The sequence below is a fragment of the Seriola dumerili genome, unplaced genomic scaffold, assembly GCF_002260705.1.
Source record: "Seriola dumerili isolate Sdu_G_001 unplaced genomic scaffold, Sdu_1.0 BDQW01000219.1, whole genome shotgun sequence".
NCBI lineage: Eukaryota > Metazoa > Chordata > Actinopteri > Carangiformes > Carangidae > Seriola > Seriola dumerili.
In genome coordinates this window covers 2,629,000-2,773,178 of record NW_019174474.1, presented here as the reverse complement: position 1 = coordinate 2,773,178, position 144,179 = coordinate 2,629,000, and the positions used below count along the sequence as shown (strand labels likewise).

General features: G+C 41.3%; 4 protein-coding genes across 16 annotated transcripts in view; 3 read left to right on the top strand and 1 right to left on the bottom strand.

The window, feature by feature from the left end:
* Nucleotides 1-4,416, top strand: part of LOC111228407 (synemin-like) — a 7,871-nt gene extending 3,455 nt beyond the window's left edge. Inside the window, exon 4 of the mRNA XM_022754262.1 lies at nt 197-4,416. Within this exon, the coding sequence (XP_022609983.1) occupies nt 197-2,277 (2,081 nt within the window). The 3' untranslated portion in view covers nt 2,278-4,416. The remainder of the gene's footprint in view (nt 1-196) is intronic.
* LOC111228408 (tetratricopeptide repeat protein 23-like) overlaps nt 1-14,824 on the bottom strand; it is a 22,958-nt gene extending 8,134 nt beyond the window's left edge. Inside the window, exons 1-12 of one of the 5 annotated variants that reach the window (XM_022754263.1) lie at nt 14,769-14,815; nt 14,444-14,508; nt 14,011-14,188; nt 13,040-13,163; nt 12,686-12,842; nt 12,464-12,589; nt 7,980-8,151; nt 7,708-7,813; nt 7,187-7,314; nt 6,731-6,880; nt 4,924-5,006; nt 4,687-4,721 (exon numbers count right to left, since the gene is read on the bottom strand). In XM_022754263.1, the coding sequence (XP_022609984.1) occupies nt 4,687-4,721; nt 4,924-5,006; nt 6,731-6,880; nt 7,187-7,314; nt 7,708-7,813; nt 7,980-8,151; nt 12,464-12,589; nt 12,686-12,842; nt 13,040-13,163; nt 14,011-14,188; nt 14,444-14,484 (1,300 nt within the window). In that variant the 5' untranslated portion in view covers nt 14,485-14,508; nt 14,769-14,815. Of the gene's footprint in view, nt 1-4,490; nt 4,554-4,686; nt 4,722-4,923; nt 5,007-6,730; nt 6,881-7,186; nt 7,315-7,707; nt 7,814-7,979; nt 8,152-12,463; nt 12,590-12,685; nt 12,843-13,039; nt 13,164-14,010; nt 14,189-14,443 lie in introns of those variants that run through there. The other 4 variants (XM_022754266.1, XM_022754264.1, XM_022754265.1 and 1 more) reach the window with 4 other exon arrangements.
* Nucleotides 14,825-40,846: 26,022 nt separating this feature from the next.
* mef2a (myocyte enhancer factor 2A) lies at nt 40,847-100,646 on the top strand. 6 transcript variants are annotated; one of them, XM_022754212.1, is made up of 11 exons: nt 40,847-41,101; nt 61,258-61,474; nt 68,945-69,148; nt 84,859-84,990; nt 86,555-86,777; nt 88,223-88,282; nt 93,033-93,217; nt 94,726-94,749; nt 96,373-96,502; nt 96,655-96,778; nt 96,970-100,646. In XM_022754212.1, the coding sequence occupies exons 2-11, from the start codon at nt 61,421-61,423 to the stop codon at nt 97,304-97,306; spliced, it is 1,473 nt and encodes a 490-aa protein (XP_022609933.1). In that variant the 5' UTR covers nt 40,847-41,101; nt 61,258-61,420; the 3' UTR covers nt 97,307-100,646. The 6 variants fall into 6 exon arrangements, with proteins under 6 accessions (XP_022609933.1, XP_022609928.1, XP_022609929.1 ...); XM_022754207.1 differs by lacking the exons at nt 84,859-84,990; nt 88,223-88,282 and adding an exon at nt 85,058-85,192 and having other exon boundaries at nt 96,970-97,306; XM_022754208.1 differs by lacking the exons at nt 40,847-41,101; nt 84,859-84,990; nt 88,223-88,282 and adding exons at nt 44,824-44,953; nt 85,058-85,192.
* A 2,581-nt stretch (nt 100,647-103,227) lies between these two features.
* On the top strand, nt 103,228-134,685 carry LOC111228701 (multiple C2 and transmembrane domain-containing protein 2-like). 4 transcript variants are annotated; one of them, XM_022754710.1, is made up of 23 exons: nt 103,228-103,316; nt 103,646-104,653; nt 105,611-105,670; nt 105,755-105,863; nt 108,207-108,349; nt 108,448-108,524; nt 108,632-108,746; nt 108,841-108,864; nt 111,204-111,383; nt 112,086-112,216; nt 112,319-112,505; nt 112,784-112,877; nt 112,972-113,074; nt 113,170-113,272; nt 113,385-113,486; nt 113,610-113,684; nt 113,974-114,093; nt 124,115-124,234; nt 125,303-125,344; nt 130,033-130,142; nt 130,258-130,367; nt 131,563-131,660; nt 133,827-134,685. In XM_022754710.1, the coding sequence occupies exons 2-23, from the start codon at nt 103,658-103,660 to the stop codon at nt 133,884-133,886; spliced, it is 3,159 nt and encodes a 1,052-aa protein (XP_022610431.1). In that variant the 5' UTR covers nt 103,228-103,316; nt 103,646-103,657; the 3' UTR covers nt 133,887-134,685. The 4 variants fall into 4 exon arrangements, with proteins under 4 accessions (XP_022610431.1, XP_022610432.1, XP_022610430.1 ...); XM_022754711.1 differs by having other exon boundaries at nt 105,752-105,863; nt 111,207-111,383; XM_022754709.1 differs by having other exon boundaries at nt 105,752-105,863.
* Nucleotides 134,686-144,179: the final 9,494 nt, after the last annotated feature.

Below are 144,179 nucleotides of genomic sequence, written 5' to 3'. Positions count from 1 at the left end.
TATTGAACTGTACTGAATACTGATCACAAGAGAACACTTTAAAACTAGAGTTAATATCTACCTGAATAAATGAAAATATGTTCAGAAATTAAGCTACACTAAACAATTCATTAGTTTGAAGCGTCAAGAGATTTGACTAAATAGGAAATGTCAACAAATCAAGTAATTATTTATGCTAATTATGTCTCTGCCTTAGATATCAAGATGCCAGCCAAACCCTACACACCAAGAGCTTCCATCTTAACCACCAGACAACATATGGACATCCGGTACACGCCGCCGACGTCAAGCCTGAGAAGATCTCCCGTGCCTCCCTCTGGGTCCATAAGTCCCTCCAGGGTCATTCCCATTTCAGTTGCAGGCAGAGCTCGTTATCAGAGTCCTGAATCCAGAAGGGACATGATTTCATTCGCCAAAGCTCGGGCTGCCACTTCTGCCCCTGCTACTACCACCGCCACAGCTGCTGCCAAAGATAAACAAACAGGCCACAGGGAAACCCACGTGAGTGAGGTTGTGCAGAAAACAACAGTAGAGGAGAAAACTGTGAAAATCAAACAGGCCTCTCAGGTAGAGAACAAAATCAGTCCCATCATGTCCTCCACTGCCGAGACCAAATCAGTGAGAGTGGTGTCACCGCCAATGATGAGCCTGAGCGCGAAAATGGAGACAGTAAGCAAAAAGCTACTGTCAGATGAAACAGAGGTAGATAATCTTTATGACAGTGAGTTCAAAGACAAAGGGAGAACAGAGTCTACGGTAGGGCCAAGTGAGAAGAAGATATTAGACTCTGTGTCTGTAGAGGAGATCATTGAGAAAGTGATGAAACCAGCAGGTTTGGAAGCAAAGGTTTGCTCATCAGGAGAATCCAAGGTCAGATATCATGTAGAGAAAACTCAGCAGGACGATGGCACGACTAAAACACAGATCGTGCTGGAGTCCAAAGTGGAGGAAGAGCTGGATATTTCTGAAGACTTTGCCCTGGATGAACTTCTGAGCCAAGGTGTGAAGAAGGTGTCACTGCAGGACATCAAGGACACAGCAACAGGAAGCATGATTAAGAATCTACTAAGTGACCTGCAGGGAGCAGAGAACCTGCAAAATAGGTCTGTCAATGTGGAAATCATTGAGGAACCGGTTGACTCTTTCAGTGATGAGGAGCTTGAGGTTGAACAGAAGTCCAGATCTACTTTTTATGAGCCCTCCTCAACATATTTCCAAATTGAGGAGCTAGAAAATGTCCCTCATGACGCTCATGTTCAGAGGAGTGATGATGATGCCATGAAATCTTCCATGACAGGCACAGATCATTCCAAGGGTAGATCTGTCCACGTTGAAGAGGTCTCTAGACAGAGTGAATCTTCATATTTCTCTCGTGAACAAGAGCCTCATGAGTATTATGTCTCAACACCAGATGATAATCTCTCTGAAGCCGAGGAGGGTGGTGCCATCACCTCATACGGCCATTATGGCGTTCTAGATGACCTGTCAGATGAGAGGTATTATCAAGATGAAAGTCTTCCACTGAAGAGCGTGATTGTAGAGGAAAGTGACGAATACAAGTTCATGGCAGATGATCACTCCTTTGTCAAAGAGAGCTTTCCAGATTGCATCCTTGAAGAAGAAGTTCGTGTCTCCCCAGTAGTGCAGGAATCTGTTCTCGAGTTCCTGAGAGAGGACTCTTTGGAGCCCAAAGAGCAGCTGAGAGGAGCTCTAGAAAAGCTACAAAGCTCAGTTTCAGGTCCCCTGAGGGAGGAATTGGCTTTCCTCTCAAAAGTGAGCAGTGAAAGTCCACAGAACGTGGCTGTCGATGTCAAAAAAGTGCAGCAGTCAAATGACAATGGAACCATGACTATAGTTGCCGAGCTAAATGTCTCTCAAACTCTGGAAGACTCTGGGCTGCTGGAGGCAGAAGATGATCTGTCTGAAGAGCAGATCATGGCAGCTCTCAGATCTTCTAACCTAGGGCTTGAGAAAACCTTCCAGGGCGGGGCAGGAGGAGGGTACAGCTTCAAAGTCACCAAAGAAGAGGCTGTTGCTCATGGTGAAGAGATCGAAGGCTTCACACACCTAAGAGAATCTGTGTCTGAAATCACTGAGAAACATATAAAACTTGGGCCTTCAGAGAAGTCCTTCACCTTCCAGATGGATGTACAGAGCAGCCATTCTGAGGCATCTCCAGAGCAAGAGCTGCAATCTCAAACCCCAGAGGCCCCAGTGAAGATTTCTCAAGAGAAAAAAGTTGCAACAATTTACCTTGAAAGCCCTACAGATGACTAAGGAAGAATTCAGTCAGAAATATTTTAAGACCCAGGGCTTGCCAGTGTATCCCTTGCTGAAGTGCACATACAGATGTTGTTTTGATGCAGCAGTTAATCATATATGGCATTAATGCTGATTGCAGACACAGTAATAATGACAGTTATAATGCTGTAATTTTTGCGGTAAAACATTATATATCTATTTGATTTTGGTATGCTGTTTTACTGTACCTAATAACAGTGTGTTAAAACTTGGTTTACCTAACTGCATTTCATGATTCAAGTTAAATTCTGTTATGTAGTTAAAATTACCAAATTAATACATATTTTATGGTATTCATTGCGGCAGCATTACTATTAAAAATACTCCATGCTAACTAATATGAGCAACCTTAAATTAGGATTATAACATATATAAATTGTAGCAATTTCTTATGGTAGTTAATACTGATGGAGTGTTGCGCAGTTATGTGTAATCCTTTTATAGATTGCAGTTTATCTTCAAACTGTTTTGTTTACTCTCTAGATTTCTCTATTTTTGTACTAACTTGTGCTGTTCAGCTTAAATAGCCTGTTCTGCAGTTTACAGCTCACCATCAATCCAACAAACACATCATAATGTTAAGTCTAAGTGGTCAAGATTTAGTGCAGACTAACATTTGACAGTTGGAGTAATGAGGTGCTGTGCACCGTTTGCAGACTGGACCTTATTCATTTTTCTTTTGTCTCGGGCACTGCTACCAAAGGGAATGATATTAGAAGCTTATATACTGCATCGTGGAACACAGTGGTTTATTTTAAGGAGTAGTCACTAGTGTGTACAGAATATAGTTAAGATTGTAGCTGACAGTATAGTAAGAGTGAAGAAAAAGATGGTAATTTGTCTCATGAAATTTTGCAAGTTTTGAATGCTGAAGTCAAGGTGTAGAGCAAGTAAATGTGGCACTTAAAAGTGGCTGATAACCCTAGCTCACAAAGTTAAGTATTGTCAGATTATTTAACTTTACTCACAACTAAATGGCACAGTACACATTTTGAATAATCAGAAAGAAGTACTGCCCAACCACATGTGGCATTACATTATCAATGTAATCAATGTGAGAAATGTTTGTAAAAAGTTTATCTTCACATGTGTCAATACCATTTTTAATTTCATTGGGGGATAATTTTGCTCTGAACATGTGATTCGAGATGGGAATTCAAAATGGTGCATTTTACCATTTAGAACTCCAAAGGAGGGTTGTTGTTGTTTGAAAAGCAAACAGTAAGATGACAGAACGAAAAGAGGTAGCAGAATCTGAATGAATTAAGGATGCAGCAATAGTGATGTTAAAGGAAATATATCCACATCTGGTTTTGATGTATGTCGTGTCTGAACCTTTTGCTTGTCCACATTTGTTGGTTATCACAGTGTTGGCTTGAGGAATTCACCTTTACTCTGACTTAAGAGTGTGTTCATGACCGTGACTATTTTTGGATCATCAGCTTAGTGGCATTGAGTGTTCACTAGGGTTTGTTGTGTTGTGTACTACTTACAGAGGCAGAAATAGTTCACTATGATTACAGCCTGGTTACATATTTTACACATTTTGTCTTATTGGCTATACTAATGAACACTTTGCAACCACTGAGCAGTGTCTTCACAGATTGGCTTTTTGGCACTATCATGTTGAAACAATGTGCAGAATTACAATGTTTAGTGTGAATGCCATGCTTTTATTAATATATTCATTGCTAGAAATCTACAAAATAAAACTTCTTAAAATATTTGTTGCTTTGAAGTGCCCAGATACAGCAGACTTCCATACATTTTCTCAGCTGCAAACTTTGTGCAAAAACACGCGTCACATATCAGTGCACTTAAAAAACAGAATCTTTGTTAGGTGTGTACACAGTGCAATCTGGATTCCATGTGCCATTTCATAGCATAAACAAATCTGTGTACATCAGCATACAGAAAATCTATTGATGTATAAAGAATGTTCAGTGAGTCAGTGTTAAATAAGTGTTAGTCACCATGGATAGCCCAACACCGTTGCTTTTATTGACATAATGATTTCTACTGAACAAATGACATCACTGCTTTGGTTGAAATTGGTTCCAGCCCTTACTTGGAAATTGATTCATATCTTAACACAATTAAAACCTATTGTGGGTATGTTTTCTGAGTGTGAGTTTTTCTTCAAAGATCATCATAAGCAGAGTAATTAGAAAGTTTCAGCAGTGTTGCCTGTATAATGTAATTTACAGAAAAACACAAATGTCAGAAGTTCTTGGTCCAAACCCTTAAAGTTACTGAAGTGACAAAATTAAAAAAAAAAAAAAAAAAAAAAAAAAAAAAAAACATTTCAAGAGTCAGACATGGAATTTCCATCATTGCCACTTGAAGGTGCAACTGAAAATGTATGACGTTTTATTTTTCTTCTACCTTGTCTCTGTAGCCTCTCAGCCACTGCCGGTGCCCTGCAGAACATACAGTACTTGGTTACATCACTGAAATGTGGGCTGAATTGTTACATAAATCTGTTTTCTGTTTTTTTCAAATCAAATGTCAAATTCATTCTAACATTTAGTAAAACCTGTCAATTGGCAATTTATCACCAGGAAAATCAAATCACTTGATATAAGATACTGGCAAATATAAGTCTAAGTTCTGCAGATTTACCGAGCCAGCATGTCCACAGCTTTTTGTGTAGCTTTTGTCTTCTTGTGCTGAGGCCCATACATCCAATTCTGGATTTCCAGGCACTAAAATTAAAAATAAAAATAATGGCAGTGAGTGGTTGGTGGAAGATGAGAGGTGCAACTCATACTCAGAGGGGAATAAACACTTCCTAGCAACATGTGAATGCACTAAACATCCCAAAATAACCACTGTAGCAGTCCAAGGTTTAGATAACACCTGTGCTGACCACTCTGAGTGTCAGGTCAACAAGGGGGATCTGCTAGATTTATTACAAGGACTCTAAACCAGCAACCAAGGAATCTGAAGTGGTTAACTCAACAAATTCAAGACGCAGCTGAGTTGTTTTCAACTTTACATTTAGTTTGGTCCAATCAAATGAGAGGAATGAGCAATCACTACGTAGCTCTATGACATCAGAAAATGTTACATAATTTAACAAAAAACAGAAAAGTCTAAACTTTTAACTACAAACACATGTATATGATTACAGAGTTCCCATGGTGACACAACAGACATGATACAAACCTGCCTGTGATTTCTGCAATCATCATAAATAACAAGATGTAAAGAGTACAATGTGAGAACTTTGTTAAATCAGGGACAGAGGGAGCGAAGTTTCCCTCCTCACCAGGGAAAGTAAAACACCCGGTAATCTGGAACATATCCATCTGGTCTCATGGATGTTTTCACTGTTGCTAAGGTTGATGTAATGGAAGGTGTTTTTTTCAGGAGCACTACAGAGGAAGGAGGAAATGTGAAGTGGGAGTCTGTGTGTGTGTGTGTGTGTCATTGTTCTCGATGTTTGTTTTGAGGGGTTTTTACTGCATGAGCCAGTTTTCCTTTGGAAAAAAAAAAAGTTACTCAGTTGCTGAGCAGATGGTGTCATGATGACAGGAAAAAAAATGACTTGACAGGTCTGCTCTGTGTCAGGGTACTTCAGAAAGGTTACTACTCGGATGTGGTGTAGAGAGAGTGAGCCCTGATGTTCCCTGTCATATTTGGACCCCTCTGCACTTACATGCCATAACAAAACAACATAGCAACCAGCCTTCTTCACTTACAGGCATGTCATTACTAGTATGAAGAAATCCCCCTTTACTGGTGTATTTTAGTATGTTTGATGGGTGGCAGAAGTGAGCTCATAGGGCAAACATGTGCAGTCATACTGTATGTGAAAAACAAAAACACTCTCATTTGAAAATCAAGTAAAATAGTAATAGCTATAGAGGAGGAACTGAAAAGCTGCTGTTTATTCAATGCATGTGCGCTGAAAGACACAAGAATGTCACTTTTGTTTCAAAGGACATAATGGCATGCCACGCTAATTGGGGTCAATGTCCCTTTAATTGACAGTACTTGGCAAACTGCCATTCTCGTTCCAAAGTTGTGTTGCCCATCTGTCAGTCTCCATCCTGACTGAGGAAACACAAAGTCACTCTGTGTGATATTTTACACCAGGGAGGGTGGCTCTCCACCTTGCACCCTTCCAAGATTAGCATGCGACTCTGATAACGCTGTGCTTTAGAGAGATGTCGGAAATAGCTCATCTCAATATGACAGAGACTCTTTGTGTGTATTTTGAACAAGCCTCCGACCCTCTCACTGGTGTAGGTGGCCACACCCGCTGACTCTTGGCCTTTTATTAAACCCTCCGGAATAGTTTGGCAGGGGACAACATCATGTTCGATGACAGTAACTACTACTCGGATTTCTAATATACATTTGCAAGTGATAACCTGTAACAATACTTGTGCTGTTTGTGTTGTGTTGTGTAACATGTGATTACCTTTGTCATAGTCCTGTGGGCCTGTATCATCCTGCCCTCAGTCATCTCCACACTTCCTATCAGCTGAAGGGTGTCTGCTACCTCAGCACTCAGGTCACCAAATGTAGATCTCTTCAAAATAAGTGATGCTCTCTGAATCTCCACACATCTCTGCAATGGTACATTACAAATAGGTAAGTCATCGCTTACTATCAGTAGAAAGAGCCACACCCTGTTTAGCAGGTGGAATCAACCCCTTGACAGTTACTAACTCTGAGGGGCTGTTTCCATGGTGCTGCTCTCTGAAGGAAAAAATGTGCTGATAATAAAAGCTGCTGTGGATGTCAAAATTGCAGTAACAAAATATATGAGGTGTGTCTGAAGGAAATTGGCATTGTCTGACTGATATGACAGATATGTGTGTGTGTGTGTGTGTGTGTGTGTGTGTGTGTGTGTGTGTGTGTGTGTGTGTGTAACCTCTTGCTGGCCATTGAGGAGGAGGAAACGACAGAAATCATCCTGGGCAGTGAGGAAGGCTGGATCCTGTGGACCTACAGAGTTCTTATATGCCCTAAGACTCTGCTCAAAGTATTGATCTGCAGAGTCTACACCAGCATGAGAAAAAATACACAATGATGAGCCTTTACTATTTAAATTATAGCATTAATTGACAGAATTACTGATTCTGAAAATGTACACTGCAACAGAATCACTACAATACATTTTTCTACACCAATCCTTCCAATATCCTTAGTTTCCAGATGTTATGCTTTACACAGATACCGTGGATCAGACATTTGCCTTGAGTATGTTGACATGAGTGAATCATACCGACATGGCTGAACTTGGACATGTAAGTCTATTACAACAAGGCTATTATAAGTCTGGTTTCCATAACGCCATCTTGAGGAATTTGACATATAGGAAGACAATGGGAGATTTTAGTCCTAATTAACCCCTTATGCCTATTGCTCAGGCCTGTGTCTGTGAATACTCACCATTGTGATGGGGTTCTGCTGCAGCAGAGAGGATGAGGGCCAGGCTGTGGGAGATCTGAGCCCCCTCGAGCTCCTCCGGGCTGTGGCTCATAGAAATGGCATGAGCCTAGCAGAAACACCCACATGAAATAAGACAGATCACATATCAGCAAATACGGGGTGTGGGAACATTACCTAACAACACAGTTTGGGAGCGTATCAAGAAGCCCTCATGTGGTTATATATGTTGTGCTTTAGAGTTGTGTGTGATGTGGAAGTGATATGCCACTTGCCTTGGAGAGATGCTCTATGGCTCGGTCCAAATGACCTCTGTCCTGTTCAATGGCGGCCATGTCCCTATAGACGGAGCAGGTCTTCTCTGACTTATCACAGTCCTTCAGCAGCTGCAGAGACCTCTCACACTGGCTTAAAGCTTTGTCTGGCCTGCTCTGTCTCTTATAGATCCTATACAGCAGAAAGGACACACAAATAGGCAGAGACTGAAAGACAAACATAAAGACAGTGACCAGTCTGGTCTGCTGTACAAGGCAGCAGGGTATAGCAATACACTGAAACCATTACATCTACAGTGCATGTATAGTAGCTGACCCTGCTAATTAGAAATAACAAAATTAGGATATTATTTTAATACATTATGTGTAATAACACACTCGATTCAGTGTATTGTTAATATATACCCACAAACCTGTTACTTCATGACTATGAACCTGTAACTGTTTGGTCTCTAACCGAACCCTGGTCCTACAGAAAGGTGAATGCTTTTGGCTGATGGCTGCTGCTGAGGCCTAATGCAGTGCAGACTATAATAGGGAAAGCTTGCACATTGCCCTTTATAACTGTTTTTGTTGCATCCTTTGACAAGTAACTGTCTCCCACTCTCTCATTACGGTTGCACTGTCCCCTCACTTTAAATACTGCACACCAGTATCCGACAAATATTAGACAAATGTCTAAAATAGGGGATGCCCTCGCAATCTCAGGAAACCACAAACGCAAAACTGAACACTGAAGCATGGTCCCTGATGAGAGAAGCTGAGAGCTCTACTTCTATAACACATTTGTCACCCATCTGTATATGTGCTGTTGCAACAAAGGTTTTTAAGCTTCAGGTGTTTTGCTGATGCGTATAACAGCATGCATGCACAGTGGTTGCTGTTTTAAAAGACAGCCACTTCCTGCCAAGCCCAACTGCATGCAGTATGCACTACAGCAGTATGGACTACAGAGCAAGTGCTTTGGCAAGTGGAAAGAGAGGATGAGATAATAGCTGCATTAACCACTGCAAGGACACTGGATCCATCAGGCTACTCTGCTAACAGCTTCAAACCATCTAATGGACTCTAAATTTAATTCAGGTCTTCAGTCAAGGGGGGTGGCCTTTCTCAGAGGGCACAAAACTCAGTACTATTCGATCTCTAGCTAGCTTGCTGTCATACAGCAGTATAGGAAACACCTTTTCACAAATTATCTTCCCACATCCACACTGTACACACTATTAACTGTGTATAGTAGTTATCTGAATGACGGTTCATTTACCTACAAAATGCACATGGAAGTAAACTGTAGGAGCATGGCTTTTGATTTGTTTTTATCCAAGGTGCCCTCCGGTATCAGAAGTACATACAGCAGTGTGTCTACCAAAGGTCTAAGCTTGACAGTGTTATGTCATGCTCACATCCCTAGACAGCATGGATTTGGGTATTCCTGGCTCAGTGGTTAAATGCCAGCAGCACAGGTTACAATAACAGCGTAGAGGCTCATTTCTTTGGATTTTCCCATGAATCCAAGATTATCCTAACATGCCATGATGGATAGGAGGAGTGCCCTGCCCATAAGTGTTCACGAGGCAGTCACTTAAGTCCTTTTAGGGCAGCAGAGCTGAAGCAGAGCTACATTGCATTCCAACATGGCTTGAGTCCTGCCATTCTGCCTGCATGGCCAGACAGAGACAATGCTTCTCTATCCTCTCATTCACTCTGCATCCTTATGCGCTTCCTGGCAGAACGGTAATATGCCACATCCCACTGAAATCTACTAAGACTCCACAGGGCAGGGAATTAATATAATTAAGGATTTGTAGATGTGTTGCCAAGCAAGCCACACAACCCTCTTTTGTAAACGTTTCCAGAACGTGGTTGACGTAAGTTTGCTCTGGGCTTTCACTTGGAAAAATGATACAGTAAAGCCAACTCAAAGTAAAAACAGAGGGACAAAAAACACAACAGTCTGCTTCAGCAAATCTGTGTGGTGTTTTAAACTGACGGCCCTCTGCCTGATGAGTCTTTTTATTGTGTGCCTCAGGCAGATTTGGGCAAAAGACTATGTAGCAGAATCCTAAATCACCTCTGTGGTTGTGGGTAGTGACGCTTAATCATGGCCATCTACAACTATATCCCTGCCGCTTTAACTTCAGTCATCTAATCGGAGACAATTTATACATCTGGATTAAGAGGCAATTGATTTTAACTAACTTTTTTTAAAATGATACCCAGCAGACTGTGGACCCTGAGCATCAGAATGATACTGACTTTAAGCATAGCTACTGTATGCTTTGTACATATTCAACAGGGTGACTGATTACTGCAACAGCAGAAACTCTGGAAACAATATGCACAAAGCTAGCAAGCAACAAGTGCATTTCAATCAATATGATGCATACACATTCAAATAAAGTTCAGGGTGGAGAAAATATGGAAGAATTTATGTGACTTTATTATTCAACTAGAGGGAATTTATGAAATACATGCTCAAAATGTTTGATTAAATAAAATGTCGACTTGAACGTAGATTTATGCCAGCAGTTATAAAGACGTAAAGAAAATAAGTTATTTTAGCAGGCATGGCCAAGTCTGACAACACAATCATATGCACATGATGAATTTAAACCTAACAAATTTTGCCATTTGGCTGATCATAGGTGGACACCTTGAGTGTGAATCTGAAACTGAGCAGAATATTTGGACCGGGATCTATAAGGGAGTTGAGCTTACATTATTGTTTCAGGCTTTGGTGGGAACATTCCCCTCCATCACAACAGTGTTGACTGACAGAGCTTTAGAAGCATGCCAAATTCTTAGTCATCACCTAACAAAAGAGATTTAGCAAGCTTACACACCAGCCAGAGTCTGCACATTTTTTCAATTACACACATCATGTCAACAAACTCTGACTCTCTGAAATAGGCTAAGATGGCATCATTTACAAATTCCGATGAGTGTAGATCACCTCAGCTGCTGATAAGGCCTATTTACAGTTAATGCTGCAGGAGTATTGTCTTTGGTCTTTACCTCGCAAAAGGATTTTTACAATGTCGGTTCCTTCTGTCTGAGATTCAAAAACTTACGACAACATGTAGAATGGCAACCCTGTTGAAACACTCTTTCCTTACATAATGATGTACAATTTGTTTTCCCTCTCTAGAACTAATAAAAATGCATTTTAAATAACTGATCATAATTCTGATAGATACATATTAAATGATAGCATTAACTATTTACAGAGTCGAACCTCTCACTTACAAAAATTAACAGGGTCAAAATAAACAGAGATATTAGTGGACTGATCACAATCCAGGTAAGACTATACTTTATATTTCCTGGTTGTGCTTCTAATTTCACCAACAGAAATCTAAGCTACGATAAGAGGCTGCTATTTTTATGTTACCACACAGTTTACCAAAGAGGCTATCAGTCTCTGCTGCACTCGATGTCTGTGCTTGGTGCCTCCACCATGACCCACTAATTCTTTAATCTTTTCGAAAGCATATAGTTCAACCCTTGGGACCTCTGCTGTCACTACAGTCATTAAGTTACTAATACATATTAATGGTATAAACAAATCAATAATATGGAAATGGTACTCTGTGTAGAGTAAACAAACCAGCTGACATTTAACTGAGAAATTTATAATGTCTGAAGGAGTCAGTCAGAATGTAAAGACAATATCTAAGTATGGTATAAATCAAGGGAGGACACTGATTAGGGAGGGAGTCAAAGCTAAACAGAAAAAAGAAAAGAAAAAAAGCAGAGATCTTACAGAGAAAAGGGTGAAATGCTTTTGAATAGGAGATATGTTTCCCTCCCATCTGTGCCCCTGCTTGAGCAGTGACTGTGTGAGAGGACAAGCAGAAATCCCCGGCCAGCAGGTCTGTAAGCATCGTTACAAAACACCCACACAGACTGCTGAGTAGACTGGACAATGACAGGGGAAAATCCTGATTTGTTAAGGTGTTGTTTCCAAGAGAACATGAAATAGTTGCATTTTTACTAGCGTCACTAAGTCAGCAAAAATGCCCTCCACTCCAAAAAACTACATGAAAGGTTGATTTTATACAAATTTGCCGGACTCTATCGCCATCTTGTGGCCAAACATAAACGTGATCTCACAGGTGCAGTTGGTGAAATAGGGAGAGTTTAATAAAAATAAATACTGTTTATGTATAATAACAATTACTGAGAATGTAAAATGCTCCAGGGTATACTCTGAATCCCCACTGGAAAGACCTGACCTGTCACCTTTCAATTGAGAATGGTGCCAAGTTGTTTGGCTCAGCTTGAACATGATACAAGAGTCACAGGAAATAAATAGAGCAAATCATCTGATCACCGGACAGCACTGCTACAAACTGAGCGGCAGCTGCTATCACACACCACAGGCTACAAATGCTGCATTATAGCCTCTTATCTGCCGTATATTTACTTGGTGAATTTACTATTTTAACTACTAGAATTAAAAAAAAATGTTTTCACTACTGAACCTGCATAGGCCAGTGGAGATTTCCAGCTCAGTCTTTATCATCTCCTCCTGGTTGATGGCAACATGTTGAGGAAGCTCCTTAAGAACATGTTCTGCCTCCAGAAAAGACGATTCTGCCTCCTCAAGAGTGGAAAAGAGTCAAGGACATTTTCACCTTGGTGTTTTGAGTTGATTTTCTGTTCAGTCCCATTCATTATTGTCAAACATATCATGGAAAGGATATTTGGCTGTAAGCAGTGAAGCACCTCCCTGTGTGAGGTGTACGCTCAGGAGACATGTTAGAAATTCATGCTTTTCACCTCTGCCGGAGGAGATGGAGGAGCAGACAGACAGCAGCTCTCTGGCCTGGGCAGAGTGCTCCTGGGCCTGCAGTCCCCAGCCTGAAGGAACAAATCAATCATCAATTTTTTTTGATTGTCTTGGATTAAAAAAGAGGTAAAATAATAGGTGTGTGAATTGTAGATGGATCCCTCAAAGATTGTCATATGGCTTGTGTGCCTGTTTTAAGTGGTCCGTGCTGACCAATTGTAAAATCTGTCGTTAAAATCTACTCACAGTATTATCTTTCTAAAATTACCTTTGAGCTGGAAATATGCTTTTGCCAGTCTGACATGGGCCTGGGCTAGTTTCAGATGTCCGTCCCCATATACCAGCCTAGTCAGAGCCACACAACGTACCAGGTCCTGGATGCAAGCATCACACTGCTCAAATACAGTAAATGTCAGTATCACATCTCTTGATAGCTCACTCCACCATTTATCAAAAGCCATACCAATAGTACAAACCCTTTCTAAGCTAATTTCAATACTACAGTACATGAGAGCACAGCTAAAATGAATTCATTCATTAGCCAACCAACAGAAAACGGATTGACCTCAAATGTGATAATCAATTAACTCTTTAAGTCATTTATCAAGCAAAAATACATTTACTGGTTCTAGTTTCTTATCTAGTTTCTTTCTCTCTCTTCGATATATTGTTTTACTGCATTGTAAACTGAGTATATTTGGGTTTTGGCCCATTGGTCAGACAAAGCTATTTGAAGAAATTAGTTTTGATAATCCAGGATCAGATTTTTGGAGTATCCCAGTTATTTTTTTTGCACAGGTAAACATTTATACAGCCTTATCCTGGTTTTGAGAAACTCTTATAGAAACCATTGGGAATGTAAACACCTTATCTAGGCTTCTGATCGTCCTCTGATAGTAAATAAGTGGCTGTGATGTTGACAAATTGAGACACACCTGCACACAGATGATCAGAAAACTTAATGGTGCTATAATCATGTGCATATAAAGGAATCTGAATGATCAGGTTTCCTGTGTTATATGTAATGTCAGCATGAGTGCACTCAAAACTAGAATAAGACTCAAAAACAGGAAACTAATGTGCGTGTAAACAGTGATTATTATTATTGACACCCTTAGGTGTGTGCATATGATTCATGCAAGACCAAAGTCTACAGGGCATGTTGTTTTCTGAACAGACAACAAACTCCTAACAATGAATACCATATCAATTTGTCACAGCAGCTTACACTAAACCCACCTCTTGGTTGTCTTCGTGGGCCTGAGCTCGGCCGTCAAAGTGTTTGAGCTTTTCCTCTGGAAGCATCATCATAAAATCCCTCTTAGAATATCCTGTTTTTGAGGGACTCAGCACATTGGAACCACAGGGAGGGGATGCATCCACACCCCTGTCAGTGCTTCCCATGCTTTCAGGGGACCTGGTTACAAGTTTGGTCAAACAAGGAAACATCTTTGAAAAAGGAAGTCACACATTTAAGGAAAACACGTTTTAGTATTTGAAATACTAGAGGGCTTTTTGGAAACTGAACCTACAGAGTACACTTTAAGGACTTACTTAACAATTTCCTGTTTTATTTTCTGTCCAGTGGATAAGCACCACTAAGACCTACTTTGACTGGAGTGCAAATTCACAGGTTAAACTAACATGTTAGTGTGAAGATAAATTCACTTACTCAGTCAGAGACTCGGAGGAACTGGGTCGTGTTTTTGCCATTGTGTGACCATCATCAAACAGTCACTGTAAAAGGTATACATAGACTATATGAAAGAGATATATGATTGCATACTGCTAATGGACCGAACCATCATCAGTCTGTTATTTAACGCTACGTTTGTGTTTCCTTGGTTACACTGCGCGTAACCCACTAGCGTAGGTAGCCTGACTAACTGCTGCTGCTTTCATTTGGACAATGGGCTTAACGTAACCGAAACACTACCTTACGTGACACATTATGATATGTAAAATTCACCTCTACAAACATCATTAACGGCAGCTACCCTCATCAAGCCATACGGACCACCGTGCTGGAGAATCCATCGCTGGCGAAGCTGTTTTGTAGCACAGGCACATAGTGTAAAGGAAGTGGGATGCATTCAAGAACCACGATGTGTTCTTAGGAAACACACTGTCTTTAGTCTGTTGACGAGTGATCAATTGTTTTCATGTATGTGACAAATAATTATGTCAACAGATGTACTAATAATGAGAAATAAATCCAATGAAGCAGAAAATACGACCCATGTTTAATAGGCTGTTTAATGTTTAAAATGTACAGCAATCTGGGCCAAATTCAGTATGGATCAGAAAGTATCTCGTCTTAAAAGAATCTTCATCCGGCCCGGGGTCTGTGCTGTGCCAATAGACACCAGCCCAGGTCCGTTATATGGATTTGACCCAGATTTTATCATTTATCACTATATGGACAAACCAATCAATCAGAACAAGCCTACCAACCAACCAATCAAAGTGCGGCTACAAATTAACCAATCAGAATAAGGCTACAAACCGTCACCATGACCTTAACCATTGACTTTAACTACCAGAATCTAATCAGTTCGTTCTTGAGTCCAGAGTAATGTTTGTGCCAAATTTGAAGAAATTCCCTCACACAGTTACTGAAATATTGTGTTCATGAGAATGGGACAGACGGATGGACGGACAACCCAAAAATATAAAAACCTGCCTGATGCAGGCCGCAAGCCTGCAAATGGATCCTTTCGGGCCAGGTTGCCGGTGAAGGTGGGCGTGCACCCTCTCATACACATTGGGTTTTTTTTGTGGCTCCAAAAAACAAGATGGCGATATCCAATATGCCAAATTCGATGCTTCAAAACATAATACATCATGCTTCAAAACTGCAGTTCACAAACTAATGGGTGACATCACGTTGAGTTGCCACTTGCATATAACTCAAGATTTAATATGTTAATTACGATACCATTTAACACAAATTATAGGATAAAACTATGAAGTAATTACATTTTATATCCAAACCGCCAAAGGTCAATGTGACATAAGGTTCGGCAAAAACACTTCTGGTCAATTTTCAACTCTAACTCAGAAAGAGAGGGGGAGATTGTGACCATAGACCCTAGACCACATTTCCTGCAACAACCATGAGGTAGTTTCTATAGTTACTAATGTTGCCTGATATCTTTCCATGTAGGCATGGGGCTTGTTGTTGTATTAGCTTTGCACACCTGTAAAGATGGGACAATTATTTTCTTAACACCATTATCACTATTTTTTCACTTTTTAAAACTCATTGCTTCACAGGATTTGGTGACATCTAGGAATTCCCAGGGCTAAGTCTAATTGGGGAGAGTATTTGAAAACACCTTCGGGGGTGTGCAGGACCTTTAATTGAAAATGTGAGTGGGAACATGCAGGAATAAAGCACAGTAAAAAGACGTGATTAGGACCATCTGGTTTATTGCCAGATCTTTAGCCCCTGTCTTATTATTATTATTATTATTATTGTTATTATTATTTATTATTATTTATTATTATTATTATTATTATATGATTAAATCCTTGTTGTCATTCTATAATTTTTAATGTAATTTTGATCAATTGCGGTCCAGGAAGAAAGGAGAAAATGTGTGTTCAGTATCTTAACTCGAGGTTAAATTTGTGGGTTTAAATCTGGTTCACGATTTCTGCAAATGTTTGTTTTTTTTCCCCTAATTATTTTTTCTCTTTCCTAATGATTTATTTTTTCTCAAGGTTCACAGCTTTCTGAAATGCCACTCAATGTTAAGTCCCATAAACAGGGTAGGCATATCATTTAAGTTAATTTTTATCATCTCATCATGAGTATTGTACAATTTATGTGAACATGTTGAATATTTTTTGAACATATGAACTGTAGTACTCTGGTATCTCCACAAGATGTCAATATAGTAACACAAGAGTAATATTCCCAGCTATACTGCAGATTTTACAGTTGTGCTCTAGGGAGTAGGCTATTATAACATTGTTGTGCTCTTTTAAGAAGTGATGGCTGGGGTTCTGGCCTCTCCTCAGGGCATTCACACTTCAGAATGTTAAACTACCAATACATAAACCCCGGGGGCATCCTTCCTTTTTCCGTACTACATCCTCAGTATTTATCACACCATTTATTTCATGTTTTGTCAGACCTCTAATGATGTTACTTGTAATTTGTACACATTAATTTGGTCACCTACACATGCTAACAGTCAAACAGTGAAAATGATAACAGCCCAAAGCCCTCAAAGTATTTTATGATGATATGGGGCTTATAATCAATATATTTAGAAAGTAGGGCCATACATTCTCTGTGTCCTCATTGGTTAATATGCTGCATGGAAGTGGCAACATTGACCTTAAAGTTGTTCAAAGTCAGCGTCTAATAGCTCATTAGTTTTAATGAGTGGATGTTAAATGGACTGAAGTCACTGTAGTGCACAGGTTGAGAGGTGTCACTCAGATGAGAAAGTAAACAATGAACCTGAAAGACGTTCCTCTATGGTTTGCAACCCCCACTTTTACTGTATAAAAGAACACTTTGTCCTACAGTGTTTTCTAATTGTGGCTCTCACACTAGACTGCTAGATTTAAATATACTGTATATATATACATATATATATAATATATATATATATATATATATATATGTGTGTGTGTGTGTGTATATATATATATATGTATATATGTATGTATGTATGTATGTATGTATGTATATATGTGTATATATATATATATATATATATATATATACACATATATACAATACTCAGTCATTTTTTCAGGTGCAGGCTGTACAGTTTTGTAGTGACATAAACCTGAATTGGGAGTGTAGATGGATATGAAAAACTGCAATTAGAATTAGAATAAAAACATACTTAAAAAATACAGATAAGGAATACATGTGTTCCACATTATTCTGTACTTTCATAGACATAAATACTATATGTCAATAGTGAGAAGAGGAAATGTACATTTCCTTGTGAAAATATCCTTTCTTACATCAGTGCCCAAAATCCATGCAAAATAAACAAGAAGTAACGTCTCTGTGGCTGCTTTGAGAAATTGGTCTCTGGAGACAGCTTTCTAGGTTAATTTATTCTGTATCGGGCTGGCAGTATGTGTACTGTCACCACTTTTAAACTTGGGGCAGAGCACATTTTGTGTGCAATACTGCCTAAGATAACTTCTTATGGCTCCTTGGGATGATTGCTGCCGGTTGATTCTGGCAGACCATGAGACAACCCGTTTATTTGTTTGTTTGTCCCGTGAGTTTTTGGCTGGCCGTTCAGGGCTCTGTTTGGCCCTGGTCCCTGTTGGGCTTCTATTTCTGAAACCCAAGTGGCTCTTAATGAAGCTGGTAGGGTTGGCATGGGCCCTCAGCAAACCCAGGCCTGATCAGACCCTTCTTCTTCTGCCTTGGCAGCCACACTCCATTTGCTCCCTCTGGCTTCCTAATTTAGTAACGGTGGGTAAAAATATGCGCTAACGAACAAGGTCTGGTATGTCAGGCTAGCGTCCAGAGAAGAGGGAGAGAGGGGAGGGGGTGAGGAGAGGAGGTGGGGTTTGGGGGGGGGGTGGGGGGTGGGGGGGGGGGGGGGGGGGGGGGGGGGGGGAGGGGGGCTGTTTTCACAGCAGGCACCCAGTGACAGGGGTAGAGTCACTCAGATCTCTCTGACATCTGTGTGTTTGTGTGTATGTGTAGACATTCAGGGGAGTGCGTGGGGGTGGATGACGAGTGAGGGGTGGAGGGTGAGCTCTTAAAATTTCTCACCCTTGCCAAACTCCATTCAAACACTTCTAATCATTCCTCTGTTTTATTCCAATCGCACTGTGTGGCTGCTAAGCAAACCTGTGGTATACAGTGCAAATAGACTAATTATTGAAAGAGTTACATTTTCATCTTAAGCTGCTATCTAATGGGTTTTGTTTTTTTAGCACTGTTGCTGTATCAGTTTCCCTTCTTACAAACCTACAATCACATCCATATATTTTGGTACAGTTTTCCAATAAGGCATACTTTATAAATAATAATAAGTTATATACTATGGACTGTATATATCTATAATATTCAATTTGTTAGAAGAACCTTTGGGTGGCTGGATTGTTGCACCGTTGGACATCATTGAACATTGTGTAGGAGGGGCAGATACAAAATAGATAGATTGAGTAATGCTAACTGTCAAAAGAGAAACAAATCTTTATTTTTCAAGTGACTTTTGAGTGGTGTATAACCACATTGTAACCTGCCTTGTGTTTTTATGCTCTGTAATTCATTAGGATGGCCACTTCACTGGATGACCATCCTACACTTCCCTTTCTATAAAAAAGCTACAGAGAATCCAGACTAGAATCCAGGTAGGAGACAACCTATGACTCTTTAGTGGACATTTTGTGTTTTATTCATGTTGTTTGGAGTTGGTGTGTGTACTGCTGGATCTGTAGGGTAACCCTTTCACATGTGAGATACAGAGCTTCCTGGCTCAGCTATACATACTGTAGGTGTTTAGTTACAGACCATGCAGGCAACGGAAGAAAAACATGTTATTTAATGTATGTTTACCCTATACACCTCAGACTTTCAAAGTTCTCCATTTTCCATGGACCCATTCCAACAAACATTAATGGTGAATAACTTTATTGAGGCCATTTCAGTGAAAGACATGGAAGAAGTGGTGTCAGTAAACTTTCTTTTAGTCATATAATGGCTCGAAATATTTGATTCTAAATAATGGTTCCTTCCTACAATGCAAAATGTGCAATGCCAAAGTGCAAGCCATTAAAAAACAACATAGTATGAAGGTAATATGAGTTCATTAATACATTTTTAAGCTTAGAATAACGTCCACTGCTTGAGATGAGTCCTGTGCTTGCAATTACTCTGTTTTCATCTGTCAAGACACTCGACTGTAGAAATCTGCCCTCAAGCACTGCAGCACTTGCCCTTCCTGTTCACAGTTTAAGAGGCTCATGACAACCTTGTCAGCTTCACTTGTAAACCTAAAGCTTTAGATGAAAACAGCAAACCTCTGTGTCTGTTGGAAGATGGCAGCAGCCGAAACACTGCATTTACAGGCCGGATAACAGCTGCTCAACACAGTAGATTTTTATCAATTAATTACAAAAAAAAGAATCACAGGATTTGTCATGAAACCTATGTCTTGCATCTGGCTGCACAGAAAGATTAGGTGTATACCTCAAGTTGTATGCTGAACTTTTGCCCACACAACTATGCGGTCGCAGACTGACAGGGTAACAAACCACACTGTCCCCAGCCCTTGCAGGAAAGTGTTATTGACATGCTGCATGATTGATATAACTGGTGGAAAGATTCTTCTTGCTGAGCTGAGTCAGAATGAAAAGAAATGCACTACACAATTGACATTTTTATTCCTTGATCTAATTGTCATTAATCATTAGAAGTTTGAAGTCATGTAATGTGCATTTCATATTGCTTTGATTTGATATGAGTGTTTTTGCTCAATAAAATAATACAAAATGTCATACATATGCAAAATTACCTCTTTGGAACTAATATAGCTATTTCATAAAGAGACCATTTGTTGCTGGATTGTTATATTTAGCAGTGGGCTAATAAAGAAACTGAGATAAATTATTATATCTTAACGTACAACTCTACCCAGCTTTAACTGTCAACACAGGAATGTCTGAGCAGCCTTGCGTAATAAATAGGGAGCAATTTATGGATCCAATTCACAGTAAAATGAATGCCTACAAACTCGACTCTTATTACAGTCTAATTCAATCATCACTCATATTATGCTTGGTTATCAGTATGTCACAGTTATTTGTTAAAACCACAAACTAGCACCCAACTTTTATACAGCTGTCCCCACTTCCTGTGTTAGTTAACCCACAGATACCCGCCCCTCAGCAATGAACATGAGCCCCTGTCATAACAAATAGTTTTTAAAGTGGGAAACAATAGAGTATATTTTATTTAATATGACATATTATGACATATATAGTAAGTTAGATTGGTAAAAAAAATTATTTTAAACAAAACATAGTTTTCTATTGCAGTTGTAGAAGCAGTTCTGGAGTTAATAGTGTAGCACTACATGTACGAGACTGATATTGTGAAATAGTGCCTTTATTTTAAACTGAAATTTGGGGAGAAGTGGCACCTTTCTGTTGCTGTTAAATTGCATGAGTCGTTTTAGCACTTTAACAAAGGTATGCTATTCTGACTCACAGCAAATATGCTAATGTCTTCACAGCTGCTAGACTTCAGATAAAGCATGTTATTCGCACATAGAATAAGAAATGTGTTTCAGTACTGTAATCAAAGTATTTGTGCGAGTAATGCCACTGTTAAGAGATAGAAACAAAGCCAGACACTTAAGCCAAGCACCCCTTCCTTTGAACTGACTGAAGCTGTCCATAGCAAAGACATGATAGTTACAGTGCGATAAGATAAGCTGTCTTCCTATCCAGCAGCGTCGTTCCATGCCAATGCTTTGTTAAACAATAGTGCCGTATTCAAATGTGAATTGTTCCCTTCTATGGCAAAGACTTAGAATGGCTTAAACTTGTGTTTATCCTTACCCAAACCTTGGCCTAATTTGAAGCATACGCAGGAAACAAATCTACTATTGTTTCACCACTAAAGCGTCTTCTCTTCTCTCTATTCAATGTCAAAATCAAAGATTACGGAGAGCTTTGGAGGTGATATTGCCGTTTTCTGTTTAGACAATGGTGCTTCTAAACCAACAACTGTGTTTTGTGTGCTGACAGCGAGTACATTCCTTCATAATTGCAGTTTTAGTGGTATTGTGACAGGGAGATATGTGTATGGGGGAGTTTCATCCTCTTCCAATGGCGCTGCAATCAAGCTTTCGGTGCTAAAATACGGATCAGCAACTGTTCGCCAGACATTTCCAAAATGATGCAGAGGGGTTTGTCTGTATGTCCACACCCTCTAAATCCAAATGCTCGCAGAGAAGATGGTGCAGGTCCTCCTTCTTGGTACACTGTGGTCCAGCCTTGCCCTCCCTGTCACCTTGATGTTAACCAGGGGAAAAATCTGCAACTTGCCCACTCGCACAGTCAGAGAGCAGCAATTCACTGTTAATTGTGCTTATGGTACAGTGGTATCCAGCATAAATACATTTCAGTAATCTCTCTAATTACACGTGTAAAGTCTGTGGCGTCTGTCCAGGAAAAAGAGAGAAACAGAACTTCTCTGACCAAAAGAAAGTCGACAGTTTTATGAACATTAGATTTTACTATCTCACTTTAACTAACATATGTGATGCACATTTGCTGTCCCAAATGTCAGTCAGTGATGTTTCAGATGACTTTTTCTAATGTCATAATGAGAAAACTTTGTGAATATGGCACTTTTCCTACATTCAGTGCACTTAAAGCAGTATGCTGACTGCAAGAGAAATTGAACAGCTCTGAAATGCTCAAATGAATCACTTGTACTTAAGACTTGACCAAACCATACTTTTAACCCCCACCCGCAAGAATATGCCTCCAAAATGAATGGTTTACACCATAGGAACATCAAAATGGTGAGGCGGGTGAGGGGTGTGTGGGGGGTTCACTTACCTTTGGCCGTGAATGTGAATGAGAGGCTAAATGTCTGCCTGTGGTTCTTTGACCTTTGTAGCTCCTCTGCTGACTTGGTTCAGGTAAGTGCAGGTTGTATGATGCAGTGGTATCAATAATGGAACGAAAGGCAAACCCCCCTTCCACCCCACCCCTCACCCCACCCCCTCTGGCAGCTATGTGGGTCAGAGGAGGCTCTCAGTGGATGGGAGAGATTGATGAAGAGCACCAGGGAGAGCGTCGGAGCGCCTACCTCACAGCGGTGCAACCCAAGCCGCTCCCCCTGCACTTGTTCCAAGGCCCCCCTCCTGAGCTGCACCGCCTCGCGCTCTTTAAATGACCTTCAAATTAGCCTTATTTTTCAGGGCCCCAAACCCTTCAGGGTCCTTCCTGGAAAGATGCTGGGTCTTGTTCTCGCTCTTTTTCTCAGCTTTTTCTTCTGTTATCCTCCTGTTGACCACAGATGTAGGAGAAAACAGCAAAAGGAATGGAGCTGGTGTAGCAAAGGTGACTGATTTTCACTCCTGTTGTGTCTCTGATGTAATCAGATAAGTGAGCTGTTATGTGTTCCTGATTATGCAATTACACACACACACACACACACACACACACACCCTTTCAGTACACCTACTCTCTCAAACAATTCCTTTGTCGCACATCCTTATTTCGGCATCTGCGGACAATGATACATGTGGTATATTGAGAGGTTTGTGTAGATGATGGTGGATGGGAGTCGCAGTGGGATCTTTCTTTCTCTACATCACAAAGCAACACTCTGTCAGGCCCACCATCCATCACTACAGCTGTGGTTTGTTGTACACACAGCAAGTCATGCTGGTCCTCTGTCCAGACCTGATGCAGAGCTCTTGATTATCCATTTGCATTAAGGGAAGCACCTCTTTCTAATGGAACTAAATGACTCAGACAGCTGCAATTTGTAAGGTTATGCTTTGCTCTTGATGGAATGGTTGCCTGGCAGGCTTTGATTTATGAACTTTTTCAGCAATTTTCTGGATGATTTAGGTTTATTATGGTAAGACAAAATCCCTAAACTCATCTCTCTACACATGTGACAGATCTGGAGAGTGTAGAAGCTCCTCACAAACTCACCTCACCAATCAACACCAATCCACAGCAAATGATAGAGACAAACACTTGTGTAATCACTCAGGCTGCGAGTTGATGCTTAGCTGATATTTTAAATGGACCTCTTAGCTGTGTGTGAAGTGGCGCACAGCAGCCTTAAAGGTGACCCTATATAGTACAGGAATGTGTTGCACTCCTTAGGGAAAAGCTTTGACTTTTTTTCATTGTTATTACACTGCGATGAAGCCTTACCCCCAAGAAGACAATACATCTCCATACAATATTGGCTTTACACATTTTATTTGCACAAGTGGCAATTTGTCATGGAAAGCTTTTTAACACCCTCTCCTTTTTTAACTGACCTTGTGCAGAAGAGTGCATGGAAACCTTTAACTCGCCAAGTTAAGATAATGGAGTGACTGTGCAACAATTATTCCATCTACACACCTCCCTGTAATTATCCAAACCAAACAGATTCCTCTTCATGATAAATATTCTTGACAAAGGGTAAATAGCCAGGAAATTAAGATCAAAATTCAAAGCCGTCTCTTTTCTCTACAGGTTCCCTCTGCTTGCTTTTGACACGCTGCCAAACATTTGGAGCTCATTCTCCAGCTATCATGATGGAAAAATCGGCAGAAGGGATTGTAACTCACAGACAGTGAGAGAGTTAGAGAGCAAACATCAAGGGGAATCAAGTTGGAAAACATAATAAGTCATCGTGTTAGCGGTGGAGTGAAAGAGACGGTGTGAAAATAGGCAAGAGGACAACCAGAGGTGGGGCATGACTGATGGCTGGGTACGATGGGGGCTTGTTGCTTCAGAAGGGCAAACCTGACCTGATTGATTGGCTAGTATTTCAGAGAGGCCCCCGTGCCCATTTGCTTATGATGTAGAAGGCGTAAAGACAAATAACGAAAAGCAGCCAGTGTAAGATGAAAGATTATTGAGTGTGAATTAGGAAAAAAAGAGAATCAGGTCATGGGAGGATATCGTGATGGTATATATATTATTTAAGCTGAGTGTCTGCTGTTTAACTCTTGAACGCTGCCTTATTGTGTTTGTCTTTCATTTCACAGGGGAAGCAGCACGTTTCATGAGTAAACTCAATCTTTTTTTTTTTTTGTAGTTGTGGTACTTTCAGCCACGTAACTCACATACAGTAAATGAATGTTATACTTACAAGAGAGGAGGCAGTAATATTGTAGAAAATAACAAACTGAAAGCATCTATGTCAGGACAAGTTACAGCAATTTTTAAATAATATATATACACAAAGGGAAACATGCTAGTGACCTGTGCTGTAGTCAGACACAGCAAAGCTTAAATGGTAACGCTAGCTCTTTGTTTAGCATATTAGCATGCTAACGTTTGCTCATTAGCACTAAACACAAAGGACCTAAAATGTCATAGTCATAAACCAAAAATATTGAATAAATGGAAAAAAGGGAATTCAAGCTATTACAGTTCATCCTGCCATGAATATCTGCAAAAAAAATTGTGGCAATCCAACTTTTAGCTGCTGAGATATTTCACCAAAACCACTGCTGGTGGTGTTAGAAATAAATACGGTGGGATTATCACAGTTAGTAGGATTTATCTTCTAGGGAACAATAATGTCTGCATATGGGAATCCATTGGATAGTTGTTGAGATTCTTCAGTGTGGACCTATGTGGTGGATGAATAGACAGACATACAGACAGACAATGCCACGCCTAGAGATTTTCAGTTTATTAAGATTTACATTTATCCTATATGCTTAATTTTTTCTAGCAGAACTCCCTCATTACGGTATTATAATGAAAGGCTAAGTGTACTTCGAGGGTTTTATTGCATTAAACTTCATATCTAATCTCCCCAGTCTCTCCTGACGAGTGTATGGCTCTGTTCCATGAACTACAACAGAAAAAAAACACTTACTTTTGGAATGTGCTTCAATGGAGAGCTTTTCTTCATCTGTAGAGTGTGATTGCTCTTTCCTGACTGTCTAATATCTATCCAGAGAGGTTATTACAAAGAGAGGGATATCATGGTGCATTATCCACAGACCTAGTATAAAAACAATCATGGAAATGTACTGAGCACTTTGTAAGAACATGACCAGCTGTTTTGCTGTTTCAAAGGGGGAAAGAGGATACATACTGCTTCCACATTGCACTTTTCCTCTGCTTTTGTCTCTTTGAACCTACTTCAAACATTAGTCAGTGTGTGTTTAGTGTCATGCCAGCCATGTGGATGGCATATGCTAACATTGCAGTTGGGCTGACTTGTTATAGGTGTGTGTGGTGACCAGTAGCTGTTGGTTATGTCCCTGAGCTGTAACTTTGATGTGAGGTGGTGGATGCCAGTGGTGGAAAGGTGATGGCTGAGGTAAACGTGTATATGGAAACAATTCAGACACAAGCAGTGTACAACAGTAGCCACATGAAAGGCCCCTTTGTGGGGCTCTGCTACCTTACAGATGGTAAGCTTCCCTCGTCCATTAAATAATAACAGTACTCTCCCTGGGCCAGATGTGCTGAATCCTTATGATGCTAAATGGAAACAAATCAGCCAGGCTTTACTCTTTAATTGAGCACTGGAGTGTTTATTTTCTTGAGACTGTCATAATAGACTCCAAAATTCCCATAAAAACTCAACTCTGAGGGCAGATTAGCCCATTTAGCACCTCTAGACAGTATTTTCCACATGAGACAAGTCTTAAGTGCAGTTCTGCTGGTGGCAAGATTTCCACACGGGACTGGCCACATCTTTAGTCACTCCTTATTTCTGCTCTGTGATCTTGCACTTAGAGGCACCCCTTGTAAAAGCAGCAGTCGCAGGGAGGTCGCCCTGACATCTTTATCATAATTGCCCTAAATACCCCCATTAGAGAAGCTAGCCAGTATCCTCAATAACACTAGTCATCCCTGGTAGCACTGGTGCATCTAATTGCCTGGGCCTTTTTTTTGAAAGATTGCCTGACATCAGCAGGGCTCCCTATGGGCTGGCCCTCTTCATTCTCTGCCCAGCAAAGCATATCGTTATCGCAGCCAGCAAAGAGACCCGGCCTCCCTGCTCCTGGATAATTAACTGTCTGGCTTAACTGCATAATGGAAAAAAGGAACATTGGAGGTATGGTAGTTATTCAAGCAGGCCTTGGAGAGGAGAGGTATAAGACAATACCAGGGTCATTCATGCTCACCATTTTTCAGTGGGATGGGTGATAATGCAGAAGGATAGGAAGTCATATTGGAGACAGAGGCTGGTTATGGAGGATTGGTTTCATATGATAATTAGGCCCATATGCTAATTGCCGAGGAAGCTTGATGAATTCCTCCAGCCCAGCTCTCCACTCCAGTACCGGCTCTCCTATCAGCTCTCCCCAATGTCCCCCACTTCAAAGGCTTGAACCCTCTTTACATAGCACTACTTCTCTCTGTTTCTTTCTGCTTCACATCAGTCCCTATCAGTGTGCCACCCCCCCCCCGAAAAAAAAAACAAAACAAAAAAAAACAGAGACAAGAACAGCAACAGCAGGAGAGGGAAGTAAAGGGCCGTCTGCTGTTGTTTGACATTTACAAGTCTCTTAGTGAAATGCATGATGCCCATCCTCGTGAATGTGTGCTCGCAAGTGTAATTAGAACACGGCAGGCTCGTGTTTGTCTTTGTGTTGTTGTATGGTGGAGGTATCAAGGACAAGTGCATTAATGAGCACCTGGAGAGGAACAGCTTGTGTCTCCTGGTTAGTGTGACCGCGAGCAGGGCGCAGACTCCTTCACTGACTCAGATGACGTGACTGATGGAGGGGGAGGTTTCTGTCAGATCTGGGGCACTCCCAGGAGCTGCAGTTTGTCTCGGCTGACAACAGCGCTCACCAAAGGGGCCCCCGTCCCACACATCAGCTGGAAAGGCGAAAGAGGATGTTGTCCTTCCCTCTGTACATCGAGTCACACTGGTCCTCCTTTCCTAAATTCTTATATTTTCTCTTCGGTGCGTGTCTTCTCTCAGTATCCATTTATCCCCTGAAAGTAGACGATATGTACAGCTTAAGTAGCAGCTGCAAAATGTTCAAACATAAACAAAAATCTTCTATGTGACATGGATGTTTTATGGAGTTGAAATTAGTTATCCAATATGCTTTTAAATAGAGAATTTGATATATATCTATCGCTATCAAAATCTTTTCTCACATGACATAATGTGGCATCTGAACAACAGATGGTTGATGTGTATACATTATTCTATTGATACACAAATTATTACATTAGATGTTTCATTATTGCTGGTGTTCAGCATTCAAAGTCCAACCATATCAGCACAAGAGGTTTGGTCAAATAAGGATAAGAGAAAGTATGTTTTATTGATATTTTGTGAATGGCAAAAGAACAAAGCGGCAGAGTCATATCCTTAGTTATATATGGATTGAACAGGATGCATATGGAACCAGAGATATGGGAGAGCAGCTGGATTTTTAGTTTGGCATTGCTTGAAAGTGTGCTGAGATACTGAGTCCAGCCCGTAATGAAAAAAAGAGCATACAGTCTTCCATGCCACTTAACAATCATAACACTGTGTTTGTGCCGTGACATTGAAAATAACTGCCTTATTAGATTTACTCTGTGGTATGACATTGCACGTGCATGCAGCTTAAAAGTGCATCACTGACCCCATAAAGAAAATAGAATAAATGGAATATTGTTGACCAAATAGCTGCTGTGGAACTTTTTGGAGTTTCTAACAGTTGTCTAAAGAAGAATAATGTCAGACACATGACAAAAAAGGCAAGTAATGAACAAATTCACACGCATTTCGTCACTTCACACACTTTCCTGTGCTCACATTGAAGTTTTATAAGCTCTAGTCGGTGATGTGTTTTCCAGGTTCCAGTCTGCTGGTGACAGAGCTGCTGGTTTTATAGGTACAATGACTCTCTACAACGGCTTTAAACACATGATACTCATTACAGTAGAGCATCCTTTTAACTGTTCGGGAAAATTGAAGCTTGGAAAATTGGAGCAGCATACCACACAGTCTTCTCCTCTTCTCTGTGACTTCTTTTTGCCTGCTTTTATTCAGCGCACTTGGCTTCTGTGAACTAAACACTGAAACAGGAAGGAAAGGCTCAAGGTGTTGAGCTCGTGCTCTGCTTTAACCCGAGATGGGCCTTTGAAGTGAGTTCTCTATCCAGTCAGACTTATTTAGAGGTTTGATCTACTTTGAACATCAGATGTTAGCAGTGTGGTGTTTCGCAGAACTGAATCTGCAAGCAGTATCGCAGATGCTAAGACTGTCCACAGACTTGATAAGGTTATTGATACAGTACTTCCTCCTTGCAGTTTCTCTACTGAAAATCCCCAGCCGAGCCCACAGGGACACCTGTGCTTGTGTTACAGCTGCCCCTGTTTACCATTCTCCACCTCAGGCTCTTTCCATTGAGAGAAAGATGCTGGCTAGGGTGCAACTCTGCAAATCCCACCTGGATGTGGCATTTGTAATAAACAACCTAGGGGCATGACTGCCACCCTTTCTCTTTTAACTCCCAGTGCTCCTCCTCAGGCCCCTTCAACACTGTTCATAAGCTCCCCAAACAAACTCTAATTTGAGTCTTGTTTAGTGCCATATAAACTGTGGTGAGCTGTTTCTTAGGTAACTCCACGGGTAACGTGTGACAAGGCTGTTTCACTGCATGCTCTCTTTTTTTCTCTCTCTTTCACACACACATGCACACTCACTCTTCATCACTGTGATAGCACATGAGGGGGAAGATATAGTTATTCAGGGAATTATCTGCCTCATTGGTGCCATATCTCATCCCATGCTTTTGTGCCAAATGGCCGTGTTTCCATGGAGCCTGCTTGTGTTTACTGTGACGTGCCATGGCAGGGCCCTTTCTGGTACAGAGGGACTTAGCGCACAGCAGTGGAGAGTATTTCAGTCCCTGTCTGGAGTTTTGGGGCTTACTTCTCCAGCTCTCCCCTCTCCTCCCACCTGCTCTCCTTGCTGTTCCTTCGCTGGGTGCCTGTGTGGCTGTGTGCTGGTGCTCCTGGCCCTGTTCTTAGACAGACAAGGCTAATTGAAAGGGAAGGCTGCTCTCTGCTGATCAGCTCTGACAGCAGTGTCTTGCCAGAGGTGGGTGTGCCACCCCATGCTGAGAGTTTTCACAGCAAAATAACAGTGCTGTCGTGAAAAACACAGACCGTGCCACGATTACCCGGGCAGCTTGCCAAAGGAGCCAGATGAATTTTGCGGACAGAAGAAAGAGGGGAAACCCACTTTGTCTGCTTTATGACTTTAGGGAGGAGAGCTGTGCCAGCATTTAGTGAAAATCTAACAGGCATTCTCCCATTTCATTCAGGGTGAGAATGAAATGAAACCACATCTTTCTTTTTTTTTTTTTAAAGAGTGCAACAATTAATGATCATGTTTGATCACAGATGTACAGTCTGGCATTTTGTTTTGCTTTCCAGTGTTACAGAATAAAAGAAATTGTTCACCCGGAATTTAATATTCAGCGATTAACAACTCACCCCACCGTCATCAAAACAATAAACACACAGGAAGTTTCATCTGAATGTTCTTCTAAACTACTGAGGATAACAAAAGAATTCTGCATTGAAATCCAATATAGATCCAATTTTATAGAGCTGTGAAAAGATAGTATTATGACCATAAAAACAGATATTGATTAATCATAAGCGAATTGCCATCTTTAGGTGAATATGCCTTTAACTCAGAGTTTGATCGCCTCATTCCAGCAGATCATTTTCATCTGCTTCAGGTTCTCAGATAAACAGCTCCTCCTCTAAACTTTTGTGTTGTGTCTTACCCTGCTCGCAGGCCCTTTCCACTGCCCACATCAGAGGTGCCACCATCCAGCGTGACTTGATGCACCAGGACAGGCTGGGACCCCTCAGCAGGCCCACAGTGGACAGCTGTGATTACTGCTGACAATAATTTATGGTCCCTTCTGATTGAAAACATGAGAGCTGGAGATAGAAGGGCTGGTGCGGAGTCAAGGCACCACCTTAAGATATAAAACTGAGGCCGCAGCTGCTGTCAGAAGCAGGACTCCTGCCAAGCTCTGCAGGCCCTCTGCCCATCCAGACACACACAAGCTCTCATTTTGCTTTCTTTTCTCTTCTTTTATATTTTCCTTCCTCCTTTTCTTTGCCTTGTTGTAGTCCTCTTCTGCATTGTGTCTCTCATCATTTCGATCTTGCTCATAGTACTCATATACTTTGTTGTCCAATTTTAACTTAGTGCAATATCATACTGGATGTTTGTCTCAGAAAAAATCAAATTAAATTTAGCTGGAAAAGAGGCTATTCATTCGGTCAGAATTGCAAAGAATGCACAGAAGCGGCATCAAAATACATAAAGTAAAACAATAAAAACACTCCATGAAAGGAACGATGCGAAAATGCAATATTGAGGAATTGTGCAAAATAAAAGAGGAACAAATACTTATCCACCCTGGCTGATCAGGTGTCTCTATAGTGAGCTTTTCCAGCCCTGAGATTACCATGCTAATCCTAACAATAGCACTGTGCAGCTGGTTTGAACAACTATCTGCACCATTGTTTATGTTGTCATCCCTGCTGGATCGTACTCATGAGGAGTAACCATTTTAGTGGATTTGCATTTACTATTTCAGTGCCATGTCTAGGGCTGACGATCCCTTCCTCGAAAATGATGTATGTTCTGGGTATTATGTTCTATTTCTAAAAGAGGCCTTGAACTAAAGAGAAGGGTTAGCAAAGCTCTCGTGGATATAAAAACTGAAATTAAACAATCCCCAGATTGAGCTGAAAAGGGTTTAAATGGAATCAGATGGTATGAAATTGCAAATACACTTGAGTGAAATGATGTTCTTTTAAAACAGGTTATGTCAAATTCTCTCTTTGATTTCTTCCGCGATGCTAAATAGAAAATTCACTGTCTGTTTAATACATGTTCATATGGATTAAATTTCTAAGTAAAATGTTTTTCATTAGGTTTGAATTCTCGGGGCTATGGCAATTATAACAATATCAGATGTTTCTCCTATGAATTGCCTTAATATGTACAATACTGTGGACATCATGTGCTTGGTGCTATTTTCCTTAGTTTTAAAAATGTGTTCCAGTAAAGACTCGTTCAGCTTATCTCACACACTCTTTTTACAAGTGTGTTAGCTACCTGTTCATGTAAAAATAGCACCTCAATCTAAGGACGGAATATGTTTCCTTTCAGAACACAATGGTTTGCAGCAGCCTCAGAGTTGTGTCAACAAGAGAGGGAACGGAATCCCCCCAAAATTCAATGCACACTACTTTGTTGTTGCTCAGAAATAGAGTCTTTATTCACTTACAGTAGCTACACAAGACCTTGAGAAATACAACAACATCCTATCAATGGATACAACAATGTAAAAAATAAAAGCAGCTGTCCGGGATCTGTCCCGTGAATACTCAATTTTTCATCTAATGTGTCCAATCTGTCCAGCTCCAACCTCATTACCATGATCTTGAACAAGAAACGCAGGTACTGAAATTGAATGTGGTGACTGAGAGAGACAGAGACAGAATCATCAGATTTAAAGAAAAAAAAAAAAAAAAAAGAAAAGAAAATGAGCCTCAAAATGTTTCCTAGATGAGTGACCTATATAAACTGTGTCATCAGTGCACAGCGGAGCCCATGTTCCACCATGAAACACGTTTAACTTTAGATTTTGATGTTCTCTGAGAACTACCAGGACTCAGATCTTCATGTACCAATGCCTTACAACTGGGCAATCACTACACTAATACTTGCCACACTAAAAAAATATCTTGCTATTATTTGGCATCGTGGAATATGACCTGTACTGACATATCTCTGGAGAGAGGGAGGAAACCATATAAACCCTAATGAACACAGGAACTCCAAACAAAAAGGACCGGGGGTAGGAATCAATGCAAGGACCTTGTTGGTAAGAGCCAGTTTATGGCCTCAGAAAAAAAGAAGACATATTCATAATGGAAAATAATTGTAGCTCAAAAACAACTCACATTCATAACATTTTAAGAAAGTTTATAATTCAGACAAATGAAATAACTGGGCAATATTGGTTCAATTTTTCAAGTAGCATCCACATTGGGTCATGACTTTGTCTCTGACAGCAGCTCAGAAAACACAGGAGAATTCTGTCAGTAATGGTAGTCCATCATTGTCAATACATACTGTATATGTAGAGATATAGAATTCAAAAGTATAAAATCACGAATGACAGTGTACATGAATATATGAATTTCCATCTGGATTTTTAATACAAATATTTCTTGTTGATACATATTAAGAATATGCTACTTTCAAATTTATCAGTCATCGAATGTGAATCATTTTTATGACCTGTTTACAAAGTCTTTTCAAAATGTTGTGAAAACGTATGCGTACAGTTTCGTAGCGTTTCATTGAAACATAAGCACTACCTGGATGGCTGCTGATGTGCACGTTTTATCCTCGTTACACCTGATTACAGGGTCAAATTTTGCACCTTCTAGTCTTGATCTCATATGATTACCCTTTGCTACTTGGTTGCGGCCATTAATCCCTCCTCCTATAGTGACTGACAATAATTCCTGCACTTTGTCCAAGAGACACCGCAACCATTCATCACTCTGTCACCTCTCACAGGGGACTCACTCACGGTGTCCATTTATCCAAAGGAAAAAAGTCTACCTCTGTACTGTATATACATACTATAGCCTCCATGATGTCTGATAAACTGAGGAGAAAACCGATGAAAACTCCACGCTGAATCTGTTAAATGGCGCAAGATAACTTATTAATGATATTTAAAATATCCATTATACTATTAGAGAAAAAAAAGAAAGTGAAGTTAACATTATGGCAGAGTTGGTTGGTGGTTGTTACTGTTTGCTTGATGTTTTTTAGCTCACAGGAGGCTGATACTATCAGATCGCTATGTCTTTCTCTCTCTCATCTCTCTCTCTCCCCTCCGCCTTCCTCGCTCACATTCGCTCTCTGCCACCTGCACACACTCACATACGCACACATCGATGACATAAAAAGACTGCTTTCTGATGAATAAATTTGTATATTTTAGAACCTATCCCCGTTTCAGCAAGTATTCTCCAGAGGCCCTGCCTTCTTCTCTCCTGAGTTCCCCTGCAACCCAGTGGAGTCATTAGTCTGCTTGCTGTGTTGAACTCTTTAATCATCTGTGTGTTACATAAAAAGAGGACTATTCCTCAGTGACATACAACGGCATGCTCAGCTTGGTTGGGGCTTGCTTTGATGTGTATAGGCTGTTGTGTTGTGTCTGCACTATAGGCTTCTTCAGGCTCAGTTTTTCCATTTCTCTGTGGAGGTGAGATAAGATGTCAGTCTTCCTCTTGTTGCAGTAAAGATGTGACTGCGAGTGCATAGTTTGCTACTAAATAGGAGCATCGGGCCTTTGTAGATATACATCCTACAACAGTGTAGTGTAGGGTTGGTTCCTGTGCCTGGATCGTCTTCATTTTTCCCGTGTGATAGTGAACTACTTACATGGTCCCCACTGCTAAAAGCCCCTCATTAGTAATTCACATATTAACAACAGTTAATCTCACGTTAGTTAGTTATAGTTAGTAAGTTATAATCACAAATGTCTTACAGTTCCTTGTCGGTGTAAATTTAATTAAAACTTCATGTTCACACTCCCATATACACGCTGCAACAGTGTTCCACAGGGACAGAGGCCGGCGCCTGCTGCCATGGTATCAGGTTGCAGGTCTGTCAGACACAATGGTGAGGAGTTGCCCCGCGGCTCGGCCTGAGAGGGCAGAACAATGGAGCCGCAGTGCAGACGGAGCAGCAGAGGGCACGACGAGCCGATCTGTCAGCCTGGCAGAGTTGCGCAGGCTACTCCGGCCCCAGACCCTCTCCTCGCACATACAATGGAGGGTGGGAGGTCAAGAGCACGAGGAAATGGAGGGGAATTCCCAGCATGCTATAATAAAATGGAGTCCTCTATTTTGGTGACTGAAGGAATAGGACACAGTCAGGCTACACCCTGCATACATCATGACTTTCAACGATTACAGTGAAGTCATTTCAGTGGGTCACTGTGCAGCTGGAGATAATCAATTTATGGGTCAGTGCTTCACTCTCTTGGAGCACTGCTCATTACTTTTGCATAAAAGTCAATGGCTTGTCTCTCTGACAGCTGAACTCGTACCATGGGACCATTCCTATGCTCTCTTCATGGTTATCAGAACTTGTTACTGTAAAATCTGGTTCTAAATGAGAGAAAAAAAAATGTTTTCAATACAACTCTTTTTCTGAATTTTATTGCAATAATGTGAAGGATTTTGCTGGGCGCATCTAAACGGGCAGTTCATTATATTGAAAAATGAAATTAAATCACATCAGGCCATGACATCCAATAAAGCTGAGTGTGTCTGATCTCTTACACCACTTACAGGAAGCATATCACTTTAGACCAATTCTTCATACAGCACAGCCATAATATCCCCATCCTTCCCTTTTATCTATCAAGCACATGTACACTGCCCGAATCTGTTTAGGAGGACTAGGCGTTTAGTCGGGGCTGTGTACAAACGGACGTCCTGAAGACTGCTGCCCTCAGAGTGGTGACTAAGGGGGGGCTAGTGAAAGCCAGATTTTGTTAAAGCTCTTAATAAGGCACAGTGTGATATATAAGCCCGCAGGCGGCAAAGCTCTGTGTGCAAACACTTCAACCACTCGTGTGATAGGGCAATCTGTGTATGGAACAGCGGATGGCCTAACAAGTCTGTTATTTCACACGCGACCCTATTTGGCCTCTCTGATATCCTTAATTTGGTAGCTGAATTTGATATAGTGCTGCAAATATTTGCTTAGGCACACATTAACTCTGTTTGCCTGGTATGTTACGATAAACAAACCGCAATGGTGTACTGAATGTAATAAATGTTAAACAGTGCATGCAATTATATACTTCACATATCTAGCCCTCCACACTGAAAGCACGCTTTGTGGACCCGAGCTCTATTTTGACAGATCGTTATTCCCCTTCCTGGCCACCTAGGGTTACATTCAGAAATTAACTGTTTATGAGATGTCCAGGGTAGATGGCAAATTTTAGCCCATATTTCAGAGTGAAGAAAATATAGATTTTGACATGAAAATTTCACGGTTTGAGTGGGCAGAGAATACATTAAAATGCACAGAGAAATCAGGTACCAGCTTAATGCAGATCATAGACGATTAAATAACTAGTAGGTTGCTTTAAGCCTTGTCTCTTTTCCTCTTTTCTGGACATTGGTTTTTTTAGGACTCAAATTTTAAATCACAGACTCAAGAATGGATCTTTCCTGCTGCCTTTTGTGCCTTTACTTTCATTTGTGCTCTTTCATTTTCCTCGACTTCACTATACAAAGTGGGAAATGGCATACAAGTTAAGGCCCATTTGCTGTCATACATTCAGGCTTTTTTATCTTCTCTGTGTCATGGATTTCTTTCACCACTCTGGATTTTATAAAAGCTCTTTTCTCCTTGCCACAGTATTGCCTATCATTCCTATTATATCTATGAAAACACTGCACTAACTTACACAAGGGAGGTTTTTGTGTCAGACAAGGACTTGATAGACTACTACTAGAAGAAATCAAACGGTGAGTGGGGAAACTATCATGCAGAATATTACATCTTGCTTGCAACTAATGCAAATTTAGTTGCTTGTTTTGAAGGGATGCACTTGGAGCACATCTATCTCTTGCTCCTACTGAGGTTGAATGAACTAAATGTTTGCGAAGTAATGTAATGTTGGTTTTTTGCCTCTGTTCATGTTCATCTTTAAAGGACCTATATCTAAGATTTTGCTGTTGCTAAATCGCCAACATGAGCATTAACAGCTGTTTACTTACGACTCTAGAAGAAACATTGCGAGTTCAGCATCAAACTTCATTCTTTTACCCGCCAAGAGCTATTTCCAGTGGTGGAAAGCAATGCCAATGTTGGCTCTTGTTTCGCTTCTATTTCAATCACTTCTTTTCTTCTACAGAAGTTAGCCTGACCAGCTAGCCACAGTCTGATAGTGAGCCACTGTAGCGTCCAGTCTGCCCTGAAGAAGAAGCGATGCTCAGAGGGTGTATTATAACATCTTATATTTTAAAAGCAACGGTGGGTGAAGCAACCATCAACGCCACCTGCTCCCGGCAAGGAATCCTTGTTCAGCGGCAGGGTTAGGGTTATATAGCCCATTAAAGACAAAAATTAACTAATCACCCTCAGAGAAGATACCAAATATAATACGTTTTCTGCTGTGATTAATTACCTCAAATTCAAACTCAGAATGGAAGGAGTGAGTGTGTGAGATCAGTAGAAAAGTAGGGCATCGGCGGTCAGCTGTATTTGGATTATAAGTCAACATGCTTTTAGCTGTGCTGCCTGCTGAATCAGCTATTTCTTCGTAAGGATAGTGAATGATCTTAATCCTGTATATCCAGGTAACCTTTTCTGAAGGGGGAAGGATACAAGAATAGTGCAGACATTATAGTCAGGCGATGTCAAGACCAGAACACAGGAATGTTCATACATGAGATTAGATCTTAGATTTTATACTCTTTTCTTAAGTTACTGGTTGAGATACCGGCGCGGAACAGCTGCCAAACTATGAGGAAAACAAGTATCCTCTTTTGAATGTTGGAACTTCATATCTTTCTCTGTGAGAATGCATATATACCCTGTAGTTTCAGAAGGCACAGGCAGTTTCTCTTACTTCTTCATAGTTGTTCTGAAGTAAGCTTTTCTCAGTGTGGTGACAGCTTGCAGCACTGGTGTGAGAGGAGGAGAAGACAAAGCACTCTACTCCGAGGCTGTGTGTGATTAATGACAGAGGTGTGTGTTGCAGTGGGCACCCTCGGAGCAGCTACAGATCAGTCTTCCTGTAAGACAAATCTGACACTCAACAACCCACCGCCCCACCTGCTACCCCCTCACCACCATCAAACCCTCAGCTCCTCACAGCCAAGTGCACCCAGCACGACATCACACTCATAAATCATCCTAAACAAAGCATGTTTAATCTGTGACGCGCAGGCCTGACACGCAAATTTATTACCTGTTGTAGGAAAAAACTGCATGTGCCCCTCTGAGTCAAGCCTCTATTTACCTTTGAGAAACCAGTAAAATACTGGAAAGACAAAGTCTGCAACAAAGAAAAGCTGATGATGGCAGTGTCTTTCAGGCTGAGTTCAGGAGACAAAGCCTCGCTCTACTCAACATACCGCTGCCTTTTCATGGTGGATGACATGCTTGCACGACTTTCTCGACTGCACTTGCCAAAAAGATTTAGGGATTTTTCTCAAGCACATTTGTAAAACATGAATACCAAATTATCTCTTGTGGATTAGAGTTGGATAGCTGCTCTACGCCTGGTATGAGTCATAATGCTTAGCGAGAACTGGGCACCTACTACCTACAATTGCGTGATAGGGTAGGTTTTTCAGAAATCAACTGTGCAGTAATAGAGCATTGTGAGGGAATATGCATGCAATGTTGTGCTCAGTGTTCAAAGGCAGCAGTGTAGCAGCAATTTAGAAAACATGAGAGCAAAAACAAGAGCTAGTGTGAGGGAAAATGTTCTAAAACGTGTTTCAAAGAAATGTGGACCTGTGCGCCATTTCTCTGGTCGTTCGTGTGCCATCTATCGGTTAAAAAAAGATTTAATAGAAAATAAATAAATACATAAAAATTTGGAGGAGAGTGGAGAACACTTTGTCTTCTCTAAATGCTGCCTACGTGTAAACAGTGAGAGAAGATTCGGATATCTTTAGCTTTCTTGCTCTACAGTCTGACGAAATGAATTACAGCAGCATTAGCTTGATGTGGAGTCGCAGCTAAAATGCCAAGGAGAACTGGCCGAAAGGCAGAAATTAGCGTGGTCTCTCCCACACATTCCCTTTGGCAGACTCCCTTGATCCTGCTTGTCCTCAACATGTCTTTGCACTGTAAATGGTGGGAATGAGAAGTGATGGCACCTGCTGACTGGCTTTGGCAATGTCAGAAACTCACACGTACACACACACACACACACACACAGCAAGGTTTTTGCTTATGATGCAATCATCAAGTCAGAAAATCTGTGAAATTAGCCAACAGTGAAATGCTGAAGTACAAAATGATCGTTATGCATCATAAAACATGAAAGTTTTATCCCCTAAAAGCCAGAACAGGCATTAAAGCATCATAAATGTTGTGATTCTTTTTAAATAAATGCAACCACAGGAATTTACAGCTGGTACTTATTTTGAGAAAAAGGAAGAAATCAGACAAAGTGTTTTGTTCTATTTATTCTACACCAATGTATGTTTATAGGTATGAAATTGGCTAATGGCCTATCACCCAGGAACTTATGACATTGTGAATTATTGGAGTCATTCCAGGTGATTAATTAAATAATACTTGAAATTAGGGACAAAATGAATAATGGTAAGAGCAGTTTCATTCCTGACCTTGTTCAATTTTTAATGAGCTCAGTACGATGGAGACTACATTTTTATAAATGGAGCTATAGGCTCATGTGAATGTTGGAGATAATTAAAGAGTGTGTGTTATTAGCCAGATCTCTGTACATCTGCGGGACAAAAAAAAAAAAAGGGGGGGGGGGGGGGGGGGGGCATCAAGCAAACAAGACAGCATGGGTGTTTGGGATACTCCACCTTGCAGTTGATAAGAATTCGGTAGCGTGATAAACAGAGAGGGATACATTTAGAAAGTAGCGGTAAGAAAGAAGAAGTAATCTCCAGAGAGATCATCAGCTCATCATAGGGACCTTTGTATGCTGTCGTTCTCTGCCTCAGGAAGAGCACAGACGTTCAAGAAAACCTACTGTGTCAAAGTTGTACAGAAGTGAGATAAAAAAAAAATTTAAAAAAAAAAAAAACCAAGAGAAAAAACATCAAAGTCATTCCTTCATTAAACCTGTATAAAAAATACACTGAGACTATCCTGATTTAGAGAGGAGCATTTGACAGCAGTTGACCATCACACCTAACTGGACACCTTCCTACAGGCAGACAGTCGCTGGAGTTCTCATAGCTCTGTGTTATCTGCTCCGCTTTAGTCAGCGAACTGATATCACGAGGGTTTTCATTTCAAGTGTCATTCCTTCACATTAACAGTTGTGTGCTATTCTACGCTATTTGGAGCCGACAGGCCCTGGTTACTTTTAATTACAGTGGGTAATAAGAGAAGAGATCCAGACTGTGAGACATGGAGTATTTTTAGATCTTGATCTTGATTATCTAACACATCACTGTGGTTTCCTCAGATACGACTTTGTTGGAAGACTTTTGTACCGCCAATATGACTGAAATCATTGTGGATGGAAAGTTTTAGCACTTTGAAACATAAGTTAAATCAATCAATACTTTTCGAAGTACTTTGTTGTAAAAACCCTTCTAGATCTGAATATTTTGTCTGTTCGGCTAAAAGAGTTCTTACAATTGCTTGCACCTTTGTTTGATTGATCCATTTGGTGCTTATTTAAGAAAACTCAAACTTCAGTGTATATAATGGGCAACTTCATATTTCAGAGTCGTTATCTCAAAAGTCACTGAAACTGCAGTATGGCATTTGTTGGCAGGATTTGTCGCGTGACTGAATGTGTAGTGTGCGGCGAGTAGAGGACCGCGGATTGGTGAGGGGTGTTGAGGGCTTTTCAGAAAGGCTGTTTTAATGAGCCTCAGATAATGAAATGCTATTTCAGAGCTTGCTGGTTAGATTGCTGTCCCAGAAAATTGTGTGACTCAGTGATCTGTTTGTGCTTTTCTCATTTACAAAATAAACACCTATTTCTTTCCTCACTATCGTATTGTAGATCAAACTTGACTTGTATAGCCTAATAAAGCTCGCTGCATGAGACGAGAGTTTTAGGCCCTTTTTTAATTGGAGAGAAAGAGTGTCTGGGTCTATTTGTGGTCTGGTGCAATGTTGGAAATGCCAGCTGTCGCAAATCAAAGCCCTGCTGGAACAAACCGTTATTTGGCATGTCACTGCAACTTGTTGAAATACATCACTTACATTGTCATACATAATAAGTTTTACCCCCTAATTTGAAAAAGCAAAGTACTGCACATGGACATTTGATGAACAGAGTTTCAAAAAAGTAGATGATTTTAATCTAAATGACTTATTTCACTATAAACCGCACCACAGTGAAGAATCAGACATGAACTTTTTTTGAAGCATTTTCTCTAAAACTGTGCATCATGTTGTAGGAAATTACATTTTTGCATTCTTTCCAGCCCTCTGAGAGAGGAAGGAAAAATCACACCTTCTGAAGTTATGACTGACAGCTGTGGCTGGTCCAGAGAGCCCTGAGCCAAGCCCCGTCACATAACGCATGCCCGACATGTCTATGTCCATCTGGGGTCCTACTCTTCAAACCACTGCCCCCCTTGCTCTCTGCCGGCAGAGAGACCAAGGGACAAGAGGAGGAACAGGGTGTGAAGACGGGCCTCGTAGGGCTCGGAGGGAAGCATCCAAAGCCAGCTGGTCTGGCTTTGAGGTAAATCAATGGGCAGAGCGAAACAAAGGCAGCAGAAAGAAGAAGAAGAAGAGTTGCAGACAGAACGAAAAGAAGAGATAAAGAAAGTCAATACGTGCAGGAGGAGAAGGTTGTAACAGCAGGTTCTGTGAAGGCGTCTGTACAACAACAACAAACAGGTGAGACACAGGTGTCACAAAAGGTCTTGACTCCTTACATCTGATGGAAATGTGATGCCAGTTAATGCCAAAGCCATGCAAAGTTTGATTCAGGTTTTTATCGTGAATCTCATAAGATTACATCTTTTGTGTGGTTATGTGGATTTGAAAAATGATCTTACCCACACATACTGTATCATACTCTAGTCTACTGCATCATGTTCAGGTGAAACTTAATGAGCTGATGTAAATCACTACTTTAGTGTTGGTTGTATTTTTTTGCTAGCATCACTGTTTTGTTTTTTTAAACTTTTTATTGCTGGCATCACTTTGGGAAGATGGGAGGGGTGTATGTTGACACAAAAGTGCTGCTAAAGGAGATGCTGAGAGCAATTTGGATCCACACTGTTGTCAGCTGGCATCAACCTGAACTCGCAAAGAACCACTGCACAGCAGAAACTTTACTGATTGAAAACACTCCAAGAAAACAGCTGGGGACTGTTTCTACCTAATTGTTTTTTGTCATGACTATTGTTACACACTGTCGAAGGCACAGGAAAGAGCAGAATAACATGCATGTGTGAGAGGATAGTGTTTTATCAGTTTTTTGTTTTAAAAAAAAGACAATTTCATTCTATGCAGCTTTAATATAATGAAATGTTACTAATACTGTTTCAATTGTATAGATACTTTGTAGAAGACAGTAAAAGAATGTACAATTTTTGCTCAATTATTAATACTGTAGAATCACATGATTATGAATGAATGACTGACCTGTAGAAAACAAGGAAAGGTGCTATCACTGGACATTTAAATGAACCTAACCACACATGTGGGGCTGGGACATCAGTTTGAAGTGAGGTTATCAGAGCTGGTGTCCAGTATAACAGCATCTCTGGCTGTCATGGAGTACAATCTGAGCCACCTGCATAAATAAAGTAAATTAATTTGACATATGAATATAGTAATCATTAAAAGATTTGATTGAAAATGTGCCTCTATATTCTCAATGAATATTTGCCAAAACTCTCATTTGGTACTCACAAATATATAATGAATTAAAACTAACAAACAAACAAACAACAAACAATAACAACAAATAACATTCAAAAGCTCCCCAACAAACAAAGAAATACAGTGCATTGCCCAACAATGTAGCTGAAATCTTGTGGTGCAATATAAAGGACTGGTGTGTTTGAGAAGCAGATGAGAGTAATATGAGTCAACCATCACTGGGAACAATAACACTTTTGGTTTAGTATTTACCATGCAGTTTTTTTCACTTTGAATGGGCATGTTGGGCATGCACACATTATTAGGATGTAGTTAATAATGTCTAGTTAGCTGCAACTGGCATTGATTATAATGGAGAAAGTGATTATCATATCTCTGTTGGCTTGTTAAAACCTAGCAGGTGGAATTCCTGGGTCCTTTAATATTGTCCTTTTGGAGCCAGGGTTTGCACAGTAAAGCTTCAACGGACCAAAGCTCAAGCAAACTGAAGGAAGAGCCAAAACACCTCGCCTCATGTGGGCATAAAGAACGCCCTCATTTAACCTGAATCGGTGCATGGACAGCAGCCAAGACCAGGATAATGCAGACAAGTCTTTCTAAATTTAATAGACGTCAAGCAATTGCCTTTTAAATTCAACCGTTATTGCAAGTTGTTGTTATAGGTTATGACATTTAAAGGAGAATGTTACTATTGTGACTTTAACTTATATATACTTAAATGTGGCTATTAATGCAAGAACTGTTTTACATGGGCATTACAAGTCATTAAGGACAGTTGTGACTTCTTGGCCTAGGTCCCTGTGCAGTCTGGAGGGATGAGGAATGCTAGACACAATCTTTTCCTGTGGGAGTGGGACTAACTGGTGAAAAACGTAGCGCAATACACTAGGGACCAGACTTTACTAGACTAAAACAAATGAGCTACATACAGCAGCAGCTATACTTTGTGAAAAACTTTCTCCTTCATTAGTGAGCATGCAGTGTAATGAAACAGGATACCATTAGGAGAGGATACCTAAATAATCACACACTGTTTTACTATTCATTAAATCACTGATTCTGTTTGCTGAGATCTCAAATTGCTGCTATTTCTAAAACACAGAAAGAAATCTTAATACATTAAGACTTCAGTCATGTGTCTATGTGACCTAAATGATGAAGTCATATGATACAGGAGGAATCATTCAAAAGCACCATGACATGCCTTTGCTTCCCGATAATGAGTAGCCTAATGTGTGAAGGTTTGTGCAACCTCTACTGCAACTTTGTGTTTGGTCCACTCTGCTATAACTAGTAGTGGAAGATGGATTCATCTTCTAAGTATAAGAAGCAATACCGACATGTGAAGAAACTTCACAAGGAAAAGTCCTGCTTTGATTTTACTTAAGGTAAAGTATGTGAGAATTATCAACAAGTATAAAAAAGAATAAAAGTACTCATCATAGAAGCAAAACAGGTCTTTCCAGTGATACATTTGATTACATAATTAGATTAATGGTGATGCATCGATGTGTAAGCAGCATTTTGATGTTGTAGCTGGTCAAGGTGGGGCTTATCTAAACCACTTGATATATTGGGTAGTTTTATGTAAAGTTATACATCCTATTATGAGATCATCTTAGATTTTGTAGATAAACTACTGCTGTCAGATAAATGTAGAGTAAAACTCTTTCCCTCTGAAATGTAGCATAAAGTAGCAGATAATGGAAGACATTCAAGTAAACTATACTTGAATCCTACCCAACACTGTATTAAAGCCCTATAGGTGAAAACAGGTAGCCATGTTAACTTGATAGACTCCTGAACTTCCTCATGCTGTTTGCACGTGCATCTATACTTACTCTGCCCTGTCTAAACCTGGTCAAATGTTCTTCCCATCCACATCGAAGACATAATCTCACTGGTAAACGATAACTTTGCTCTATTTTTCTATCACACCTGCCTCCGACATGCCAGTAAAAACAGTCCTGCGCGCCCGGCCACCACACCTCCTCTGATCCTGCACATACACGTGACAAGCTCGTATGCAAGTCAACCAGGCCCCGCCCCCCTGTTCTAATTGGCCGCTCAGCAGACGCTGCAGGTTTTCATTGGCTGACGGACGTGTCCTTCGAACCAAATTCCATCGCTGTTGTCTTAGAAATATGACGTCAAATGTATCTAATGTGATGAGGCTGAGCCGAGCAATTTGAGAAAGTAGTTGTCTGAATCAGAAGTCAGTCTGGAAGAAAACAGAATGGGCTCCAACATAATTACAGTCTTTGCTTCAGATAGCTGTACTTCTTTTGTAAGTTTATTTTGTCTGTTAGTTCTGTCAAAGTTTCCATAAGTTTTGTTTGTTTTACACTGTAACTGACTCACCCTCAGGGCTGATTTGGGACACAGTTGGGATCATAATGGGTATCACACGAATCAAATGACAGCAATCTTTAAAAAAACACTATGTATATGTAACAATAATAACAGGCAAAGAATCCAACACATCACAGATTCATTCTTCTTTTTTTTTACTTTATTTTTAAGTCTTGGGAATAAACACAGACTTTTCCAACTTGTCCCAATGTTTTGACTGTGTGTGTATGTGTTTGTGTATGTATATGTGTGTGTGTGTGTGTGTGTGAGAGAGAGAGAGAGAGAGAGAGAGAGAGAGGGAGAGAGCGAGGGAGAGCGAGAGAGAGGGGGGCAGTTCGTCAGATAAGGGGAGGAGTCTCTCACTGACAAGAGGAAGACTGGCTTTTCTGAGTTTGTCAGCTCCCCCTAAAATAGCAGTCAGCGTGTAAATGTGAACTGAAATTACGTTTATCCACTGGAGCCACCGATATAGAGTGTCTATATACAGCGACTGACTTGGGAGTAAAGGTGAGTAACGGAAATAGAAACAATGTTGTTGAGTGTGGCAGCGGTGCTGTAGCTACAGTGAGTGAGAGTAGAAAAGCGCAAGAGGGAGATGTGGAGTGGATTTGGGAGTCGGAGACATTAATCTATTTATCTGTTTATCTTCTCCGGGGTATACGTGCAAGGGTATGAGGTATACAGAATGTAAAAGCCGTGTCGTGTCACTTCACATTCTGTCATGTGAAATCACCAGTGAGGTTTTGCTGCCGTGAAAAACGTCCAGCTGTCCTTTTAAAGGGCGCAGTCAGACGCGCGCGCTGTTGATATCAGTCAAATGCGAGAAACTTTTGCCAGGATTCACCGCGAGCAGGAACACGCCGGTGGCAACACGCTGCACTCCTTTACTCCTTCAACACGTTTCTGTTCGCGAATCACGTTCTTTAAAACTCCCTAAAATGTGAGATGGTCAAACTTGTGCTTTGTTAAACGAGGCGCATCGTTTTGGGGAAAAATAGTAATCAATGTGTGTGTAATAACACAGTTGAGCCGTCACAACAACAGCAGACTAGAGTTCACACACTGACATTACCGTGGTAATACAAGTTGAGCTCGGATATTGAGTTCACAGCAAATTGTATGTTGGCACATTATACCGCTTCTCAAAAACATGTATTTTATTTGAATTTAATGTATGTAATAATTCTTATGTATATTTTAAAATTTTTGCTTCTAAACGCTGAAGCCAGTTGCCAGTTTTGATAACTGCTTGACGTTAGTGGAGTTGAGATCTAGATGGTGCTGGTCAGCCCCTGCACTGTGGCATCACTACACTTGCTTACAGCCATTTATGCTTTGTTTTTGTTTGTTTTTTTTTTGTTGTTTTTTTTTTTTTTTTACCAGTGTTGTCTCTTATCTACAACAAACTCTTATCAGTTCAACTAAAGCAGATACCAAACACCAAATCTAAGCTAATCTTATTTTGGCACTTTGATATGTTAGGCTATAGCTACAGTGATTCAGGTGGCTATTTCATGAATATAAAGTAAACGACCCAGTCACTTTATTTAGAAGAGATGATGAGGGGTCAATGAGTGGCTAAATCTGAAATAGTCTCAGCTGAAGTGTGTCCAACCAAGTGAACTAAAGTGAGATATTTTAGAGGTAGTATATGTCTTGATAACCTTCTCACAGCATAAAAAAATCACTTGAAGATCCCATTTTTAAAAATTATTATTTAAAGTGACAGGCATGCCTGGGACAGTGCGCAGTACATGTCAGATAAGTTGCATAGTCAGTTTGGTTACTGAGCCTGTGAGAGTGGATCTCTGCTGTGTGGTGGTTCTTTGAATCTCTCGGTCTCCTGTGACCTTAACCTCTGGCCACGGTCAGCAATAGCCAACAGTAACCTGACCTTCTCAAATGTTTCTAGTGTATGCCTACACCCTACACGTCTCATTAATATCGTACAGAAGGAGTAGTTGTAACTGAAAATACCACAAAGTTAATATTGGTATGAATGTAGTCTTTGGAAAATGTTTGGTTTTCTGACATGTTGCAACTTGTAAAGCTTTTTTTTGTTGTTGATAAAATCTATCAGATTCAAACTGGTTGTGTATTCAGTGGATTGTTTAGTGACCTATCTTTTGAAAATGAGAACTTTGCTTTAACCCCAGTGATAAATACTTCACTTCTTACTGTGTATGCCTCAGTTATCTGGTTGGACTGATGACATATTTTATTGTTCAAGTAATTCTTCAGGGACACGAGTTGTTGCCACACTATTAAAGTATACTTGTATTTTTCACTGTCCATTTTCTGTTACCACTGTTCTGACAGCATGTACATTACCATGCCAGCTGGTTGCCAGTGATTTTCTAAAGCAAAGCATAAAGCACCCTCCAATCTGCAGTCATTAGCTTCTGTGCTGCCCCAGGCCTCGTCAGTAATGGGCCTTGTTGCTCATGATCCACATCACGTGAGCTCTTATGTCTAATGTGTGGATGAGGGATTCTTTCAACGCTGCCGAAATGAATATCATTTTAACAATTTATGTTGTATATTAGTCACAGGAATGAAAGTGGCGTCCGTGAAGGCACAGATAGAGCCATCATGCGGTGAACTGTTGCTCTAACCTGAGATCTCTCATGCTCTACCTTTGCCATTACGCAAACACACGGGAGAGGTTTGATGATATGGCTATTGGATTTTACCCTGTATCGTTTAATCAAGCAGAGGATGATGTAGTAATGCAAAATAGATGGATGATATTCCACGATGACTACCACTGTTTATGAAATGTTTTAGCCTTGTTACATGGTATGTTTGTGTGCCCCTGCATGTCTCTGTAAATGTGCGTAAGTGCGTGCAAGCGTCTTAGCACAAGTTCTCAGTGGAAAGGGAGAAATGAGAGGTGGTGACGGTGTGAGGAACGGGCAGCTGCAGCATCTTTTACTGCACTCCTCATCCCACTTCAATATCAGTGTCTCAGCTTCTCCTTCCAGGAGAAATGTGGAGTGTGTGGGCGAGTAGGATCTGCAATTAACGCTGGTTGTCAGAAAGAGAATGCTGGCGTTTACACGATGCCTCTGAATCACTGAGCGAAAGTCTTTCTCCTCCACTCTCCTCCTCCCAGGACATTTTTCCGAGGAGGACAAAACACCAGAGAGCTGAAAGCCAAGGATGTATTGAATGAAAAATAAGCGATAGAAGCTGAACATTCTTGGTCCAATAAAGGGGATAGGGTTTCTTTGATGGTTTGGTAAGCTGAGATGTTCTTTTATACTGCAAATTTAGCTTTAACATTACAGCAATTATGGATATTACAATTGTTTAACAATTAGTTTATATGTTTTGAATTTTTAACTTGATTATAGATCTGTTTTTAATCATTTGGTTTTATTTAAAAATATTTTTCATGTGCAGCATTCGGTGGCTGTTATCTCTGTACTGTACATTTGGCAAGTGAATTTTAAGTGAAGTTGAGTTTTCTGGCAGAGTTAGAACATTTTCAATACAGATTCTTGGTTGGTTTGGTTGAAGAAACTGGCTGTAATAAGGTACTGAAACATCAGAAAATTTGCATAAATTCACTGACAACAGTTTACTACATGCACTGAGGTGATAAACTCTTCTCCTTTAAATTAATAATTGTCTTCTCTCCTTTTTTTTCTTTATACAGTTGATTTTAACACTTTTAGTAGTATGTCATGCTTGAAATGACGTTTTTATTTCTTTTTTCAACTCAACACTCAAAAAAACTAAAGAAACAATCAAAAACATTGAGCATAATAATGTTCAGTGTCACAGTGTAACTGTTCAACTTTCTCTTTGACCAACAAAAGCGTCTTAGTAACATGATTCATTGTTTATTGGAGCATCAATATAGAGATTCCAGCATTCTCCTGTGAGACCTGGAGGTTGGATGCAGAATCTTGAGCCTGGCAGATAATGTTTTAGACCGCAGTTAACTGTGGACCGTCCCCTGTAGGCTAAAGAGAAAAGTCTTGTGCTGTTTTTTGGTAAACAAATATCCATATGAATGTGAATATACTGTTTAATTATTTCCGTTGTTGTACAGCAATACAGCAGTTATCAGGCCTAAACTATAAATTGAAAGCTGAAAACTTTTCTTAGTATGATTTCAGGTCAAGAGACACGTTTTTTTTTGTTGTTTTTTTACTTCTGCATTTGGTTAATGGTAAAAAGGTCAAATGCACCAGCAAATATCCGGAGAGGGGGTTGTCACGGTGGCCTTTGGTTACCAATGATACCACTGGAGATCCTGGGTTTAGTACCTGGCCCTCTTTCTGTGTGGCATTTGCACATGCCTCTCATATTAGACAGGATGTTCATATGGTGTGTTTGTGAGCCATTGGTCTGGGCGTTAACAAGCACTGGATGTCAGACAACATTAACTCGCTAAATGCTACAGAGACCTTTTTATCGACTGGCTGGTTGAAAGTTAAAGGAATTTTCAGTGAGTATATTGAAATATAATTTTGACATATCACGAAATCAATTAGTAGAACTCATGCAAAGGTTATCACTTGTCTTAAAAAGTTTTTTTTTTTTTTTACTTTTGTAATATTTATAATTAATAAATGCAGATTGCTCCTTAACTAAATTTCACCGTTAGTCAGAAAACTCTGCTGAAAATCTCCAGTAGCCTATTGTTTAGGCCCTCTAATAGCTTGATGTAAGCTCAGAGGGTGAATGCATTACTCGCTGAGGCACCGTTTGTATAGCAAGACAGCTAGCAGTGACCTTTCAACTGTCCTGCCCTTGACTGAGACCTCTGGTGGTAAGCCATCCTGTTTGGCTCACTCAGCACATGTGCTGCTGAGCAGGGCAGAGCAGCTTAAGACCGCACCGTCTTTTCCTGTCACCCCTGCTCTCCCAAACAAGGCCTGACTGGAGGTCTATTCACCTCTTCAACCTGGACCACACAGGAGAATCAGCAGGAAGATCCTCAACCAGAGCCGCACTCTAAATCTGCTGTTAATCTGCTTTTGACACCATGATCCTAGTCTGTGTCTCAGTACACATCCATACTGGTTGCTGACTGTGACTCTGAATAAAAAACAAACAAATCCACGGTGCTATAGTCGCCACAATAGTATCCTAAAATAGGGGATGTAAAAAACGACCCCATAGGTCGTCTGTGAAAGCAGCTTATTATGGCCAACAGTTACGCTGAATTGTTAGGCGACCTCTAGCGGACGTACCAATTATGACGGGAGCAAAGGAGGAAGTCAGGTGATGTTTTATATAGAGCGTGGAAGTCTACGTTAGCAGGAGGTTGTGGTGAATGGATGGGTCGACAAGACATAGGACTCTAAAATGAGAGGCTGCAGTTATTTTCCAGTTTGAAACTGATCCTTGTTTTTTTTGTCCATGACCTTAACTGCGTGACAATAAAGGTTCTCTAACCCTAAAGAAGTACTGTTTGAACCCAAACCACAACCTTTCCCTAAACCTAGCCAAGTAGTTTTTGCGCCTAAGCCTAACCATAATGTGCCAGTTTCATAATGAAGATCTGGTATGACTGCAGTGGAGGGGGTGATATTTCAGGCGGTCTTGTGGGTTGCATCAAAGGGCAGGGATAAAATGACCTCTATGGTCGTTCAGCTTGGAGGACTTGTTGCTGTTTTCTCTATTCATAAAGCACCACACATCATTTCTTGTTCCATTTGCTTCTGTATACTGTGCAGAGTTTCGACAGAGACTTTTTCTAATTTAATGAAGTTCATAGGAAGAATAATACTACATGCACACGGTGTGGTTTGCGACAGTACACTGTGGGAGCATGCGGTGGAGCAAAGGTAATGACTTTGAGAGGTCAAGACATTTTAGCACCTTTCTAAGATGTGCCCCCTCCTTCCTTGGCTTTCTGGAGTGCAAAAGAAACCACAGAATCACACCGTGCATCATCTCAAAAGTGAGTGGGCCACACTTAGAAGACGTATAACCCCAACATGTGTGTCCTGTGGTTTAGTTAGTCATTATTTCTTAGCTTGTTTTCTTTTTGTTTGCATGCAATAGACATTTGCTTACATGCAGACGTAAGACAGTGGGTGACTATGTTGCTGCACAACACTATGGCGATATTATTAAGTTGAATCATGTGTAAAGCAAAACTGATAGTTGAAAAGGAAGTTAAGAAAGACATCTCTTTGCTGAGTTGCATTTTAGCTGAATTTTAATGAGACATACATAAATCAAAGGAATATATTATAATCTAATTTACTAGATCAAAAGATCTCCCATGATTGCTAATATACCCCACTGTATTGAATTCCTGATGCTGTACTGTAGATCTTTCTCTCTCACTGGAGATTTAACTTTTCCGGCTTTGTGTAGAGTTGATTAAGTAGAAGCATCACGAGCAGACAAACAATTGAATTCTATGCAAAGTAAACTTTCTTCAAAGTCTGCTAAGCTCTGTGTGATGAGGCTGTTTTACTGTGCTGTTACCGAGTGTTAAAATAAGCAGTTTGAAACATCACATTACAACCTTGATCACCATTTAATCCAGGCTCCCATTGTGTTACCCAAGATAGTAAGAAGTATGGGGCCATGGAAAGGTGTTAATCAATGGCTGGTGTAGTAAATACAGCTGCGAGACCTGGGTGTCACAGCTCCTACAGTGAACCCATTGACTAAAAGTCCAGTAGCTGCTGGAAGGAAGAATTGGATCTCCTGCAGCTGGGCAAGCCCTGTGGCCCCCCGAGCTGCAGGAAGGAGGCCTGGCCTGCGATATCCTTGTTTTTCTGTCTGTCTGAGAAGCCCTGTGAACCAGGACAGCTGGGGGGGGATGTGATTCCTCCCATTATTTAGTAGCGCACATCAGCCGTATGAACAGGGAAGGGAAGTGACCCAGCCCCCTCCACTCTCTGGAAGCTGCTCCAGTCCACCGCAGGGCTCTGACTTGCAGTTCAAAGTTGTCTTCCTCTCTGCTGTTAGGGCTGTGCTCTAGCAGCATGAACACTGCAGCGCCTTATGCATGTTCTTTTCGCTAGAGCATGAGTTTCCAAACTGTTGTAAATTAGACTGAAACACAGTATGTTGTGTCTTTTATTATGTGTGCAGATTCACGGTGATAAGAATGTCTTCTTTGGCCTTGCCCACTTCAGGGGAAGTATAAGCCTGATTAAGTATGATTTTTACAAGCCATTATATCATCTTTAGACTTTTCCAGTTCAGTTAGCTCTCTAAACACTACTCCTCTTTAGTCTTTAAGTGGACACAGTTTCAAAGTCTCTGCACTCTGGCAAGCCATATTGTTTTTTTTTAATTCAGTTAAAAGTAGTCTTTTTCAATCAAGTCCATCTAGTATTGTGATTGCATCCCCAGTCCCTAGATCCCAACTCTCTATATAGTGTGACTGGGATTGAGAGCGAGGTGTTGAGTCTGCCCGCTGCTTGTGCGTCTGCCCGTCTGTCCTCTCCCCTTCTCCCAGTCCACTTTCCATCTGTGTGCTGTGGGCTGCAAATCTAGGTGAAAATGGTGTAGTTTTTTTTTTTTTTTTTTTTCACCAGCGAGCTGTTGCCAGCCTGTATTCATGTCAGACTGTGTTGTTCTTGATTTTGTTTCCCTCATCCCCTCAACCTCTGTCGCTGGTCCAACTGCCAGGGGTGTTCAGAACGTATATTTGGGGTTTGGGTGGGGGACTAGGGTGGGGGCATCCATCGTCAGCCATTGGCCCAGGGACTCAGGACCAGGGGCTATCAGCGAACAGTTTGACTGAAAAGATTCCTGGAGAGGTGAGCAGCAGCAGGGCCTGTGGGGGTCTCTCTCCCTTTCTTTCTCTCTGTCCGTCTCCCTCTCTCACTCTCTCACTCTCTCTCTTGCTCACAGTGTTTGCACACACTGTTCATGTGACAGCTAGCACACATCATCTGATTTGGGAGAAACTGTGGGCTGTAACTGCAAAGAAATGCCCCGTAGATTATTTTCTCAGTGAATGCCGTTCATTGATGTCAATAGATATTCAAACTGAGACAGACACGCAAGAGGAAAACGTTCCCCTCATCTTTTGGATTGAAGTCAGTTTACCAAGCCTTATCAGTAATAAGGAAATGATCCACCTTGCACATTTTTGTGTCACATCTGCTCTGTGAAAACAGGGCATTCAAGGATAGTCTGCTGTTGAAACTGCTGTTTACTGTTAAGACATATCATTCACAAAGCAGATTCAAAACGTGCACTGACTATTCAAAGTGAAAACGGTCTTCTAGTGTGTCACAGAAACCTAATAACATAAAACCCCATGGCAAACATTTCATACACACAGGTTTTATACATTTTCCTGCCACTTCCACCCTCCATGTGTCATGCAATATTTTCAGAAATGGGTGAGCATTTGCTTTATTTGAAATGTTTACATGACATGAAATAACATAACATGAAATTGTAAGAAGAAAAAAAAATCAATGCTACTTTAGCTAGCTCCTTTCACTGTTGTTATGACTCATGGCCATCCTCACTGCTCAGATTGCATAAACCTTTTATGTAATGGAACACTGTGGGAAAGAGGCATCGAGTGGAAGATAAAAATGGGAAGAGAAAATCAAATATTTATTCAGAGCTTTTTAATTTTTTTTCCATTAAAAGCAGACTTTCTCTGAGGGCAGACAGTAACTATAATCCTAAACAATACGGACTACATGTATGTGTGGCAAAAACTGTTGTTTTTCGCTCACTATTTATTTAGTGAAATGTGCCTGCTGATCATCAAACACTGGGAGAGAACTGAATATCTAGAATCTCAGTGTCTAATCTGGATCCTCAGTGTTTCCAAAGATGTGTTGAGAGCGGGTAAATGTACTACTGCTGAGACACATTATGCATGACGTCCCTAATATCCTTACACTGTGGATTCCCCCTGGAGGAAGATCTTGGTTCATCTTCGCTGTTTACCATTTCTGAGTTGCAGTCTGCGCTACATCAAAAGGCTGCCATGGCAGTTAACACAACTCGCAGGGTTCCTGGCAGGGTGGGGGTGGTGGAAGGGTGGGGGGTGGGGTGCGGGGGGACTGTTGCTCCCTATGGTGTTGGCATTATTATTATTCCCTGGTGCCCTGGTGAGAAGTCCATCTAATGATAGACAACCATGCAAATGGAGACATGCCATCATACCATATAAGACCACACAATAATGCTATGTAAATTTATAAACCTCTAGGATCGTGCATGCATTTGTTTTTTCTTTTTTGTTGTTTTTTTTTTTTTTGTGCATGTGTTTTTGGTGGTGTTGTCTATCGGTGTGCAAGTGTTAGAAAAACAGAAAAAGTGAGAAAAGCTTAAAAAAAAAGCAATAAACAATAATTAGATTGTGAAAATTGAGAATAAAACCTGCTCAAATGTGTAACATGTAACTTTATAAGTGTGAGACAGGAAGTGTTCATCCATAAAGAGTCCTGAATACTGATGTTGTGCCATGTCAAGACACTGACTTGTTAAAGTGACATACTGTCATAAGGAATGTTGGTGATGGAGGGCTTTTCCTCTGAGACATAGTTTGTTAAACCAACGGCGTTAATGTGAAGTGAGTAGTTATCCATTAGTCTGTCAATTGCATTTTACAAACATAGCATGACATACTGTAGATTGGCTGATTGGAAATTATTTCTGAGGGTCAAGAGGTTAACCTAATAGAGAAGTTTCTCAAGTCACAGTGATGTGTTATGGGAAATATTGTAGCCTTAACAGCTTGAAACTCCAGTTTGTGTCTTTCATATATTTCCAAATTAAATTGAAGTAAGAATCAGATATTCCAAAAAATAGATACCCTTGAGATTTAAAAAAAAAAAACAACCAAAAAACAGAAGATCTTTTAACAACATTTATTGCTGTTCTGGAGGTAATAAAAGACTCTTCTCACTGTCTGAATGACAAAATATTCAGTCTGCTACATGACAAAAAAGATTTTTTACTTGTTTCTCAAGATGTATAATTTAGTGCATGGAATTGACATATGTCCTTGCTCTTTTAACACAAGAAAAACATGAAACTATGAAAATCAACGATATTGGAAAGAAACATTAAAGTATATCAATACACATCAAAGATACAAAGATTTGAGTGAGTAGCTGTGTCATTTGTGGCACAACTTGAAACAGGTTAAAAATATTCTTTTGTCATGAGGTGGATGAAATATTTTGCTGGTTAGAAGTGTCTATGAATTGTGGGAAGCCTTCAAGATGGCGTTAAATGTTATTAGTCAACTTTTTGGGTTTTTCTAATAGAAACTGAAACGCGTGTCTATGATTTTCTCAGTTGCCAAGTGCATCCATTTTTAATGAGACATAATTCATCTACCTACCCTTGCATCAAGGAAGTTCCCATCATTTTCTTTGTTCATAAAAGTTTCACTCAAATATGCATCAAGGGATTTACCTTGAGGAGGAGAGTAGCTTTTCTACATGAAATGGATATAACTGCTAGGAGAGGGTCATCTCTTTATCCTTGAGAAACTGAGAATCCATTCATTGGCTGGGCTCGAAAACCTGACTGACGCAAATGGATCATTGGGAATAGAAGTGTCCCAGCAGTAATTATGTTACAACGCCGCTGCCGCACACTACCACAGAGGTGGGATGGGATGGGCGCGGGGTGCTTCTTTTAGTCTTGTTTCCTTTACATCTTTCCACATAGTTAACACAGTCATACTGTCTTTTCTCTCCCACTCTGTGTGTCTCACTCTCCCTCCCTTACTCTCTTGTTTTTAGTTCCGTCTCTCTTTCTCACACACACACCTGCTATCAAACCAAAACACGTGAAGTGCAGTGGAAAGTTTCTGACTAACATTTATCCTGCTCTTCTGAGCAAAGGTCTCGTCCCTCTGTTGAATAGCTCTTCAAGAAAAAGTTGGTAGCTGATCATGTCACCTATTTGTCACTGTTGTCTTCCTGGCCTCTAGATCCCCACTGCCTGTGCCTTGAAGCTAAAGCAAAATGTCTGTTTCATTTTTTTCCCGTGCTATCCGGGACTCAGTGGCACTAAGTCAGTTAAAAAAGAGACATGAAATTAATGTAATGTCAATGGCGTTTTCTCATGAAACCCCAAGGCACTTAGTCAAAGTCACCTTGCATAGTCCTCTGATCCCCTGACAGTAGTGTGAGAGTGAGATGGAGGATGTCTGTCTGGTAATGCTGTCAGCATATGATGTCCTTCGGTTATTGGTTGTTATATCCACTCATCGTCATTCAGATTTTGTAGATTGGATTCGTGTCCAGTATTTATCTGAGGAGGGACATCATTTCCATTCAGTCGGCTGTATAGCGTGGCCCACAGTGAAACGTTTTCTCGGTGAGAACAGGTTCATCCTGTGGGGCTTTCTTTCCTTTTGATGTCATTTTGGAGGTGATAAGTAGCTTTCTGTCTCCTGGTCCCTGTCTTACAGTACCATCCCCCAGCCCAAGCAAGGTGCTAGCAGCATGGAGGATTGTTTGAACTTGCATTGATCCAATGTGGGATTACAGCTGGGTCATTGGAGAGTTGGACTGAGCTACCAGTCATCAGGGCAGATTAACCACTCGCTGCCTGCTTGGCTGCCATTTTAGTGCAGACTCTCACTGCTGGCTTTGTGACTGTCCCCACTGTGCAGGTCACTGTCTCCTTTTGAACAATGCCTTTTTATACCTTACTTGATTGAGTTTCGTTCAGACTGATTTAATATGTAGAGGAAACATATTGCTGAATGAAACAAGACAAGAAAGATGCTCGACTGCCTTCTACATGGCTTTAAATCTGTAAGTAATCTAATAAAAATGTGTCTTAAATTTTACAATCTTAAGATTTTGGCCTGCAGGTCATTCTATTGTATAAACTATATGTATATGGTTTTCCTTTAAAACCTTCAAAGTATTCATATCAAAATCATTTTAGCCTTTGCTTTAAATGTTATTTAAATCACTCTCTGGTATAAGAAATGTCACCCGCAGCAATGCTTTAAAGAGGAAGGGGAAGTGCTGCAGAAAGTCCATGATTTGCAGACTGCCCCACCTCTCTCTACATTTCTCAAAGCCCCCTTTTTCACTTTTTTGTTCGCATGCCCTTGCGATGGCTCTTATTAATTATATCTCATTAGTTGCCTTGGAAACTGAGGTGAGGGAATGTATAACATGAGTTCAAAGAAAGAGAGAAAGAAAATGAAAGAAAGAAATCATGAGAAAAAGAAAGAAAGAAAGACATTTAAAAAAAAAAAAAAGAGGAGGGGGAGGGGGTTGAAAAGAGGCGATGGAAAAAGTGGTTGTTGAGAGATCAGCTGTGTGTCAGATTAGCATCAGGAGACATTAACACTAGTGATGCTGCCGGGGCCACAATCCTGCCTTTCACTGCTGGAGAAGGAGATAAGCGCACTCTCACAAAAGGCAAGAGGGAGAGAGTGTGAGAGGGCTGGCTTGCCTCCACTCCCCTCAGGCCAACAGCCCCATTTACAGGTACAGCACCTTCTGATGAAAGCAAGAACAAAGAGGTGGATGTTCATTTCCTACTGCGCTGGTGTCAAGGCTCCATTGAAACAAATCGGTAAAACTGTGGATTTAGGCTGCTTTGCTTTATGTCTCCAGTTTGCCAGAGGCTAATCACAACCGAACCACAGTGTTGACACTTTGGGTTCGATACACTTAAGAACGTTGTCATGGATTATTTCACAGAATCCCCATATCGCTGCACATCAGATTACCGCGCGAGGCTGTTGCATCCTATCGGAAATGTAGTTCTGTCATAATCATGTTGTTTCAATTTATATTAACTCGTGTTGTGAGAGCTGTGATTCACTCTTATGTAACCGGTGGAGTGTTTGAATAACAAGGAAAGGTCTCTGCCTACTAATTGTAAAGTGAGTGTTTGAAAGCAGCGTGTGCACGTTGTCCAGCCTGTGTAATGATCCTTCCAGTAAACATGATAAGCACACACAGAGCGAAGCCAAAAGAGATGAGCCTTTGTTGTTGTTTAGTCTTGCACTTACAGTCAGGATGGTAATAAGGGGAAGGATCAGAGGGGAAGGGTGTCCCCAAGGTGGTCAACTCCCTTTCTCCCTCCTCTTCTCCATTTCTCCCCGGCTCCCTCTGACCCCCCCCACCCCCGTAGAGGGCATGTACAAGGGTCCTGAATAACAGGAAGTGGAGGGGCAGGAAGTTGAGTCTTGTCTGCCCACGGCCTGTGGTAGGATACTGAGGCTAACACTGCCTTGCACAGGAAGCACAACTGTCACGGCTATGCTCAAGACTTTGGCTGCTGTCCATCACCTTCAAAGAAGTGGAGGCATGCTCTTCTCACATAGTGGTTGCTTCTTTAACACAAGTCAGAAAGGATGAGTGTTTGAATAATCTTTGATATATTAGATTTGACTAGAAAAGATTATAGTGGTATAGATTGAGCTGACACAGTTTTATTATATCACAAACATACAGAGTAACACTGGCCTCCTTTTCTGTTCATTAGGTGAACCCCTGCAACTGAAATTTACCATGTTTTTTCATGTTACCTTTTATATAGAACAACAGTTGAGGGAGTATTGCCTCAACTTTGTGTAGAGTGAACAGAGGCTCACAAGCAGAGAGGGAGGAGGAGATGCTGGATCCAGTAATTACACTGGGAATTGAGCATGTTTTATTGATTGTGAAAAGGGCCAGGGCTGTCACCAAGACTCCCATTGTCTCCACAGGAGGAGGAGGCAGACTGGCCCTCCTGTCAGTTGACCAATCTCACACCGCGACATGGAGGACCAGTACGGCTCTGGTCAGAAATGATTGTTATGCTTAGTTTACTTGTGATTAAGCATATTTCAAAACTGTGTGTGTGTGTGTGTGTGTGTGTGTGTGTGTGTGTGTGTGTTTGTGTGTGTGTGTGTGTGTGTGTGTGTGTGTGAGTGTGTGTGTTTGTTTGTGTTCAACAGTGAAGCATGGACTCGTTATGTTAGACATGTCATATTGACTTTCTGTCAAGCTGATGCGGTTGTTCCTATGGCGACATATTCTCTGCACATTGATTTATGTGTTACAAATGTTTGGTAAGCATCTTTCAGAAGTGCTGGACTAGTTTATATCAAAGGGAACTAGGTGTATGTATCATATCAAGGTCCTTTTACAGAGTATGTACAATGTGCTGCTCTGTATGTGCAAACTAGGCCCGGCCTGATATGACTTTTTATTACCCAAACTATTGATTGATACCGACCACCGATCTGATACCAGTGCTCTTTTTTTTTTGTCCAAAATGTAAAATTTGAAAACATGTCTGTGTAGGAGTTATTAAGAGATCGTGTATGTGAACATAACAATGGGCAGACCGCCAACTTTAACAGATGAAACACACAGTTTGTTGTATACGATTGCTGGTGTTGTGTACAAGTACAGACCTTACAAATAGCTCTGAGCTGCTGTGATCAGAGATGTTCAGATCTGACGCGGCACTCACTGCCCTTGGCGCGTCCACATGGAAAAAGCTACCCTTAGCATAATTACATGTTGTCCCTGATTTTTTAACCAAATGAAAACCCACCTGTTAGGCAATGTATCTCATCCAGTAGTGTTGTTTTAACTCCAGTTTACCAGTGATGTGTCCCTAGTGCAAACATGGTTAATGACCTCAGCTATTATTCTTCCTGTCATTACTCGCAGAGTGATATATATGAGTTACTGACGTGGGACTTTTGCAGTAGCCCTGTTTACACTGAGTGCACAAGTATCAACCTTGTGGCTGTATGTCTTCATTGATGTGGCCTCATAGCCTCAAGTTGTCCTGCTTCTGCTTCTACTGCTTCTAGGCAAAGTTTCCCCCTGTTTCCTTTTCTCTTTTTATGTTTATTTCTTTGTCTGGCAATTTCTAAGACACAGACACAGACACAGACACAGACAGACACACACACACACACACACACACACACACACACACACACATACACACACACACATACACACACACACACACACACACACACACACGAAAAGAGCACATGATTTAGACCATAAACAGATACTCTGTCCCATTCTAGCACTCAGGAGAAGTCAGAGTATCAGGCACAAACATGTACTCTGCCACAGTACAGACATTGTTCTCCTTTGTAATCTGAAAATCTTCTGACATGTTTATCTGGGTATCGGTGCCAGCTGAAAATTTCCCACTTAGTTGTGGAGATTGAAATTGCGTTATTAGATCCGCGCTATTAGATTATTGTGATCATTCAAATCCTGAAAATAAGATTTTGTCAGCATCATGTTTTAGCTTTTGACTAACTTTTGATGAATGTGGACACTAAGTTGGGAGCGTGGCACACCTGCAGTCTGAAGGCCCTCTCAGCTTGTCATTTTGTATCTGCGTAAGAGAAAATGTCATGACACAGTCTGATATGCCTGTAGACTTGAACTGTTCCGCAGTGACAGCTCCTCTTCATAAAGACAGGATGGAGTGTGCCCATGTGTTCATATGTGCTAGAATGTCTGAACTCTTTCTGATGTGCAGTTTTACTGGACTTTTAGACTATATTATATTAACATTCATCAACATACATAAACAGGCAGTGACTTCACTGCCACACTTCCAATTCCAGTAAATTCGCTGAAGGTTTCAGTATTGAAGGGTTATGAAATTATCACTTTTTGCAACTTGCATCACAGTTGCTTTCATAGTGGCTCATGTATGTTTTTGGGGGAGCTGAACCCGGTCCCCGACCTGACCTCCCTCTAAGTCGAACACTGCTTTGTCAGTTAGTGTGTGAAATGGTGAATGAACAAGAGCACCGTCATTCTCCCTGGCCTGTTGTGATGTGGTTTGGGGAAATTCTTTGTGGGGGTTCAGGCGGTTACTTTCCTGGCTCAGACTGCCGTGCGTGGGTAGTTAGTGAGGTGATCTCAGTCAAGTTTGCCTACAGTGGAGCCCCGATTCAGACAGCCAGACACCATAATGCCAGTCCATCTGTAACCCATAATGACTGTGTGCCACTGGAACTGGTCATTTTCATTTTCACTGCCAATTCGGCCCCTGGCTTCCTCGCCTCACAACTGCTGACTGCATGTAATGGCCTGAGTTGTTAACCTTTCTACATATGTACCCATAGGGGAAATGCAGTTGTTTAGACATTTTCTATTTGCTGGATATAAGTGATGGATGGGCCCCCGGGGACGGGGGGCTATATCTCTTCTTGCAGAGAAGCAGAGACAGGACACAGTTAGATGTTCCCTGGGGAACAATGCGGTCTGAACCACTGGCCAGGTTACAAGCTCATGTGGGAATACACCCACCCCCACCCTCCACATCCCCGCTGGCTTCTCCACCAGCCCAGGAGATTTCAGCTACTGTCAACCCCAGACTGGGCGCTCTCTTAATCATCTTAAGAGCAAAGCTGGCATCAGGGTGGGTCAGCTCAGGAAGAGCAAGGAAACAAAATCCTCCTGCCAGCTCCGCTACAGCTCACCAATTAACATGTAACTTGTTTGTTTAATCGGCATTTAAATGTAAGCTTTTAACAGAGCCTTTAGAATGATCAAATAGTGGTTAACGCATTTCGATCATTCGGATTCGCGTTACGGTAGATTATAGAGAGTTCAATACAACTTGTGTGTGACTCTTGTATAGCTTCTGCCCTTAAAGTGTGAGGCCGTCTTTCATTGACTTCAGCTGTGGTTCAAGTGCAGCAGCTGAGGAGATAAGGGCACGCCATGTGGGTCTCATACTTTCTGAATGTGCTTGAGAACACAACACAGAGCCCTGCGGTGCTTTGAAGTGCCTAAGGAGACATTGTTGAGTATCAAGTTAACTTTCTGTTTTTCTCCCTCTCCCTCTCTCTCTATCTCTCTTTCTTTCTCTATTTGGTCGTCTCGCAGATTGCGGTGTGGTCTGCCGAAGAGCAAAGAGTGCATTGAGAAGGGTGAAAGAGCGTATACAAGAAGAGAGACTGTTACACGATGTGCTAGGAGCGTGGAGGAAGAAAGCTTGTTGTTTTTCTGATATTGTTGAGGTGTCAGAGAGACCGGAAAGGACGCAGCCATGGGGCGGAAGAAGATACAGATCACCAGGATCATGGATGAGAGGAACAGGCAGGTGAGTGTCACAATTTTTCTTTACTACACTTTCTATCTGGAGGACTTTTCTAAAAGTTCAAATACATTATATAATGCATATAGGATATATGAACAGCAGGATCACTAGGCTCATATTCTCCAAACTTATTTTACGAGATGCTACTGTACTTACTTTACTTTGTGTCTGAGAAAACAAAAGTCTGCTCTGTACCTGTACGAAGGTTACAGTCTTCCTCTATTTTCCTTTCTGCCTTGGTCCAGAGTTCAGCAGCTGTCATGGTGTGCATGGATCTAAACAGACATACCTCCCTCCCCAAAGTCCTGGCCAGCTGAACAGGGACCATGACATTTCTTTGTCAGTGCGGTCGTATTTACAGACATGATTCCCCTGCCACCCTGCAATTTCAGCCAGAGAAGTTGATGAGGCAGCAGGAGCGCTGGGCTGCAGCGGGGGCCTCATGGCGTGGGAGTGAACTGAGGCTAGCGAGGAGCACAGCGAGCCGCCTGTGGCCTCCCCACACTGTAGGGCTTGTCCCCTTGGCCTGGCAGTATGGCTGGGCCCCTTTGCTGTAGCTCTATGTGTTTGCAGCTGTTTGGTAGTAATTAGGAGCAGCCACTGCACCACAGCACCCTCTCATTTGCAGGGTGGGTCAGCAGGACACACAGCACCCTTCTCTGCCTTGGCTACACTGGTCCTGGCTAGCCACAGAGAGGGAGAGAGCTGGAATTCACTCTGTCTGCTCACGTTAAATATAAACTCCTAAACAGCAAAACACTGTAGAAAACAGCCTGGGTCTGTTTGAAACAAGAATAACAGGCTTAGATATCTATAGCAGGAAGGCTGGGTCCGTTTCTTTTTTAAATTTGCTGCCTTTGATTTAAGAGCTAAGTTGAGGAACCATGAGCGCAGTTTTTGACGAATTATACCAATTAATGTAGATGCGTAGGTTTTCTGTATCCAAGTAGAACGCATCATGTTAAGTCCTCGAAATATAATTTGCATTCCTTCACAGGTGGGACAGCTTTCTGCTGTGCACACAAAAAATGTAATAGCGGTACAGTAGTGCTTCCTCTCCTCTGGGTATTAACATGATACGGTTCTATCCAATGGGTACTCTAACTGTGTCTCTATCTGTTACTGTGAGGCTAGCAGTTCAGCCAAGTGCGAAACAACGATCTTCACTGTGGGGCCAGTTGTCAGTATAACACCTGGCTCTGGGTGCGATCCAAACAGGAGGGCAGGAGAGGAATCACTTTTGGATCATTGGTGTAATCTACAGCCTGTACAATGACCAGCATCACTGGGATGGGGGTGGGGGGGGGGGGACATGAAAAGAGGTTGTCATCTATTCGCTAGGTGAGCAAGTTAACCCTTCAAATGATCCATTCTTTACAATGGATATATTAAGGGAGTGAGGGAAGATATTTAGCTCTATTGTTTCACAGGAAAGTGGAGCTGCAGAGAGAGACATTGCTCCTTATTAATGTGTCTCCCAAAGTCTAGTGTTTGCATCAGATTTTAAATGTCTCACTGTATAATTTGTAAGAAAGTTTATCAGCAGAGCGCAGGCGTTTCAGCTCGCACTTAGTTGGTTTTTGCTGGCTCAGCAGAGAATCTGCTATGACAATAGGCCACTGTGCTAAAATAAAGCTTTGGTGTAAAGTGATGTATGCGTGTGTATCTTTCTCTCCATGAAGCACACAGTGCCACCTCCCTGGGGCGTGCGCCGAACCGAGGGGGAATAGCCATTAGCATATGGTCCCCACTGTTGGAAGACAATTTTAATCTTTATCTGCGCCACTCTGCTACTAGCTATCCATGCTCATAGCATTAAAATGAAAGAAGTCCTTAAGTGGGCTAATTAGATAGTATTGCTATACAGGATGTTGTGTGGGGACAGTGGGGGCTCCCTTGTATTATCACTGCAAGTGCTTTAGCAGGGCTGTTAACCTTTCAGGATTTATAACACAGAGTGTGGCACAGGCTGAGAAGGTCTGTAATTGCACAATCTATCAGGAATTGTGAGTGCAGAGTTGAGACAGGCAGTGAACTTGGCTGATATTTTTTATTTTGCTTCAAGTCATTACCTACAATGTATACTGACAAGCCATTTTTATAATTCAGAGTAGAAGAAGAAAATGACAAGTACGACAAGATAATAGATAAAACACTGTACAGGTGCTGCTTACATTATGTCTAAGAAAGACCTTTGTGTGCAACTTTATGTTCACACCAATGTGTGGGTCTGTGTTGACTGAGACATGAAGGGCAGCAGAGGTCTCGTCATGCATACTGTAGGAGCCATGGCCTCTGTAAGCGATGGTCCCACAACACAGCAGCAGTCATCAGCCAGACTGACGTGCTGATTGCAAATGAATGCTGGATAACAACCAGAAAACAGCACCGCCCTGGAGGATTCTCCTCATTCACAGTATTCACAGCAATTCTTACCTTTTTTAGACACAGACTCTAAAACACGCTCCGTTTTTCCATCATCTGTATGTCTTTTATAAACATACACATACGGTTTCCAACAGTGGACTCAGATGGACCAGTGAGATTTCACAAAGAGAGGAGCATCTGTTGTGTTTTGACTTGACAGGTTTGAAACCCATGAACCGCACAAAATAACAGAGCCAGTGGCACTCAATGAGCATATGCAGGGTCTTTTACCCACTTCTCAGAGCAGCTGTCATGGTATGCGTGTGTGGATCTACAGGAGGAATGATGGTGAAGAAGGGAGGGTACACATTAGTCTTGTAAGTTAGTGTAAGGGAAAGGCTGGTGTAGCCTAGTGAGCGGTGTCTAGTGACGTCCTCTGGATGCCATTAAGCAGGCTCACTGGGGGTAATTGCCCAAGTCATTAAAAGTTTGATGATTTTGCTGCTGGGTGGAGGGTTGCCTGCCCTTGCTGTGGCTCATTTTGGATTTTGCGCTGGCACGTCAAATGCCCGTAGGCACGGAGCAGCTTACTCTCCCTCTCCCTTTCTCTCCGGGGAGCAACACAGCACATACCTCCAACTTTTTTTTTTAATCTTCACCCATTCCTGAAGTTCTGAGCTGCCATCATTATATTTTTGACAGGCAATAAGCTTGCTGATAGACAATTGAAAGAACAGAGGGACACTGTTAAATGTGACAGCTGGGGTATATATTATCATTTTTCCAGATGATGCCTAGTTTCCATAGAACTACATTGAAGTTGGACGATTGTATTTTTTCTGTTGAGTGTTATACAGAGGTTGTGCCTTGTAAAGCATCACTAAAATGCTCACACTTTTAGACGATGCTGAATTATTTATGATTTTATAAACACATCACTCTCAACAAATTGAACAAGCCAATCGTCCTTAAACTGGGTCATTCTCATTATCGATAAGAGATAGTTCTAGTAAAACCTACTTATGTTTTGTTAACTACCATGTCATCCTCTCCACTAAACAGGATCAGTCACGACTACTGTAGGTTTCAAGGTCAATTCCACCCAGTGGATGAGGCCTTTTGCGCCCTCAGTTGTCCACATGGGGATCCTGGGGCTGTCCTCTCTCCCAGCGAGAGCTGATCCAGGCAGACAGTCGCGGTGGCCCTGGCCTGTCTCCCAGGCCCGCACACTCTGGCACCGCGTAGCCAGGGCAGCAGCCACAGGGCCCGGGTCACTCTGCCAGCTGGTGCCAGACCTCCCTGTCTCTCAAGCTCGCTCTCATGTCTGCCACGGGGGCCGTCAGAGGTGGCATGAGGTTCTAATAAGGCCGCTAGCTCCTCACCCCTCTGAAGGTGTTAGTGAGTCAGGCATCTCCTGCCATGCCCCAGTCACAGCTGCACTCCTAGTCCCAGATGTCTTGTTTGTCATCTTGGCACCTCTGCCTGAGGACAGACATTGATAGACCCTTTGATTGACACATCAACTCTTGTGTGGATATGTGTGTCAGGGTTTGTTGTAGCATATGTTATTATATACTATACAGTTTTCTATGGCAGGGTCTTTCTAGTGTAGGATGAAAACAATGAAACAAAAATTCTATATACCAGTAAAAGCATGGCTGATAGGTTTGTGCTATAGATTTAAGATTCATTCATCTCAGGACAGACTGCAAATTTACACATAGATGGAGGGTTGCATGTCACTACATTTCAGTTATCTTCGCATTGTATTTTATCAACCTAGCTGGTTTTGCGATTATCAAAGAGATGTCTATCGCTGGCGCACTTTTTCCAGAGGGAGAACTTACTTGTTGCTGTTTATGTGAAACGTCTTCATCATTTCCCCCTTGAGACTTTGTCATTTCCAGTGAAGGAAGATTCCCATCAGTGACCACTTTTATTTAGGTAAATTAGGTGAATCTACACTGTTGCTTTTCTCCGCTGCATCACGACTCTGATTTTGACTCATATGATGGCCATATTTTTACAGAAGCATCTTGCACATTTCAGTGCTACTTTTAGAGCCCTGTTAGCTCACAAATACAACAAAACTCAATAAGAACTGAATTACCAAGCTCAATTAAAGCTCAGTAAAAGCATGTGAGGATAGTGGGAGTTACCCGGGAAGAAATTGGAAATGCACAGTCTGAACTGAGAGCAGCAATTGCCTCCTCATCTTGAGTTTGTGAGAGCGTCTTGAAAGGTCAGAGTTTTCAGCTTGCCACAGTCTAAATGAAATGCTAGTATGGTTACTGATCTGTCTGGTATTGTGTGAGCTGTTGTAATGACCTTATCAAAGGCAGAGAAAGTTGGAATTTCTCCAGTTTATTGCAAATTTAAATGTGGCCTACCTTCTCTTTTGCCCTGACATTTGATGCCTCAGAACAGCTCTAAGATGCATGGGTAAAGTGTGTAGTACAACACAGCTTTACAATACTGATCCTAATCCTGTCATTGTAAATTACATGAATTAGTCAGGGAGCTAGACTGCACGTACCACATCTTACTATAGGAGCGACTCAAATATTTGAAACCACATCGAGTGTCTTTGTGGGTGTCTTTGACTGAGTGAACCATAGGAAAGCTCCGCCAGTGAACCTCCCACTTGACCTCAAGGATGTCTGTGGTTTTCCACTGTCTCACCAGTCACCCCAGACAAGATGGGGGTGGATGGAGGTTATGTTAGTGTATGTTGGTCTGTTTTGTGTCATATCTAGACTTCTTAGATATCCTAACGGCAAAATTATCAAAAATAGCCTGCTTCTTTCCCTATAAAGGGTAACCGTATAAGTACAAAAGAGTAATGTGGTCATCACCTTTTAATGGCATTGTGTGCAGCAGCTGGCTGTACTGTTGAGGTACTGTGTATGTGGCTGGGGCGAGGAGCGAGTCTCAGTGCTGCTGCTGAGGTTGAAATGAAGCGGTGGCTGGGTCAGCAGCCCTGCACTCAGCACTCTGCCATGCATCCAGGTGGAACAAAGTCCTCGCTCAGCGTCTCATCCTGGGCTTCCTGCTGAAAGGTGACATCTCCACGGCTTAACAGCCACATTCATCTGCTAAAGAGCATACAATTTGTTAATCATTTTTCCCACATGACAGTCAGTGCTTTCCAGTTGGTTAGGCAAACAAACAAATATGAAAGCAGGCGAATGGGCAAGCGGGAAGCCTTGGTGTCTCGTCAGAGGAGATGAGTATCAGCTGGTCAGAACAGCAGGTGCTCTAACTGGGTAGAAACAGACCTGAGACTGGTCAAATGCACTCCATCTCCTTTTCTGCCTCTAATCCACCTTGAGAAATCATCAGAATGACACTCACAAACCCACACTGTGTGGTTCTTTTGAGCCAATCTCACTCAAAAGCTTTATGTGTTTGGATTTGCAAGGAAACATGTCATTTGATTCAGCCTCTCCTGTATTTGAACCTTGTCATTTCAAGAAATGTCATTTTAGAATGTGGTTTGTCACGTAAGCTCAACTAACATCGGTGCACTAAATAGAAAATGACACGAGGACAGGTTCCTCCGTGTCTAGAGCGGGAATAATGGTCCGGTGTAATTACCTGTAGTGAGAAAGATTTGAAATTCATTTATCGCAGTTGGAGTGACCCCACTGTCTGAGCGGTTACATAGGCTCTATGCAACACATAGGATTATACTGCATTATACCAGTTAAAATGAGGGTATAGCCGCAAGCTGTGACCAATTAAAGTTGAACAAAGCCAGCTCATCTGCTCAACTCCTCTCTTAGTAGGTCAGTGAAAATGATGGTGAATACAGACACATGCAATGTGGCTCTAAACACAGTTTTTACCAGCACATTCACAATGTGGCTTACATTGCATAGTACACATTTGACAAGAAAAAAAACATAAATCTGAAGCCATGGTTTCAAATGTACATACTTAAAACTATTTTCTGCAAACAGCCATTATGAAACCAAAGGAGAAAACAGCTGCCTTTCTATCCTCACTACAAGTGAATCATGTTTTTCGCTTGAGAAACGAGTGTATCATACTGTAAAGAGATGACCCAACATAATGACATGTGTGTATGGGTCTTAGGCAACCACGGACACAGAGCTGCAGAGATGCAGGACATAAAGTCACTTTGCAGAGAGGGTTTGCGTTACCATTGGAGTGATGTATGACCCCCAAGTCCCATCTGAGGGTTCATGTTACAAGGCTTATGCTGCACTACAGAGATAGCTTTCCGTATATGGAGTCAGGGGCTACAGTAATGTATGGACCCCTGTTGTTGCCAAAGCTCTGACTCAGCTCGCTGACTCCTGCCTCTAACCCTGACCTCTGGCCTGATAACTAGACATTTCAGACATGCACTATGTTATTGCAATCATTCCTAAAGGAGGAATTATCTTGTTATCTGTCACCTTGGTTACAGTAACATTGTTGTTAATACTGTTATTTTCCTGGCTCAGTCTATAGCATACATACTCCAGATGAGACTATTTGTTTTCCAAAGCTTTTAAAACCTAGCAGCACTCTCTGCTCATAGATTAAATACAAATCCCTAAACAAAAAAAGTTTTGTGAATGAGGTACTTTTTACACCACTGCATTTATTGGACAGCTTCTGCTACTTTGCAGATAAAGATTATACATACATTACATGTAATCACTTATACACACATAAAATCTAATGCATTGCTGTAGCTGACAGTATATGAAAAGCTACACCTCCACCAACTACAACATTTGAATGTTGATTACACATTAATGCAGCAGTGAAGAATAATCCGGTGATATAATGAATAATAACATGTTGCATAATGAGTATTTTCATTTGTGATAGTTGTAGTACTTTACAGATAATACTTTTATGTCAGCAAATTAGAATGCAGGACTGTATACTGTACATGACAAACATGGAGTTGGAGAAATAAACTACTGCTTACTTTTGTAATAAGAATGTTAAAATAACATTTACAGCTGCACAAATTGTGTGGGGATGTCCAAATGTTGTACTTTGTTCACTTTTCCTTTGATCTCATTGAATTTAGAGAAAACTGTTTTCCTCTGTAATGGATGGTTTTGTTTTCTGTGTGTTCCTCAGGTTACCTTCACAAAGAGGAAGTTTGGCCTGATGAAAAAGGCCTATGAGCTGAGTGTACTATGTGACTGTGAGATAGCCCTCATCATTTTCAACAGCTCTAACAAACTGTTCCAGTACGCCAGCACAGACATGGACAAAGTGTTGCTGAAATACACAGAGTACAATGAGCCCCATGAGAGCAGAACCAACTCTGACATTGTAGAGGTGAGTGAGTGCTCCTTTCTTACTTTGTGAGGCAAAACTTCTGTGATCATGTATTTATTTTTCTCTAATTTCACAACTTATATTCCAATTTAGGCAAAATTAGGTAGCAAGACTTTGATGTTATTGTTCTGGATTCGGACCATAAAGTATATTTAAAAGCTTTGATAAATGCTGTAAGGATGACAAACAAACAAGAGTGAGGAACAAGTTAACAGTTTCCTTTTAGTCACCATTCAGATAGGGCACAGGAGGTCTGCACTCCCTGATAAGTTCAGCTGCTCTTGTGCCCATCAACTGACATGGAGAACCTATCTCCGCACTTGCATGCACATGTCGCCGCTGGCCAACCATGGTGACCCTGTTTCCCATAGATATTGTACCTGTAGGGCTCTGTTCTCTGGTTACTCCTCATTACAGACAATCACCCGGCTATTGCTGCAGTATTTTTCGGTGAAAATACAGTGTTTAGTGCATTCCACACTGCTCTATAAAACTCAACGAGCACTTGGGTTTCCTGGCAGCCTCTGCACGCCCGGCGACTAGCGGAAGAGTAAGCCACTTGTTATGCCAGCATACAGAATCGTCAGCCAAAAGTGTAAAAGCCAAAGTAAATGAGAATGATTAGGGATACATTCTGTTCCAAACATCTTTCAGTGGCACATGTGTGGCTTCTCAGCTTATTCAAGATCTGCTGTAAGAGGCAGGTATCTTCTTTCTGAATAAATGACACCACGTGCAATGTATGTTAAAGCCCATGGACAACATCTTGACCCTGCTAGTATAAAGTTGCCCATTCATTTTTATAGCTATTATTTAAAATACAAGTTTTTTCTTTTACTTGACAATGCAGACTGCTGCATTGCAACACTGTTTTTACTGCCACCTGTCCACGACAACATACAGCATTTTTATTACAGCTTCTCAAATAAGAGACATTAAGGGTTTAAGATGGGTGAGATTGAAAAATTTCAAGAATCCTAGATTGAAATTACATGCAGCATAAAGGAGTCAGCTGTGGCCCATTATCTTTTATTCATGCTGCTGCTGCTTGTGAATTACCTGCTTGGCAGAGCTGCAGAAGAGTGCTTTGGCATTCAGTAGACTCATGCAGTCACTCCTCCATCAGGGGCCCTCAGAGCAGAGCAGGGGCTCACCTGCATAAAAAATACATGGATACATTCCTTACTTACGTAACAGTGACCACAAATTTGTTTTTGCCGTGACTCTGGAAGCTGTCTTATTTTAAACAAGACTTTGCTGCAAACGCAACAACAACTCCCCAAACTCAGAATCATTATGTGGTTATTCACTGGCCATCAGCTGGGTCATTCCCCCTTAGGGTTGTTATATCATATATACTGTATCTGTGGTCTTCCAGTGTGTAGTTATGTTGACAGCATGGTGTAATGATTGCAATGTACATCGTGCATAATGTGGGCCCATGCTGATTTCCCACTTAGCCCTTCTGGCTACTCTAAAGGAAGCTGCCCCTCTGCACAAAGGGCGACAACAAGCCGCCGTTGTCCCTGCTCACTCGGCCAGCATCTTTGCAGCTCTTGCACAAATCCCCCTCTGCCTGCTGGCTATGTGGACAAGGTTCAGAAGTGAAGAAGCAGAGCAGAAGTAACCTACCCAGTCCACTTCACAGCACCACCAGATAACCCCTCTATTCACTTGGCCAGAGAGCCGTTGGTTGGAGGTGGTTGGTAAATGGTGGAAGCTACGATCGTGCTTGAAGAGAAGTCCTAATCTCAACTGTTTTGCTGACTACCTCTGTCGGTGAGCACTTTTCCATCCGCACAGATCCTCGTGCACTACACAGAGGAGCTGATGCATTTGTAATGATGGGAAGAATCCACCCCTCCCCCATTTATCTAGTGAAATGCGCCTCACATGAGGACACTTACACTGGACACTTATCTAAATTTTTAAATTGCGTTAAACCAATCTTTTGCCATGCAAACAATCATGTGCTCATCTCTCCGGTTTGAGAGGCCAGAAAAACCCTCTCCCACTTTTCATTGTGGAAGCTCGTTCCGTGTGAGAAACTAAATCAAAGGTCACATTCCTGCTCAGTAGTACCATCTGTAGATAAAGGCTGAGCTGTGCAGTGTGGGAGAATAGTCTCCATGTTTTCCACAGATGGATGCATGCCTGGGCCACAGTTTGATAACCCAGTGGAGGGCTATGGACTTTGTCTCAAACTTGGCTCGCAGTCCAAAGCAGAGCAGTAGGCTCAGATTTTTCTTCTACGTGTGTGTTGGTGTGTGTGTGTGTGTGTTTGTGTGTGTCTGTATGTGTTGATGGTCTTAACCTTACCAACGCTCCAGGCGACAGGTGAACTGATGTATGAAATCTCTCCTTTTATGCATTCATCTGTGTGTGTTTCTTAGTTTTCTAAACAGCATTCAGATGTATTTTATCGTTTTATTTACATATATGTAGATATATATGTATTATATACCTATATGTAGATATATATATGTATTATTTTCTCAAAATGATATAGTAAAGAATCACAGCAATTACTCTTTTTTTAACTTTCCGTTAAAACCAGCAACATCTGCAATCCTAACTAAAAGAAAACACCTCCCACTCAGTAAAAATACAGTTACTGTACATCCTTTTAATCCTAGTTCAGAGGGGCAGCACACACAAACCTTTTGGTTGATGCCCTCCTGTCACAATCATACTAACCAACATATAGTCATTTTTCCTTGGAAATAAATGTAGATATTTAATAGGGATGTGTTATTGTGAACCAACCAAGAGTAGTCATGACTGAAAGTTTCATGGCGTTGTTTCTATCGTGCTTCCTATCGAATTCTGTTTATACCACAAATGAAAATGCTGCTGTTAGTCATTAGATTAATCTAATAATATTTACTCTTCCTCCCCTCTCCGCTAGTGGAGCTAATGAGATTTTGCTTATGCTCCACTATAACCTCACACTGTTCTCCTGCACACAGAAAGAGCCCTGTGTCTCCAGGAGAAACCTTGAAATCAGATATTAACTTCACAGGCATCATTTGGCATTTATGTGTCCTCTCTTTGAACAATTCAATACAATTAAGATATATAATACAGATTAGGATTAATCAGGTTTTTCAGGCACACGGAATCAACATTAAGCCAACACTTAGCTGTAATCTTGTAGAATCAGGGTTGTGAATAGGCTTTAACCCAATTTTAGGGTGTAATTTTAGTGAAAAATCAGTGCTTCGCAAATTGTAAGTAACTGGACTGCACTATATGCAAAGGATTGACGCTTCACTGCTCTCTTTTTTTTTTAATGTCCTTTACCCTGATGATTTGTGAGCGTAAACAACCTGATATCATTCATAGGGAAATTCTGCTTATCTTCCTCATTATAAAGAGGGGTGGCCATTGTTACTGTGACTCAGGGAAAGCTGACAGTTCGCCCATCTATTTATGAGGGAACAGTCCCCCCTCTCACAAGACCACTACGGTAAGAGGAAATGAGCATAAAATTATCAGGTCATTTTATTTCATGATCACTATCAGCTTTGGGGATCAATGGAGCTGTATTAATCATTCAATAACATATGTAAATGTTGACCATTACTGAATGTCAAGCCCTGTGTTTTCATCTGAATCACACTTTTTGTTTCTGCCCTTTGCAGATTTTACAGTGACAAAAGCCACATACACAACTATGGGTTCAATTTGTCATCATGTCCCATATTCTGTATTTATTTACTTATTTTTTTTTACTGAAGGAAATGATAAATGCATTAAGCCTCTGCGCATCAAAAGTGCATTTTCAGTGACGTACAGCTCCAAAGAAAAAATAATTTTATTGCCAGTTATGAAATAAATCACTTAAAAAGCTCAGGGCTGAATGGGCACCAGGAGTTTCAGACAGGGGATGTTTATGTTGTCAATCAAAGGCTGAGCAGTGATTAAGACTCATTTCTATCTTAATGAATGCAAATTGGCACATCTGCTATGGTGGGCTAGCTGTCCAGACTCTTCAATTAGCATGATTGATCAATTATCCTCCTGCTGGTGGCTCACTGGAAATGGATTCAGGGGAATGGGGTTGGGAGTTGGGGGGGGGGGTGTTAGGAAGAGAGATGAAAGAGCATGAGAAAGAGCATGAGAAAAAAAAAATGTACAGAAAAATGTCCTAAACCTTCACTCCCTAAATCTGATTCTTTATTTGATTATACTAAGAGAATATTGAAATTTCATTTTACTCAAAGAGGCCTCTCACTTCAACACACATTTCTTAAAAATAGACTGTGATAAGTACAATTGAAAAGCCTTTGATCTTTGAACAAGAAAAAAGGGTGGGTTAGAGATCAGAGGTCGATATCCCTTAGATTGATACAGAGAAACACAAGTATACAAAGTAGATGGAGTACAAGTATTACTCCATCTTACTGATATATAAAGACAGTGGCTTCATTTTTTTAAAATGTTATATGGCTAATATACGTCGAGTTTACATGAACAAAAACACAATTTGCATTTGAAATCTGTGTCTGATCCTTCATCAGCTGAATTTCTGATCAAATATCCCTCTGAGAGATGAGCTTCAGCCATGCAAATATCTAGTAGATCAGTACTTTTTCAACTCTGAAATCTGTCGAGGATATTGTGCTGTGCGACTTGTTTGTGTTGGTTTTAACAGAAAGCACAAATCCTTGAATATCAAAGCACACTGGTGAGAAATACTCCAAGTACCAAAAGCAGATTGTCCTGAGTGCGTATTTATAATTGTGACACAAAAACATAAAAGGACCTTCAAATGAGGTTCTGGCTGGCACACAGAGAGATGCAACTTACAGAAAATATTTACTATCGGGCTCATTCATTCAATGGGATTCATACAAAAATGACAAACCATCTGTGTGATAGTTGTGTTGTAAAAGTAATGGACTAAAGATGATGAGTCAAACATTGTTTTTATGGTGGAATACGCAATTTACACTACTGTTTTCAAGTGCACATGCAGCATGCAGCATGAAAATCAATACGGATGAGAAAATGTTGTAGTATAAGTTGGCGACTTAATTGTGTATTAGTTGCTCTGCCTTCGTAAAGTAACATACGTTCATTTATTTCATTCATGTGTAGTGAACAGGCCAAAACAACACAGTACCACTTACAGCAACTTTAAAGTTATATTGGTAGAAGATGATTTAAACTAGTATAGTTTACATTATATATAGTTTAACAGTATAATATACAGTCATTTATTACACACTGAATGGCATAGCAGTCCATTTTTTTCTTGCTTTCAGTGCTGTCTCGTGAACCTTTAATTTGTTATTTATGTTGATATCGCCTCACTGATTGATTACCTCCCACCCCTATCAACCAAGGAGAGACTGTTTTCTGCCTGGAGGAATGTTATTCTTGTTAATCTATGCTCTTGTTGTTTGACTCTGAAGAAGACGCAGTGTGCGTCAAAACGTTGGTCACTTGCACCTGATCATTAAATTGCCAAAGTGAATCGTGTGCCAGTATACATGTATACATTTTACTTTTACTTTTTCACAGTTGTGGAATGTCGATGCAGTTGGCCTGTTATATTTTTAATGATACAGTGTTCATGCTATCTATTAGAAGTCTCATATGAAATGACAATGGCTGGATAAGTATAGGAATTCACTCGCATTATAGTTGTTGAGTTTGAGCTGTACTTATTAGTTGTTGTTATAGGACACAAGTGAAAGTTGGTTGTCTTAATGCAGTTTCATGTATTTCAGATGATCTTTTGTGCTGGGTCCATGTGTGTAGACACTGTTGGGTGCTTCTAATTCTATTTTCTGATATCTCTTTATTCTGAGGGAAGTGACGTTGCTGTTGCCAGAAACATGAATGACATCAGTTGCTTTGCAGCGGAGCATTTTTTTTTTCTCTGGAAAGACCTTGTTGCCCTACCTGTTGTAGTGGCAACTTTACTTTATGTTGATGCCCAGAGACAAAATCTAAACTACTTGTTTATGTTGACAGAATAACTGTAAAACACGTCCCTCAGCTGTTGACCTGTTGATGTAAATCTGCTGCACTGCCCTCGAGCTTCATTAATTACCGCTGCATACGCACAAAACGAAAGAAGCGTACGCCAGAGCTGGCATCTATAAAAACAAACTTGACGGGAAAATGTGTGCACCTGTATGGAAACTCTGACCCATGCGTACGAACATTATGGAGGAGGAGGAAATTGGCGACACAGATGGTGAGGTGGTGAATTGAAGCCAGACTGTAGAACTTTAATGTGAGAGGCATCATTATTTCAGTTTTTGGTTTGTGATTCAGGTCTTCAGAGAAATATGCTTGTGTTCTCAGTGTTTTATTTGTTCTTTTTTCTTTCTAAAAACAAGCGAACTCTCGTTTGGAGAAAAAGTAGAATAGCAAGTTAATTAAACATTTTGTATGTCGGCAAGATTATGCTTGTGACAAGTCATTATTCTAGTTGGAAATATCCATGATTTCTTATTGTCTGACTGGACAAATTGCTCAGTGTTTGTATATAATTATCTACATCATTATCTATCATTTGCTGGTCTACTTACAATGGTTTGGAAAGGCAGAGCAGCAGTCTAAATATAACACCAAAATCAGAATTCAGAGCAGATTTAAGAAAAAAAAAAAGATCAAATACCTGATTGAAAATCTTTAATATTTACCAAATTTACTTTAAATGAGGTGAAAAGTGGCAAATCAAATAAAAAGTTGGCCTTTTTCTTCATCCTGGAATATGTTGGACAAATCTAGCTAATTCAAAAGTTTTCATTAATCATATATATATATATATATATATTCAGTCACTTCATTGTTAGACTTCTAAAACAGTTTATATCCACCTGCAGCTCTTCACCAGTATCTTCCTCCCTGACTGAGCCATCATCATATTACTATTCTCCTTTTTGGTACTTCACCATAGAGATGATGAGATATCCCTTTTAAGCTAAACCAAATGTCATTGCTATTGACATAGACTTATTGGGTTGATGTTGATTTTCCACTGCTTTTCAATATATGTGAAATTTTCTGCCAGCCCATTTTTAATATTACAGAAAAAACAGTATGTGCACTTTTGGGCTTCTGTGATTTATTGGAGTGATATTAAAATGATTTTCTATATTTTTATTTTGACTGTAGGTCACTCACAGTACTGCAGATTACTTTAAGTATGATGATATTATATTTTGGAACTTTATTTTTTTTAATCAATGGATATGCACATTATCTGTGATACTGCTTTGCAATGAGGAATATGTTTCCTCTTAAGTATCTTCTTTGTCACGTAAATACAGAGCCTGTCAGTCAATCTGGCGTCTCCGGAGAGGATGGTAAAGTAACAGCAGGGGCAGTATTAATTTGTGTTTCCGAAATCCTATCGCCGCCTCTTTGTTTGTCGCTCATATAAACACACCGTGTTGTGAAGACGAGCGACTTCCTATTTCCTGTGCGCTCAGATTGTTTTGTATACCTGAGAGCTGGCACTTAACCTTTGGGCCTGTGTTTTTGGCCAGGTCAGCTCCAGAGTTAACTTGTGTTGCTAGTCAAAACAAACATGCTGGCTCTTCATACAGCACCAAGCATCTATTTTCAGACTAGTGCAGTAGGACAGGATAAAAATAAATAAGAACTCACAAATGTTATAGTGAAAACAGAGAGAAGCATTATCTTTGTTAGCTACAGTGATGTCTCTGATAATGCTACTTCAAGTTATAGCATGAGGTTTCAGTTACACAGTAAGCCACTGTGAGTCTTATTTGCAGAGTAGAGACTAAATGACAAGATAAAACCTATAAGGAATAAGTTGTTTGTTGTTGAATGGATGTTTTCAAGAATGCATCCAGATGCTTGCATGTATGATTTCATTGGAAATATTCACCCTAAGCCCAACAGGACAGAATCCCATATAAAGAGCAGGGACACTGCTGGTCAGTTTGATTCCAGTAATCAAACTACGTTTTCACAGTTTGAAAATCAAAGGCCATTCCTCTGCCATCAGGTAACAATTACTGTGTACTGTATCTGTTCAATAACAGAGGACACATATTACAGAATAGTCTGCCCTATACTCACATGAACATTACCACAACTGTTTCATTACACTCAGAAAACTACAAAAGAGGACTGGTGACCCTTTTTCACTAAAAGCCCAGAGGAAAAGGAGTCCTTGTCCTATAAAAAGAGGCACTTTGAAACCCAGCATGTTGCTCGCAACAGAACCATTAATACTGCTTCAGCCACTGTGGCAAGACGAGACTTTTCATACACAAGTACTGGTTTTTCTGTGCATTTTAAATCCATCATGTATTACATCTCATTGTTTTATTATGTCTCTGCTCTCCGGTGTGTGATGCTTGTTACCAGGTAACTGCTAAGAGATTTTTGCTTTTGGCACATGTCGTGCTTCATTGACGTCAGAGCTTTTTTCCACCCTCTCAACTACATTGCATATGTCTCATTTCAAACTGAGGGTCTCTTAGAGAGCATATAATGAAAGGAGACACAGCAAAAAAAGACCACGGGCCATGTTGCCTACTTAATTATTTTATTATTTATTTATTATTATTTAACATTAGTTTCCAGTGACACCAATGAGTTAATACTCCATCGTCAATCATCATCAAAATCTGGAACTAAAACACTACAGTTTATTTACTATAGAGTAAATAAAGGGAAATTGTTTGTTTTTTTCAACTGAATGGCAAATTTTTCTGTCACAATATATAATGTTTTTTTTCAATTCCTATTAAAATGTCACTGTTTTCTTATGGTGTTGGTGAGATATCAAACTTTTACAGAGTTTCTTGGAACTGGTGCTTAGATAGTAACATTTGTTTGACAAAGTACTAACACAGACAGTGCAGACACTGCATTTGAGCTGATTTGTGTGGACATGCATTGCTTTCGCCTTGTATCTCGCATGAAAGCAAGTTAACATGTCTTAACCTTTCTGTAAACAAGACATAAATAAGCCTCAGTCAGTTCAGAGAAGTGAAAAAGTGGTTTTCGTCTTTTGTACATCAGCTTCCACAGAAAAGAAGGTAACTGACACAACACTGGTCCGTGTATAAACAGAAAAACAAAACTGATTAAAGCTCTCAAGTGTATGCTCAGCATTTTGTTCATAGTTTGTCAACTACAATGACTTTTACACAGATTAAACATGACAATTCTTTATGTTGTCAAATTGAAATGATTTAATATTTTTGTTTGTTTTGATATTTTATGCTTGTCATATGTTGTGTTGCTGAGCAGTGTCGACATCCAATTGTCTTTCATATTGGTTGTTACATGTATTACATCCATTATCTTCTTGAACTTGAACCTCAACATATTTCCCTCTTGTTGGCAACACATCAGTTATGCACTTTCCAAAATGTCTTTAAATTCCTAAATAAAGTTGTTGCAGCTATCATTATTTGCATTGTCCCTGCTTAGTTTATATTACTGACTAATGAACTTGAGTGACTTAAGCAGAATACCTGGGTATAACACAAAAGTAATGTAATGAGTACTGTAGCTAAATTTACTTGTCTGGGTAACATATTAAGCTAATTAACTCATTGCTAATAACAAAAGTAATGGTAAGGTAAGATGTGTTGGATGGCATATACCTGGTAACAATGCATCATGTGTCCTTCTCAAACTGAGCTCGAATCATGTACCCCTCATACACTGTGGTATGAACCACATGAAATAGGTCAAACAATGAGCTGACCTAATTTGGTTTGATCTAGTTACAGAGCAACAGTGATACTAGTTATGTTAAAGATCATTAGAACCACAAGCCATGAGTCCACCCTCTGTGTTCTTCAGTGACCTTGCAGGCTGAACGGCTGAAATGAGACCTTGCTTATGTGCACAGCGGCTTCTGTGAGTTAGCTCGTGCAACAATCAGCTTGCCCTTGTGCCCCCCTCCTCCCACTGTGCACGCTGTGCGGCCAACCCCTCCTGCCCAGGGGCGAGGACAGAGCAAAGCCTGCTGGGAGTGGTGGGGGTGGGGGACTTGGGGTTAGCTGGCACCGTGCCACCTTCCCCTGGCTGCCGGGCCTGACTGGGGGCAAAGAGGGAGGCTGCTGTGTCTCAGATTGATGAGGACAGGTCTGTGGTCTGGGTATAGAGTGTTGCAGAACAGACGTCCTGCTGGCACATCCTGCCCTCTCTGCCGCACGCCCCCCAGCCCTCCGTACTCGCCTTATCGGAACTCCTAATTGTCCTTATGAATATTTTAGAGGCGAGCAGGAATGGGAGTTCAGGGTTGGGGGTATGGTTTCAAGGGCCCTGACAGCTAATGATCCACTCAATGACCAAAGAGAGAGAGAGAGAGAGAGAGAGAGTGAGACACAGAGAGTGGGAGTAAAAACGATCCGAAAGATTTTCAATAATCTGTATGTTAATGTTTTTGTCTTGATTGTAATTTCTTCTGATCATTTTCTAATCTGTGCCACCTTTTCTTTATGTGGAGTGGGAACAGAGAGCGTGTTCTCATTCTTTTCAATCTGTAGATAATGATGACATTGGTTTGCCTTTATCCTCAATTTGTAGTTTAATTCCCTCTTGTCTATACTGAAAATATGCAGTCCACTGATTGAGACTGTTCTCTGACTGTGGCAGCTAATAGCTTTGTCACATCAGTCATTCACCACAGTCTCAGAGCAGAAAGCTCTGAAGGGACTGCTCACTGCACTTGCAATTGCCTCTTATTCAGTAAAATGGATTCGCTATATTTAATTGGCAATCTAGTCAGTCAAATGCAGGTGATCATTGGCAGTATTCAAGACAGAAAATGATGAATTTGTCTCATATGTATCTATGGCTGCTTTAGATTTAGTGAGCATGACTCACTATGCATTAATGGCCCACTGACTCTGAGCTCTTACTCCACCGTGCTCTGTCCATTGTCACTGTGATGTCAGGTGGAATTGGATCTCACTAGGTATATTGTTTTTCTAACAGCTGCAAGACAACAATATGAAAATAAAATGCAGACGGTCGAGTTGAGAGCTCGCCCCCCTCCCGCTGCTCTTCCTGTCCACTGAGTAACTAGACAATGGAGTGAGCCAAAGGAAGGACATGAATCCAGCCTCATATCCTGACATCAGTCCACTCAGTAATGTGTAATGGTCATGAGATTAAACAAGATATGTCTGGGAATTACAGAGGTCTCCTTATCTAATAGCCCCCTTGCTTCCAACTCACAATATGTGGTGGGAAAAGGGGAGAGAAGAAGGCTTCGTATATTACAGTAACCCAGTGTTGCATGGGCCATGGCGTACAGAGCCTAAAGACCAACAAAAAGAGGCTTTTATTCCCCTCAAGTGAAGACTACAGCACCACAGGGGAAAGGGAACATGACGGTAGTGAAAGTCTCTTAAGATGTTATATAAGAGCAGAAATATTCCTCAGCAGATAAAAGCCTTCCTATCAGCCGCCTCCCCATGCTGATTTCTTAGTGCGTTCACACTCAAAGAAGCCCTTTGATAAGCACATTAGATGGAACGGCCTGGACACAATAGTGATGTCATGAGGATTAGCACGCCACCTTGCTTAGTGTAGTGGTGGGCACAAGGGCTAATTCAGAGCAGTGCAGGGTGAGAGGCTGGGACACTCGGCTGAAATGAGGTGAGGGCAGGCCACTGCACAACAAGCGGTTAAAATATAGCTTGTGTGTACTTTAGGGAAAGGATGGAACAAACACATGCATTAAACATTCATGATCTACTCCACTTTTGGAACATTTTGTGTAATTTCCTGCTGTATTGCCATTACGCTACAAACTGTCCTGCTGTCGAGGGCCATGTAATCCGAGCTGCGGTGCACCAGTCATAGGTCAGGTGGTGCTCCACCAATAGCGCAAGCTACTGTAAGTATAGCCTTTTGCTGTGACTCAGGCACAATGGAGGAGACCATAGAAACAGCCTCTTCATACCTTCCTTTCAGCCATCTCCCCCACAATTTTGAACTTCAGCTTTTATACCTAACTACTATCTTTCTCCTTTCACCCTGCCTTCTATTCACATACAGTACTGTACAGTACATGAATAAGTTAAATGCAGAAAGCTCTCTTGACACAAGAGAGGGAGAACATCAGAGTGAAATGGTTTTCCAAGACTCACAGCAGCAGAGTAAATTGCTTGGGCCTATTTCACTGAAAGTACTTCTCAAGAAACAGGTGATGTAGGTGGCTTATGCAATGGTTGGTGTTTTATTTTTAAATCCATTCAATAGTGTTTGTGTCAATTTTGAAATAAAAATGTAAATATAGTGCTTAAACGTAAATCTGTGGTCCAGGGTTGACTAGAGGATAACTTAGGGATGATGCAAAGGATGTACTAAGTAGGTAGTCATTGTGCAGAATTACATTTAAAAAAAAAAATTCACATTTATAGCAAATCAAAGTGGTACGCAAGGTTGTCTTTCACTGCACTATAGCCTTCTGCTCTGAACAAATACTGCAAACCGGGAGAGGCAATTACTGTACTGAATGCTCCCCATGGTTACAGCTAGGTTAGTAGTCAGGGCTCAGGTGGAGATGTTTTCTTTAGGACAAGGAACCTTCAAGGCCTCCTGCAATGGAAAATGTTTCTTTAAGAGAAGTTGAAGTATCACATGAGCAAACTGACATCTAAAACAGACAATAGCGTTCATTTGGTTTGACGTCAGCCACTCAGAGTCTCATTTTTATTTGAAGAGCCAAATTTCTATCAATACAGGTTTGGACTGCTGTGAGAAAATAGCAGCTGGCCTTGGTCCCACTCATCTTTGTGAGCCTCTCAGGGCCCTGTGAATAGATTACACAAGTTCCCTTGTCTATACTCTCTGCAGCCCCCCTCCCGCAACAACGGCCCATATCTTTCATCAGAAATGCTACTGAAAATTCCAACCTCAGCTGTATTCACATCCAGCCAACTTAACTTTCCAAAATACAAACCCCACAGCTTGATTCAACATTTGAGAGACATTTTGAAACGGCTTTCATCAACCTATTCATAATTCAAAAAGAAGTTACCTTTTTTTTTTTTTTTTTTTTTTGCAAGCTGATTGTATAGTAAGTTTCCCCTTTTCTAGGTCAGAGCACTGTAGTCTCTGGAGCGGCCTGCTGCATTGACATATAAGAGCGAAGTTGAGCTGGGGTCAGGTGGCCTTCAGGGCTACATGTGGTCCCTTCTACGGCCATGTCTCTGCGCGGCCGCCTCTGATTGGACAGCATGGGGAGCCAGGTCTTGACAGGTGTTTGGAAGAGGGACACCTGTTTGGCCATGTGCTGATTTAGTGATCCATTTACTGGGAGCTGTGGGCAGCGTCTGTGGGACACCCAAAACATGCCAAGCCATTTAAGAGAGAATTACAGCCATGCTTTCCCAGGCCTTCAGTGTTATATACATTAGAACTCCACAGGGGTGATTAACTCTTGCGCACCAAATGTCGTGCATATGCAGCATCTTTCATTGCAGCTTTAGTGCGTCTTTTTGAAGATAATGTGTTATAGTGATCCCTGTCATGTATCATGGAATAGATTTGAATGCTGCCTGCCGTTACCCGCTGCTATCTGGTTCCTGCTCACCCACCGCGCTGCTGCAATCCTTCCCTAAATGGCTTGGGCCAGTGGGTGCGGCAAACTGAAGGCTGGCCAGGCTTGTTGTGAAAGTAGAGCAGCCCTGCCCATCTTGCACAGCCGTGCCTGACCACTCCGACCAAGATATTCACATAATGAGCAGGTTGGAACTTAAAATTTGCAGGTTGAGATCAGATCTTTGGCTCACTGGTGGAGAAAGTGCATAGTTTAACCCCAGTAAACACAGGCCTTTCAGGACCCTAACTAAAGAGGGTTCGTTCAGTAAACAGGAAATGAACCAGCAAGGCGTTTTCTTAGAATGAGAAGAATGCCACTGCTCTGTACCACACCAAACAGTAATGCGTCTGTGGTACAATGCTGGCCATTCATTATCCAGAAGACTTTTCTCTCTCTCTCTCTCTCTCTCTCTCTCTCTCTCTCTCTTGCTGTCCTCTGGGCATTGTGGACACTTATGTTTGAAGAAATGTGGGTGCTTTTCTGAACTTCCTTCTTTGTGTCTCAGCTGTTCACAGCGTCACATTTCTGTTTGTACACTGCAGATTAACATTGTTTTTGTGTCCAAATGTGTACAGTACATCCTTCACAAATTGTATGCACGTGAATGCATGGAGATGGAGTGAGCAGTGAGGGAGTGAGCAGTGCCTGTTTTTTTAATGAGCAATGATGTGATATGCAGGAGTCTCATAAAGCCATGGCACAGGTTTTAGGAAATGTGACTTACACTGAGGTTGTGGTGAGCAGCGCTGGGTAAGCCACATTGTCTGCACAGACCTAAACGTACTGTCACACCGCTGTCAGAGGATGTAGCAGCTGTAGAAGTAACCCCGACCCCCCTCGCCGCACACACACACACACACACACACACACACACAGAAGTCATACTCTCTCACACTCAACACACAGATATTGCACATATGCACCGCACACACTCCTACTCTTATAGTTTCTGTTTCTCTCTCTCACTCTCTCTCTCTCTCTCTCTCTCACACACACACACACACACACACACACACACACACATTTTCCACTTTGTTGGGTGATGAAGACCAGAAACAGAGAGTAAGGTCTCATTAGTGTGTGGAGGTAACTCTCCCCTGGCTCACACTCTGACCCCTACATCCACAGGAGTCAGCGACCTTCCTGTAGACACGAGGCCTCCGAGGCAGCCCACAGACAGGGCAGGGCGCTGCTGTGGACCTGCAGCGGCCTGATAGAGAAACCTTGAGAGCCACACATAAATCATGTTTTGATGTACACTGCCTTGATATCACAAGCTGTCACATGCTGTCAGCAAGTCTTGTTAACACCGCTATTCAGAGCTGTAATGAGGAGCAGAGAACAGCCTGCCTGAAAGTGAGCAAAAGAGCACAGTGCTGCATTTATTTGTTTAGTTGTATGACATGTGTTTTTTTTTTTTTTTTCTCCTGAAGTTAGAATAGGCTCTTTATAACACCACAACACACCACCCTATGTACTTATGAGCTCTTTGCTTTTACAATAATTGCTCAATTTCATGCTCAAATAGGCATTTTGACCACATTTGATAATCCATTTTATTCCCCACATGCATTAACTTTGATAAGATCCCATGAGTGACAACCATACTGAATCACAGTCTGGGACAAGCTAAAGTGCTCTGCTGTAGAATCTTCTTATGTAGGGGTTTCTTCCAGCTGGGTAGCTTATGATAACTGAAATATAATGAAAAATGCAAACACACACTTGCAGCAAGAGGGAAGGAAGAACAGAGAGGGACGGAGGCAGGGAGGGGGGTTCGAGGAGAGAGAGAGAGAGAAAGGGAGGAAAAGGGAGGAGGACAATATTTTGTTTCTCCGAACACTTCTGAAGGGTAAAAGGATATGGAGTGACATTTCAGTTTCCCCTTGTTCCAGAGCCTTGCATTGAACTAGAGTTTAGCCTAGCATTGCTGTAGCACCTCTTAATGTTTTACTGTAACAAAATGAAAAATGTGAAGGACAAACATTAATAAAAAAGGACGACAGCAATAGTTGTTGATTCATTTTTTTATTTTTTTAAAAACATGTTTTTCAGATAGAGATGTATAGTTAACAAGCAGCAAAAACACAGAGCCACATCTTGTATACTGTTTCTTTTCAACTGTGCAATTTCATTTCAGAAATTGAGAAACAAAGGCCATAATGACTGTGCTAGTCCTGATCCTGATGACTGTTTTGGGCACAGCCCCCTCATGGACGACCATTTCGGCAAACTAAGCGAAGAGAGTGATTTAATGTACAAGCGCTGTGGTGTAAGTACTTCCTTTGTCCCCTGCTATTTTGTGTTGATTCCTGTCTTTATGTTGATGTTCACTACAGGCGCTAAACAAGAAAGAACACAGAGGTTGTGATAGCCCGGACCCTGATGCCTCATATGTCCTCACTCCTCACACAGAAGAAAAGTATAAAAAAATTAATGAGGAGTTTGATAATATGATGAGAAATCATAAAATCGTAAGTACTGTAAATGCACCGTTTTTGCTTGGCTTTGTGGCACAAAGGATTTTCACTCTTTTTTTTCATTTAACTTTTCCTCTTTTTGTTACCCTACCCCAGAACTTCTGTCAACTTCTTTCAGAACTACTCCAGCTTAAGATTAATACCCACTTCACTGGGTGTGCATTTGTTTCTTATGTTGATTTGTTCTGCAACTGATATTTTGGCACACCCTGATAAGATCACATTTCATTAACAGGTGAAATGTTGCATCCTTCTGCTAGAAAGATTATAGCCCTAGTATCATGGTGATGTTATCATAAATAAAACAACAGTTGCTATTTAAACGCATCTGGAACAGTAAATACTTACTCACGTATACTGGAGATCTGCAGACTGTGTGATGTAGGGGTGGGTTGTCTCCATCTCGACCCTGATTTCCACCTCAACAAACTCAACAAAAAAACAAATAAAGATTTATTTAATATAATGTTCACAATTTTCCTTTCAAATCTTTCTATTACGTCTCTCACTGCATTCTCGCATAAAACATCTCTTACTCCTGAGCAGTTCCGGCCGCAAAGTGTTCTCAGAGCTCACTAGCACTACACTGTCATTTAGCATCTTCCCTCTCCTTCATCAAGTACCACACTGGCTCACCCTCTAAAATACCACAAATCTTTTGTGATCTTATCATGCGTGACAATATTAGAAATGTGCAAGAACATAGTGCTTACTAAGCAGTCATTTTCTCTATGTTCCTGACTTGAAGAGCATCACTTTGCCATTAACAAACTAATGATAACAACCGACTGGCTCACTGGATAATGCTATGATGAAACGTTCTCACTACCACCTATCATTCTCACTTGCGCTTTGCACAGTCAGCACTTTGTAGGTAAATGCAAGTGAGTCACGATTCTTGAAGTTGTGAATCCCCACTACCCTTCTCTGTCATACTGAGAGCAACATTAGACAGTGGTGATTGAAAAGGCACAAGTACATCTGTAGTGCTGACTGCTGCAATGCCAAAGTGACCACCTGAATGCATGTTTTTTGGGTTTTTGTTTTCTGTGTTTTGTGTGCACTGTGGTAGCACTGAAGATTTGTGTATATTCTATGTATAATGTTAATGAGAATAAACTTTTTTGATGGTTGTATGGTGTCACTCACTAGTGTTTCTGAAAACATTCTGTTTTAAAGCAACTATAGTATATCCTCTACGCTGCCTGACTATTTGTGAATGTACTGTATTAGTTTTATTAAAGCTGACCCTCAAGGGTAGTTCTTTGTTAATGATGCCATGACAACCACTGACCCATCAGACTCATCATCAGACCTTGGATTTTGAGTGTGTTTGTGTGTGTCTCCCTCCTCTAGCCCACAGCATTGCCTCAGCAGAACTTCTCCATGCATGTGGCAGTGCCTGTATCCAATCCTAATGCCATGTACCAGCCAGGAGGGACTCTGGGCAGCCAGTCCCTGGCGGCAGCCACAGCCTCTCTGAGTGATAGTGGGATGCTGTCCCCTCCACAGTCCTCTCTGCACAGAAATGTGGGCTCCAGTGGAGGCCCCCAGAGGCCCACCAGTGCAGGAAGTGCAGGTTAGTGGAAATTCATTGGTCAGTGATGATGAAAATGATCCGGACCACCTGGACTTGATTGAATTGATTAGAGCCTTTCTGTATAGATTTTCTTGTGATTATAGCATCTTTCTAACTATTGTGACAACATTCTAGTTAAAACTGATGGTGGTCAATCAGGGGGTCATTAGCTTAGCTTCACATAAAGACCCTTTCTCCACCTTCTTTATGCTAAGCTAGGCTAAACGCCTCTTGTCTCCAGCTACATACTTAGCACATATACTCAGGTTTGGTATCGATCTCCTTATCGCCTTTCACAATATTCTACACATGTTGGTCCCCAGAACAAAATTGAAATGATCAGAGCTGATGACTGTGGGAGAATTTAAGTCAATATTAAAGGGTCAATATGATTGCTTCTAAATTTTCCATGAAATCATAATAGTATTGTGTATTAACTGGATTTATCGTTTGTAGTGTCTGACAGTTGAATTTGTCTGTTTTTATTGTTTATGTTTATTGTTATAACAGTGTTTATGCTGCTGTCTTGGCCAGGTGACTCTTGAAAAAGAGATTTTAATCTCACTGAGACTTTTTACCTAGTAAAATAAAATGTATAGTAATAATAAGATTTAACTCTCAGTGTTAAACCATTCTTTAAAGATAAATTCGGTTTGTTGTTTTTTTGGTCTCTGATATGTATACAGTAGCATTTACACTTCTGTTTTTCCAAAATGGCATTGGGTGTAAGAGTAATATATTTGTGTGATACGTGTTTTTTTCACACCCTCTGATATGCTCATCATCACACCTTTTACTGTCTCAGCATTGTGGAAAAATGATGTCAGTTTACGCTAGTACTTGTATGACTGGTCTGACTCAGTTAGTCCAGATGGCTTTTGCAAGATTCAGCTGCACTGCATACGATAGAGGTACATGCAACAAGGTGTGAAATACCTCATTCAAATTTAACCACATATCAGAATTGGTTGACACCTACCCATTTGCAGGGAGTTTACTTGATGGTTGTTTTGCCACAATAACTATTCTTTCTTGAATTTTCGCTGCAAGTTGTCTGTTTTTTTTTTCTTTTGTCTTTTTTATGATTCATATTTGCATTGTGTGCTTTGATTTAAGTGTATCTCTTGAAAGTGTTTGCTTGGCAGAGTGTTCATAATACAATTAAGAGAGACTCCACCAATCGTTCCCTGATTTCCAAGAGACTGAATAATTGCTTGTTGAAGGTGCATCCTCATAGTGGGATGGTTGATTTTGCTCTCCGTAATCACATAGTGAATATTTCCCCTCCATGAGAACACAGGCAGGAGCACATGCTTCCCTTTTGTGTGCAGTGAAGATAGATCTACATGACATTTTCATGTCTGGTCTGGCATCTCCATCACATGCTCTACTAGCTTGCAGAAGGATGCAGATGGTTAATCATATCACTCTGTGCATCTCATTAGGTGGCATGCTGGATACCACAGACCTTTCAGTGCCAAGTGGTGCGGGCTCCAGCCCAGCGGGTAAGTCCTCCCGGAGAGATTCATTAGCTCTCTGTAGCTCTGCCCAATAGGCCTCCTGCTTAGCACGCGAGCTGGATAGTTGCGTATCCATCTGTGATTGGTTCAAGACAGTTGTCACTATCATTGACTGATAGTGCTTTTGCCTGACTATATTTTCACTGCATGCAAACGGAATTCATGTGATGCTCCCCTCAACAGAGGAAATGTATCATATGCTTGTTAAATGCATGTTTGAGAGATGGGAAACAGCTCAGTAGTATTCACACAGTGTGGTGTGTGTGTGCTTGAAAGGGGTAACCAGGTGAGGTAATTAGCTGTCCAACTGACTTTGGCAGATAAATAAACACAGCGTTTCCTTTAAACCTGTCACCTCTATGTAGCGCGCCCTCCTCCTTTTTCCTTCCCTCTATTGACAGGTGCATCTGTTTCCCCCCCTGGCAGCCCTTATAAGGCTGGTGAGGGTCTGTAAGATGCCTAGACCAGCATAACCCTGTAGGTATTCGGGCCATGACATCCCACTAAGTCCTCGGTACACAATGACCGGACAGCCTGTCATGGCTGCAATGTGCTGTGTGAGAGGCGGAGGCAGGTGGACTTTAACTCTTTCCTTGTCACTTAGCTTGCATGTGTTCCATATAGTTTTTCTGAAATAATGCAGAAAGAAGTTATGGAACTGTATGACACTCGATGATAACAGCAAGCTGAAGACCACCAGAATATGGGGTTAAAGGCGATATTCGATTAGGCATTGATTAGAAGGTATGAAGACCACCTCATATTGGTTTACAGTCAGCATTTTAAAGAGGGCGCTGGGTGAGTTTTAAGTTTTGGGTGTGGTACCGGGGTCGGGTTAGAGTAAGGATCCTCTGCCAGGGGGGCGTCGGCGTTTGGCATGGTGTGAGCATGCTGCAGCTGTTGTTTGTACCAACTGTGTAGAAGAGCAGCGACTACGGGGAGGAGAAACCTCTCCAGGCCTGCTGTCAGATGACCATTCCTGACATAGCTCTGATTTTTCACAAGTAGCAGCTATGACCGCAGCAGAAGCCTTTCAAAGTGGCCAGATGGAAGATGTGCTGTGTGACATCTTCTCTCCTGTTCGACGGTGTCGCCATGGAGAGAAGATTGAGCACATGTGCAGCAAAGTTGGTGTGAAACACTGACAAATAGTAGAGGAAACTGATCTCTTTTTATGTACCTCGCAACCTCTGGGTCCCGGTTAATAGTGATGGACAGCTGTTTTATATGTGGGATCTGGAAGAGTGATTATTTAGTAATTAGTTGATTGTGAAACCTGGATTGCAAGCAGGTTGATGTCGCAGTGAACATTACCGGAAAGATTTTCCAAGCAAAAAAAATTATGTTCTCTCTGAAATAAGCCACCTATGGTTGTTCTCATCTAGTGTCTGGTTCAGATAATGGTTCAGCAGCTGCTGTTACTTCTATGTGAAGTTCTGTAATAGATCTTTTCTCTCAACAACTCAGACAATTACACCTAATTACAAGCTATGGTCCTTGACTGGTGAGCATTAAGAATGGAAGTTGTGGTGAACAGGGAGGATTTAAAGAGTGCTCTCTCTGTTATGCAATATGTCTGCAAGCTGTACACATCCCTTCATTAATACCGGAGCATTGCAAGCTCTTGAAACACATTTACAAAGCAAGGTTTGTATGTTCAGCAGATCACATCTGGCAATGGAATGAATAGTACTGTGGCTGCACCAAGTTTGCGTCGGTGCAGATTTTACTTTCAAAAAAGTCGTTTCCTTTTATTGTAGTTTGTGATTTCTTCATGCCAAATTAATTGAATGCGAAACCTGTATTCAAAGTTGGAGGATGGTGATGAATCATACCCATGCTGTATAAAAAAAAAAATAATAACTTGAACGGTCTAGGCTAGTTTCAAGTCTCAAGTTTCTAGGAAAAGCATGGGGGGGCCAAGTACAATAATTTGCCTGGCTACCATCAGTATCTAGTCTTAAAAAAATCACCCTCTGCACATCTTTCCCGGTCATTTTTTTCTGAGACACAACACTAGGACTGTGCGTGACTTCTACTATTAGAGAATGATTCTTTTTTTTTTGAGGTCCTTGATTCACATCTATTATTTCTTTCTCATTCATCAAGACATTTTCTCTTTTGCCTGAACCTGACACATGTGGGAGGTTGGGCACAATAAGTCACTGTGTTTTCTTTCCTTGAACTTAAAATGAGAACTGAATGTTTCAGTTGTAAACACAAGGCCTTATGTAATGCCTTATACTGTGTTAATAATTCAAGACAATGAACAGAAACCAAACAGCTTTCAACATGCACAGTTTTCAGCCAGAGAGGATTTATTGGCGCAACCAATCTGTTAGGCAAGTCTGAATATAGAATGAGGGCAGACATCAGAAAAGCCCACTGTAATGTCCCCGCTGAAAGGCTGGGTCTTAATCTGTGGCTGTTATCTTGGCTCAGAATTAACTTTGTGGTCTAAGTATTTGTTCGGACATGTGTTCCCGTCTTGGCAATTATTTGAAAGAAGTGTGGGGATTTAGTGATCCTCAGACATCTGAAGTTGTAATCAGAGGCACATTCCAAAGATATGCAAGTCAGGTGGGTTAATCCAAGTCTAAATTAGCCAATAAAGACAGCACCGACTGTCTGTCTGTCTTGTCTTTGCCTTGTGATGAACTGGCACAGTGTCCAGTGTGTCACGCTGTTATCAGCCCAGCGTATGTTGGTATCGACTCCACTACAATGATATATATATATATATATATATATATACTTGGCTATTCACATATAAAACATTTAAACTAAGTTAGGGAACAGTGGCCTTTTTCAGGATAAACCTCAGGGTTATATCATGCCTTTGCTTTCAGTACACAATTTATTTAAATTCTGTGATTTAACATTTGTCATTTAAAGGTATACAGAAGTACATATAGTCTTATAATTGATGTCTTTTCTTTTAGTTTTGTATGTGTGTTATTGTGAGATGTCTAAAAACTAACTAACTAGTAACTTTATTATTATTTCATAGCAGAAAATGTGGTGTAATTAAAAATGTTTGTATTATATTGAGGCTGACCAGTTTCAGGGCCCTTGTACTGTGCATGCTAGTCAATGGCGTGGCTTACTAAAACACATATTGGAATGCAGCAATCATCAACGCTGGCTGCATACTTGTGTACCTATGAGAAGTCAAAATGTCTGTTGTGAAAAAAATGCCTCTCTCTGCTGTCTCTTTTGTCTTTTCTTAACAACAGCTTTATGTTTCAGGGCAGAATCTCAAAGTAAAATATCACAGCTTACTCAGAAAGCATTTCATTTGCCAAATTGCAACCCATTGCTTTACATCAACTTCTATTTGCACTAACATCTCATTCCCACAGAATGACATCTTCACTGCTTTTAATCAGGTTTTCTATTTTTAGGGCCTTGGACATTTACTCTGCTAATTCTGTAAACACGGTTTTCTTGCAGCAGCCAAGTCTTGTATGATCAAAGCCAGAGCTGATGGCGATAGCTGCTTGTATATACTGTTGATTCAGCTGTGAGATACTATTGTAGGTGTCATTACTGTTTATTTGACCGTGAATTGTTGCTGTTCTTATCTGCAGTCAGAGGGGCTATTGTTCCATTATGTTCCTACGCAAGAGCCTACTCGTTGTGCACACTTTGTGTTTCACTGGGATACACTGAACACAATGGAGAAGTCAGCAACTTGTTGAAGTGTTACTGATCTGTTGATGCAGTGTTAGATACCATTCATTTGCTCTTCCCCTTGTTTTCTACATAGTTTTTGCTTTGCATTTTGAGTCTGTGTTATATAAGTATAGTTTTTACTCAGACTTACATAAAGTGAATTCAATTTAAAATCCAAGTGCACTCACAAAAATTGTCTTTGTTTGGTTAACAATTCAAACAAGGTACTGTGGGTTGAATAAATCTTTTTTCTGAAACCTGTATTCAGAAAAACTGAACAGAAAACTGAACTAAACAGATATCAAAATACCAAGGTGCAGACAGTTTACAGTGCATTGGTCAAATTTTGAAACTGTAGTTGTGCATCAGAATGATTTATTTTCATTTGCAAACTACCAATGAAGAAGAAGGTATTTCTTAAATTTGTGGGCTATCAAAACAAACAAAATGAATAAAAATAACATTTTGGATTGAATTTCGATAATCTGTTCACACCCAATGATAGTATTAATCCTTTTTATGAGATATTTGTCTAGTGGTTGTGGGTGTGGAGGCTCTTAAAATAAGTTGGTGGGTACTCATACTCGCTTTTTGAAAAAAGAAAAGGAAATTACTAATGGCCATGCACATCAAGGTGTGAAAGTTGAAGAGGGAATCTAGCACTTTGCTATTGTTTGTGTGCACAATTAGAAAAAAAAAACATCTATTTTTATTGTTTTTATTCAACTGTAATGGCTTCAGCTATTTCTTTTAAGCAGTCACAGTACATTTGTCAGTGAACTGCTCCTCATCCCAAGATACATAGAATTGACTTTGATGTAATCATTTACAATAAAAATAAAAGGCTCATCAATTTTGAAATGGACATTTTATTTTTGTAAATGTGCAGGATAATTATCCAAGTCTATTAAAACTTCCCAGAGGGTTGGAAACACTTAACACTGTGTGCTGCAGCAAGCTGGAAACAACACGGAGTGAGAGGTTTGCTTGATGACTGAGAGTGTTGTCAGTCACAGTCCATGGTTTGATGATGTGTTTCTGTTGCTTTGTGCCTCTGCAGGGAATGGTTTTGTTAACCCTAGGGGCTCTCCGGGCCTCCTCAGCACACCCAGCGGCAATGGCCTGGGTAAAGTCATGCCCACCAAGTCTCCACCACCCCCTGGAGGGAACATGGGAATGGGAAGCCGTAAGCCAGACCTAAGGGTTGTTATCCCTCCATCGAGCAAAGGGATGATGCCCCCGCTGGTGAGTACAGAGCACACTGCTGCACACATCACCGACGAATGGTCCTTTAAGTCTCTCTGCTGCAGGGCAGAGTAGAGCATTGTTTAGTGTCTTTATCGAGATGTTCTTCTTTGCAGGATTTTGCCTACCGTTATTTTTGATGTCACATCAGTGTAGCATGCTGTGCTACTGAGGTTGTCACCTCACCAAGGACTATGTTTATCTGCCAAGTGGAACTCTATCACAGCATGCAGGCCTCATGTGAGCAGCGTTCCTCTTGCACTGCGCTCTTCAACAATCTGCTGCCCAGGTGTCACAACTCTCACCCAGTTATTCAGATTTTAAAGAGGCTTTCTCTAATTCTAATAATGAAGATGCAGAGCGCTCTGACCGCAGTGAACACCTGAGGCTAAACCAGATTCCGCTGGTCATAAATCAACATTCAGAAAACGCTGTAAGTGGGGGATTTTCAGACACCCCGGCCAGAAATGCATGTGCGTGTTGCCGGTGTTGTCAGCAACAGGAGCCACGCCAGGAAAATGATTGTGTTTGGTAAATAAACCTCAGGTTACTGTGGGTGCTCTTCCTTTGCCGAGCCTCGACTAGCCTGGATCAGTGTTTAAAACAACTGTGTGTCACCATGTCGGCATGTGAAGTCAGTAGAGCAGGACAGGTTGCGTTGCAAGAGATCTGAAACCAGTTAGGCAGGGGTGGGAGGTCGGTTCTGTTCTGTCTGAGCCACGGAAGCAGTTCGGTGCTGGCTGTGGCAGGTCTGCAGACAGCCTGTCATTAGGACATAATGGTATTAAATTAATCACATCTCAGTGTGACAGAGTGTAGATGAAGACTTAATCATGGGGCCCAGGGTGTGAGCCAGATAATATCTTGTCGCCCTTGTCGTGTCTTCCTGCCGCTATTGATTGAGTGTGGGTATTAAGACAGCCCTGGTCTGGTCACAGTATGTCCCACAGCACAGGAAAGATGGAAGATGGCCTTCTGGTTTTTCCCTCAGCACAGGGCGGATTTGGAATGCACAGTGCTAAGCAGTCATTGTTGATACCAGTGAAGAAACTTTATCTGTGATTTCTGGTTATTATGAGGTGATTGCAGTGTCATGTTCACAATCAGGTGAGCATTAGTCAATATCCAGAACAATTTTTCAGCCTTACTGTACTCTCAGTTCCTAACTTCACTGGCTTTTGTCCAGGAATTAGCTGCTTCTTCTTCATCATTTGCAAGATAAACAAACGTCATGTCCACACACTGTTGGAAGATTGTGGCCACATACTTGAATGTTAATCATGTGCCTAAGCTTTGGATAAATTGGTTCTTGAGTATTACAACAGACTATAGGCACAAAATGAGTGTGATTTTACAACGACTGCAGAAGTCATCCACACTTTTATGTCCCCTATTGTCCCCTTTTACTGTAAAATCTAGATAGCTGGCACTATTTTCCAGAGCAATTTACAGTTGCTCTGCTTCTTTTCTGTAACTTTGCCTCTCTTCTTTTCTTCTGTTGAGGGCAGTCGGAGGAGGAGGAAATGGATTTGGTGAGTTTTGACAAATGCCTGGGCAAATGGCTGAAATGTGAACATGCTTCCGGTAATCACACATGCTAGACTAAAGGCAATGCTCAAAGCGGAGATTGGCTCTCAGAACTGCCAGCAATAATAAATTAAAAAAAACGTTTTGTCACTGCATGTTTTGGGTTTGGCCTGTGAAAATTGCCTGAGCCTGTTAAATTGGCTCCTCTATTCCCAACACGTCAGTGTTAGTCATATACCACCAGTAGTCTGTGTGTGTGTGTGTGTGTGTGTGTGTGTTTTAGTTTGTGTGTGTGTGTGTGTGTGTGTGTGTGAGAGAGAGAGAGAGAGAGAGAGAGAGAGAGAGAGAGAGAGAGAGACAGAGAGACAGCTAAGCACAAATCAATGTTTAATTTTTTAAAACTATTACATTGTAGTGACAATCTGAAAAGTTTGAGAATTTGAAAAGTGTTGAGTTAAATCAGTAAAGTCATTTATATTTTTTTCCAAGGAAGAGAAGATGACATCATCTTAAATGATATCATTCTGTGTGATACTTGGGTTTGGTGAAGTCATCTGGCTGGAGAGTGTTGGAACAATGCAAGGAAGCCATCAACTAGATTATGATGCAATTCTGCTTCAGACGTAACTGGTGGCAGCTGCACACATGCTTGTTACATTATATTCTGAGGATTTGTTATGGTATTGTTCTCAGCATTTGATGAGTGTAGTTGGAGTGTGTGCATTTGTTAGCTCACTGCGTAGTTTGCTGCATGACCACACCAAGCTCTGTAGGTGTGTTTTTGTGGACTGCATGCCAGTCACTGCACTATTAAACCACTGGGGCTCTCCTGTACGTCACCGTAGGAATTGAAATGTGTCATTTATATTATCCTTTCGCACGTTCTCAGTTAAGAGTCGTTTGTTTGATTATAAGACTGATCTCTAGACTCTCTTTGAGTTGTCTCACCCCTGCACTATCGCAATAAAAGCATTTTTTCATGACTAACAAAGTAAAACTCATTAAGCAGATTCTAATAAATCTGATTAATAATTTGTTGTGCCTATAGTTGCATGTCAGTTCTTGTGAGTTCTGCACTGACTGCATCTGTCACTTGTCCACTTTAAATTGATGGAATAAATGAATTATTTATTGTAACTGCTGAAATCCACCTAGCTATTTCAAAGCCCATGCTGACCACTTTTGATGTGTGGTAAATTCTCTTCATATATCTTCAGTTTTTGGTACACAAATGTTGCCTACACATATTTTTAGTGAGCCATATTTTATTAAATATCATAAAATCCCTGTAAGAAACCACAACATATTAATGATACATTGATATGTTATTGTTTTTATTCTTGCTGTCTTTTTGATCTTTGTCAAAACATTCAGTAAGTATTGAATCAGGAGGATCATAATATTGACTTGCCATAAAGCTACACCACCACCTTGTGGAAGCTCTTACTATTACACTCACATCCCTGATTACCACAATATGTTAAAAAAAAGAAAAAAGTGTAGGCTGTAAATTAAATGTCTTAAATGATAAGAAAATACATACATTGTTTAGTATTAGACTGTAATGTTTTAGAGTGCTTCATTTTGTGCCTGTGCTCACTTTCCTTGTTACTTTTTGTGTTTTGCAGAACACCCAGAGGATAAGCAGCTCCCAGTCCAGTCAGCCACTGGCCACTCCAGTAGTGTCTGTCACCACCCCCAGCTTACCCCCACAGGGCCTGGTCTACTCAGGCATGCCCACCTCCTACAACCCTGCTGGTGAGTCTGGCCTTGCTCTCCCCTCAGACTGAAAACAACCGCCTTAGCCGTGACTGTTTGTACTACACGCTGTTGGTTCCTGCTCTTTTGTCAGTGCTGTAGCTGAAATGTGAGTGAGTTCTCACTGTGTGTGGCTGCTTTTGTTTTTACAGAGTACTCCCTGAGCAGTGCAGAGATCTCTTCCCTACAGGGCTTCAGCTCTCCTGGGCTCTCACTGGGCTCCATGTCGGCATGGCAACAGCATCAACTGGGCCAGGCAGCTCTTAATTCTTTGGTGTGAGTAACACACTTCCAAACAAAAGCACACTCTCCAGACGCCCTCACATAAAAGCAACACCCACTGCGCTCTGTGATATTATGCTGAATCACACATCTACATATTTCTGGCTTTTCACATTGTTGCACCTCACATTTGTTGTCTCATTTTTTGGTCTGAACTCAAAATGCCCTGCTTGACTTCTCTGCAGTGGTGGAGGTCACCTACCTCAGGGCTCCAACCTTTCCATCAGCACCAGCCAGAGCATAAACATCAAGTCCGAGCCCATTTCGCCGCCACGGGAGCGTGTCACCCCGTCCGGCTTCCCCCCGCAACAGCTGCAGCAAGGGTCCAGCCGACAGGAAGTTCTGGGACGCTCACCTGCCGACAGCCTCAGCTCCTCTTGTAGCTCATATGACGGCAGCGATCGTGAAGACCACCGGCCAGACTTCCACTCCCCACTAGGGCTCGGAAGACCCCCTGCTGGCTCTGAGGACAGGGAGAGCCCCTCGGTCAAGCGCTTGCGCATGGACACATGGGTGACATAAAGAGCCCCGATTAAGCCTCCAGTCACCAGCCAGTCAGAGAGAGGGAGGGGTTAGACATGGCGATAAAAGAAAGAGAAGGGTCCTTAGAGCTATCATTATGATACTATTACTCAACTCCATTTTCAATTTGTAAGACTGAGATGTAATGTAAGACATGTCAGGACATATCTAAAGTCAATTCTCAAACTGATACAGTAAGATAAAAAAAAAAATCTCAGTTAGCTGGACTGAATTATATGCACAAGCAGGTGGTATCAGGTACTTGGTGCAATTCAGATGACTTTTGCAGAAGAAAGAAAAATGTTAAACAATAGGCGGTAGATTAATGTAGTCACTGGTCTAGTCAGACACTTACATGTAGTTGCTGTTTTGCTGTTGTGCTCGCATGTTGCAAACAATCAGAGAAAGTTGTGTTGCTTTCAGGCTGAGGACCCTTACATATGACGTTCACTGCAAGAACTATCTTTTAAAATCATGCTGTAACCATACAAGACCTTTGTCTCAAGTGGCCTCTTCTAATTTATTGATTCAGTCAATCAGGAGATACAGACAGCATGAGGTTAATGAGTACTATACAGGAATTTTGGTCATACAAAGAACAACAGTTGAGACTACTTTAGTGAATAAATGAAATAAATGGGGAGGTAAAAACAAAAATAGCAACAGAATTTATCGCAATAATGACATACTATTCATTTTATAATTTAAAAGAGTAGGATATATACATGTGCAATTACGATAATGCGAACCTGTCCAGTTGAACTGGTGAGAAAATCAACATGTTCACATTTGCTAACAGTTCATCAGTAATATAAGCCAAAGCTGTTCTTTTGTGTTGTTTTGTACAGTTGCTATGGTTTTTCCTAACAGTTCACTCAAATGCACCATTTCTCTCGCCATAGTTTAATTTTTTATTGTGCTTTATTACAAACAGTGTAAAGTCATGTAAACCAGACCATGAATCAATATCTAAAGCCATGAACATTTGCTGTTCTGTTTGTATAATTGAAAATTTGAGCCAAACATTTTCTTTTGTTGTGTAAATAGCGACTTTAATATATATCACCAGGGTGTGAGTACATACTGAAAGTACTGTACGATCGCTGTTTTCAAGAAAAGTATATTTTTGTGGATTACAGCCAAGTTTACAAGAGTAGACCCTTAAAAAAAGTAGATCATTCACTGGTCAATATTTGCTATTGTGTTCATTTTACTGTCATCTCTTCTAAATTGAATTATCAAGATAATCTCCTATGTGTTTCAGTTCCAGATGGTCGATTTGGTTTTTTTTTTCTCTCTCTATTAGTGGTGACTGTTTGTCCTTAAGACATTGTAATAATAATGCTGTGAGGTTGAAGTTCCACTATTTTCATATTTGTGAAGGATGATCACAAGGCTAGGGGAAATAGGGTTTCTTCCCTCCTATTGTGTTAGCTCGTGTTAGTTGTGTACCAGCAGCTGCGGAATACACTGCCAACATTCAAACCCAAGGTCCCAGCCCCACATTGAAGAATAATCTATTGTTATTGCATGTAGCTCAACTGAAAGACATGCCATTTCTCAGGCTATTTCCACTATCCTGTTACCCGTTTCATGGAGTTTAAGCAGAAGACACACACGTGGTAGAAGTGGCTGCTGACCTTCACACAAAATTTATCATGCCTGTTCCCACATGTGGTTGTAAATATCGCAGTCTACTTGAAATGTCAGTCATAATTATGTACAAAAATACTCCTGTGTTTCCTTAATTGGCTCCAGAAATTGTATCTTATATCAATGCCCTATAACTTGTAGGAGTACTGTAGGCCTAGGAACCTTAGGAGCCAGAAAAGTGAAAATCTGAAGGTGCTTAAGTCATGTATGTGAAAGGTGTTGCAACATAAGGCTGATGCCTCAGTCATCACACGTTGCAGAGAGGAAAAAGGGGCTGTGACTTGTTTTCTTCTCCATCATCACAGAAGCAAATAATTCAGCAGCTAATTCATAACAACAACAACAACAACAACAACAACAACAACAACAATGCAATGTCATTGACTTCAATCTCACTGCTGGATTGCACACATTTGTATGAGAAGTTTGCTGTACAAGAGAGGTTATCGCTCTGCATTCGCCGTGACATATCTTATGTGTGTTTCTGAGGTTTCTGTTCTCGCCGCCCCCCATCATCAACACCACAGTAGTTCTCAGTATAAGCCCATAATGATCTATGCAGTTTTACCCTCAATTCACATGACATACACAGAATATGATGTCATTACAGGTCATATGTAGTCCACAAAGCATTAGGAAGAGACTGCTAGCCTCTTATCCTGAAGTGCCCGAACTTCAAGATGCATATGATACATTTAATTAAATTGATTGATTTGGATCCCCCGGGGCAATCTCTTCATGTTCATATACATTAGTAGACATTACATGATGTATAGTAGTTCATAATGTAATCCAGTATAACACAGCAGGTGAAAATAGCAATAATAAATGACTACAACAAAAATTGTCTGCCTGTCTTGGCAGCATCACCTCGTAGTTGAGCACATACTTTAGCACTTGATAACATATCAGGGAATTTTGTAGTTTCTCTATCTATATGCACAGTTAGAAAATGCCTTATCCCAAAGAAAAATTACACCACTTTTATTTTCTCTCAGTTAAAGAAAAAAACCAACAATGCAGATATCACTCAAACTTGACCAGACCTGCCTCTTCTCAGAAAAGACTCACACAAGAAAATGCACGGTGAATGCACTGTGATACACTTTGCTCTTTGGGTCTATGTCCAAATTGTGCACAACTGATGAATGTGAAAGGAAAGGGTAATCAATGAACCTTTGTAGAGGACTTTCTTCACTTTGCTGTGCAAGAGTACACTGCTTTGCTTCATGGCTTTTATAAACAGAACTATGTGTTTGGTAAGTGTTTGTAGTTGATAGTTCACTTAACTAAAGAAGCTGTTTTCGGTTTGGATGCTCAGACCGTTTGGCGGCACAAGCTGGACTTTGTTGCCAATAATGAAATTATTTGTTTCAAAATCGAAAGAGATTTTAAGTTAATCTACATTTTATTTCCCTTGAATGTGTTATTTTATTTTCATCATACAATAAATATTCAAGTGAACTTTTTATTAAACAAATAAGATACTATGCTAGATATTGTTGTACAAAATTTGTATTCTTCACAAAAGTACAAATATTGGCTTTTAATGTGTAATTTAGGTTATCTCTCTTATTCTGTATAAAATGAAGTAAACAACTCTTACATAGAATTTGTTCTCATGTGAAGTCCCAAACAGTAGAAACTGTCAACTTTATTAAACACCTCAGTGTATGCTCAATCTGAACTCAATGTCTATTCCTCTTTGAATTTCACTTTGAAAATGTATTTTATTGACCTCATAGATCAGTTGGTACACTGTCTGGAGCCACTGCCATTGTCTATCACACAATGATACAATCGAAACAGACAATACAATCCTGTTAAAATCTTCAAATCCCTGAATTTATTTATTTTTATTTAGATTGTCTGACATACTCTTTCTGGTAAATTCCAGTTATGAAATGAATATTAAAAGAGAAACATAGCTGATGATTCAATGGCAGATCCTTTGCTTAAGAAAAAGTAATAATAGCACAGTTTAAATGTATAAAGTATAAAAAGTAAAAGTACTCATTATGCAGAGTGACTACAGTCAGAGTATTATTATTATTATTTTCATATATTTTTGGATTACTATTACTGGTGTCTCTTTTAGCCTTTAGTTGACTTGAAAGGTGTTAAATCAATGAGGTTTTATCTATATATAATATGGATGTTCATACAGATCAAATGCAAATACCACACAGTAGAAACAAGAAACAACATTTCACAGGTGACACATAGTGGTCTTGTCACCTAGTTCCCCTGTAGCAGTAGCAGACGACATCCGTGTAATTCCAGGGTATCACCAGCAGAAGGCACTGTAACACAATGAGTCGATACATCTTGTTAGCTCAGCTCAGGTAAGTTGGTAAACCACTGAAGCTAACAGGTCACGACAACAACTGTCTGGAAAAAAACAACAGGTAGCTAACCGCTGGTTGGACCTGTTAATCGGTCATTTTAAAGATGTGAAAAGATAACAGGCTTAAACTAAATATACAGATATATATCCACAGGGACTCAAGAAGTTGTGTTTTTAATATATAAAGTAAGTTTCATCATTTCAAAAGTCAACGTTACTTGTACTTACGTGAGTATTTCCGTTTGGGAATTAGTCTTAATTCTTTGATTTCAATACATTTAAGGGAAGTGGTTGCTGTTGGTACTTTTTCTTACCCCATTTATCAATAGTTATGAGTTTCTTCAAGGTACAGTTGGATAATACGTCCAAAACATTAAATAAGGTCATAAAATATGCACTGGAATAGCTAGCTAGTGGAAACAAGTTAATGTCAAGTTAACGTTATACGTTGTATCTAAATACGTTTACTTTCGGTACAAAAGTAAATTTTACTACTTACAGTTATTTGCCAAAGTTGAATTCTGAATTTTGGACTTCATTCTCATTTTCTCCACTGTGGCATTGCTATGGTTATGCATAAGTAAAAACATTTTTTCCATCACCACTTGAATAGCAAATCATAAAACACCGCGAGACAACCAGGGGTTTTAGGTCAGCTGTGTAGTTCAATCTTTCATCCGGTATTCACTCTGAAAGGCTTGCATGTGCATCACTCTGTATATTTGTCCCCAAGTGCATGTTCTTGGCTTCAAGTCCATCAGACCAGCTGTGCTGCAGCCTGGAACAGGTCCAGTATGCATGTGTAGAGTAACTAAGCAGGGTTTTGGGATGTTTGAGTTGTGTGAGAAGGAGGGCGACAGGCCACCTGCCATAGGGGCTTGCCCTGTTCGGATCCCCAGCCCTGCCTTTCAACTGGGAGCCAAGTTGGGGTTCTTTCATGTGGGCCTGATCTCTTTAAGACATCGGCAAATATTGAACAAGACTCTGTCCAAACTCAAACACATCTGTTGTCATACACTGTAGTCTCCACCGTTAGGCACAGACAAGGAGAGGGAGATTGAACACCAGTGGGTGGCTTCTATGTGTGGACAGACAGCTATAGTTTATACTTTGCAAACACAAATGCTCACTTTTGACGAGCGTAGGCTAAACCTTGTTCCACTGTAAACAAATATGTGGCTGTGGGAAAGAAATGGAGTTTGGTATGACAAGGCAGCCACTGAGTGCCAGATCCATGCTGAAGATGAGGGATGAGATAAGATGAACAGATCATTTCATCATTTCACATTTCATATGCCACAGTCATGTTGCACAATCCATCAGCAGTATTTTGAGACTGTTTTGGACAGATATGAAGGACAGTTGTATTGTAGAATTAGGATAGATTATGGCATTAAGTATATTTTCAAATACTTGGACTTATAAGAGAACCCATATTAGAGGAAGTGTAATGCATGCAAGTCTTAAAACAGACAAATAGCCTAACAAATGCAAATAAACAGTCAAATTTTCAAATCAACAATAAACAGACTGACAAAACTGGCTGTTAAATTTGCTGTATAGTGAGCAACTTTTTCATAATAGTTTCAGTGCTTCAGTGTCTATTTAATCTTTTCTCACAGTGTCTTAATTCTCTGAATATTTGTCATCTGATTTTTTTTTCTGATCCCGCATAACTTGTCATACTGTACTGTTGTGGCTCTATTAGTCATGCTAGTCCTGGGCAGGACTCAACCCTTAACACCGTATAACTGGCATTATCATAATTGTTGAAACTCACCCTGTGAGACTGGTATGGCTAGTTCAACGCAGCTTGGCCTCTCCAACCAATCACTTGTCTTCAAAGTTGTCATCAAGCAGGAAAGGTAAGTCATTGTCGTTTACTCCTTCCTCTTTTTCATCATAGTTAGTATGGCTGAGCTGCTTGTTGGAGAATTTGTTGCTGCTCTCGGTGGAAACTGAATCAGTTTGTTGCTCTTTCAGGCTTTTCAGTAGAGGTCAACTGAACAGGTATAGCACGATATTTTCTTTGACTAAATAAGACTGAAATGATGGTGAAATAATTAATTTGGAAATGTTTGTAAGATCAAGTATCAGGCCTTGTAATTAATGCTAAGATTTTACTATGATAATCAAAGCAAAATTTTGCTCAAAGCTAAGTGTGAGTATAGCCAACATTTTTTCAAGATCGAATCATAACTTTACTGGCCATGCCAAGTGGCGATTTATATTTGGCTGTTGTAGTTTGTATCATTTCCCTTGACTGAGTCTGAGCAGTACATAAAGCACCTTGTTTCATTGTGTTAGACCTGTAACACATTTTTTTATTTATCTGAAAGGTATCACTCAAGATGGAAACCAAGAAAAAGAATTTCTTGGAGAACTTGCGTCTGAAGACTAAGTTGCCCAACCTGAAGAAGCCAGGTAAGAAGGCACTTGCCAAGCAGGGGAGGAGCCTGGCTCATCGGCGCAGTATTTCTGTACCAGACCTACGGTTGGTGCCAGGTGGAGCATTTTCTACAGATAATGCCTTGTTGTCAACTGACTCTGATACCTTTGGCATCTCTCCCCGTCTGAGTGATACTGATTCTAATGCAAGCGGCTCAGTCACTGATGGACCACCTTTCACAGACAAACTCTATGAATCAGTCCCAGAAACTACAGTCTGGGTTCCTACAGCTCACATGGGTGCAGGTTTGAAAAGGATGAGTGGTCCAGTCGAGACACTGACCCTTTATGAGGAAACTGATGATATGATAAATCCAGGCTCAGAGGATGACGTGAACTGGACTCGAGAAGCCTTGTATGCACAAGTGAATAAAAGAGCCCATGGAAATGTACCAACATTTTCTGTTGACCCCATTCCTGCACCAAGATCAGTTTTTACTGACACACAAGTTCTTTCACTAAGACCAGACCTTGGAGAGAGAGAGAGTCTCAATGGAGAAGAGAGAGTGCTCTCAGGTCCTCTTGCAGCAGCAGTGGCCAGAGCAAGCTCATTGGGAGACCAAGTGAAGCCAAATATAGAAAAGAGGACCACACCATTTGAACAGAGAAGGCCATCATCTGAAAAAGAGACACTGCAAACATTCAGAAAAAATGCTCTTATTCCAGATAGCATTTTCCTGACATTAGATTCTCTGGGTACTCCTTTGGAAAGTGCTGATGTTACCTCAATGGACTCCGCCTGTGGCACCCCCAGTGAAGAGCAAGTCAACATGCCCTGGACAACAGACTCGGAGGAACTGGACCGCGAACCTTGCCCTCCCTTTGTGATGAGACAGTTCTCCACAGAAGAGGCTTTACTTGAAGAAGCTCAGAATGAGGAAGGCCTGGAAGAAATAGAGGTCAGTTTTATTATGTGAATTTAACTACAGAGGATCCTTTTTTTATTTGAAGTCTTCATGCACTTTAGATTTATGTCATTTGAAATTTGTCCTGTCATTTAGTGATTAGTGAAATAACACTGATCCAAACCAATCCAGTCCATACACCAAAGACCTTATACTTCTACAAACTTAGATGAAACTAATTATTCCTTAGAAATTATATTCAAGTATGCAATCTCTAGTGCCACAGTAAATTGGTCAAGAGGAGGATGTGTGAAGTTATGAAGGCATTATGAATAAAAACACATAATTTGTCAGAAATATAATATAAAGCATCAACACAATAAGTACTTTGAGTAACATATATTTCAACATTGGTCACATTCACTTGAATGTTTGCATTTTTTCAATTTCAAATAGTGTAGTTTGTCATTTTGCATACTTCAGCTGTTATGCTAAGAGGTGTCCTCGCACTCTAATATGGTTTCTGAGCATATACTTTATGACAGTAACTATTCAGTCTACTGGTGCAACATATCAAAAGCATCCTCACAAGGTTGGTGTTAAATATAAAGTCACCACCTGGGATTTGACTTTATACAGCTCCTGGGTATAGTTGAAACTAAGGCTGTTGTGTGCTGTTTTGTCTAGATGACTCCTAGATATGGAAACCAGTTGTAAACCAGTGTGACTAGTTAGACACAATGTGGCATGAAGAACTCTATAAAAAAAGTACACAGAGGTTGATAACATCTCATTTTGCCTCAACAGTATTTACATTCTGTAGACACATTGTTTGTCCCTAAAAGACATTCTCTATAGTCATGAGGAACGTTAAAGTTTGTCTTGAAATGGATGAACATCCTTATGTGAACCACAGAGCAGTGCACACACATCTCAGCTTGACTATACTATACAAAATGTTCGTGATCTGATGTTTCATAAAATGTCATTGCAACCTTTTTTTGTATGTAGATGTGCAGTGAACCGTATGACTTCTTTGACGAAAATCCGCAAGATCCTTTAGAAAACTCTGTGAGTACTTACTGGACTACTGTACCCATTGAAATAACATCTGACATGAGAAAGCATACAAATGTGAATGGTTCTCCACAGCAGGTTTTGACGGCTGGGCCTGAGGCTCAAGTACCTCTCCCGTTCCAGAGATACCTCCTGAACATCAACTTAAAGCAGGGAAGGAACCTGGTCATCAGGGACAAGCGCTCTGGTAGGTCAGCAACCTGCAGGTGATGTATAAGTTGTGGCTTTTCACAGCCTGAAAGACCAAGTAGCGGTCTCACTTGGATCTTAAGAGGATAATTACTGTCTCTTTATAAGCTAACATCACACTGTTGTCTTAACTGTAGGAATTTTGGATGCATCAGTACAGATCAAGAGATGCCAAATTGGATGTTGGAAGTTCTTGTACACCCTAAAAATATGCAGTTCTTTGTATGTTGGCTTTTAGAAAGGGTGCGCCCTTGATGAAGCACTGCATGTACACACAGTGTGTATACATCTTGTTAATCTTGCTGTGTTCATGAACCAATCAAACTGCGGAAAGTCGTGAATGGGAAATGTGTTATTGTGTATAAAGGCAAGATGAGACGTGTTCAGTTAATGCTCCTGTTTACTTGTTAGGATGACGTCTCTTGTCAAGTGGTGTATGTACAAAGAAAAAAATGAGAAGTATGCTGTCAGACCAGTATGACAAAAGACAGACTGGGATAAAGCAATTGGTACTCATTACATGAAACCACTGGTACTGACACCTGTTTAAACAGCTGATTTTGAATGGTATGCCAGGGATATTGGTGGTGGATTCTTTGCTAAATTTAATTGATGATCACATAATTATAATTCTTAATCTCATATCTAATAGGCTTTCTCGAACAAAGAATGTGGCTCACAATTTTTAAAGAAAAAGTTGCTATCAACTTACCCCACAAATTATCATGTATTTAAACATTTCCGGCCGCACAGTTTTTTCTCTCAATTACTTTGTTGATGTATTTACTTTTTCTGCAGTTAGTAATTGACACATCCAGGTATAAAATCAAACATAACCTCTTTTTAATGAACTGATTTCCATAACCGGGTTGCCTGTTGAGATTTGAATCACCAGTGACAATCATATTGATCTGTGAGAGAAAGATCGACAGAGAGTATGAAATACAAATTTCCATTCATCATGACCCTTCCCTGAGGCCCTGTTGAGTTTACTTTGGGAAAGCAGTGACATCAAGTGGACATAAATGGAACTACGACATGAGTAAATTCATGTGTGGTCTCATTAAGAGTGATTATTCACTGACTATTTTTTGTACTAATGTGGTTAGGTTTACCTAAAGTAAAAATTATTTTTATAGCAGAAGTTTTTGAAATGACAGTACTTCAAAGCCATGTTAATCTGATCTAATTGAAAATATAAACCCTTTGGTTATGCTGTGGTTTTAACCAATATTATACTTGTAGCTCCTGTAGCTTTGGGAAATCACTTCACAGCTTAACAGTGAAAGGACTTTTTTTTTTACCATGTTTAACTGTTTTTTTTTCCTGCATGGTGGCAGGACACCCTCCTAACCCAGTGCCCTACTCCCTGCTAGTTGAGACCTTACTTTCCCTGACAAGATGGCACCATGATGATGCAATCCCCACACGCCCCCTGTCTTTCCACTGTTTGCCCAACAATCAACACCGTGCCAAAGGCTCACCAATGGCATACATTGTCATTACATATTCTGAAAGGACCCACGCCACCGGCCCCCACTCCTTGGTTTTTGTTCTCCCCTTTTTTCCCCATTAATTTCCATCGTCACCGTTCTCAGTCATGCCAGAGCTTTTCTCCTTGCTAGCTGCCACATTCTCCTCCTGTCAAGTTGCCTGGAGGTTTCCCTGTCACAGGCTGGCAGGGTGGAGCTGCTGTGGGTCCTGCCTGCCTTTGCGAGATGTTCATTTGGAGTGGGGAGCTGACAGGCCTGACAGCCCATCCCCACAGGGCCTTTGTCATGTGATTCAAGCCTCCCTGCAGGCTCTCTCAAGCACCCCTTTATTCCCCTATACAAATGAAGGCATGGGACTGGCTTTCATTTTTTGGCCAATCTGCATGCAATTGCAGAAACAAAGAAGTCCCATACCCCCACCCCACTCACAAACAGACTTTCTTAACAGGCTTGGGAGATTAACACTGGTTGCTTCTAGATTTTGGTTTCTGGTTGCCTCATGCTGGCGAGTGTTTCTACTCTTTCACAATTAAACAGCTACATCCCTCTGTTTTTGCCATGTGTGGGGTGCGCCTCCTCCTCACATATTTCAGTCTCTCACACAACCAGCATGGGGGAAGGGTGTGTATGTGTTTGTGTGTGTGTGTGTGTGTGTGTGTGTTTATACACAGTGTACATTTCTAAAGTGATAATATGTTCCACACGAAGTAAACATAGTTTGCATCAAATAATTCTTTTTCACCATGAATTGCTATGAAAGCAGTGTTTTTACACTTTGATTGTGCTTTATGTTAACACTTGAGGCCACATTGTCTTGCTGATTTGCTGTTATTTCATTTGAATTTTAGGTACTAGTGATCCTTATGTGAAGTTCAAACTTGAAGGAAAACAGTTCTATAAAAGCAAAGTGGTGTATAAAAACCTGAACCCACAGTGGAACGAGTCCTTCTCTCATCCTCTGCGAGATCGAGAACACATTGTGGAAGTTCGAGTAAGCAAGGTTTTTTTGAAAACGCGTGCATTATCTTACGATACAGGAGCCCACAATTAAAATTTGTAATCTTAGTGATGTTTGTAATGTCGTTGCAGGTCTATGATAAAAATCGGACTGCTGATGAGTTCATGGGTTCCGGTGTTATTCCCCTGAAAGATATTGAATTGTACAAGTGAGGAATATATAAATCTTTTATATTTCAGGGAACAGATTATCATAAGGATATTCATAAATGGGCATCAGTTTGGTCAAAGGCATTGCCTTTCTATCTTTTAACAGAACCTATGAAATGGAGTTGCGTCTTGATGATCCAAAAAGTAAAGAAAATGACATGGGGGTGATTATTGTTGAAGTCTGCTTAATGTTCAGAGATGCTACCATCAAAAGAAGCCCTGTAAGAGTATTTTAAGTATTTTTTTGATGCAAATATTTTCACCATAGTCTCTGAATTCTTTGCACTGATTCTTGTAATTCTTTTCTTTTTATAGAGATGGCCAGCAAAGAAGAATAAGGTATGGATTATGATATCATCACTTTTAGTTTTTAACTTGATTTTTCAAATTGTATCCTGAATGCTATTAGTATTCCTGCATTTAACTTTGTCATTTACACAGTAGAGATTACAGTTACCCTGATGTGAAGCACTAGGGGGCAGTAGCTCACTGTACTATGGTGCAACAAAGAATGAGGTGTATGCTCAGGACTAAGGCTTTTGTGTGTAACCTTGGTTTCAGCATAGCCTATTTCTTTTGTGGTTTTATAGTGAACCTTTTTTGCAATGCATATTATTTTCAGTGGTATCGTTTGCTGTGAAAAAGTATGGTACAATGTTACATTCTGATCAAAACCAAAATAATAGCGTTGTCTGAATATGTTGTCATAAAAAAGCCCATAGTTTAGTATTATAGAGCAGTATTTGGTTTTGTAGTAAACAAAGTTCCATCTCTCTCTCAAGTGGCTTTCAATATATTGCAGCTGTAATTAGATTCAGAGTGAAATAGGAGGGTGGCTGTTTGGGACTCACACTGCAGCGAGTGGGTTTATATTCACACCTATGTAGTCACTACATCTGCCACTGTTCAGTCTCTTGATGGTCCAGTAGACAATCTCAATTTGAAATTAGATGACAAAGGAATGAAGCCATTTTCATACACATTGTAGGTTATCCACTACAGATGGTTAAAGATACTCAAAGGGAGACAGAAATGTGTGATGGGACTCTACACAACGTTCTGCTGCCTAAATCACAGTGCTAATTTAACAATGTAACAATGCCATTTTTTTTCCCATTTCATTTTTGACAAACATACAATATCTTATTGCATTTAACACCTATCCTGGAAGTGCTGAATACCCAGCTCTTACGGCTCTACTCCCCCTCTTTCAGAACATCGTTTTCTCCCTCTGTGTTACCACCACAGAGACAGGGAATGGCAAGTGCCGAAGTAAAACTCTGCTGTGTGATAGTGTTTCAAACAGGAGGGGGGCGTATGGTAGAAGTGGGAGGGGGGGCTCTGCTGTTCGAGGCATGTTGCCAGTGTGGGATGCCTAAGATCGGCAAGGCTGATAATTCCCAGGCATAGCGGGCAATAACCCAGATGTTAGGATGTAATATCACAGCTGTGGATGGACAGTGCTGAGGTACTAGCCAAATGGTCCAGGGTCTGAGCTCATCGTGCTTGTCCCCATGCTGTCCCACCATATGGAAGCAATCGCACAGCCCTTTTAGGACCAGGAATAGATTCTCTTTAGGGGCCACTTACAGTTAAGTGGAATTGTTTTATTGGCCGCTGAGATAGAAATGTGTCCAAGATAAACACTTGGGATGACTTGGCTGAGGCCTGTTTTATATCGCTCCTCCACTCCCTCTGTTCCTCTTCTTTTGAAGGGGCTGATATTTATAGGGCTGTGCCTGTGGTATTCCATGTTAATTCAGGTCCCTGAGATGTGCTTTGATCCCCTTCGGATTGGGTGGCAATGTGGGTTGTGACCCCGTAGTGAGGAGGAGGGGCCGGAGTGGCAGGGGAGTTGTAGTGGGGCTGTTTGAAGCAGCATCGCTGGGGCAGCTGAAGGAGCTGGGCAATCAAAGAGGCTAGAGCAGATTACGGTCCTGCTCTTTAATTACAGTCAGCCCTACACAACCTCTCTGCTGTTTGTTTTTACAGCCCTGGCCTATCACCGCATGGCCTCACGGGAACTCTTACATGGAAACATATCAAGGCCTCTCTTTCTCACTCCCTCTGTGACACACGGCAGGAGAAGTGGATTATTTGCTGTGCTTGTCCTTGATTTCCAGAGTTCTCTAATGCACAACATCTTTTTATTTTTATAGCTTCACATTAGTGGAAAAGATTTGTTATTTCTTTGGTTAAATTAAAATTGGATGAATTTGCCAACATGCAGTAAACTCTGATGCTGGCCATACATACTGCATGTATGCATAATTTGCTGATGAGAGAGCTGTGGGGTTTGCATCATTACTCACTGCTGCCTGCTGTCTCTGGTGCAGTATGCCAAGTGTCCTGCCTCCCCACACTCAGTCTGGGAGCCAGTGATGAGTGGGACTGTCACAGCCAGGGACATCTGGCTGCTTGCTGACGTCCCTCTCTTCCTCTCTCTCCAGGAGCCTCCGTGGTGTGGCTTGCCTGTCAGTAGAGATGTGCTAATGTGCTCCAACAGAGATGTGCTGTATAGTGTAAACCTTTGTCCTACTTTCATGCACTCTGTGAACATGATGAGGTGCCAGGCTGAGGCAGGAGCAGGTAAACAGAGGAGAACGCACAGAGCCTCCACACACATGGTGCTTTAAAAAAAAAAAAAAAAACTGTCTGTGTGTATCTTTGCCCCGCAGCAGAACCAGGCCACACCAACCCAGCGGCCAGCTGAACCAACGCAGAAGAACCAGCTGAAGAACCAGATGTGGTCTGGGGTTCTCAGATTCACCTTGATAGAGGGACAGGACCTGCCTCAGTATGGCCATGGTGACATTTATGTCCGCTTTCGCCTTGGTGATCAGAAGTACAAGAGCAAGGTTGGACTTGTTTTTTTTTAAAGTCTTTCTCTTTTCCCACTTCTCCTACACTCCTTTTTCTCATGCTCCTCTGTCTCTTTAATGTCTGCTCTTTATACTTCAAGTGTTTCTTCCCAGCCCCTATCTCTTACTTCCCCGCTTCTTTCTCTCAGCAGGTGCCTGTCAGTGACTCACCTCCACCTTGGCTCACTGGGCCATGGCGGAGGCAGCTCATTAGACTGGGCAAGGCTGCCACTCACTTCTCCCTGTGCTTCAGGTGCTGGGCTTCATTGCCTTCATTTGCATACCCAGCATGCCCTGTTCATCTACCTGTACTTGTTGGCCTCCCCCCTGATGATTCTATGGTGCACTTGTCTTGTGTTGTCGTGTCATTTCTTTGTAAACCTCTCTGCTTTCCTCTCTGCTTGTTTGTTTGTTGAACAAAGCTGATTCTAATTGGAAGCTGTCAGTGTTTACAATCCCAGAGTGGCTACTGAGGTGTACACATACAAGCACACACAAATAGAGACACATACACACAACACGCCTCTCTTTCTCCTCTCCTGCCTTGTTCTGGTTGGACTGAATGAAGACTTAATCCACCTGTCATGCAGGAGCTGCTCAGTCTGATAATGCATTAAACCCGACATTGCGTCAAAATGTGTGAGAGTGTGTGTTTCCACGTTACTGTACGTGCTGAATCTGTGTCTTTACTGCCCTCAGAACCTTTGCATTCAGGCCAATCCCCAGTGGAGAGAGCAGTTTGACTTCAATCAGTTTGAAGATAACCAGGAACCTCTGCAGGTAGAGGTGTGCTCAAAGAGAGGGAGGAAGGGTGAGGAATCATGGGGAATGTGAGTATATCCTGGTGGGTAGTGTTAATTTTGCTCACATTGGCTCCTCCACAGAACTAGTTGGACTTATGTGTTTCAATGGAGTGATTTTCCTTTTCTCAGGTTTGAGATTGACCTACCGAGATTTTCACCTAATGAGAGGCAGCTCTACACCCATGTGCTGGACCCAGGAAAGGGCAGGTTGGTGTTTCTGGTCACCCTGAGACCCTGCTGGGGAGTCTCCATCTCTGACATTGGAACAGCTACCTTGGAGAAGCCTGATGAGAAACACAAAATAGTGGAGAAGTTTGTAAGTGTGTTTTTTTGGTGTAGTTTATTTATATGCAAAAAGAAAAAAAAAAAAAGAAAGTCCCCAAATGTGGGTATAATATCCTGCTGCCAATTACATTTTAGAGATGCTTTAAAGACCCTAATGTAGTCAGCTGATTCAGTAAGGTGTGGTGCTGGTGGACATTACATTATTGTGTTAAAAGGTGTTAGGGATGCAATTTTATGGGGTATGTTTATTAACCATGCTTAAGAAAGGTGTTTGGATAAAATGTTTTTAATCAGATACATTTTTTTCAGAGTTTAAAGAACTCACACAAATGTGTGGGAGAGGTTGGCTTCCTTCAGGTCAAGGTTATAAAGGCAAATGATCTGCCGCCAACAGACCTCAATGGTAATCTCTAACAACAATTCACTCCTTTGTTTTTATTCTCATGTTCATGGCCTTTTCTTTATAATAAATAACAACAATTATTTGTTATTTGCAGGAAAAAGTAACCCCTTATGTGTTATTGAGCTCGGTAACAGCAAACTTCAAACTCACACCATCTACAAGACCCTCAATCCAGAGTGGAACAAAGCCTTTACATTGTAAGTAAGACGTCTGGAGAAAAATCAGGACATCCATCCTATTTGGTGTTGTATATTTTAATATCAATAATATTTGTGTAACTCTTATGTTACAGGCCAATTAAGGACATTCATGATGTGATAGAGTTGACTGTCCTCGATGAAAATGGAGACAAAACCCCAAACTTTTTGGGAAAAGTGGCCATTCCTTTACTGAGTGTACGTTTGTTAAAGTTTGTGAAGGTCTCATACCTTTGATATACAAAATATAAATTAGTATAAATATTATAGATTATGATGGTGGATATACTGTATTTTTAAATTCTAAAAGGTTCAGAATGGACAGCAGATGTGTCTGTTCTTGAAGAAGGAAAACTTGGGAAGTGCATCCAAAGGAAACATCACACTGGTGCTGGAGGTTATCTATAATAAAGTAAGGATCAAACTGAATGGGGTCAAGTTTGTTATAATGGTGATAAGATTCTGGATCATATAGTGTGAAGTCAAAAATGTAGTTAAATATCAGTGTTATGTTTTTGTTCTTTCTTTGTCCTAGGTCAGGGCCGGTATCAGAACCTTCCAACCGAAGGAGGAAAAATTAATGGAGGACAACCTGAAGTTCTCTAAAAAGGTTATCTCTATTGATGTTTTTCAGCAGAATTTAGCAGTTGGAACAAAAATGCTTGCCAGAAGGTTCCCCTCACATCCCACTAATAAAGTAGCCACAACAAAGCTACACATGGTCACAGTTTGGATCGGTCATAGTCAAGCTAATTAGTCTAATTGGCTTTAAACGTCCAACTTCACAAGTAGCAAATAATGGATTGTAAAGCTGATTCAACCTCATTGCAAAGTCATAAACATTATGTCCAGTATCAAATGATACTAACCGCTGTTTTGTTCCAATTATTTCCCATTAGGTTCTTGCCCGGAATATATATCGGGTTCGAAAAATCAGCACAGCAGTTCTGTACACGTTACAGTACATTAAAAGCTGTTTTCAATGGGAGAGCACGCAACGGAGTCTAATAGCCTTTCTGGTAAGTCATTGCCTCACGTTAATGAACTCTCTTTAAGCCTTGGGGCGAACAAGTTTTGTCCCATTTCACTGGAGCCCAGTTTTAACTCTTTCATTTTATGTGAATTAGATGTTGAGGAGAATCTTTGGTTTAGCCATTTTCTCTCGCTGCCAGTCTTTTTCCCATGAAAAACAATGGCTGCCTTCTGTTTTTATCCCATGTGTATGTGATGGATGTGTTTTATCCTTTAAATCAAACCCCACTTGGCTTTCCTTCACTTCTGATGACATTAGAGTGTATTTGAAGGGATGGGGTTTGGGCGTTTGTACATCTGACTTCTTAGTAAAGCCTTCTAACCCGGGGGACGGTGTAAGGAGGATCACAGTCTCAGCTTCCTTGGGTGGAGGAGTGACAGTCTGCCTCCGAGATTTGAACCTTGTTTAAATGTCTCTGTTTAGCTGTTTTTAATGAGGGTATGTGATCTAAGGTCCTAAGCTTAAATAATCTTAAATCACCCTGTGAATCCCCCTCAGTACAGCACATGTAATGTCATGATTAAGAGAGTACACTTGCTATGAAAGCCCTGCCAGCGCCGTGTCAGGGTGAGGAAGCGGTCACAGACAGGGTGTGTGAAGAACTCTCCTTTCACTGCCTTTCTTCTGTCTGCGCTGTCTCAGGATGACATGCAATTCATACCTGGTGTATTCTATAAGCCCTTCTCACTGATCCTGAGGTGCAAATCCCCCCAGGCAATGGCCAGGCTCAATGTATCACAGCCTTTAGAACAGCACGGCTCACAGACAGGCAGGCGGACACACAGACAGGAAGACAGAGAACAATGCAGGCGATTGTATAAGGATAGAGTGGGAGGCAGGCTGCTATCTGGGAAAGAAAGTTGGAGCGCAGAAAGAGGAAGACAGTTCAGTAAGAGCGCAGTCTATGAAGGTAGATAGCGAGAGACTTGGAGGCAGGGATATGGGCAGGAGGATAGGCAGGCTGACAGGGGACAGGTCAGCGGGATGGGGCCATCTTCTTCCACCTATAATTAGATCCTCCGCAGGCGATGGGAGTGTGTGGTGGCACACTCTAATCTTTCATTTCCACTTCTACTCCACCTGCTGTTTAGGAGTGCAGCACACAAATAGAGATCGTAGAATGAAAGAGAAAGACTTACACACTCACTGTTTTCATCATGATCATCATTGTTACTATAGTGTAGTGTTTCTCAGTCTTATTTTTGTCAGTTGTATGTCATCTGCTCCCTGACAGTGAAATGGTAATTCTTGTGACATTTAGTGTGGCTGCTATGTCCTTTTATTTGAAACAACTGTTCTGTTTTCAGACACCACCATCGGCATAGTGGTTGATATTTTTAAAGGCAGACAGTAACAGAGTAGTCAGAGTACGCCTTTGTCTGCAACGAGGTGTGCTTCAAATAGTCTAAGTGTCGAAGGTGCGCGGTGAGGATCGCCCAAACAAAGTGAATCTGCCACTGTGCATTCATCACCCACTCACCAGCAGACTGAGAGTTCAACGAGTGAAAAGTTTTTTTTATTTTTTTTCAATGGTTTATTATAATCTCAACAAGCCCGAAGCACAGTGAAACATGCAAATCACATGTAAATATTGCATGTAATTGCTATTAACAGGAAAAACTTTGAACTTACACTACTGTCTGACAGTCAGTGAGGGCAACAACACGGTCTTGACTGGCTGTCATTACAAGCCTAGTGCCATGCCACTATCCACACTTGTGCCCCTGCCCACTCCAAGGCCAGCCCCTGTACAGCCCCTCCTCCTCCTCCAAGTCATCATTTGCAATTAAGTTAGTGTTCGGAGCTGTCTAAAGCAGCATGCCACCATGTGCCTTAATGAAAGCAGCTCCCACTCCTATCTTTATATCTTTAGGCAGTGGTAATAAGGTAACTGATTCAGACATTGACAGATGGCCTCTGCTTGCCTCTCAGATGTGCATAATTATACCACTAGTGTCTGCTCTTTTCCACAGTGGCAGGCAGCGCAGGGCTTCTCAGGGTATGCCGGTAGGAAATGCTGCAGTGGTGGGTCTAGCTTTAATATACATTACAATACATTATTTATCAAGCAAGCAGACCAGTCTTACCCTTTTACACCATATACATCCTGTAATGCATTACCGCTGTTGTGGTTTCTACAGGGACTGCGGGATGCTCGCGTAGTGCTTTACCAGGAATACTTAGCCATTATATCACTCAGTCCCACAGGCCAATTTTCTGACCTCCACACAGCATGGAGTCTACATTTCTATCCTGTTTATGTAGATTCATGTATGTATTATGAAGTGGTTGTTGGTGTGTGGTGTGTAAGGTATTCAAATTTTGCATGAGGGATCACCGCTCTGGTTCACGTTAGTGAATGGCAATGTGGGAAAAATGAGGGTTTTTTTGTTGTTGTTGTTTGTTTGTTTTTTTAAGTAAAAGAAGAAGGCTTGTTTGTTCATACCAAAATAACTTTTCCCTCATGAATGGCAATCAGAAAGCTGCACATCCTTGGAACATATAAATTGAGCATTTACAGATTGATGGGTTATTTAGTTTTTATGCTACTACTGAGTGTTATTGTGTGAGAGGAAACTCTGTAGGCAATGGAAAGTCTTGCAGTATTGTCACTGTTTGCAAGTGCAGGAGGTTACTTGTTTTTATTGTGCAATCTCATCAGCAGTGTCCATACTGTTTGAAGTTGCCTTCGATTTCCCCCCAATGGGTTGCAGTTTTAAAATAGAGTCTAATTAGGTAATGTAACCAAAAAAAAACTGAAAAAGAAAAAAAATCTTTCTCACGCATTTAAACAAAGTTCTGGCAAATCCTCATAAACATTTTCATCACTGAACGGAAATACAAACAAGAAATTTGGATTTTTTTCCCTCTGCTTGTTTATGCTACAGTAATGAGCCTAGGATCTGCGCTTTTCAAGAGTTTGACAACAGCATGTTCCTTTCTCTGAGAGAGAGAAAATGTGACAGCTAAAATCTTCATAAAATAACGGCCTTTAGATGTGCTTTTCACTAAGACTGAGCGAGATGAATGTGCTATACATCAGCAGTGACTGCAGAGGGGTCACCCAGAGTTCTTTGCTGCACACAAGAATAGGACCTGTAGATGGAGCTACAGCACTGCTGGAAATATGAATGGCGGCACTAAGGAGATCAGTTACTTTTCCCAACAGGAGCCATTCGTGGGAACAACTTGGAGTGAAATCCTCCGTTCTGTGCATTAGACTAAGAGAAACAAGTTTCTTCCACCAAAAAAAAAAAAAAAAAAATTAAAAAAAGAAGAGAAGCTAAATGAGCATGTATTATCCAGCCAAATTAATCTGTTTCAGAAGTTTAAAGTTGAGAACAATTTTGATTTAGATGAAATGGATGAAAGTTAAAAAAAGAAAAAGAAAAAAAAGATCATTTACACTTGAAAGCTGATTTTGAGCTTTGCTGTCATTAGACCGCTTTAAGTATTTAAGTAGAATTAATATTTTAACATATGAGGTACCTCATCTGTCAGGAGTTAGACTAGAAAGAAACCTGTATACCTTATGTGAGTATTTCTTTTTGACACTGCCAGGTAGCAACCGCTTTAGACATCATTTGACAGCCTGTGAAATGCTGATTGCCTCACATCACACACTGTAAAGATGGCATTTGATGAATGTTTGATGCGGTGCAGCTGTAAACACACTTGGCAGCTGCAACGGGCGCTTTTTTGGGGCTGATAGAATCACCGTCTCCCCAGATGAGGGCAGGACAGGGTCAGATCTGGCTCCAGAGGTCTCAGGAGACCACCTGTGTAGAGCCACAGCAGTCGGGGCCATTAACCAGAACACCAGCCCAGCCGAGATCAAAGCTATAATCAGAGTTGTCATAATTGTTCTTGTTAACACTGTCCCTGAAAATGAGATGCTTTGTGAGTCTTGGATCTGCCCATTTGTGGTTTACTGCATTGCAGTGTGGCCGAGCTTTTGTGAGAACAGCGAGAGGACTGTGCGAGCCTGTGAATTGTCTCCTTGTTTCTGCTTTGCATCTGTTTTCTCTCTGTTTGAAAAAGTTGGAGGCCTTAAAGGAGTGGGTTTCTTCAGTCTCATGGGGGTTACACTCTCCATCGCCATGGCTGTGGGAGTTCTCACAGAATGTGCAGTGGGAATGTGTCTAGTAGGGAAAAAATGATGGCACTGATGGCGATCTGTGTATTCATAGTTCTGTGTCTGAGATCTATTAATTATTAAATGATAGGCTATGACTACTTGCAAGCTGCTCAGCAGTGCCTCCTGATTTCACACAGTATTATTATTTAGCTGCCCTGAATGGATTTGTGTCAGTTGACAGCTCTTGTTGCTGGCTGAATGCAACGTGTAACCTTGAAACATGTCCCCTTATTAGTGGGATTAATAAGCTTTCCCTGCTAATATTCACTTCATTAGGGCTGTGAAATTGTTCCCATTTTGATTTGTTTTAGGACATGGATTTCAGTTTTGAGAACGGACTTTATTCAATTTAAAATAACCAGATTCATCATTATTATTTAACATTATTAAACAGCATGAAGTAACTTTTAAGTATGAACAGGTTAAGTGTCTTCAGAATAATATTTGCATACTGCACTAAATGAACATGTTGACACCTGAGATGGCAGGGTTTTATCTGTGCATCTGTTCTACTTTGTTGTTATATATTATGCGTGTTTCCAGCCTAGATGAAGTGCGCTCTGCGTTTAACCCCATTGTGTGCGCTGTATCATAATGTCTGCCTCTAACATACTCACCACCTTCCTAGTCACAGAGGACACCACTCCCCAGGCAGCTGAGGCGGCGACCTGTCCGCCCCTGTGTGTGGCTGTTCCGGGGCCAGTCTTGGCCCCGCTGCGTTAACGTGCGTGTGAGCTGAGCTGACAGGGAGAGAGAGTCCATGCCACTCCCTCCCCACCTCCTCAGGGGAAAAGGCTCGCATGGCAGATCTGTCACCCAGGAGGTCGCTCAGTGTTAACGCTCCCGACACGGATTAAACACTAGTGGCCAGTGCCGGAGTGCGGGGTCAGTGTAGCCACCACTGACAGGCACCACAGGGCCCTCGCCGACTGCCCCGCTCCAGCCTCGAACTGGTGCTGCTGTGGCCCTGGCATGTGTCAGACAGGCAGGGAGACAACGGCCAGTGTTGGCCCTGCGAGCAAATGCTAATGCCTTGCCTTGCACGGCTGCTCTTCCTCAGTGCTTTGATAAAGAGCTGCTATCACCATTGCACTGTACTGTGCAGGCGTTCTTACAAGCTGTGGCATTTGCTTATCATTTTGCTATGGCTAACCTTTCATTTACAAATTAGAAAAAATAGTGTACTCTGAAATAGCTGAAATTATACTACACAACACCATGTTTTATTATCATTATTATTAATATGGTTTATTTGGTTTCCAATTTATCCAAGTAAAATAATTGTTTGTGGTCATATTTTTCTATGATTTTATTACTTAAGTTTGTTGTTCTGTTGATTATTTTGTTTTTTGTTAAGCAACCGTAAAACAGAATAATAGTAATAATTGTAAACAAAGTGGAAAACTAACCTCTGAACTTGAGTTACCAAAGCACAGTAAATATCAAAGTTAGTATATCCATTTTTGATCTGAAAATTGAATTGTAAATTGTGTCACACTCCAGAACTGTTGCAACCGATTTCGCCCGGCTGAAGAGGGACATGAAATTCCCCATTTTATTGCTCTCTCTCGAGTGTAGCCTCTCTCTCTCACTCTCTCTCTCTCTCTCTATCTCTCTCTCTCTCTCTCTCTTTCTCCCCCTCTTCCTCTCTCCCTCTCTCCCCAGTCGATAAGACTTGAGCTGAGCGTATGTGAAATATTTATTCAGCGTTAGCTCAGAGCACCATGGCTGCCCACACACTCTACCTGCCCCGAAGAGAAATCTTATCTGTGCTTCCTCTGCCTCCGACACCCCCTGAAAGCCTGTCCCCACACTGGCCCAAGCTCAACACAAATTACATGTCTCATTGCTCTGCGTTTACAGCTACTTTAAAGCCTGCCGCTCCTGTCCCCTACATAAGCCCTCAGCCAGACTCCGTTTCAGCCTGGCTGAAAAAAAAAAAAAGACCTGCATGAGCTGAGCTGCTACTTGTGCTTTTGATTCATTATTAATCTCTTTTTTTTTGTATTTTAATTGAGGAAGTAATGCAGATTAATTTCACTGCCCTTGATTTCACCCAGAAAAAGAACATCTCTATCAGAGTAAAGACTATTAAAGGTTCTGTAGAGGCTCCCATCTGTTTTTTAAAAAAATAATCATTTTAATTTATTGTCTTAATATTATTATAGCCCATACTTGCACATACCCACACACGTGAAATATGTCCTTTTTCCGTCTCGTGCGCATTCATGCACAGAGACAGCCACACACATCCATATACACAAACACACAGACAAACCCTGCAGCCTGAAGTCAGTCTTGTTAAATTCTTTCAGTATATGTTCACGTAATCTGGCATCCGTCCACAGCCCCCATGACTGACCCTCATAATGTTGGCTGGCGCTCTTCTCGCTTTGTTTAGCTTTCCAAGTGGAGTGCAACTGAAGAGAAGTAGTGAAGATACAGCCAAGATTAAATCTTCCGTGTTTTTGGATGGTACATAAAACTTAAAAATAAGGGTATTTTTGAAATGTACCATGTTAAAAAAAACAGTGGAAAGGGTGTTTTTAGTTTGTTGGTTTTTTCTTTTTTACAGCAACAGTAATTATATCGTATGGTCCCATGTGCTGTGACATTACACTAATTTGGCTCATCAACTGTATTATGTGTGTTATACTGATGTGACGCCTGTATTTATAGCCTGTTGTCTGCTGTGGTGTTTAAGGAGAGCATTTGGCAGCCATTTAGTCTGGTGGTACGTCTGCCAGTCAGTAGTTTGGGTTGGTAGACTGGGCCACCCCCTCCTCTGTTAATCAATTTACAGGATGGTAGAAACTCTTATAGAGGGTGTCTTTGTCCCTTTGTTCCTGCTACGATCCCTTCTCCATCTCCTGGGAGAGTGTGGGTGGTGGGAGCTGCCATGCTTGCTCAGCTTTAAGTTATTTTATTCACACTTTTAATCGCTGAGTGCTTTATTATTAGGTGCTGGATTCTGCTGGCCAGGGGATCTGCATGAGAAGGCGCAGAATGCATTTAGTGGAATCATATTAATGGCACTATAAAACAAATCTGTCAGGCTGTTCTTAACCCTGCTGGCAGAATTGCTCTGCCCAGGGTTGCCCCCTTCTCCAAGCGCTTACAGGTGGCTAAGGAGAGTGCATCTCCATCATCTACTCCACCGTGTGCTAATAGTTTTATTAATTCATTTTTTTTTTTTCTCCCTAGGCACCCTGTGCATAATCATACAGGCATTTTTCAGCTAAAGGGTGTTTGTCAAGGGAGGTTTCCTACATTAGAGACACTCCTCCCAGACATACATACTAACACTTGTTCAATTACAAGTCGTTTGTTATCCACCTCTGTTGTGTGTAAACCTAAATGCTCAGGTATATCATTAATTATTACCCCCATTGCTTGTGTTTGCTGCTTTATGTCCTTTTTGGTTAAATAAATGACTATTTCACCGCTTGAGCAACATATTAGCATTGCTGTGTTTAAAAAAGTTCAAGGTTTTACTTGTCATGCATAATTTGTTGATGGATGAAAAAATATGCAGTCAGGCCCTTTAGACTGAAATTGGAGTCCATCTTTGATGGCAATTAAAATGTGGGTTATTTTTTTACAAATTTACACTTACGCCTGAAAGGTTGCACTTTGTCCAACATGTCCTTTAATCACTCAGCCGCTTGCTAATAAAACATAAACCACTTAGTGGGGGAATTAGTTCTGTCTCCATTTCACAGAAACTCCAGAGAATGTGAGGAGACAAGGGGAAGGTATAGCCCTGCCTCTGCTCATTACTGTGGGATATCTGACGGCAAAGTCTCAGTTTGTGCACCTGAGTGAAGGAATCTGAGAGGTTTTCCCAGTTAAAAAAGCATGTAAATCCTGAACACATGGGCTGACATACCATGAGGGAGGAATTGAGAAGATATTTCTGACAGTTTTGGTTTATACCCTCATTTAAGCACTCAGTTTAGACACAAGGCATTGTATTTCTGTAGGCTTTTATCTTGTCCACTGAGCCAGAACGCGGTGAGCAGAAATTTGCATTAGTGGGCGATTATGAATACCTGTGACAGATTCTCTCTGCCGGCTCCCTGGGCGGAAATGAATTGGCTCCCTCTGTTGACTTGCACAGGAAGACAGAGACCAAGCAATTAGACTTTAGTGGTTAATGTAGCAGCTTTTGCAGGGAGGGCAAGGAGGTTCAACATTCCTGCTGGGCTCATGTCAGTTTCCAGGCACATTTCCCCCACCTTTCTTTTTCCTTTTTTATGAGAATGCTGGGAATATGACAAGCTACCTGTCCACCAGCCAGCTGAATTCCTCTGGGGTGAGGGGAGCGTCGCTTTAGAATCGCCTCATGGGAACTGAGGTGACAACACATGACGTAGGTTATTCATAACAGAGAGGAGATGTACTGCAGCTACCTCTGCACATCATGCATATTCATTGTTTACCTTTTTTTTTTTATCCCCCACCAGCTCTAGTTTGTTGCTGTATGCGTAATTCAAACGAGCTCTCATAAAAACATATTGTTCGTATTGTTCATTTCCTTACATCCTGGTGATCCTGCTGTGCTCCTGCGTGACGCTTCAGCTAACCCACCATCTCCCAGGTCATATGGAGGGATAATAAGCGGTACAGTGGTGAAGCCTAGGGCCACAGTGGTGTCTGCATTACTCATGGTTCACGTTTCTCTAGTGGCCATTTTAACCTAGGCCTGGTGTGGCGGTAGGTAGACTGGCCCCCAGAGCAACATGCACAGACTCTGCATGGTTGCTATGACAGGAGCAGTCTGCTGTTTACAGGCCTGCTATTGAGGCCTGAAGGCCCCAGTGCTTCACATCCTGTCTCGGGCTTAACTCGAACATATTGTTCGTACTCTGACCAGCCTGCAGCTCTTTGAGCCTACACTGCACAGTGCTACCATTGTGTGGGGTCAGAATAGCAGTTATATTTAATGTTTTGAAATAAACTTTGTAAAAATAAATAAATAAATGAAACTTGCTATAGACTACAATAAATCTAACTGTTGCAAAGGATGCATTAATTATAGAAAATATTCTATATAAAGTATGAGGAAAAATTTATAGTGTGAAAGTGTTTGGTAAATAAAAGTAGACCATATGTCGGGTGTATTTGCGCATAATCACACTATAATAGATTTTAAGATTCAACTTGCTGTTGGGGACATTTTATTTCATCCCTGTCAACCTGCTGGTGTGATCCTCCTCACACATTCCTGATAATTTCAGTTGGAAACAGACTCATTAGGTTGTCACTAAATGGGTTTAAATGCAGCCGTCCAATTAGTGCTCTGCTGTGAAATGCAGTGGGTGTTGTGCAACGTGCTTAGCACCACTCCTTTACAGAATTATGAGGGATTACTCATTCAGTGTGATCCATCTTATTTCTACCAGGGGTCTTGGCTTTTCTCAGTATCATCACCACGGAGGGGGTAAATGTTGCAAATGCTTCTCCAGTTGCCATATGTGCCTCGTCAGAGAGCCTCACTGTCTCCGAATCTAAGAGGATTTGATGTGCTAGTTAAAAGACAGCATACCATGCCTATCCATGTCATACTTTCTTTTGAGCAGTAAGGCTCTCTGCCAGCACAGTATTATTGGTATATATAAATAGGATTTCAAGATATTAAAAGTTGTCCCTGAATGTCTGTTACTTTCAAACCACCGAGAGTAAAATCTGTTGCCATTGCCTGTAAATCTCAGAGGCTTTACATGCTTGCTTTTCATGAGATTTAGGACGTGGTTAAATCCGTCGTATATTTTGTTTTTGGGAACAGGCCTGCTGAGATTTGAAAGCTGGGTGACGGTGCTATAGTGTGATGTGCTTTGCGTTATACTGTCATGTCCTGTCTCCTCAGATCTTCCTTGTGTCGGTGTGGCACTGGGAGCTCTTCATGCTGCCCCTCTTCCTGCTTCTGCTCGTCAGCTGGAACTACTTCCAGCTCGCTGCAGGGAAGGCCAGCTCCAACCAGGACCTGGTGAGTGACGAGGACTCTGAACTCTTCAATGTTCATCCGTATACGTCTGTAGATGCATGCTGTTATGCATAGTGCAAATTCAATCTATATGTTAACCTACCTATGGTGATACCTTGATCGAATGAAATCCTTTTCACACACATTGGGCAAACTGCATTTTTACAGTAATAACAATTAACAACTCTTACACCTGCATATAATACAGGAGCATTCTATGTGTTTTATAGCTGGTTAGACTAGTTTCTATAGTGTCTCCAGGGGCTCAATAAAACACCAAGCAGTAGGAAGCCACTGAAGTTAAATCACTGTAAATGTATATAAAGCCTGTAGTCTGTTGATATAGTCTCACCACATCTGAAAAGGCAAGACTATAGTTCTTTCCACCGTATACCACTATCTCCTCTCCATCTACTGTTATGGAAATTATGTTTGCCCTACACATGTCTGTGAAGGTTAATGCTGTTCACACTTCTGACTGCCCCCCAATTTCACTGTGTTGTAAGCCTTCTCACTGGCCAGCCAGGGGCCTGGCCTGTTCACACACCCTCCCCAAAGCAACATCCCCGGCCCAGTGATTGTGTTTATGGCTGCTGGAAAAGATGCCGTCCCTAGGCAATGTTAAAGCCCAGACTCACCCTCATATCCAGTGTGGAGACTCTGTCACCCCTCTGTGACCCTCTAGCTGGCAATGACACAGCTCTGTTCCCAGGCAATGTCACAGTGTGCACCACAGTGGGGTCAGGGATGACTTGATATAAAGTGATCTAGGCAACAGCATCCAAATTAAATGTGTTTTTTTCCCTTTCCTCTTTCTGTTTTTCTGTGTGCTTATGTTGTGGAGAAATGAGATTGCTTTGGTGTGACAGTGCTCTTGTGAAGAAGGCCCTCTTTCACCTCTGCTTTTGTGTGAGGTCACCCCTGTGATGCAGTCTCTATGGAAACAAGCCTCTCCCAATAGGGGTGAATGTACTCAAAGAAAATTTCATTACTAGGTGTTTGTTAAAAATGCTCCAGTGCCCACATGTCCCGTTCGTTTGAAATCACCCTCTACCCTTTATTTTCTCTTAGGTGAACATGAGCATGGGTGACGACGAAGAGGAAGACGAGAAGGTATTTTATCTTGTCTCTTTCTAACATTTTAAGGGATAATATGTTCTGGTGGAACGTTATCGCTTCTCAGGCTTCACTATAAATATAAATATATCTTTTAAGCTTTGCGATAAACACTGGCTGTTTTAACATCTCGCTGTGACATTACTCAATGGTTTTTGGACTTACCAGATGTGTGAACCCTGCTAATATTCCTTTCTGAATAACCAAGGTTAAATTAAACACATGACAATGTCTGCATGCTGCTGGATACTACAAATTCCTAGTTCAGCAAATAGCTGCGATTCTTATACAAATGAACACATGTTTCTTTGAAAAGAGAAAATATTCTACCAAAGAGCTATGCAGGTCCTAGTCAGTATTTTAGCATAGTCCCAGTGACAGTTTCTTCTCACAAGCTCTTTTCTAACTAAGAATAGAAATATTTTTCATGCATCCCAAATGAGGGCAACATCTTTGAAACAGTTGTAGCATGTAGCTCTTTATTCTGATCCTTTGGGTATTGAGTGTCACTCTGCAAATGCACTCCGCTGAGATACCGCAGCCCTTTGAAAATCTATAAATCAAATTTAAACAGCATCATCAATTAGAATTTGCACAGCTGTTGGGGATGGATTTTTTTTTTTGTGCCATCATTGTCTAAATGGAATAGTTATGTTGAGAATGACCTTTTACTAGCAGAACAAAGTACAAAGTACAATACTACAACAGTAAACTAATACTCTGCCCCAAAGGTTATCAGTCATTTTCACTTGCACGTTTGTGAGAAATCATAAATGATAATGTTTATTAATACATCTCTCTGGTGTCTCTTGAAAAACAAAAACAACAGGAAATCTTTAAGTAGCCTGAAAATTATACTTCCCCACAGCAAATAATATTCAATTACACTCATCCCACTGTTTTCTGTAAAGAAGGAAGAGTTAACAGGGATGTGTATTATTGCTTTATGGCAATGAAGTGTGGAACTAACACAAAGCCTCCAAGCAATGACCCTTGTGCTGCGTGTCTAGGCCCAGGATTCATATCCATAATGCGCTCAATATATTCTGTTGTGGTGACCTGGGGCTATGAAAAAAAGCCAGCTTCTTTTAAAAACACAGGCACATCCACCAAATCCTGTCTGAAAGGATGGGCTAATTCACAGATGAAACTCGCATGATATGTCTGCACACACAAAGTGGGAAGCTGCACTTGCTATCACTGCTAGGAAAACTGTAAACTGGTGTTTAAACAAACAACAGTGATACTGAAAATTCACACTCACAATCACATTAAATCGAATGTCAGTGTTTCATTTGTCTTTACCTTAAAATCTCAATGTATAATATAGGGATGTTTGCTTTTTTGAGTTTAAGTAAGGCCAGTGTCTTTAGAGAGGTTTAAGATTCTCTCAGTATGCTGCATGTGTTTCCGAACTCTGCCTTCGCCTCTTTAAGCTTTTTGAAAGGTTTTCCATGAGGCTCCTAAGCCCTTTCACACTCAGAGGAAATGAAATATCTCCTTTCATTTACTAATTAAGCACTCACCCATGTTTGTTTTAAGCTGTCAGCTTTAATTTAAAGTGGCTTATTTGAAAGTCTTGTTATGGTCTTGCTGTCACTTGAATGTGATATCATGCAGTTAGATCAAGCAGTGTAGCTTTACACCTCCTATCAAAGTCTTCTTTAAAAATATTTGGGGTTAAAGAGTGATCAGTGTTAAATTTGATGACTTCAAAGACTTTGCTTTTTTTCCCCCTCGTCTCTCCTCTAACATGTGAATAAAGGCTTTTTCCTCTGAGAAGGTTATGATTACCACTCAAATATGTTTTTATCCCCCTTTTTTTCCCCTTGAGGAAGGAAATATGTAAACCTCAGACAGAGCAGCGAGAATGTGAAGGCATGACGTTAAAGAGAGACGAAAGGCAAGGCAGTGTTACAGCAGGATAATACAGAACAGATTCTCTGCCTGTGAACAAATCTGTCCTCGGGGAAAGAGACAGCTTACAAATTATGTGTGGGCAAAGTGACTTCCCTTTGGCCTTAGGTATCAATTGTGCAGATAGACAATATTTAATCATAACATAAAGAAACAGAGAGGCAAAGCAAGTCCATAGATCTCCAATAGAAATGAGCATGGAAGATGAAACAGCCCTCTCATTGCCCCCTGGCTGGCAGTGCTGGTCTGGGGTTGACTTGCTCCTAGAGCCCAGCCCATAGGGAGCTCGGGGGGAGGGTGAGGAGATGGTTGGGGGTGCTAGACCGGGCTGGGGGGGGGGGGGGGGGGGGGGGTTACTCCGTCTCTCACCCGATACTCCACAGTCACCGCTGGGTCTCCTTGAGCACACCAGTCAGACAGACTGCTCGTGTCATGATCGGAGATGAGCATTATGGGAGCCACCGCACACGGACCCTACAACACATTAAAGCCTAAAGAGAGCTTTTCTTGTGCGTTTTATCTCTGCAAATTGTTTGTTAGCTCATTTTAGCTCCATATGAGATAATTTGCAAGGAACACAGGTGTTTTTCATTTAAATGCACTTCTTATCTTTGTCAGAAAAGTCACTAGAAAAATATTCAGTCTGAGAATTCAAATTTGGCACCGTTTATTCTAATTAAAATGATGCTAAATGAGCTTTTTCCAGTCTTTGAAAACACCCCACATGTCTGGGAGAGCATGTTTACCTTTGTGCAGGAGATCAAATTGGTTCTCCATTACTGCACCTTAAAAGGAAGCTTTTACAATTTTATCTGAAATGAGAATATGATTTCACACAGGTTTTCTAATCAGTAGACATTTAGGATTCATTTAGTCTGTCCCTAGTTTACCCATCTTTTTCCATTTCAGAAGAAGATCTTTTATTTATTTTTGTTTTCTCTGCGCTCATGTACATGCTGAAAAGAGAAATGAACAAAGATAAAGAATATCATCAAATGATTAATGTAGGGAGGACTTCGGTTTTGGTCGCTAAGGAGATGGAGGATTTCAAGAATCTTAAAGCAGATGAATAATGATAATCACGAGAGCTCTGTCTCTTGATGCATACTTCAGAGTACATCTATTTGTCTGTTTTTCCTTTTAGAAATGAAAGCCAATATAGCTTCTCTTTTTCCTGCCGGAGCTGTATTTCTGGCTAAATTTACCTTGCATCTGTATCCACTGCAGTTAATAATGCTTCATATCTCTTATTAAGTTTGAATTCGAAAACATGTAATTGGGTCACTTAAACAATTTTAAATGGAAATATGAAAAGGAATATGAGCTTAAATGATGAGGCTTAATGCGTGGCTCTGTGGGGCCATCAGGAGCTCGTGGACACAGATTGTAATGGCTTTTAGCAGACTCTAACAGTGCTTCCTGCCTTTAAAATAAACTTAGAGTAAAGAGTTCGATTAACACCTGATGTGGAGTAAAGAACACGCATGAAGGTTTGCTCGGCCCCCCAATGCAGTGGAGCAGAGAAGGATGATGCGTACACACAGATAGTCCTCTTTCCCCACGATGAGACCATGAGATGTTAATCTCAAAGAAAGCATATTTGTGATAGTTCTTCCTTTTTTGGACAGTGCTGAGCCTCCAGTGTCTGTCCAGATCCGAGCCCAGTGGGGGAGGCTCTGCTAGTGTGGGAATTGCTCTCTTCCTGCGCCTTTTGTGGAGGAGAGCGGGCCTGACAGTGGGGAGTCTCTCTGTGCTGGCAGACAGTGTGTTCCCAGGGGCTGCCTCATGAAGCTCTGATAAAGGCATTCTGTCTGGACCCTGTCAATGCACACAGGCTGCGGCTTTGGCTGACTTGTAACATAAACATATAGACATCCTCAAGCCTCCTGTTAGGGTCCACCAGAGCCCCCCCCCAACACTCTCATTCCCCCGTCTCACTCTTCCTCTCCCACCCTCCTCTCTGTCATCATTCCTGTCATTATTTCCTCCTTTTGATGTGAGGCTTCTCAGCCTTCTTTAGCTTGTGTTACTCATGTTATCTCTAGTCACTCCTCTGCCTCTGGAAGGCTTCACACTCGTTATTTCTAGTCTTGATGTGATCACTTTTTTTTTTTAGACAAACCAACCCTCCAACCCCCTCACATGTTGACTTATTGCTTTGCCAGACTCAGTCATTACTATCTTAGTGCATTAAAAGCAAATAATACGTTATGTGCAGTGATGGTTGTGACAAGATTCATGCGAGTGAAAGAGGGAACAGGAACACATCGGACTGGTGTCCTAAGCCAAGATGCAGTGTTTTTCTCATGCAGGGAAAGTGTTACAAAGCCAGACCTGACAGATTTGTAAAAACATGTTCAAACTTGTCCTGTGCAGGCTGCTGGAATGGAATCTCTCCTAAGTTGTGAGGCCCCGGCACTTCTTGTCTGGGTCGTCTAGTCTGCCTGATTGCGGATGGCCATTTTGTGTACTTTTCATCTACCAGAGAGTCTTGATTGTGCTGCACTTGTGCAACAGCTCTATTGTGTGTGGCAGACAAAAGCTGAAATCTCTCACCCATCCACATAACAGCCTCTGAGCACTGAGTCTGTCTCATCTTCAAAAGCATAGTCTGAAGATGTACAGTGTTTGCTCATTATGGGCCATTCAATAGATAAATCACACATAATAGCATAGCAGAGATAAACTGGTCTTTGTCTACCCTGCCCAACAATTGACATACAGTGTACCTCATCAGTGTCTGTACATTTTTTTGTTTCTTTATTTAGGAGAGCGGAAAAAAAGGTTTGATGGACAAGATACATATGGTGCAGGAAGTGGTGCTGGTTGTCCAGAATGTTTTGGAAGAACTTGCAAACATTGGAGAACGAATCAAGAAGTAATTCAACCATTTAAATTTTAATTTGTTCTACAGTATTAACCTCATCAGTTTATTTGAAATATAATATTTTTTAATAGAACTTAACGTTAATCTCGCCATTGTTCTTTTACAGCATCTTCAACTGGTCTGTCCCCTTCTTGTCATGCCTGGCCTGCTCGGTGCTGTTTGTGTCCACAGTGCTGTTATATTTCATCCCACTGCGGTATATTGTGCTGATATGGGGTAAGTTCTACATCTAAAAATACAATTTAATTCATAAAATTGTTATTGAAAAAATCATTTTTGCATATTAAAAGTGTAGTGGGAAAATACCAAAAGCTAACAAACCTCCACTGTCTTTTTTTTTGCTAGAGTCTATTACTACGAGCAGAATATCCTATCACATAGTACAAAAACCAATGCCCATACCACTGTTGTAAAACATAACTCTTATTCACTCTTCCTAACTGCATATCCAGGATTTAATGAAGTACAGTAATTTAAGAACTCTGCCATCCCTACACCTCTGCAGATGCACAGAGATCAGACAGCTGTAGAGGTTTGCTTTGCTCAGTGTGGGCTGATGTAGCAGAGCCCAGCAGAGGCAAGGCCTAGGGTTTGTGTGAAAACAAAGCAGAGGTAGAGTAGCAAGCTGTATATAATACATGATGTCCTTGGGCAGTCTGTAGGCTCCTGGTCTAGCCTCTCATTATCTGCTGTAGTCATACAGAATAGACAGTCATCTCAGTGGTCAGGGAGATATGCTGCCCTTAACAGGCTCTCCTCCTCCAGCTGTAAGCCCACAACCACAGTACTTCCACACTGCCTTCAACACAATCAATACCAAAAAACCATCATATCAAACAAAAAACACACAGTCTGAGACACTCCTCTGCCTCCCCAGTTAACCTCCATCTCTGTGGTTGCAAGGCAGGCCTTTCAAGTTGCTTGCACATATTTAAGTCCTTAGGTTCTTTGTCTGCATGTTGAGGTACAGGCAGTACCGAGCTGTGAATATAATGGTCCCATTACAAGACCCCAGAGATATTTCTCTCTCTGTGGTACGTAGCCATGTGCAAAGTAAATATAGATGTGCTAGAAATGATCAGATGGAAGCAAACACAAGTCAGTAAAACTTGTGATGAAAGTGTGCCTGTTGTTAAAATTAGGGTAACAAATTCATTAAGTATTGCTTTATCCATACTTGTCACCATTTTATTGGATCATGCTTTAATTCACTTTGTCTGAGGGGGATCAACTGAAACAGCATCATGTAATGCAGTTTCTGACATATCGGTGGGATCTCCATTCTGTACATACAGTAGACAGGGTTACACAACTCTTTATTATTATTGATAGTTTTTAGACTGCACAATAATGTAAAAATATGCCAGTTGCTGTGACACCTTTATTTATTAATGTGTTCTTGTTTTCACAGGCGTTAACAAATTTACCAAGAAGCTGCGCAACCCATATACTATTGACAGTAATGAAATACTGGATTTCCTCAAGAGGGTGCCTTCTGATGTTGAAAAGGTAAGGGTCCAGTTTTACATACAGATAGGGAGGGAATTCCCTGAAGATGTCTGCATTATTTGCTGTACCAGAATTCCCAAGTGTTGCGGAAATATATCCTCTGGCTTTGTTTGATTATTAATGGACTCTCGCCTTTAAAGCAGCCCTGGCCCAATTATTCCTCAGTGCAGCTCCATGTAGTCGCCGTAGTGCATGAGTGAGGAGATGTTCAGATCTGTCCTCAGCCATATTGCTGCAGCCTCGTCCGTTATTAGCAATTTTGTCCTGTCTGATTGAAGCGCTGTGACATTAAAGCTGGTGATTGGCCGAGGGCTGGCAGAGGGCTCCTGACGTCTCTGGCTGTTGTGTCAGCACAGAGACTCTGATGTGGCCTCAGTCACTTCAGGGTGGTAGAGTCAATTAATGTAGTCGTGAGCCCCAGTCGTCTTGCTGGGTGCCATATGTGATTACATATTAGCCACGGCTGATATGTCATTTGCATTTACATCACAGAGCTGAGGAGAGCTGTCAGGGTTTTGTAAGTGGTGCTGGGTGCTCGCCGTTCTCTCACTGAGATTTTTGCTCGGCCAGGAAATGAAGTGCCACACAGTGCCTTCATCTCGCAGGTAACTCGCCAGACAGAATTCAGTGAGAAATCCTGACAGTCTGGATCTGGAAAGACACTCTCACCCCAGTCTGTTTCTCTGCTGCACCCTTGATGTCCTCCTGCAGCAAGCCATTGCTGACTTCTCTGTGATGTTGGAGGGAGCCTGTGTTGTTTGAGATTTGGCTGACTGAGTTGGCAAAACAAGGTGGTGAATACATTTTGATTCCGAATCCTTTGTATGTCTTCTTCCCCATTGGGATACAATGTTTGAGCTTTGAAAATGTCTCACTTTCAAATCCCATGGAAACAATACTTTTTAGCCTGGTTTAAAAGAGAAACTACATCTTGAAAATAGCTCCAATCATAAAAAACAAAACACCCTTAAGATTCATCATAAGTACGTTTCATTATGTACTGTGAAAAATAACCTTAACATCATATACACAGGAGACCCAAAACAATAGACCACATATTTTGTTTTTGTTGACTTAGAACTTCAATCCTCAGATAGGTGTGGACACAAAAACACCACAAAGGCTGAAAATTGACTCCTGTCTTTCTTGCAAATGTGACTTGGCAATTAGTGCCTGTGCACATCTACAAAGTCTGCCTCAAACGGGGACTTCTGACAACGCTGTGTCTGTCCCGAAATAAGAAGCATCTGTCAGTTCTGAGGACAGTTTCATGTTCTGATGCAGGAGGCAGTCACTTTGTTCCCACATTCCATCTCCCATTCTAATAATGGAGACCAGCTAATTAGCATAGAGTTCTTACCTTTATTCAACAGATTCACCGTATTGTTTGAGCTCAGCAAGCATGCTTCAAAAGCAAGTTTTCAAATTCCAGCTCTTCTCCTTTTCAGTTTACCCTATGATCAGTCTTCTTTAAATTATGGTGGCAATTTTGAAAAAAAAAAAAGAAAACAGGCCACCGAATTTTTTAATGTCAAAGAGAACATAATTTTACAACATGAATTTATTTTGTAAATCCTTTTGAACGTCATGGAATTTCTGAAAGAAAGACTGAAACGAGGGAATCAATATTGAGCTTAATTCTACATATGTAACGGGCAGGAAAAAAAACAAGGTTGTAAGTTCAAATGTCACACTTCAGCCCTTGTTTTTGCCTGAAGAAATCAGTCACACCAAGGGTCTAGAAAGCCGTGAAGAAAGTTACACATCAGCCGATGTTGGTAACTTCTCAACTTAAACAACACTCACTTTATACTACTCTCAGGCTTTAACAAAGTTTTCTTCAGAGGACATAACTTACAGTGAGTGATTATGCAGTTTGTAGCTCCCTCACTGGCCTGGCAGGTCATCTCAACAGTTGATGTCTGTTTCTAATATTGTGATTGTGGTGCAGAATGAGGGGGGCGTACACTGGTACGGAACCCTTGACTCTTCAAATCCTTCCTCCCTGTGATTAATCCCCTCTGCTCCTGTGTTTAAAAAATGATTCATTACAGGCGAGCCCGCCTCGCTTTCCCCTGCACCAGCTCTCCTCAGGGGAGCCATTACCGTGCGCTCCACTGAGCTCGGATTACCTGCCTCTGACCAAACTCATGTTTGTTTTTACAGGTGCAGTACAGCGCGCTGAGAGCGCCCACCAGCCAGAGTCAGCCACGGAAGAAAAGGTAGGCTCCGCGGACACACTGGATGAAAGGCTGGTCTCCTTTTGAATATGGTACGACGCAGTCTACCTGACAACAATGCTCCAGCACTAGCAGAGCCCATAACCCCGTCCACCCCACCATATCACCCTAACTCTGCCCCCTGCTGCTGAGGGGCAGCCAGCCGCTCTCTGGCTTGTGTGTTTGCCACTCCCCTGACAGGGGCTGTGAACTGCAGCAGCTAGGAGGGCAGCACATGGTGCTGTCAATCACAAGCCGGGAGGTAAAGAAAAGAGAGCGCTGTAAGGCTCAGCCTTCATCTTTGGATATAATTTAGAAAAGGAATGAAAAGCGTGGGGTTTGGTTTACCTTAGACTTCCATTGTTTTGCCTTTTTTGACTTTGGTGAAACTGAGAAATTTGCCTTAAGGTAACATTAATACAAGCATAACAATTTATGGAAAACAAACCACACTGATATTTTTTCTTTATCCATGTGTTAATATAATTAAAGGTTAAAAGGTCATATATCTTGCAGATATTGAAGTAATCAGGGAGAATTAAATTGTTTTGTTGCACATTTAATATATTAGGACAGAGACTGAATTCTACTGTCCTTGTTGTGGTAAGGATTTATTTTATATAACATATATGCTGTCAGCCTTCTACATTTGATCTTAGCAACAAATATATATTTATATACTTATGTGTATTATCTCTGGCAGACTTAATTTTTTAAGTAAAGTTTCTATGATTTTATGTCATGTTAGATTGATTTGAGAGTTTATTTTTACTCAGTATCATGTCTGCATCATCAAATTGAACATTTGCAGGAATCCTGAATAAAGAATCTTGATCAGTTTGAGCTCTTGTTTTTGCCTGTGTTTTTGCAATAACTGCACTCTAGTGAGGATGGATTACACCACTTCTTTACTTGAATACACAGTAAACACATCTGATTACACAACACAGCCATTGGAACAGAGCTCACACACCGGCCACCGCTGCGCCTTGGTTACCGAGCTCACATCAAAGCTGTGTGGCTCCAGTGTGCTTCCTAATGCATTGCTTTGTTGCCTTCTCACAATAACAGGGTCCAGATGAGAGAGAAAGAGCTCATCTCACAGAGAGTACTCTCTCCATCCTCAGCACTTTGTGCTTTACATTTACACTAAAATCACCTGGCCTATCTAATGGCTACACACACATACTCTGGTTTTTCCATCTGTCCCCCCACAATAGCTTTTCCATGTAGAGGGATATAGTATATCCCCTATCAATTTTCTCAACCATATTTAGTGTACACAGAAAAAATAATCAGTTATTGACATATTTACCAGATATTTTTAATCATATTGCATCTATTCAATAGTTCAGCTCATCTTGTTTCCATGAAAAAAATGAGTTTCCTCCTTTACCTACCATCTGTCTTCTAGTAGACAAATGGTGTGTAGGCTACTGCTTTTTTAAATATACATAGTTAGAACTGAAGTTGGGCTGAACAGAGGCTTGGACCCCAGCAATGGGAGTTTGTTCTAACTGACTGGGGGACTGAGCATCACCCCCCCCCCCCCCCNTACCTACCATCTGTCTTCTAGTAGACAAATGGTGTGTAGGCTACTGCTTTTTTAAATATACATAGTTAGAACTGAAGTTGGGCTGAACAGAGGCTTGGACCCCAGCAATGGGAGTTTGTTCTAACTGACTGGGGGACTGAGCATCACGCCCCCCCCCCCCCCCCCCCCCCCCCCCTCAGCAGTAGCACGCTGGTGAAAGAGCATCCATCTGTGCTTTGTGAAGAGTTTGATTGGCTCAGGGGGACCTGGTGGAGCCCCGGGCTATCTCTTTTGACAGGCTGATAGAGACATCACTGGGCTCTCCCAGGAGCTGCCACCAGGGGTCCATTTCAAAGTGAGAGGGTGTGGAGGTGACCCTGAGCTTCTGACGAGCTAAATCCCACACACTGGCTGAAACCCTCCTACATTCTTGGCTCCATTGGGGGTGAGGAGGGTGGGGTGGGGTGCTGGTTTTGGCTGTTCTGGGAGGAGGGCAGAGCTAAGGAAGGGGGCTGGGGGGTGGGGGTGGAGGGTACAAGCAGATCACTGGCAAGACCCGATGAAGTGTCCCCAAGAGGTGAAACCAATTAAGCTATACTCCCAGGGTACTTTTAATCGACATTTCAGCAAACAACCAAACTGCCGCACCAGGACATCTAAATCTCTGACAGAACATGTAAGGATAAGATCCTGACAATTAGCGGGCACGTAGAGCCCAGTTAAACCAAAATACTCACTTTGGTGAATAGCAGTTTTTAAGTTGAAATAATTTTGTGTCATGGGGACATATATTATTGAGGAAAATGCTGGCAGTGACATTACGAAGGGTCATATGGGACTACGGTTGCCTGCCTCCAAGCTGTCAAATCTTTGAATCTGTGGCACTGAGGTTGTGGACTTGGATGTTCCCTGTATCATTCATAGTCAATGGATCATAGAGAAGAGTCTGACAGGGTTACAACAATTGTTGATTTGGCGCTGCATGCACCAGTGCACACTTGTGTTACCCACTCATACACACATACACACAAACACAAATAAGCCCCTTTTCGAAGAGGTGCAATCATATTTAAAGAATTATTTGTCAGTGTGTTTTCTCCAGGGAAGGCTACGAATCTCAGTGGAGGAAGTCACTGTGCAATATGGGCCCTGAATGCAGTGGGGAAAATCCCTGGATGTTTTACAAGCTTGCTAATGAACATTTGAGCCACACAGCAGTTAACATTGTCTGATCACATTTTTTCTCCAGTAGTTGTTGTTGTTGTGCATGGTGTGGCAGTGATGTCTTCATCAGGCTGTCAAAAAGGAAGTGCCTGCAGCTGTGGCGGATCCCCCCAGAGCCTGTCACACTCCTTGTTTCCATGGCAGTCCTTCAGGCAGCACCACAGGCAGGCTGTGTGCAAGGACCCATACAACCTGTTTTTTCAGCAGCCGCTCCTCTGATGTTCAGCCCCGGAGCGGGCGTCAAACTACCAAGTGCAGAGAGAGAGAACAGTGCACCCTTTCTCTGTTGCAGTTCTGTGCTGCTTTACAAGGAGATGCATAGCAGAAAAAAAAACCCCTCCTCATTTGAATAAGCCACTATTCTCAGCACCTCCTTAGTAATTGTTACATGTGCAATGCCGTTAAGGTTCTCTGACCTCCTCTCTGAGAGACATAATGCGCACAGTAGGACAAAGTAACAAAAGCACGACTCATAGTTGACTTACATGTGTTAAAGCGCTTATGCACGTGTTATTTGGTCTGCTTGTACCACCTGAGAAGCAGGTCATGGAGATCAGTGGCTGTGCTCCAAGTCCCAACTGGCCTAAATTAAAGGTGCAGAGGTTATGGTCTGCCTCCAGACAGAACCCTGACACCAATAAAGAGCAGGATTTGCCAGGCATCAGCTCAGTGGAAACACAATCTAAATGACAGACCAAGCTGAGTTTGCAACAGTTAACTGACTGTTTTGCCTATATGAGCAAATAAACCTGAGGAGGCTGCATGGGGAGCTTTTAAAATGATGTGGTAGCCTGCTTTTGCTGTTTCTTAACCAGTCGGCACATTGCTTTAGTCTCTCCCGATGATAGAAGATATAAATCATGGTAACCAGGATTGATGTTGTCTCTGGGAATAGGGGTGGGAATATGACTGAGATAACAACAGAGAGAAAAATGGTCGCTAATAGCAGCTGTTTTCAGTAGCTCCAGTTTACTAATAATTCATTTTGCGGGCCACAGTACACGCTGGTGTTAAGACATGGCAAAAGCCATAATTCTTCTCAAGAATGGAAGATGGCCTTTAAGAGCTGAAATTAAATCATTGGCCTTTAAAAGCATCTCTCTAAGGAGCAAGCTGCATTAATAAATTCAACTGATTCTGCTTTAATATTATTCAGAGTGCATTAAAATGAAGACAACAGCTGGGATCATGCCCAGTCTCGGGAGTATTGCTTGGGCCAATGAGAGCCGGCAAGATGCAAAGCATGTCTGAGCGCAACCCTGCGTTGTGGATGAGGCGGGGGACACAAGGTCTCAGTGTTACAGGTGCAGGCCTGACAGGTGCTGTTCCAGGATCAGAGGTTGTTGGGTTCTGACACTGGCTACAGGACAGCTCCTGTCTGCCTCAAAAACAATGTCACATGGGAACAGACACCCGGCCACCCAGCCAATCAGGCCTGCTCCTGCCAGAGTCATGACAGTACTGCTTATGAGAACAAGAACCTTCAAATTCTTTGTTTTTATCGCCACTGTAGGGAATAGTTACGGGCTTACTTTGTTGGAAGAGGGATAAACAGTGGGAGCAAAAAAACTGCACTGTGGCTTTGAAAAAAAGAAAGGAAATAAAGTGTTAAGCTTTCTAACATTTGGTGTTACATCAGTGCTCTATAGTTAGCACGAGCACATGCGTCAGGAAACAATTCAAAGAATAATTGAACTGCATATTTCATTCTAATTAACAGTGATATAACGCAATGTGACTCTCAGCCTCCTGAGGAAAGAGCACCATATTTTGTTTGATGAATCTGCTGAAGCCACAGCAAGTCTCGCCACTAACCCCTGGGGAATCAGGTATCATTAGAGATATGAACAGATCTGCTTTTTGTCTCGCTGAAAGAAGGGGAAAACACATTTCCTCCGTGCTGGCACATGGGTGAATGTGAAAGTGTTCAATATTAATAGCCTTTCATCAAGGACACAATTAGGACACCTCTATTTGACACATTCTATAGGTTCTGAATGAATATGAATATATGGTCCCAAGGAAGGAGCCACTGGCTGAATAACAAAGTGAAATCTCCAGCAAACCCAGCAGAATGAAGAATGCACAACATGACAATCGGGGAGCTGATGTATTTTGATCCAATGTGAATTTAAAAGAAGCAAGAGACTCTTAAGTGTATTATTATTAGCCCATTTTATAATTCATGGCCCAGGGCAAGTTGTATATTTATCCAAATTAGCATACATGCCGCTATACAAACACACAAATGCAGCACACATATTAAAGAGGCCACATTACTTTTATCTGGTGCTCTTGAAGTATTGCTGCTCATACTTTGAAAACTGATAGACACTATTTGCGTGTTTCGGAATTTCTCTTCCTTGCAAGAAAATTAAAAACAACGATTAAACCCCTAACACTGGCGATGGATCAGTCTGAGGTTCACAGAGAGCAAACTTGATTAGTGAGACTTTTGTGGTGCTGACTTCGAACCTAAGGTGTGAAGAGGGCTGTGCCGAAGTGAGGAGACTAATCACATGTGTATCACCCCTGAGCACTGTCTCCTCCAAGCCCTGCCACATTATGACACCAGAGAGTCATGTAGCACATGAAGCACAGTCAGGCCCATTAACTAGAGCGGCTAATTATCGGCTCCTACAAGGTCTTCAAGCTCTCAGGCAAAGCATGCTCTCATTTCTGATTAAAAACATAAATGCATACAGGAAAAAAAAGGATCAATTACAGCGAGGCAGAAAAGATAACAGCCCCGCACCAGAGTAATTAGGCTGGGTGTTTCATCGGAACCGCTTGCTCTGTGATGAAGGTTTAAAGAGTCCAGTGGCAGAAACACCACAACTGTTTGTTTTATTTATGATGCTGCAGTGTCACCCACCGGGGCCCAATTAGCCTGCGACTCATGCCTCGGAAAGCGTCTCTCTTTGACAAGGAAATGAAAGCTCCACTTGCTTATGTCCTTCTGGTGACCTGTGGGCTTCAACCTGTTAAGGGGAGACTGGCCAACAGCAGTGACTTGAACCCCTTCCTCCTCCTTTCTCCCTCCCTCCCTCCCTCCCTCCCTCCCTCCGCCTTCCTCTCTTCCTCCATCTTTTAGGCCATTTGCCAGCAGATTTCATATCATTTACTGTGTCAGCAGAGGATGCCGTGGGGATAATGTGCCAGTTTTGGAAGTATTTAGGCAAGAGATTCACTTCCACAACCACTTTCTCCTGGATGATTTGATTGTGATCCTCTGTGATGTAGATGATGGAACAGCCTTCTCAGCGTCCCATACCCACATGAGGGAGCACCACCATAAGCAATGAGCCTGATTGCAATGTTGGCTTGAGCTCTTACACCAGCTTCAAACCGTTTGTCAAAGTAATTTTCTTAATTACCTGCGATATGCTCTGATTAAAATAGTATTTACCAATTTACATCATATCAGGCAGCACTGGGTTTAAATTGGCTTTCATGGACGAAATGCATATGTTTTACGACAAGAGAGAGAAATAATGCGGTAAATGATCTAGTCAAGCTTTGATATGGCATTATAAATGCTCTTAGATTTTTTAAAGGACATGCTCATTTTAGTGAGCAGCTTTTCCTTTTAGTCTTAATAACAATAACAACCATTCTGAAAACTACTGTAATAGCAATCTTTCACACCTTCTTCTTTTCTCCATTAGAACTACACAGTGCTTCATGTAATCCTTGATATACTACACACACACACACACACACACACCCACACACACACACACACACACACACACACACACGCATACACACATACGCACGAACAGACATAGTTTATTAGTTTCAATGAAAAAGAATGTCTATGGTCCTTTAAGCAAGCAGCAAGAGACCAATTAGCAAGTATCTCTATTCAATTTCTCCATATCTCTACTTAGTGAGTGTGAGGGAGAGAGAGGTCTGGGGGGAGGAGTTTGAGCGGCACAGACAGGAAGAGAGAAAACAAAGCCATCATCTCCCAGTGCTTGCCCTCCTCTCCCCTCTCCTCTGCAGCTCCAATTACTGGCTTCTCTCCCTGCCATCAGTATGCAGCAGGGCCGCTCCTCTCCTCCACTCGCCCCAGGCCATTGAATACGTTACCTCCGCTATGGGGCTCAGGGCTCAGGGGCACTGCGCCCCCTAACCCCCTGGATAATTTGGGATTCCTGCTCCTGCCTTGGAGAGCTGAAAACAAATAAAACACCCAGATAAATAAAGAAATAAGGTTGCCTCACAAATATCCAGAGCTCTACTGATTTATTGATTTGTTCATTCCTCTACTTATTATTTGTAAATCATTACTGATCCGCAGCCACCCACACCTCCATCCTAAACCTACGCAAGAGGAGGAGAAAGCAAAAGTTTTGGGAAGCAGAATCACATTAGATATACTTTTTAAAAGTTTGATGCAATTCTCCTTCTAACAAAAATGACCAAAGTAAATATTGATAACGGACAATTTTATCAAGTAATATTTTGCAGATATTTAAATTTGAAATGTATTATTTGAATTAAAGTTAACTGTAGATATACTGTACATTTAGCTTTTTTCATCTTCCCTCTTATTCATCTTTGTAAATTATGTAAACATATTTTTTTTACTTTAAAAACATCTAAATGTTGGTTCCCTATTTTTTTTATATCACTTTGTTTCTTATTGAATGAAACTGTGTCAAATCTCTTATCTTTGAAATTCTCCATAAGAACTCAACATGTTTGTTTTATGAAAAACACCATTCCAAAGTGAAAATAACCTTTTCCTTTTTTTTTTTTTTACACCCCAAAATCTGCACAATGCACTTGAGGCAAGTCTATGAAGCTGTTCAAACTGGACTGCTTTTGGCTTAGATCCCTGTCTTTGTCCAAGGTTTGAGGTTTAAGATAGCTCACAGCCTCAGACCATACAACTCTTATTAAAGCACTTAAGGTTTCATGCACAATACAGCTTGGTGTGTCAAAAAATGAGTAAAATATGTTGTGGAGAACTTATCAAACTATAAAAGCCCCATAATCTAGTCCCCTACATTGCTGCTTGTATCAGTATCACAACGCTTAAGTGAAGCTGAATGTGCTGGAAATGCATGCAATCAGGATGTGGACTGAATAACTACACAGTGCTCCACTGCGGATCTAAAACTGTGAGAGAGTATCTCTGTCTGTCCAGAGCCTTTCATGTTGACAAACACCTACACTGCAGTTCTCATGCAGTGGTCTGTGTCCACAGCTGCTCTTCCCACTCGCCTGCGAGCAGATGCGTGCTTCGCTCTTTTGGGTAGAGCCTCATGACTGACTGAACTGTTTTGGAGATAGGGATAACAATGAAATGCAAAGAAATGGGGTGGAAGTGGTGGCGTGAAAAAGGAGATCTTCCACTTCATTGTACCGCTTGAGGAGGTAACCGAGAGCAAAACCCCAACGTGGGCCGTCCAAATCATACAGCGCTCCCATCGCACCCACACTGTTGCATTCTCCTCATAGTGACATTAATGCCTGTTTAATATGCTTCTCCAAAAACAGTTGGTGTAAATGACTACTAGATTACTTAATGTAGCGCTGAATCAATTCTCAAATGTGTCTGTCCCTGCTATACAGAGCAGGAGGGCTGTGGGAACAGGGAGAGACAGTGAGTATGATAGAGCCATAGGGGAAATCATGAGACTATTAAGGAGACATTGTTGTTACTCTTGGCTTCTTACAGGATTTTGTCAGCGGATGTTTCTCCATTTCAATAGTTGGCAGCAACTGGTCAGGCGATGTTAAATCTGCTGGCCACATGATTTTAAATCGTGATATTGTCGAATAATGTGTTCACAGATTCAAACGTGATGTAATGTTAGGTGAGGTAATCCACTTACAGTGATTAAGAGGCCCTGTTTTCTTCTTTCTTCCATCACAGAGCAACAGCAGATTCAAGTCTCAACTTCAAGGCTTGTAACGGAGCACTTCTCCATAATGGTCCATGGTACGGTACGGTGAAAAAAAAAAAATGTCTGCATTTAAAACAAACCACATACAAGGTGGAATTTGACAAGCTCATAAAGTATCATCTGCTGAAATGCCTTATGACAATGTAAGATTAATGACAGTCCATTCAGTGCGAGGCAGCAGAGGTAGAAGAGGCACCTGCTCCTCAAAGGCCAGCTCTAATCATTCTCATCTGGACTCCCCGCTGACATACTAACCTGCTGTTCCAAGGGAAAGGAGATCTGCCTCCCAGATCCTCAAACACTTTCCTGGGCCCACCGTATTACTTTCCTAATTCAGCCCAGATGTGATGTCCCCACTCTGCCATCCTGTTTTTTCGCCCCCACTCTGCTTCATCTCATTCCCACCTGCTAGGTGACCTGGGGACCCAAGGCCCAGACTCTCATTTGGTTTGCCTCTCTCAAAGTAAAGTCCTGTTCTTTGAATTGCAGCAATCTTTTTTGCCTCAGCCTGGAGGGTCTGTGGTGAAGCCTGCGTACCATAGAGAGCACAGGAATTTTCCTGCTGTCACATCCTCACATGCCTTTTGTTGTCTTAATGAGAATCCCCTTGTTTCGTTGCAGAGTGGTCAGCCTTCAGTGCTGATGAGTAACGACTGGTAACACTTACAGTACATACCTACTGACTCCAGTCTTTTATGCTCCATGCACACTGTCATAAACATCACTTCTTCCTCACCCCTTTATCTCACGAATACGCCAGTGTAACTGATTTGTTCTGGTCCATTTTACTCTTCCTCTTGTTTTGATACAAACAGATGACCTTGCATATTTTGCACCTCTTACAATGGAAATATGCATTTTTGCCCTTAAATGAGTCTGGATTTAAATCACAAATTATTAAAGCAATGTTATCGTTGGGTGATGAACACCATCGGTTAGCGCTGACCGCCTGAAAGATCTCTACGTTAATTGGATTGCTTGGCTTCCCCAAGCTGATGGACATGCTTGTCTCTCAGGACCACTGAGTGTCTGTCTCCACTGGATGGGCCCCAGTAAATAATCTCTCTCCCCTAAACGCTTACCATTAATTGTGTTTTTTTTTTTCTTCTCCTTGTTGAGATGTAGTTGGAGGGGGGTGGGGGTGGGGGTTGGGTAGGGGGATAATTAAGACAATGCCTCTCTGCGCTTCACTTTGGAGCGGGGATCCCACCAGGGCTGAGGCAGGTGCCTCTTACTGGAAGAGACTTACTGACAAGGCCTGCCAATCAAGCCAGTAGAGCTCTCCATTTCTCGAGCTCTTAGGTGCTCTATTCCCTTCAGTCCGTTTATTCCAAACACAGTTTTAAAATGCTGGGGATTAAGCAGGTAGCAAACAGGCCCAGTCTGTCAGAGGAAATCAGTGTTCCCCAGACTGTGTGTGCGTCGTCTGTCTCAGCCCGTCTGCAGCTGCATTCATGGTGGAAGGTTTTATCTCACAATTGATTAGAGAGTTTAGAAGCTGAATTGTTACAACAAAATAAAAGCGGTGCAACAAAGTCTTTGTGCTTTATTAAATGCTACAAGGAATGCCGATGTCATATGTCTATATATTATTATTATATATTTTTATTTTCAGTGCTTT

Excerpts from the sequence above, each read along its gene's own strand:
- mef2a (XM_022754212.1), top strand. The coding sequence starts at position 61,421 with ATGGGGCGGAAGAAGATACAGATCACCAGGATCATGGATGAGAGGAAC. Across the intron at positions 69,149-84,858 it reads CCAACTCTGACATTGTAGAG|AAATTGAGAAACAAAGGCCA; the intron begins GTGAGTGAGTGC and ends ATTTCATTTCAG. Across the intron at positions 88,283-93,032 it reads TGCGGGCTCCAGCCCAGCGG|GGAATGGTTTTGTTAACCCT; the intron begins GTAAGTCCTCCC and ends GTGCCTCTGCAG.
- LOC111228701 (XM_022754709.1), top strand. The coding sequence starts at position 103,658 with ATGGAAACCAAGAAAAAGAATTTCTTGGAGAACTTGCGTCTGAAGACT. Across the intron at positions 108,350-108,447 it reads AACACATTGTGGAAGTTCGA|GTCTATGATAAAAATCGGAC; the intron begins GTAAGCAAGGTT and ends ATGTCGTTGCAG. Across the intron at positions 130,368-131,562 it reads GTATATTGTGCTGATATGGG|GCGTTAACAAATTTACCAAG; the intron begins GTAAGTTCTACA and ends TTGTTTTCACAG.